The 144,179-nt window shown below is 42.0% G+C and overlaps 3 protein-coding genes across 10 annotated transcripts; 2 read left to right on the forward strand and 1 right to left on the reverse strand.

The window, feature by feature from the left end:
• Positions 1 to 1,334: 1,334 nt before the first annotated feature.
• Positions 1,335 to 34,541, reverse strand: ripor3 (RIPOR family member 3). Of its 6 annotated transcripts, XM_018742233.2 has the most exons (22): positions 34,311 to 34,541; positions 18,238 to 18,349; positions 16,876 to 17,028; positions 15,691 to 15,769; positions 14,979 to 15,002; positions 14,351 to 14,404; positions 13,613 to 13,762; positions 12,532 to 12,595; positions 12,308 to 12,351; positions 11,698 to 11,823; positions 10,266 to 10,411; positions 9,281 to 9,410; positions 8,370 to 8,939; positions 7,621 to 7,760; positions 7,023 to 7,182; positions 6,448 to 6,580; positions 5,814 to 5,975; positions 4,637 to 4,795; positions 3,726 to 3,928; positions 3,113 to 3,196; positions 2,370 to 2,460; positions 1,335 to 1,632 (listed from the first exon to the last, which is right to left on the reverse strand). In XM_018742233.2, exons 2-22 carry the CDS (start codon positions 18,330 to 18,332, stop codon positions 1,532 to 1,534), a joined length of 2,868 nt encoding a protein of 955 aa, XP_018597749.1. In that variant the 5' UTR covers positions 18,333 to 18,349; positions 34,311 to 34,541; the 3' UTR covers positions 1,335 to 1,531. The 6 variants fall into 6 exon arrangements, 4 of the variants coding, with proteins under 4 accessions (XP_018597749.1, XP_018597750.1, XP_018597751.1 ...); XM_018742234.2 differs by lacking the exon at positions 14,979 to 15,002; XM_018742235.2 differs by lacking the exon at positions 4,637 to 4,795.
• Positions 34,542 to 42,230: 7,689 nt separating this feature from the next.
• chd6 (chromodomain helicase DNA binding protein 6) lies at positions 42,231 to 87,270 on the forward strand. Of its 3 annotated transcripts, none has more exons than XM_029247817.1 (38): positions 42,231 to 42,311; positions 52,596 to 52,644; positions 57,485 to 58,029; positions 58,278 to 58,425; positions 58,515 to 58,664; positions 59,218 to 59,283; positions 59,399 to 59,457; positions 60,049 to 60,166; positions 60,575 to 60,661; positions 61,226 to 61,360; positions 61,784 to 61,905; positions 62,934 to 63,177; positions 64,225 to 64,401; positions 64,559 to 64,702; positions 65,714 to 65,969; positions 66,566 to 66,776; positions 67,248 to 67,443; positions 67,732 to 67,896; positions 68,189 to 68,368; positions 68,590 to 68,700; positions 69,435 to 69,637; positions 69,739 to 69,938; positions 70,628 to 70,787; positions 71,188 to 71,277; positions 72,011 to 72,114; positions 72,641 to 72,770; positions 75,533 to 75,608; positions 76,226 to 76,280; positions 76,489 to 76,723; positions 78,980 to 79,188; positions 79,563 to 81,233; positions 82,174 to 82,325; positions 82,674 to 82,886; positions 83,369 to 83,815; positions 83,974 to 84,159; positions 84,458 to 84,601; positions 85,074 to 85,178; positions 85,483 to 87,270. In XM_029247817.1, exons 2-38 carry the CDS (start codon positions 52,618 to 52,620, stop codon positions 86,563 to 86,565), a joined length of 8,604 nt encoding a protein of 2,867 aa, XP_029103650.1. In that variant the 5' UTR covers positions 42,231 to 42,311; positions 52,596 to 52,617; the 3' UTR covers positions 86,566 to 87,270. The 3 variants fall into 3 exon arrangements, with proteins under 3 accessions (XP_029103650.1, XP_029103651.1, XP_029103652.1); XM_029247818.1 differs by having other exon boundaries at positions 68,195 to 68,368; XM_029247819.1 differs by lacking the exon at positions 42,231 to 42,311 and having other exon boundaries at positions 52,610 to 52,644; positions 57,443 to 58,029.
• Positions 87,271 to 92,896: 5,626 nt separating this feature from the next.
• rbl1 (retinoblastoma-like 1 (p107)) lies at positions 92,897 to 106,877 on the forward strand. Its single transcript, XM_018742232.2, has 22 exons — positions 92,897 to 93,176; positions 96,651 to 96,784; positions 96,908 to 97,108; positions 97,242 to 97,306; positions 97,457 to 97,585; positions 97,695 to 97,867; positions 98,689 to 98,753; positions 99,097 to 99,283; positions 99,433 to 99,599; positions 100,121 to 100,233; positions 100,398 to 100,501; positions 101,249 to 101,386; positions 101,490 to 101,654; positions 101,847 to 101,982; positions 103,151 to 103,423; positions 103,682 to 103,869; positions 103,986 to 104,162; positions 104,261 to 104,332; positions 104,476 to 104,563; positions 105,288 to 105,424; positions 105,787 to 105,951; positions 106,149 to 106,877. Exons 1-22 carry the CDS (start codon positions 93,018 to 93,020, stop codon positions 106,317 to 106,319), a joined length of 3,207 nt encoding a protein of 1,068 aa, XP_018597748.1. The 5' UTR covers positions 92,897 to 93,017; the 3' UTR covers positions 106,320 to 106,877.
• Positions 106,878 to 144,179: the final 37,302 nt, after the last annotated feature.

Genomic DNA, 144,179 nt, shown 5'->3' on the forward strand with positions numbered 1-144,179 from the left:
AAAAGCAGTTTGCAACTAAGGTGAAGCGCTTTTTAATTTGTTCTCCTTCCGTGATTCTCCTTTACGCCGTAGCTCTGCTTCCTTTCTCTACGACACTGTGACACCTGATGGAGGAACCCTGCACCGCCTGACATGTGTAAAGCAGAACAGAGCACTTTGAATATGACATTGTAGCCACGAGTTATTTTTTTTATTTTCAGTCATTTAAAGTTGACAACTTTGAGACTGCTTCACGTTAAAAAAATACAATAAAACAAACTGGCATCCCATCCATGTCGTACCCTGCCTTTCGGCTGATGTTTCCAGTATAGGAGGACCCTGCATTGTGTGAGCTGTTGATGAAATTTGATTGAATCAATGTGTCATTACAGATTTTCAGTTAATTTCAATTTTGTCTAACAGAATCTGACCTGGGGGGAAAAAAAATTGGGATTAAGCCATGCTATCGAGCTTTTATAGATTGTGACGAAGTGGTTGGATTTGTGAACAATTCAAAGTTAAGAACAGACTCCTGGTCCCAGTTGATTTTGTCAACTGAGGTGCATGTAGGCGGTATAATTTCTTGTTGTTGAAACGGTCGCTTGAACCCCTCAGGCGAACGAAAGGAAATGTTATCGCAGAGCTGTGAATGAATTATAAACTGTATCTTTCTCGGGTATCTTTTGTGCTGTATCATCTCACTCTTGCTCGCTCCCCTCCCCCACACAGAACTATTATGATACACACCTCAGTCAAATTATAGTTTTAGCATGTATTTCCTTTTATATGTACATATTACGTTGCCATTCTCACAAACAAATTTCAGCCACACGTTTTATTGACGCTTTTGTAAACATTATTACTGCATTCAGTGCTCTCGTCTTGGACCGCCTCGCCGTTCCTCTGGTGAGACCAGATTCTCATTACTGTTTCTTGGAGAGTAATTCCTTGATACTCCATTTTCTTTAAAAAAATACCAATTTAAATAAATGTTTGAAAAAAAAAAAAAGCATCATAATGCTATAAAGCTACGTAAAGTAAAAAATAAAAAGTAAAGAAACCATACAAACAAAGAACTACTGTATAAAGACAGTTTTAGTTTTCCTTTAAAAACCATAAGAAATTTGCACATGGAATGTCTGCAGTGATATTTTACATTTTGACACAGGAGCAACAGCAGAAGCAGTTCAGAGTGAGCAAACGAGCAAAGACCATTAACTTAGTCATTACATAAAGTCTAGGCAAATACTGACACACACGTATACTGAAAAAATACAATCATTATAAATATTTTCATAAACATTTTACACCATTTTACAAAAAAAGTCATTTTAAGCAATGTCCCCCCCCCCCCACACTGGGAACCTTAGACTCCAAAACGCCGTACGAAGCAGTAGTCCGGTTCCAATCTCCTGGATCTCGCTGGTTTCACATGCAGACCGTGACCTCTGCCCTCACCACATGCTGTGCTATTAGGGAGCCCTCATCCTCCGAGAGTCAAACGATACTTCTTCCATTCATCGGCTTGACGGACTGACATCACTCAGGCGTTTCACAAAATAGTGATCTCAGTGTCCTCATTTCGGTACAGTTCCTCCTGCAGCTCGCAGCAGATATTGTCCATTCGCTGAAATGCCAGATGTCCTTTTTTACCTGGGAACGCATTAAAAAAAAAAAAAAAAAAAAATTTGCATGAGCTCAAAGACACAGGGAAAAGGGGAAACGATAAACGTAATTAATTCGTCTCTTAGTTATTTTAAATCAAATTTATCCTCCGTCTTTTTCTGTAAGATTTCTTAAGTTATAGTGAAGTTCTTTGAAGCGGGGTGTTTCATTCATTTCGCTCTTTGGAGAGCTGTGACCCTGAATTTCATAGCTCTGGAAATACTAACCTTATTTGGAACTATTACTGGATATTTCTGGCAGATGGCAAAAGGCTCTTTCATGAAGGATATTGCTGTGTCAAATTGCCCTTGGGCCATAACAGTCAATTTACATTCACTACTACATTTTCCCCACACATTTTCCAAAGGGCTGCTTATAAAATGGCAAATATTTTTCGGATATTTATTCCTTGTGTTGTATTATATTCCTCAGGTACCTATTTAGCTATTGAGAAGCCAAACACATCTTTCAGCAGAGCTGGATATCACACTCTACCGAGCACCATCAGACAAGACATTGTACTCGAGGCAACAAAACAAGCTCAGCAAGTGATCAAGAAATAACAACGTTCATTGTGTGGACATGAATTTTAAGATGTGTAAGTAGGTAACTTATCTGTGAGCACCTACAATACACACACCGGAGAATGAACTGAGGAGAGCAAATGTTTTGTGTTTGGGAGTTTTGGGTGTGTTGGAGTGCGAGTTGTCAGGAGCAGGTCTCACCAAAGGACAGCACGGTCTCTCTGGCGGCGTTACGCAGCTCCTCGTCCGCAGATCTCCACAGCTCAGCCACCTGCTCCGCACTTTCCGCCGCCTGCAACGCAGAATGCCGCATCATCCCGCTTCATCCCTCTCGCATAGCTTTGTCTCTTTCACCCTAATCTAATCAAACAGCAGTGATCACAGTAATACAGGAGTAATCAACTGGGGCTTTGACACCATGTAAATCCACGGTGAAGCCCCGGTCATTACCCTTACACCACACACATCCCCCCTTAAGGAGATGTCAGCAAGATTTTGTTATATTATTTTTTGCATGGTCAGCTTGTGTCGCAAGACTTCTTGGAAGCTAGCAAAATCTTGCCAAAATAATCCCCATTTTAAACATTTAGTAAATAAATACATTTGAATGTATATCTGTACCAGAAGAAGAGAAGAAAGTCCTGTTAAGAGAACCTCAATGTTAGCATTAGAATCTGCTGGGATCTGCTGCAGGAATTTGACCCCAAAGCATCCCAGCGTGTGTCCAGCAGAGGAGATCGTCTTTGTTTTCATGGACCCAATAAATTTTGTGACCTCTGCCCTGCACCGGGAGGTGCTGCGATCCCAGCCCTGAGCCGGAACGCCCTGTGACCCGAAGCGCGAGAGGCGCCGTGACACCTGCCCTGAACGAGGAGGCGACGCGATCTCGGCGCCACAGTGCGAAGCGCTGTGACCTCGGTCCAACGCCGGGAGGCGCCACTTACTTTAAGGCACTTGAGGGCAAAGCATGCTGCCTGCTGGAGCTTCACGTCGCTCTGTGTCAGGATCGCGGTGTAGTACACTACCGCCTGCGGGAACAAAAATGCAGTTTGCCGCAACGGAATATACCGTGAGTCCAGTTTTTATCTTTTAATTATAAGTGAAATCAAATAAACCCTTAACCTAAGTAAATCATCTGTCCATCTTTTAGGAGTTAAAAGTTTACATTTACACACATTTACATTTATTCATTTAGCAGACGCTTTCCTCCATTTGTTACTTTCCACCAGATGAACAATGTACATCGCACGAGTAGCTGCATTAAACTTTTTCCGATATCGACGATTCACAATCACCTTGCTAATAATACTTTTTTAAAATATATATAAACATTTATGTTAAAATACAGGAGTAGCTGCGTGAAGTCGTACAAACAGTCGCGGTCCTGAAGCATCAATTTTACAAATGACCATATTTAAGGGCCTGGATTGATGTTTCTTTCGTTCAGGGTGTCAATAGCAGCAGATCTCGCACGATGACTGGTGCTTAGCGGCTCCCAGGATGAAGGAGTGATGACCCCCTCCTCCTCGCACCCTTCCTCTTCCTCAGCTCCCGTACCTTTGCTCGGAAGCTCTTATTGGTAGAGGCCCTGCAGAGGCAGGAGCTGGCTGCCTGGGACACCTTGTGGTTGACGTCCATCTGAAGCCCGGCCAGGAGCTGCAGCGTGGCACCGAGCGGGTGCAGATCCGCGATCCGCTTCCCTTTCAGCTTCCTCAGGGCCTTCCTCCGCTTGGGGCTCTCCAGGGCGCTCACCAAGTGCACTGCGACACAACGAGACGTGCGTCACCCGTCCAGGAGGAGCCGCGACGTGGCAGTTTGCCAGCGGAACTATTCACGCCCACAGGCCCCCCGTGGGCCTTCTGTAAATACGGTCGATTTTTGCGTGCTTCCCCAAGCTATACAAGAAGCTCATTGTTTTCTCCGTCTCTTATTATGGTTTTTATTTAGTTACTTTGGGCGCTCCTTTCATCCAAAAGGACATACAGCTCTAATTCATACAGCTGGATGTTTTACAGGAGCAATTTAGATTCATTTCCTTGGCTCCTCCTAGGGTTCTAGCGTTATTAAATACCGAGCTACCTGCTGTTCTATACCTGCCTTCGTCCTACGTATTCCCAGTGTGAGCGCAGCAGAAAAATCATGCTCTCGGTTTCATATCGTGGCGCTTTTCAGTTTACGGCAGCGCTCCGTGTGTCGGATGGCCGACCGACCGCAGAGGGAGCGGCATGTGATTCTGACCAGATCCTACCCTGCGTGTGATTCTCCTGTAATTAAAAGAATAAAACGCTACATGCATTTGAAATCCAACGTATTTTTAATGCGTCCGCAACAGGAGCATTTTTTTATGTCGGAGACGTCGCTCTGCTTCCGCTCATACGGCGTGCATAACACACACAGGGAGCACGTGTGACACGTAACCAAAACGAGCGAAAAGAACACGTGAACGCGAGCGAATGGCATAGCCGTACTTTCTTTGGCAAGGCGAGAGACGTGCTCCCCGAAGTCGGTCACTCCCCATCTGGTCAGGTAATTGAAGAGCTGGAAGACGGTCACGTGGTCCGTGCTGCACCGCGGTGCGGGGACCATCCGGCAGCTGGACTGCATCTGCTGCAGCAGCTGAGCGAAGGCTGCACAGAGCACAAAGCGGGTGAAAAAAGGCACGGCCAGACAAAAAAACATGAACATTTACGACACCTATAGAACTTAAGAACGGTTGTTTTAACTGTTAGAGGAGTTTCTGCTGCGAAAGTAATAACTAACAGTGCCGTCTGAGGTGAAAGCAGAGTCGAGAATGGCAACGGAGGTGATTTATGTAATGCTAGTGCGGTAAAGCTATTTTTAGCCAGTTGGTAAAATGTACTTGAGAGACAATCGATGCTGAAAAAGCAAAAAAAAAAAAAACAGCAGGCGCAGTCACGCGTTCGCGTTTATATACCGAAAGACGATTAGGTAGACGTCAGTGATATTACTAAGATGCAGAAATCTTTGCTGCATATATGGCCAGTTTACACACCAGTTACATTTACATACATTTGCATTTATTCATTTAGCAGACGCTTTTCTCCAAAGCGACGTACATCTCAGCAAAAAATACCATTTGTGCATTACATTAAGAGAAAGAGACACGGCTGCAGACATGTGACTCTTAAGTAAACCTAGTTTGTTACTTTCCACTTGATGCACCGATGTTCGTCGCTCGAGGAGCTGCATAAAACTCAGGATAGACGAATCCTGATCACCTTCCTACATTCATTTTTTTTTGTTTAAAAAGGTACGCAAACATTTACGTACAATACAGGAGTAGTGGCTGCGTAAAGGCTTATCTGGGGATGGTCATGAAGTTACGGTGCATGGACATTTACACCATACATGAGCTGGAGAGATCTTGGGCGAAGTGAGTCTGGAAGAGGTGAGTTTTCAGACCCTTCTTGTATGTAGAGAGAGTTTCAGCAGTTCTGAGTGAGGGGGGGGGGTTATTCCACCACAACGGAGCCAGAATTGAGAACCTCAGCGCTTCACTTTTCGTGCGCGGGACAGTTCTGACAAAGGTTTGACTCAAATAGGTGCCTAGACAACGTGGAGGAATGAAATCGTGCGAATGACAGCATGTTGGATTAACGAAAAGGCTTTTGGGGGTGAGATCACCTGAATCCACCTGGCCCGGCTCTTTAGCTTTGACCTTGTGGATGAAACGCTTCCTCAGCAGCAGAGCGAAGGCCCTGGCCGAGCAGCAGAAGATGGAAGAGTCCCGGGTGCACTCGTCCCAGAAGGACAGCAGCGTCTTCTGTCTTTGCGCCTTGGGAAGCACTGCGAAACACGGCGGAGTTGAAAACATCAGGGGCATCACGTTTTTGTGCAATTCATACACTGACACTGGTGCTTAAATTTAAGGCCGGGAAGGTGATTGCTTCATCACTAGAGGGGGCAAGAGTCTCGATCGCTGCGCATGTTGACAAAATATTTGCTCTTCCGATACGTGTATTTTTCACTCATTCAGTCCGGATAATTAATTCCACTCATTGTTTGCAATTTCACTGATGCGGTGTGTGACATCCAGTCCGGGTCCGCAACTTTCACTCCGTCGGCATGAACCGACACCACATCCGAAAACTGAAATCAAGCAGATGTGCGAGAGACTGAAACGCACTGCATTGTGGGAACATCGTACCTATGAATGAACCGGGACCAAATGATGGGATAAATATTGTGCACTTTCCACATATATCATTGAACTCTTACAGGATTTTTTAAAAGTGGAGATACTGGTTGGATGACTTACTCTCTTTTATTGAGGTCAGTTCAATATTTTTTTCCAGTGACAACTTGCTTATATTTTCTAGTATCTCAAGTTGCCTAGATAGTTCTTCCAGTAGCTCTTTCTTGACAAGTGATGAATCTGAGGTTTTTATTTGCTACGGTAAGAGAAGACAAATTGGTAGGGTCAACAAACTAAATGACAATTTTATTTATTTATTTTTCCAGAATTACATGCATTATATTATTACATGCATTATATAGTATATACTGTAATTGTTATGTTATACAATATAATTATGTTATACTAACTCATATTTACTGTTCTGTGTATCTTAGTTGTGCATTCAAAAAGCAAACGTTTCATTTAAAACTATTTCTTTCAGCTGTTTCAACCATACCTACCAATATGCTGTGCCGTGGAAAAGTTTTTGCGCCCTGTCTGCTTTTCTCTGTTTTACAGCATTTTCACCTTAAATTTGATCACATCTTTTTGCCACTTCTATTAATATATGAATGGAGCCCATCAAATACTTTCTCCTAAGAGTATTTCTTAAGAAAACACACACAAACTAATAATAATCTCATCAGGCCTCTAACCTGCAGTAGCACATTGCAGATGCTTAGATGAATTTCCAAAGTCTGGTCCAGGCCAGAGTGGCCGGTGGTCAGCGGGATGTTCTCGGCTTTCTTGCAAGGTGGGCCGTCTTGTGGGAGCAAGCTCAGTCCAGCCAGAGCGTTCTCCTTAAATGAGCCGATTCTGTGAGTTGGGGGGGGGGGGGGGGGGAACGTTGGTGACCTCGGTAAGCTGAACCCGTCCTCCACACGTCTTACACCCTCAAAAAATTCCCTTTTGTTTTACGAGCAATTAAAAGGGCGCTTTCCCAAGCCCTGCAAATTATTCTAGATTTGCAGAGCGTATGAGCATCATGTTGTAAAAGCCTCCCTCGGGAAGAAGAGAGAGCGAAGCTTACATGTGTTCCAATGACAAAGTATAACTAAGTTCATTGTGTATGCTGTGATTGTGTGTGTGTGTGTGTGTGTGTGTGTGTGGTGTGTGTGTGCACGCGTACTATTGTTATGTAACACAGCTGAAGCTCAAGAGCATTACCCAAGTAAGTGAATGTAGGTTCTCTCAAACGATCCCTGTATTACAGTCAACATGCATTTTATCGATGGAGTTATCAGCTGGACTCACTCCACGTTTTGCAGTCTCATGCTGCTCAGGGAAGAGAGCTCATCCATACTGAAGTCGGTGGACAGGAAGTCAAAACTGCCAAGGACTTCCTCAACTGACAGTGTCTCGGTGGAGGAAGACTTGTGTAGAGAGAGTTCATTCTGAAGGGCGACAACAGCACCGCTCATCGAAATGTATGTGTTCCAAATAAACAGTTGCAGTTATAATAGTTCTGGCTGCTCATCCATCCATCCATCCATCCATCCATCCATACATCCATCCATACATCCATCCATACATCCATCCAATTCCAGTAAAGGCATTTCAAGTGCCCATTAGTCTGGAGCCCATCTTAAAAACACAGGGTGTGAGATTTGAATCCAGTTCCAAACCCACAGCACGTGGGATATCAGGCGCCGATGCACCCTCTGCAACACCCTTTCACCTCCTGCTTATTTATATTTTTTAATCCAAATTGCAGCTCCATCAGTTAAAGTGAGCCTAATATACCGTATATCTAAGACACAATCACACCACGATACGACAGAGTAGCTTCTGAATGTGCTCCGAAACACTCTAGCACTTCTATCTTTAACGGCCACAAAGTAAATGTTACTACGCAAAAATATATTTGAAACATATTTAGTCATCACGGGGCACCGGACAAAAACAGTTTGAACAAGATCTTAACACACGTGGCTTCGCTTCAGTACTTTTCTCAGTTAACGTGCCGGAGGACTTAAATTTGGGATGGCTTGTTTGCGACTTACTTTCAAGATGTTCCTGAAGTCCATTACTTGCTTCTCCAGCTTCTTCATCTCAGGCTCTGACCAGTATCTCTGCTGAACTTCTGCATCCAGCTGGTCCAGCAGGCTGCTGACGGCCCGGGCCAAGTCCCTCTTCTCCCTGCTGCCGTCTTCCGGATTGGTAGGAGGCGGCTCTCCAGGGTCTTTCAAGCTGGGTTGTTCCATCACACTCACACTCGTGCCCTTGTCCCCAGTGTCCTGGACTTCCGTGGACGGAGCGCTGCCCTTGTTCTGCTTGAGGATGTCTGGGGTGCTATGTCCATAAGGAGACAGCAGACCCTCGCCGGGTGTGGGTGGTCCCACGTCTGAGCCGGGTGACCAGTCCTCGCTGTTCCCGTCAGGTAGCTTCTTTCCCTGCTCATCTGCTATGTCGGAGAGCTGATCGGTGCTGATCTGCACTTCGCTTCCCCCAAAGATGGAGGGCACGAAGGTCTGGGAGCTCTCTGATAGATAGCTCAAAAGTGAGACCCCTCTGGACTCTTTGGAGCTCAAAGAAAGATAGTTCTCAGAGTCCTGGAGCTGCCTGGCCATGGTCTGGAAGACAGCGAAGGGAAAAGAGCACTCCCTATCATGCATTCATTTACTTTCCACACTATATCCATACATGAGGGAAACCATCTGGCGCGACGCTTTCCAAACTGCAGCGCTGCACCCCGGAAAATGGGAGGCAGAAGGCAGTAATGTTCTTAGGAAAGATATCGGTGAGGTCACAGAATAAGTCCAAGTGTAAGTGGGTTTCAAAGTTTAAGTTCATCCCTCGAAGGGCAATATGTTTGACACGTTGGTCCCTTAAAGGTTTAGCCTGTGGTTTTCTGCTTGTGTGAAGTGCAGACTGTAGTTCAGCCTCAGGGCTTTGCGATCTGTACCCTACTTACAATGAAATACTTCTCTGTGAAGCTCGGTGTACTGGGTGGGGTCCAGCTGTAGATGGATCCCTTCCTGCTGGGAACGGACAGCTTGCTGGGGGAGGTGGTGACGGGCTTCGTTTCCCCGCTGTCGAAGGGGCTGCAGGCAAAACGCAGGGCAGGACAAGACTCATCAGGGCAGGCAGGGACATTTTTGGTGACAAACCAAGAACCAAACGAGCACAAAACCACAAGTTCAGCTATCGTATTTATACTGCCGTTCCCCGCAATGTGTGACTCTGCGTTCCCGTCAAGTGAATTATGATGTCACAACTGGTCCAACCAAGGCGAAATGATTGTTTTAAATTCCTTACTTCAGTTTTAAACTATGCAGCTCGCCTCCAGAGGGGTAACGGGAAGTTTGCTTGTTTTGTAATTTGCAAAGTTAATGGTTTGTTCGACCAGTCTGACAGCTGGGTGCTCAGCAGCAGACGCTGTCAGGTTGTTGACTGGGTTCAGGACCATCAGCGGGCAGATGAGGCTGAAACGTTACGGCAGCAGAGTGCAGACGCAGTCGGCGAGCTCCTCTCCGCCGGTGTCGACTCTCAATATCGTGCCAAGGCCTTCAACCGTGACCATCCTCCAACACGGAATCCGTAAACTCATTTTCCAGGCTCTTAGTGAAGGAGCGAGAATGTGCCGTGTATCGGGGGGTGCAGGAGGAGGACGGGTCAACCTCTCTGCCTGGGATCAGCTGCTCACTTTCATTGCCGTGTCTGAGAAATATTGCTCATCGAAGGAAATATGACATGCAGGAGAGGAGGCAGAGAGCCGAACTCCCGAAATTTTCAGCTTCAGCCATTACGAGGGGGGTTCACAAGCGCGCCGAGAAATGTCTCGAAGCAGCTGTCACGAAGCCTAGCCCGCAGTTGAGGTCCTCTGACAGTCAAGGTGAAAAGCATGACATTCATCCAGCCTGTGCTTTTTCAAAGAAGCATGCCACAGGGCTACTCACTTCCACACCACCTCCAGCTGAAGCTTGATGGTGCCCAGCTCTGTGATGTCCACGATCATCATCTGCGGCCGCGCCGTGAAGAAGCCCACGCTCTCGCAGGTCACCACGCCCACGGGCGCAGAGACCAAGCCTTTCACTTCTGTCACCTGTAGGTAAAGCGGCGAGGTGAGCCACATCAAAAGGAGGTGAGTCACTCATTCTGCTCACGTCCTTGCTCATGGGGCAGCAGGTAGAGGTATAGCTGCTGCCTTGCACTTATAGGACATGGGTTCCAATCCCACCTCCTGCTGCAGTGCCATTGCTGAAGGGCCGTACTCTCAACTGATACAGTGAAATTGACTCAGCTGTAAAAATGGGGAAATTTGGGGGCGAGGTGGCACAGTGGGTTGGACCGGGTCCTGCTCTCCAGTGGGTCAGGGGTTCAAGTCCCGCTTGGGGTGCCTTGAGACGGACTGGCGTCCCCTCCTGGGTGTGTCCCCTCCCCCTCCAGTCTTACGCCCTATGTTGCCGGGTTAGGCTCCGGCTCCCCGCGACCTCCTATGGGACAAGTGGTTTCAGATGGTGTGTGTGTGTGTGTGGGTTAACTCAGGAAGTATCCGCAAAAATGTTTTTTTTTTTTTTCCCACAATAAGTTTTTTAAATAAATAAATTGCGGCTACTTTGACTCAAGTAAGTAGCTGCACTGTACTGTGGGAAGCTTAGTAAACAAACTAGACATTGATGTCAGGTGAATGAATGCATTTAATTTCTTAAAGTACACATTTAATTCTTGAAAGTTGTGACAATGTCAGAAAGTCACCAGAGCTTATGCTGTTTCGAATCGCTGTGTTTATAAAATAGATGAAAACGATTTATAGCCACAGTCCCTGTCAGTCACAGAGCGACCAAACATTTGCACGCATTAACAGGGCAGGTAAGAACTCCCGCTGCACCTGAGCTGCGTTTGTTCGGAATGTGGAGGAAAACCAGAATACCGCCAGAATGCTGCAGGGAGAGACCCCCACAAACACAGAGAGGAAATGTTAATTCCAATGAGTTGGCGATGGACCAGGATTCAAAACCTGCAACACCGTCAGTTCAACACCAGCGAGTTCCTAGCCTGATTCCATCATCAAGACAGATTTTTAAAATCAAAACGTTCCCTACCACAGAGTGCTTTGACATTGCTGTAACGCACATAATTCCAAATGGGTTCCTCCCTCTTTATACACAGCATTTTCAAAACAACCATGCATAAATACAAAGAAGGAGGTCGAAACTAAGGCTGATCTTCAGATGCTCGCTGGTTTTTAGTTGCTGCAGCCGGCACTCCGTGTGCCTCCAGACACAAAGAAGCGGAAGCGGTATGTCATCGCTGCCCCTGGGAAAACAGTGTGGTGTTTGGACAGGTGTACATGATGCCCATGGGTTTCCCTGATGCACCAGAGCTTACCTTTATTTCAAAGTTCTCATGTATGTGAGGGAGGAAGACCATCTCCTCCTCATCCCACGACTGCTGGTCATCTGTGTGGATCTTCCCCTTTATCCTCCACCTCTGCCTCCCCAGCCGGATCATTACCTGTAGGGACGCAAAAATGCTTGTTTATATACACCTGTGACACTGAAAGATATATAATACATACATTTTTAAATATCAGGGTATTTTAACAGGGGGCGGATTGGCGCGGCGAGTTTGGTCAGGCCCTGCTCTCCGGTGGGTCTAGGGTTTGAGTCCCGCTTGGGGTTCCTTGCGACAGCCTGGCATCCCGTCCTGGGCGTGTCCCCTCCAGCCCTGCGCCCAGTTTTGCTGGGTTAGGCTCCGGTTTGCCGCGACCCCACTTGGGATAAGCGGTTTCAGAAAATGTGTGTGTGTGTGTGTGTATGTATGTATTTTAACTGGATCAGTTTAGGATAAGTACCTTGTCTAAGGGAACTACAGCAGCAGCGTGGAGCTAGCTCAAACCAGCAACACTCAGAATACCCGAGTCTATTTCTTTAAGCAATTTATACCACTTGCTGGCCCATTTACATCCCTCAACACTATTATCAGACAGCATACCCACCTCATACTGATCTCCTGGACACAGACGGGCAAAACCCACCAGACCTGGTAATCACACAGTGAAAAGCACATTATTCAGTCAAGAGTCACCCTCTCCGAGTCCTTTGGGTTAAATCTTCTAATTTTTCTACAATATTCTCTGATTTAATCATGATGTGGTGCTCAGCAGGATCTTTACATGCCAGTTTTGTGGAAACACCCCATCGGTCAGCCTAGATAGGGTACCTTTCATCTTGATACGCAGTTCACCTAAAAGAATCTCCAGCTCTCCTTCCATCACGTTCATGTCCTGAAAAGCAAAAAAGTTTTCATGGAATTGAGCACCTTTATTCTGGTAACTTATCTAAATATGGAAAAGTTAAACTGATACCCGTTCTTGTTAATATTGCTGTCTTTTCATATTTGTGTTTATTATTTATTCATTTAGCTTTTCTCCAAAGCAGCTCACAATGTTAGGTGTATATACTAAGTTATACATTAAGTGCACAATTATTTCCTTTCGTTCATTTAGCTGATCCTTTTCTTCAAAGCAATGTGCAATGATCATTAGCTAGTACAGGTGGTCTCCGATTTACGATGGTTCGACTTACGATTTTTCGACTTTACGATGGTGAGATGGTGATAGTTATTCAGCAGAAACGGTACTTCGAATTTTGAATTTTGATTTTTTCCCAGGCAAGCAATATGCAGTGCGATACTCTCTTGTGATGCTGGGAAGCAGCAGCGATCCATATGTCCAAGTCTGTCACATGGAGGTGTGCATTAGGTGTATTAAACGCATTTTTGACTTACGACATTTTCGACTTACGATGGGCTTCGTGGAACGTAACCCCATCTTAAGTCGGGGACCACCTGTACGGTGCTGACACCTTTGCGTCAGTCGATTTACAATGCTGGATGGACTACAGTAAATGTGCCATAATCACTCACTATCTATCGTGGAGAAATGCAGCACATACACATGAACGCACACTCTGGGCAATTTAGATTCCCCAATTCACCTGAAACATGTCTTTGGACTGTGGGAGGAAGTGGGGCACAAAGAGGAAACCCACGTGAACGTGGAAATAATACTCAAACTTCAAATGGACAGAGCCAAGGTCAAATCAACGTACAAACATACCGCCCGGGGGCTTTAAGGCACAGCACAACTCACTGCACCACCATGCAGTCAATTTACCAATTTATAGATGTTTCACTCGGGCTAGAATTCAGTTCTGTGGTCAAGGGTGGGCAATATGGACTCGGACCTCTCTGAACTCCAAATGGCTGCACCTCCCTGGATGCCCCCTGCCTAGGTCCTTACCTCCAGGCTGTGCCGATGATTGCGGTTGAGTTCAAGGAGACTGTCACGGGAGGCACGAGAGGATGGAGAAAGGGAGAAAGCCTTCTTCATGTTCACAGCTCCCTGGCATAGACGCCACTGGATGCAGTAGTGCTCATACAGCTCCTCCACCTGGAAAATTCAAGTTCAAGACTCCGGTTACTGCCTAGAAGACCATGTGCTCCCCAATACCGGCAAGACCCGATCGCTTGCTACACTCCAGCTAGACTATAGCACTGTTCTACCTCTGTCCACTTTGTGGTCCCACTCACAAAAGGTCCAAAACAAAAAGAGCAATGATTTTCAGATCTGACTAATGTGGTTCAACAACCTCCCTCTCCCACTCAAAACTGCTGACGATCTCTGTCAACATTTAAGAAGATTCTCAAAACACATCTCTTTCAGACTCACTTCTCCCCTGATCTCCACTGCACTTCTAGAATCTTGAGTGGCCATGAACTGGAGACATTAAAGCTGCCATTTGCCATATTTTCAATTACTATGAATGAGAAGTCTTCAGTTTGTGTGTTTGGGGCAATCCTCAGATTACTAGCATTCTTTTCAAACCTACATTTAATTAATGGAATATAAATATAATGTGTCAAATATTGCTCAGAAATGCATGATTTGAATTTGTATGACCCTTTTGGAACAGCATAGACTAAACCCTTCTCTAATCGGGCATTCCTGAGTTCTTGGTTAGATGTTTTCAGTTGTTACCTTACTGATGTGGAATTCCAGCCTGTGCATGTATCGTTCCAGAGCTCGAATCTCCTGTAAATAAGAAACATAAGTGCTTTTACGTGATGCTCTGCGGTTGTCATATGCTCATGCTCATGTGCCTTGCTGGGAAGTTAGGTGCAGGAATGTGGGAAATTAAGGAAAGTGGCATGGATTAAGATTTATATCTTATAAACACTAGGTGTTTGTCTCAAAACCTCTTTTAGGGAATCCTTAGTTGTAAAGATATGTTAAAGAACTGTAAAAAGACAAGAGTCCATCAATGCATTAGAACCGATGGTTGTACCTGAAGCGTGTAAACGGATTAATTACACGGATTATTGTTTCTTCAGTAGTATTACCGAGATAATGTGTAGAACAGCAGAAGGTACAACAAGCAGATAAAATGCCGTCTAATTTAATTCAAGCTGCCGCCTCACAATTTGCTTACATCTTTCTGCAATACAAGCATTTAACTGGAATATAGCATTAGGAAAATTTGCAATAGCATATTTTTACTGGAAACAGTGAAGTTTAATTAGCACATTTTCAGCTGTGACAGTTGTCTAAAAGGAGCAGGAGTTGTTGATTCTCATCTGAAGTGTAACGTAATGAAATACATACGTACCTTTTCCAAGTCATACAGGAAAGCCTGCAGTTTAAACAAATGATTTCAGTAAAACTGAAAGGGCAGCAACAGACACGGATCCCCTAAAATTAATTACGGAAACTTAAAATATTTGCTATTATATAATTAGGTAATTTGAGTATAACAGTCAATACACTCATGTGTACAGTAGTGGTAGAAAAATGTGAGGACACCCTGCCTCAATCATTTCTCCTTAAATATTCATATATTATATAAGGGGGCGCGGTGGCGCAGTAGGTTGGACCAGGTCCTGCTCTCCAGTGGGTCTGGGGTTCGAGTCCCGCTTGTGGTGCCTTGCGATGGACTGGCGTCCCGTCCCGGGTGTGTCCCCTCCCCCTCCGGCCTTACGCCCTGTGTTGCCGGGTTAGGCTCCGGTTCCCCGCGACCCCGTGTGGGACAAGCGGTTCTGAAAATGTGTGTGTGTGTGTGAGTGTGTGTATTCATATATTAACAACGGTCACTTTCCATATGATTTAAAATACCAGAACACTGAAAGCGTAATTCACAACGGACCATTATTTTTGTACGACATCCTGCATACATTTTAAAGGCCTTACACATTTTTCAATGGCTTGTATGGAATTTTTACGGATGGCGCAGAGGTCGTTCAGCGTTTACAACGTACGTAGCTCGGTGCAGTTTCGGGTGCAAGTGGAAAAAAAAAAAAAAAGATCTGTTTGGAATGTCTTACCAATCTGGAGTTTCTCTTGCTGTCTCTCTGCTGTGAGGACAGGAAGTCCATTTCAGCCTGATGGTTCTGTAGATACTCCCTGTGAAGGAGAAGTGTGGTTACGACCAGCTGTTAACAATGCAGTCTCCATCTCCGTTTTCCACGTCCGTCAGCGTGGGTTGGGCACGGGCCTCAGCGCACAAAGTATGAAAATGGGTCTTGAAAACACCACGCAGTTTTGCGGCATCACCCACAATGCTTTCCGCTGGCATTCAAAATTTGTATCGGATAATTATACTACCGCATATACCCACGTGTTGTGTTGCTTTGCGGTTCGGAAAGTTTTCTGAAGCGCTCTTCAGATTAGCGAGCTTGTCAGCTCAAAATACCAACTACAAGTCTCTCTGACATGGGTGGCGTTAACTGAGAAACAAACTTTTTCAGATAACATTTTCAATCAAAGGGAAACATGTGAATGAGAAGAAACTTCACGGTTTTCAAACAGCTTCCCAGCCTTAATAGTTGATACTTCATCGATACTCTAGAGTCTTGTTCATAGTGCTCAGAGCCCCAGTTTACCACCCCATCAGAACTTGTCTTCTGTAGCTCGATGCCTCAAGGACTGGGCTCGGAAAACATGCCCAACACCAGGTACAGATCTCCATATCGCTCCATGTGGAGCGAAAACCAAAACAGAACAGCACCAAACATCCCCCTAGCGCCGCAATCTAATACTTCTAACTATTCCTCTGTTGCAAAGCCAACAATTTTCATCCAGAGTTACACATAATCTTGCAAATCATATAATGAATAGAGGTGGGGGTGTGGTGGTGCAGCAGGCTTGGCCTGTGCCTGCTCGCTGGTGGGTCTAGGGTTCGAGTCCCACTCGGGGTGCCTTATGACGGAGTGGTGTCCCATCCTGGGTGTGTCCCCTCCCCCTCCAGCCTCGTGCCTTGCGTTGCCGGTTTAGGCTCCGGCTCACCGCAATCCTGCTCGGGACGAGTAGTTTCAGTGTGTGTTTATGTGTATATTGAATATTTACTGGACCGATCCTGAGTGGAACCAGGAACGTCATGTTCTGAGTCCAAGTTCTCAGCAACCTGCTCCTTTCTTTCCATACGGAATTTCCACGTGAATAAGTGAATCGATGTGTATTTGAGTTCCTGGAATGATTATAAAAATGAGAGCAGCGCGCACAACACTCACCTCAGGCCGCTCCTCAAGGCCTGGAAGACCCTGTCCACTCGGGATGGCCGAGGCCCCCACGTGCTGCCGCCGGTCCGGCCGGAGAGGGGAGGACCTCTGGGAGACTTCCCCAACGGCCCTTTCGACCTCAGAGAGCTCTGCGCAGAGGAGGCCCTGCAGGATGAATAACAGTTAATAGAGAGAAATAAGGTCCATGGGACCACGTACGCTGCTTTACTGCTCTGACTTGCAATCATGCTGAACTGAACTACCATTGCGATGTTGATTTTCCTTCAAGAAGAATTTTTTTTTTTTTTTAAATTTATCTTTTACAGCAATAGTTTAACCCAAATTTGGCAGCAGTTAGGAATGCACTAAAATGTAGGCGGCGCAATAAAATGTAACATACAGGTCTGAAGGCAACGGCAGATAGAGGGAAAGCGATGCACTCCAGCGGAAATAAAACGACAGTGTCCCGAGAGCGGGGACAGCCTGAAGTTGTGCAGAATCTGAATTTGAAACCGTGGGCTCCGCTCCAGCCTCTTTAGAGCCCTTTCTATTTGGTTGTTTTCTGTCATTTACGTTTAATGTCAGCGAGACGCTGCAGCAGCGACTCTCATGTTGTTTCATATTCGTCTACTGGCTGAGCTAAATCTGGACGCGCTTCACGCTTCGCAAGATGAAAAAGAATCAAAATCACTTCAGTAATTTCACACGAGAGCTGTTCACTTATTTCAGCCGGCTCTGCCAATCGTAGCGGTCATTCCAGACTGGCTTTCCCAAATCTGGTTGCTTACGTTTGTATTTGTAAACAGCCAATCACTGCACCGTTTCATTACTAGTGAATATATCTGCAGTTGCCAAATGGATGAAATGTAAGCTGCATTGCTATGAACTCATTTTTCTCATTGTTCTGTACCAAACTGTAAAATTATACAAGGAATCCAGCGGCTAGGTTAGGAAAGCATCGTGAAGAGTAAAAATAGATGTGGCGGAATAATAACCACCAAAAGTTATTTTTCAATACACTGCTTGTCAACAAATCACTGTGCAGCTGGAATTAATAAATGCTTTATTTAATAAATGTCAGGTTATGCGTTTGTTCAATGCGGTTGCAGTTAATTCTGCTGTTTTTAGGGTATAAGTCTTTCCAGATTCAGAATTCATCAAGTAAAACTTTTAAAAGCACTGCAGCTCCCATAGTAAGCGTTACTGTAGTAAGCAGCTTTACTGTTAGAATAAGAGGTTTCCCAGTGGTTCGGTCAAATTTAACAACGTGATGCTGGAAAGATATTACGAGCAGACCAACTGGCCTAAGTCCAATTTGAGAGCGTGGAAGTCAGAGAAAAAACCAGGATGCAGGACGGGACAGGTGCGACGCACCGGCGCCGGCTGCTCAGCGAGCTAAAGCCCGTAAAGGAGCGACTCCTCTGCACTCCGCCCTCCGCCGGGTTCCGGAACCGCAGCTTGACCGACATCCTGCTCTCTGTGGGACCTGCAAAGACACACTGTTGTCAGCATGGCTGCCTTCTTCCTGTGACACAACCAGGACAGGACCTCAGGTGCGATGAGGATGCACAACGTGCTACTGAAAAGGAACCCATGTCGACGTCTGCCACTGTCCGTCTGCAACCATCACCTCCCCCATGTTCCTCACACCTTCCCCTCATATCTTCTCCCTTTTATCCCAGTTTAAGCTTCCCCCAAAACCCCGCTTGTCAGTATGATGCAGGGGAGTGCTACTGTAGGTTGCTGACCTGATGGGAGGGGGATGATCTGAATGCAAACCCAGATGCTCCAGATCTCTCTAGAGCTGTAATTCATGTCATGTTTCCTACAGAAGGCAAGTCAGCTCCAGAGAGCTGAAGAACTGGTTTGTCAGCACCCCCCCTCTATAGCAGCTTTGGCACAACAACGTCCTTGTGCTCTTATGGTAATTCAATAAGAAAACTGGCCACTGCTTTTCCGCTACAGTATTTTCAAAGTGATGAGAGGCTGAATATATTATGTCTATTACTAGATCCATACAGCCACGCCACAGAGTACAAAGAAAGCAAATCAAAGAAAAAGAAAAAAAAAAAATCTCTGCTGTACGTTCAGCACCTTGCACAGGAAGTTATATGATAAATTATATTAAAATGCTTCAATGGGCAGATGCATGATTAAATGGACATGTTTATTTTTTGATAGGAGAAAAAAAAAAACACCTGCTTCCAGATGGATTTCCAGATAGGAGTAGAAATATCAGGTGTCCCATGTGTTCAGACAGTGAAACATATTTGTAAATGTTTACAACTTCAAGGGTAAACAAGGGTAAACCTAGATGGCGTTTAAAGTGACATTTCACTTCGATTAAGATCAACAGTTAAGTACATGTGCCTTTACAGGACACAAACCCATTAAGAATCTGAGTGACACATGATAGTACTTGCATGCAACTGTTAATTGCAGAAGTGGTATGAAATCACATCTGGAGTTACAGCCTACCAACCCACGGCTGTGGAACAGTATCCTGAGGCGCTATGTAACACAGTGGATAAATGTGCATGTTTTTTAAATATAGTTAAATATAAAGCCAGGACATACTGTAATGACAAAGACAAATTTTACTTCTTTCAACCAGCAAAAAGTTATATAATCTCTTACACAAACACACACAGCGGCTGAAACCGCTTGTCCCGAGTGCGGTCGCGGCGAACCAGAGCCTGACTCGGCAACACAGAGAACAGGGGACACACCCAGGACGGGACGCCAGTCCGCCGCAAGGCACCCCAAGCGGGACTCGAACCCCAGACCTGCCGGAGAGCGGGACCTGGTCAAGCCTGCCGCACCACCGCGTCCCCCTAATCTCTTACAGTACAACTGAATAAAAATTGTGTTCAAATGTACACATTCAAATGATCTGTGTGTATGTTGGCTATTTGGCTGCTTTTTACAACTGATGGTTTTTGTTAATACATCTTTTTTACTTAAGCATCTCAAAATACACACTTTCCGAACCGCTTGTCCCATACGGGGTCGCGGGGAGCCGGAGCCTAAAGCGGCAACTCAGGGCGTAAGGCCGGAGGGAGAGGGGACACACCCAGGACGGGACGCCAGCCCGCCACGAGGCACCCCAAGCGGGACTCGAACCCCAGACCCACCGGAGAGCAGGACCCGGTCCAACCCACTGCGCCCCCTCATCTGGAAAAAAGTAAATTAAAAAAAATAATAACATAAATAAATTATAAATGACACCGGGGCCCTAACTTGCGAACTTGAGTAAGGCTGTAAAATGCCTTTAACTGCCTCTGGGAGTTCTCACATACCCCTCGGTTCTCGCTTATACTCATACCATATAATTCTTTATTAGTAGCATTGTGCCCACAAATGAATAATTACTTCCTATTGGGCAAAAAACAAAAAGTACATTGTCGGCTTTGGTGCTACTCCCCTACCCACCTACCGGACTGACGGTCCCCAGATGTATCATCAGATGAGCTAGTCTGCTAAAGACATCATTTGATACAAACATCCTTTCCCTAGTCACCACACTGTCAGTTTTCCAAACAGAGCTTTATATTTAAAAATAGGCCACCGAGGTTTTAGTTTTGTATATGATTCTCACACGTATAAGTTGATCACATTATGTGGCGGATGCGTGAGAATCCACTTAAGTTTATTTGTTCCTTCCCATACGTGTAGCGCTTCAAATTATTCCCTAAAGCTTCCAGAATATTGTCACTCTTCCCAGATGTAAGCCCTTCACATTATAGTTCAGAATCTCAGCCTTGAACTTCAGCATTTCAGCCACCGATACGGAGGGAAGTGAATTATATAAGGTAAGATAGTCATTAATTGTGGTAATACGGCATCGACGACTGATGCTCAGATGGAAAATGCCTCTTCCCTCTGGGGGACTTGGAGACGCTGGCCCATTGAGTGATCAGATAAGGAAAAAATGAGCATGGGTAATCCTAGGACAATCATTAAAAAAAAAAAAAAACCAAAAACTCATAGCTGTTGGCCTTGCCTCTTACAAAGTGAACACGCAGGCATGTGCAATAGATGGTGAGAACTATCCAAAGGGCTTGTTTATAGTGAAGCCTGGATCTTCAGAACTCAGTAAATAACATTCACGGTGAAGGCCGTCCCCAAGACAAATAAACAGGCCTGATTTTAATTGGAATAAGATGACAAAAGGGAATCGTCCCACATGTGTTCCGTGTTGTCCGCGTCGCCGAAGAGAGCGGCGCACGCTGTTTCAATAAACATGTTGCTCGGGGTCGAAAGAATACGCTTTGCGTGGTGTTTACAGAATTTCTTTGCAGTATGATAACAAAGTTAATGCCTGTGTATTTGTGGGACAATGCGAAGTATGCGGGGCTACGTGGTGCGAGGGAAGCTATATAAATAATTGCCGATTACCGTACGTTCCCCGGAACCATTGCAGTCGCGTTCCTGCGTTAGCAGGGACTCGGGAGAGCGATGGGTCCGCTCATGTCAGCGCCTACGCTAAGGCGGTCCGAGCCAGTTTAAATATTAGCCGTGGGATCGAGTCCAGGTAGTAAAACCACTGTACGGCAACCGAGCTTGGCTTTGAACTGCGCGGGGGAAAAAAAAAAAACACGAGCGAGAATCAAAAGTCGCGTTCGCCCCGGCTTCAAAGTGGAAAGAAAAGTGTCCTGTCACTATTGTCTACTGTCAGGCTCGCCGGAGCGAATTGTTGGGAAGCGGAGCTATCTGGAGGCGCTGCGAACAGGTGTTTAAACTCAAATGTTATAATAAACTTTCCGCTCTCGGAACGACGGATAATAACCGGTTTTTGGGGCCTCGCTCGCTCTTGCGCGTGCTGCTCTGAGATGGACTGCTTTGTTAAAATAAAATATTTTGGAAGATCGTAAGAGAGCCGCAGCAGGACGTTAACGCGAGCTTTTCGGTTATTATTTTCTATATTTATTTGCTTATCCGGTGTTTTCATCTAAAGTAACGTATAGCTTTCCCCATTGACGGAGCTGTTTATTGATACAGCACGGGCCCTCTCAGGACTTGAATGGGCAGCTTTCACCTTACGAACTTAACACTTCAAGCGCTGCGATAGCTGCTGATCCACTCACCAGAACAGCACACAAATAACAGAGTTACCACTGACTTGGTATTAAAAAAGTTTCTGAGCCATTTATGGTTTCGCTAGAAACCTGTTTTAACTATATTGATGAAGTGACTTTGCTGAGACCCCTTTAAAATACTATTAAACTTAAATATTATTTCTTATTAAACCCACTGTTATTCCTCATAAACGACGGGGGCCCGCAAGAGTAATCGGAAGGACATCGGGCCACGCAACTCAGGGTCCGTACCTTATCAGCGTGCTCCATATGGCTGTGAAAGGGAGTAAAGCCAATTAGTGACTGCTTAGGTCTGTTTCAGCTTCATGAAATAGGATAAGTACCTGAATAATTAAGCAGATTAAAAAGGGAAATCTTCTTATAGCTCTTTGCATCTTTGCATCACAGCCTATAATTTCAAACCATCAACACCCTTCTGCATTTAAACTCACTCACTCACTATAGACAATTGCTCGTCCTGTTGCTGAGCTGCAATACTCAGCGTAAAGGTATCAAATTTAGCAAAGACAAAAGAAAAATTTTTTGTCGATATTTGATGTAGGACCGGATCTTAAAAAGACAGCGGGTCTGATAATTAACAATTTAGATAAACAAAAAAAGCATTGTTTTTTTACATGTTCGCTTGCTGTATACTACAAACACACACACACGCACACACACACATTTTCTGAACCGCTTGTCCCATCCAGGGTCACGGAGAACCGGAGCCTAACCCGGAAACTCAGGGCGTAAGGCCGGAGGGGGAGGGGACACACCCAGGACGGGATGCCCGTCCATTGCAAGGCACCCCAAGCAGGATTTGAACCCCAGACCCACCGGAGAGCAGGACCCGGTCCAACCCACTGCGCCACCGCGCCCCCTCTGCTGTACACTTTTGATTCGAATTTTTTCTGAGGTTCTTCTGATATGTTTTGCTCTTATCAAGACCACCTCTGTTTATTATCCACAAGGAAAATAAATTACATCATAGTCCCAGCTCTTTAAAATTTTTTTCTGATCCTATCCCTTGTTCAGACCCATACAATCTCATATCTGACTTTGTTATCTGCAGCTGCCCTCAGCTTGCCTGCTGGACGCCTTGAGGACAGCGTCCACTCCACCAGCACCCTCTACACCAGGGTGATTATTTTTCTTTACACTCCGCGGGTCACGCTTGCGGCCCAAGAACAGCGAACGCTGGTAGAAGAAGCGATGCATGTCTCGCTGCAGGCAACCGGCAGCCTGGAGCGGCCAGCTGAGACATGGGGGCCAACATAAACTTTCCCCCTGCGGTGAATCCGTACCATTTATGATCCACCGACAACTCAGACTCAAACAGACAGAAGGCACAGCTGGGACTCACCTCACAGTCAAACCAACGTTAGAAAAACCCGAGACTCGGTTCAGGCTCAAGCCAGCGTATGAGCTCAGAGAACGGCGCTGAGACTCTTAACCGTTGGAGGGCATTTCCGGGCTCATCTCGGACTCCATGGGATGGATGACAGCGCTGCTGCTCGGCCCAAGCCGGCGTGTGCGGTGCTCATCCTCGTCCCCATCCCAGAGCGCACCGCAGAACTGAATGCTCTGCATGCGTCAACCATGATATCAGACCTTCATTTGGTTCATATTAACTAACAGTGTGGCCCCTGTCCCAGTCACAGAAACGTTCCAATGTTTTTTTATTGTGACACTGCAATTAATCTGTTAGAAATAATAAGGCTTTGTTATTTGTTTTTGCAGAAGTGGAATCCGATCAGCTCTTTTGCAAAGACGCAAAATGTTATTTCGTCCCGACAGGGTTACTGCTACGAACTGCTCGGGTTTCTCACCGTCCGATTCCCGTGTGATGTCTTTCAGCATCTTTTTTCGGTTTGTTAGGGAGGATTAGTCATGACTGAACTTTAGCACCAGCAATGGCTGTCCCTCAAGAGAATTTGGAATTCTTGGGCCTTCGCCATGGGTGATGTCAGTCTGAAAACTCTATATATACAGAATACTATATATATAGCTGATACGAGTTTATATATACATAATATATATACACACACATCTATATATAAATGTATAATTTGTCTCCTGTGTTAAGAGCACGGTGAACCCCCCTCTCCACACCAGTGCATTAATGGAAAAACTGTTAAAGGTGGAAAATACTTGCATGAAGGAAGAAACACAGCTGTTGAACATATAAATTCCTTGAAAGTGAAATGAGAACCACATTCTTTAAGAAAGAGCCATACAACCGACTTTGGCCACGTTTCCCTCCGGCACTCCGCGTACACGAACGCGTGCAGCTGGGGGCCTCAAATTAATTAGCAGAATACGGGCTCCGAATTCGCACGCTGAATGGTCGCTCTGTTACGGAAAGAGATTAGCGGCCAGTCAGAGGAGAGAAAGGGCGAGCGTTAATCTTTCGATGCGCCCCGGGCTTTCTTCGCAGTCAGACGCGGCGGACGACAGAAAATGTTTTCTCTGACATTGAAAAGCTTCTCCGCGGAGAGCGGCGGATGGGGGGCAGGGACGCTCGCTTCGCTGGGGGAACAGGAATTCGGAGAGCGAGCACCGTTTCTCAGGCTGAATGTTCTATCTTTCTGCTTTACGAGTCAAAAAAAAAAGAACGTTCTCAGCTGCGGAGTGCGGAACCGGTCATCCCCCCCCATCTACTTAAGCTGGAGGTGTCCACAAACATTCTGCTTTGCACTGTCGTAATGTGATTTGGATGTTTAGCGAAAGTTTTCTAAGTTTAGATGAAGCTGGATGAGTCTGGATCCTGCAGTTTTGACGGTGTTCGTATCAGATGACCGACTACGGGTGTGTACCGGGGCATCTCAGGGAGGGAGAACAAGGGAGGACTCTGACCGTCGTCTCCCTCACACCTCTTTCTGGGCTCACATGATCGGCGCTTTTGAAAGCAAAGCCACTACCTGCTTTTGTCGGAAGGAACGGGGCGCGTCTCGCCGGGGACGCGGGGGGGGGGCCTCGTCGGTCCCTGTATTTGTGTGTTATGTACGACCCCCGTGAGGCACACATGGTAGACTGCTTGAGGGGGTTCTCTGTAGCAGAGGTGTGTAAATTATTGCGAGGTCAGGCGTGCAGCCTGTTCCCCACCGCCTGGCCCAGAGGAACCTGTGCACACACACACATACACACACACACACACAGACACACACATACACACACACCAGTTAGTCCTGGGCTGTAAAGCAGCACTTCCCAGCCCCCAGTGAGATGGTCGTGTAGTCCACACTGGCCTGTTCAGCGAATGCATCATTAAAATGTGCTACTAATTCTGCTGCCTAAAACCACATGGTGCTGCACCTGAACGCAACACAAAGTTATTCAAAATTCACCATTTACATTCTTACACACACACACACACACAAGCTGGAGCCTAACCCGGCAACACAGGGCACAAGGCTGGCGGGGGAGGGGACACACCCGGGACGGGACGGGACGCCAGTCTGCCGCAAGGTACCCCAAGCGGGACTCAAACCCGTTGCGCCACCGCACCCCACATCAGAAAATATTAAAATATAAATTTCCTTATATAAGTTATTGATAAAATAATATTTTATCATCGTGGTGGCGTGGAGGTGTCCCTTGCGCCCTGTGTTGCCGGGTAAGACGCCGGCTCGCCGTGACGCTGCTGGGGACAAGCAGTTGTTGACATTGGTTGGCATTTTATTATTTTTAGCCACTTTGACTTTGACTTATCATCATGTCGTGATAATGACATTTATTGCATCTATTAATTTGATAAATTCTTTTCTCCAAAGTGATGTAAAACCCAGTTATTATTATTATTGTTGTTGTTGTTTTTGTTGCTGTTATTGAATATGCTAATATTGTACACAACATGGGGGTGCGGTGGCGCAGTGGGTTGGACCGGGTCCTGCTCTCCAGTGGGTCTGGGGTTCAAGTCCCGCTTGGGGTACCTTGCGACGGACTGGCGTCCCGTCCTGGGTTTGTCCCCTCCCCCTCCGGCCTTACGCCCTGTGTTGCTGGGTTAGGCTCCGGTTTCCCACGACCCCGTATGAGACAAGCGGTTCAGAAAATGTGTGTGTGTGTGTATACATAACATAGAGACTGTGAATGCCTAGTTATGAACATATACTTGTGGTGGGTTTTTTGTTGCCTGTGATTATTGTGACACTAATTCCTGGAGAAGCCTCCAGCTATTTCAACAGTGTTTGTTGCATTCTTGGCTAAAACTGGACAACATGTGTATTTGAATGTGTGACTGTTTGTGTATGGGTATGGATAAAGGAGAGATTAGGGGAACAATGCAGTCCTTTGGAACTGCGAATGTGTTGTATCTTGACAGGATCTGTCACACAAAGATGAATCCATGTTTTTGCTGTATGATTGTCGAAAAGGGAAACAGCTCATTGAAAAACTGTCCTACTCCATACTCTACACCTTAGAGTCGCATTTTTCACCTTAAAATTGAACACGACCCTCCTTATAAGCGTCTGAAATCGACTTGAGAGGTTTCATTTGAAATGCTTGTCAAGGAAGGGCTATGTTAACAATATCACTGTGTCTGATATTAATTGTGTGATGAACGCCGGTTCATATGGTGAAGGAAATAAACTAACTGTACTTAAAAACCACACATCTGAACCTATGTCTCTTTCTCTTAATGTAATGCACAAATTGTATTTTCTACGAGATGTACGTCACTTTGGAGAAAAGCGTCTGCTAAATGAATAAATGTAAATATAAAAGAGGCAAAACTTTTCTTGTGCAGTAGGCCTACATGGTAGAAGATCTTATTAAATACTATGTATAACTGCAAGTCAAACAGGCACGTATGGAGACTGGATAATAATATTAGTGGTAGCACAGAGAATAGTGCTTAAAGCTGTTGTCTCGCACTCTAGAGATCCTGGTTTGAATTTTACTCCTGCTGTAATGCTCTGGATAAACAAACTTATCAGGAAGTGACACAGTAAAAACTACCCATGTGTACAAACGGCTGAATCATTGTAAGTAGCATAGCATTCAAATCTAACACCATAAGTCACTCTGGCAATAAGTGTCAGGTAAGTAAGTAATAATAAAGGTGTTGCTTCATTCCTTTCTGTATTATATTGCTATTTACTGCAGTAAAAGCTGAACATGCCTTCTCTCATTCATCACGCAAACTGTGGTGCACAAACCTAAAATCTTACCGTAAATCCCTAATAAGACAGGTTACTGGAAAGTTGGCAGCTTCGCTGAGAGAGCGAGGGCCATTGCTGTTAATGATGACTGTGTCTTAAAGACAGATGTTGCTTCTGTGGTTGGCATTGATTGAAATACTTGAGCATTCGAGCATTTTTCTGAAAATATATAGCATTTGTTCTTCATTTGTAACACATTACAACATGCAGACACAAGCAAAATATATGTTGCTAAAGCGACAACAGCGACCACTTAAAAGCTAACATCAAGGACTATGCAGACGGGGACAGAAGGAATCTAAGTTAAATGAAGGAATTTTTGGACTCTTTTTGTTTTGTTTTGCTGCTCTTAATGACTCCCAGAGCTACTGGAACATGGCATCCTGATTGGGGGAATTCTGGAAGGGAATACAGGTTTTGAGAAGTCTGCTATTCAGGCTACGTGAACTGCGCTCTCGTTTATGTTAAAACACAACAACCTTCTATCATGATTTTGAGCCACACTAATATTTTGCCAATGCCATTACTCTCAATCAATGCTCCACAACAGCTTATATTAAACTAAGAGAGATTTTAATGTCATTCTGTAAGATCTATTGCCCCTCAACAACTTAAGAACTGATAAGAAAAAATCTTAAAAGGAGAAATGAAGTAGAGGTGCAGAGGTGATGAGTTAAAAAGAAGCGTCATATCACTGTGTAGAGAAAAACAGTAACAAGAAATGGAAGTCATGGCTGTAGTATTTGTGCTTAACTGCTTTTATGGCTTTTACCATGGCTAAGCACAGGAGCACCTTTAGCGATACTCTGGTACAGCTGCACTGATCCAACGAACACTCCCATAGGTCATTTCTACTGGCAGACATTATGCTCTGTAGATTTAGAGGTCCATACATTCATGTGTCATTATTTTTTTATGGGTAGTTACTTATATCATCACGTCTTGTCTTTTTCACCTCTTACGTGTTTGTGTTGTATGCAACTGCAACCAAGTGTAATTACACTTCGGAGTGGATAAATTTTCCATCCATCCATCCATCCATCCATCCATCCACCCACCCACTTTGGTCTATAGCTAACATTTCTGTTCCCCTCAACACCTAACAATCACAGAGGAAATGAGATTGACTATTTTTCCCTGGATTTCCTGAGAGCCTCCTTTCATGTGCTGCATTTCCATATGAAGAAAAGTGAGAGAAAGCACTCCGGTTACCTGACCTGCCTTTCGTAGGCCCATCCATATGCTGCCCACAAGATACAAGCCCACATACAATGTTAGTACAGAGGAAACATGGGAAAGGGTCATGTGAGCCTGCGTCGAGCCTTACTGAATAACTGAAACCCCAGCATCCCTGGGGCTGAGATTCACCTCATCTCTGAACACTGGGGAACATGGGAAATCATGACAAAGTATTATTCCATTTTTGTTCCTTTCCAAGACAACAACTGTTGTATTCCCTGTGTGTACATAGTATGCGCTCTATACACAGGCCAACCAATCTGTGCAGCGGCTGTGTGTTTGGCCCCAGAACAGGAGCAGCAGCCAGCAATAGAACTAGAAATAATCTCGCTCATCCCTAGTTCCAGTCTCATCCAAAGGCAGGATCAAGAAAATCAAGTGCCTACATATGCTCTGTTACCAAATTGGTACCTGTGTGCAGATTGAGCACTTGGCTGATGAGGATGTTACAGAGGACTCGCTACTGTTAAGCAATTTTTAATACATTTTCAAGCTTTTTACTAGAAAATTTGACATTGACAGCCATGGTTTGAGTGCTAATGAAGTCAGGAGGTGCACTGCAGTCTGATGTGACATTACAGTTATGTAAATGATAGCAGTCACACAAAGCAGCGAAACGTTAACAGCTCATCTCCTGTCTATTTCATAATGTTGAACTGAACTACATTATCTGTTAAAAAACACTTGTATTTCTCTATAAGTTCCATATGCAACTATCAACGTATGCTGGCAAAAACAGCGGTATGAGACTAAAGTGACTGTACTTAAAAAATCATGTAACTGGATCTGTATCTCTCCATCTGTTGGTGAAATGTACATTTGTTTGCTCTGAGTTATAAGTCACTTTAGAGGAAAGCTTTTGCTAAATTAACAAATGGTAAATGCAAATGTGTTGTCCAAAATAAATATTTCCCAAAACTGTCTGATGCAAAACAGTGCCACATGACATGTGTGATGTGTACAGCAGACGGTGCACATATTGTGATTTATGTAAACTTTCTGTGAATTGATAAAGTGTAAATTCAGGGCTCCGGTGAAACACAATACCTACAGTTAGTGAAGACTTGGGAAATCACACTGTTCGATGAAGCAATGTAGTGGTGAAAAACAAAGACAAAGTTACTGGTACAACTACCTTTTGAGTAAATTAGGCTACTTAACCTGAATTGCTCCACTAAAATTTCCAGCTGCATTAATGGGCAAAACAAGGGGAAAAAGCAATGAAAAGACTGGTAATTATACAATCACATAGTATCTGAATCCTCAAGAATATGATAAAATGACTCTGTGATTACTGTTACTGTACCCTTGTGCTGTAAATGCTGCAAATCCATACCAGTCACTGAATACTGAATATATGGAAAGTAATACTCTCAATAATAAGTAAGTAATATTCAAAGTCAGAGCTGTTAACAAGAATATTCCATAGTAAATTTGGCCTGGTCCTTTTGTCCAGGGGCCACATGAACAATATCAATTCTGTTTCTCTGAGTTGTGGACCTGTTTCATGGCTCTCGGTCTAATGCCCATGAGGTGACACTGGCTACTGGCCATCTCCCTGTGAGCCTGTGGAATGTTCCGGATGGATCCTGTTTGATGTGTAAATGTCCTCTGTACTGGATCCCCCTTCCCATTTCCACACTCCCTCCATTGCCTCTTTTCCTTTGGAAAAATCCCTCAAGTTTCAAGTGCAATGAGACATGTTAAGAAACACTCATAGGTAAACTGACAGTTGGCATTAGACATGTGGGCAGTTCTCTGTTGGCCGAGGCCAGAGGCTGCAAAGCCACAAAAATGAATGGGGCACTTTTTCCTGACGCCATTAGCGTCCGGCGGAACTCACAACTCTGCAGCTTGCAGAGATAAGTCTAATGAAATATTAATGCCATACCTTCTCAGCTCAATAAAAAAATAATAACATTCAAGAACTGCTGCCAAGCCATTCTTATGATCACAGTGTAACCCTTTGCCATCTGGAGCAGACCTATGTCTCTCTTGATCGGTAAGATAAACCTGGAAGTCAAAAATGGTTTAATATTTATTACAGCAATAATAATAACAATAATGCCGGGGGTGCGGTGGCGCAGTGGGTTGGACCGGGTCCTGCTCTCCGGTGGGTTTGGGGTTCGAGTCCTGCTTGGGGTGCCTTGCGACGGACTAGCGTCGCGTCTTGGGTGTGTCCCCGCCCCCTCTGGCCTTGCGGCCTGTGTTACCGGGTAGGCTCCGGTTCCCCGCGACCCTGTATGGGACAAGCGGTTCAGAAAGTGTGTGTGTGTGTGTGTGTGTGTGTGTGTGTGTAATAAGAATAATAATTTTTTATTATTATATTTTACCAATATATAAAGATAGGTCTTAGGAATTTCCTTCTGGTTCAGATCAGAATACCATTAAAGGTCATCATGTAGCAGCTGGGACCTGTGTCCTAAGAGAGAAAAGCATCTTCATATCACAGAAAACTGTAATATTTTTATTTGAAGTATTTTAGGCTGTTTCTTGATCATACTTATCCCAGAACGTATTTTTTACTTTTTCAATTGCAGGCATTCAGTGGTGTGCAAATAGTTTTTCCTATTGAAATATGAGCTAAATACGCAATAAAATGTTAGTCAATCTTTCTTTCAATCATTATGAAGAATGTTTGCCCAATGCAGGGTCATGGTGCACCAAGGTTGATGTTGTAGATGACTGTCATCCAGAGCCTATCCTGGAAGCACAGGTGATGAAGCAGGGTACACCCTGGACAGGAAAATACTCCATTGCAGGGTAATCATACACACAGTGACTCACATAAAAATTACTGACAATTTATAGTCATCAGGCTACCTGAAACACATGTCTTTGGACTGTGATAGGAAACATATGCTAACATGGGGAGAACATGCAATAAAATGTTAGTTTGTCTTCCTAATAATTAAATTCTAACAGTAAAACATAGAAGAGCCTGAAATAAAGTATACTCTCTCTCAAGATCATTTTGACATTAGAAGCCCTAAAAGAAATGTGGAGGTGTACCCATTTTTACTGACCGAGTATTTACCCCGTACACCCAGCATACTCCTATCAGACAAACACAAAGGGTGCGAGAGAGGGCTCGGCTGCACATGCAGGGGGGAGATAGAGTCCCAGCGCCAGGCTGGGCCGCCAGGTTGTCTGTAAACAGGATATGTGTGTTTTATGAGCAGTGCAGGGAGGCACTTGGCTCCACCTGCCCCTTACAAGGCCCTTGTGGTTCACCGTTACTGAGATTTATGTTGGTTTGACATGCATTTTATATGCAATAAATGCATTTTCACCAACTTCCACGAAAACCACAGACACATCAGGTGGGGGCTGTGAAGAATTAAAGCATTACACACAAGGTTTTTGTTTTTATACACAATTGTCACATAACAATTGGTTTGTAAAAACTCACAGAGCTGAGGTGTACGCTGTCTATTGGTCAAGAACAGCTGTTACACAAAAATGTATTTTTTTGCTGTGGGTTGCCGAAGAAATCCTACAGGCAAACAACTTATGCAGCAGACTATAGTTATTAAACGGAGAGTTAAAAATAACAAAGAAACTACAGAATGCAGAAACCTCCCTTGTGTGAGATCGTGTCTTGTCCTGTTTCTGTGTGGTTCAGACTTCATGTAGCAGAAGTAATTCATTTGTCTTGGGTTCAGGATCCGGGCTGTGCAAATCTCTGCGACACTTGATAATCTGCGGTTGCTGAGATCCACAAGTGAATGTGTGATAAGAAATTTAAACCTACGGTAAATAACAGTAATGTAAAATGTATGTGATCATTGTAACATAATCAATAGCACCTTCCAATGGCCCTCTGGGAGACTAGAATATCATTCATGGGATTTTGAAGCCTCTTTATCAAGATAACGCCACCCAATGGATTGTTAACCTGCTTTAGTGAAAGCGGCTAAGTAATTTTGCAAAGTTTCCTTTTACTTAACATTGTAACTTGTGTTTATTATTTTTCTGTATGAGCCGGCCCTTTTTTAGCCTCCTGGGAACTATGATTGCTTAAGTCCCCTGCATCTACAAGAACACACGTCACTATGGAACAAAATGTGTGCTCCTTCTAGAGAACGTTTTAACTTTCTAAGAAATGCACCCCTTGAATAAATCTTTTTATTGATAATAATTTCTTAATAAGATTAAGGATTACCCTGTAGATGTACCATTGTTCCCACTGGAGTGCATAAGGCCTGCATCAACGACTGAAGGCTTACTGTCTTCAGCAATCACTGATTCCTCACTTCCGTAAAGGCTTTTGTAAGGCCGAACCGCAGCAAATACACTTGACCAAAACATCTGTTATATATATCATAACGGAAACATACAGAAATGTGTACATATTTTTCTGAAATTCTACATTGCAAATTGTATGGCTTTGAAGCAAATGAATTCAGCCAACATTACGTAACTACACTCTCCACTTTTGACTCAGCAAATGTCTGTGTTTTGATAAACTGTTTATCTTGCCGAACTTGCAGTAAGAAAATGCACTATTAGTGAGTTTATTTAAACTCTGTCTTTGGGATTTAGACAACACGATTGTACATCTCCCAAATGAACTGATTCAGCTCTTTTCGCCCGAGTGCCTTTTTGTCTGTCACTGTCAATTCAGTGCAAACCCAGCGCTCACAGTAAACTTCCTATTACACGTTTTATTTATTTAATTAGATCAATTACAACAAATGACATTTTCAGGAGGACTAACTCATTGTTACATTTCCAGGTTTGATGAGATTTAAAAAAATAGTGAATATATCGCTTGTACCTGCAATGTACCTTGAAATTTATCTCATCCCTCGCCGATCCCTTATCCTGGGAGCGGACTACATTTACTCTGTTCATGATAAAGAAGGTATGGTTCAAGGTCATGTGCTGATGGCATTTGTCCACAAGGGCAAAAACTCTGATGCTAAAAATTTCAACCCATTCAATGAGAAGTTCTCACACTGTTCTATAACATCCCCGGAATATGATTTTCTTTCCTTCCCCCCCCCTCCTTTCCAGTTTCACATTTCTCGAGCGAGCAGTTTAATCTGGAATTCGGTTTCGGGTTCTCAGAGACGGGCATTTGCAGGAGATCCAGAGGGATGGTGGTGGTGGTGGGTGGTGGGGGGCAGTGAAATATTGCTGTGCATTTGTGCAAACTGAAGAGGCAAGCAACCCTCCTTCTGACCCTGATCCTTCCTTGGACCGCGTGGAACCTGTCAGATGCTCTCCACACTTGCTGCTTTCAATTAGCGCACACCAGAAAGCTCGCATTAAGCGCCATTATTCATCTTTAGGAATGCCAGGTTTGTAAAGTGACACAATGCATAAGTCATTTTCTGCAAGTAATGCAAAGGACAAAAAAAAAAAACAAAAAAACAAGTGCTCTGTTTTCGCTTCTCCATGACGGTCATGAAGCTCCTGAGCCTTAGCCCTGCTGCTTGTCACCCACCTGCGGACGGCACATCTTAAATAACTTGAGTTGGCCTCTTAACTTTGACTTAGAAGATAAGAAGAGTTACCTCTTCTTCGTTTCCAGACACATCTGCCAGCAACAAAACTAAAATAAAACTTCCCAACTGGGATTATTAATGCATCTAACTGTAACTGCTGCAGTCTGGTTTAGTATCAACAACACACAGCCTCTGCCTGCATGCATTTATTTATCAAGTTAAAAAAAAAAAAAAAAAAGTTTAAAAAAACCAGCAGCTTATGTTAATTTTGGCAAACACAGCTGTACAGGAGGGCATGAGAAACGACATGACACTGTAAACACACTGCCTCCCAGAACGGAACAAAAATAGTCACTAAAAAGTCCCTTCTTCTTGCGTTCTTCTTGCCTGACACAAGCTGTGAATTACCACCACCGGCTCACACACACTCTCTCTCACACACAGTTACATTTCTAACACTTTTAAACTAAGAGCGAATGCAAACGAACGCGAGCATCGGCGCGGTTTGGCCTTACCGGCGAACGCGCTCTTATCCGTCCGTCCCCGCGCGTCTGCCTGCGGTGCCAGGAGCCCTCGCGCTCATGGCCCGCGCCACGCGGGGCTGCACATGCGTGCCGCCTATGTACCCGTGCGTGCGCCTGCGTGCGCCCGCGTGCGCCCGTGTGACAGGAGGCTGCGCGCCGTCTGCTCGCGCCTGATATCTGACTGTCTCAGCTGAGAGGCTCCGGGAGGCAGAAACGACACATGATTCCAGGAAGGGACTTTTGAGGGGGGAAAAGGGGGCTCGGACAGTACAAACGCTGCTGCGGCTCCACGCTGGTTCCCTCTCTCCCTCCAGCACTCCTCCCTTCCCTCCTTTGTTTCTCTGTTTCACAAATTTTTACACACACACAGTCTGTGAGTGAGAAAAAATAATGGCACAGACAAAAACAGACAAGTATAATGAAACGACTAAAAATTCTCGGTGGTATATTATATAATACTTATGCTGTGATGGACTGACGTCCCGTCCAGGGAGTAACCCCCTCTCCCTTACGTCGAGGGATAATTTCGGGATGGGCTCCGGACCGCCGTAACCCTGACCAGGACAAGAAGTTAGCGAAAGTGAAAGTGAAATAATACTTGTACCTATGGTTTTCTCACCAAGACAAATTCCCTGTATGTGCGAACATACTTGGCAATAAAGCTCGTTCTGATTCTGATTCTTATAATTATAGGGCGACATTTTCTTATAAATAAGGCTTAACGGCGCTACAGCGATTAGCGCTTAAGTCTCACTGCGCCTGGGTTCGATCCCGCTCAGTTTGTGTGGAGTTTGCATGTTTGCCCCGTGTCTGCGTGGGTTTCCTCCCACACTCCAAAGACATGCTGTTCAGGTTCACCCATAGTGTGTGTGTGTGTGTGTGTGTGTGTGTGTGTGTGTGTGTGTTCCACTGATGTATGGATGAGTGACCCAGTGTAAGTAGTGTATCTATCAGTGTAAGTCACCACGGTGAATAAGGTGTGTGGGCTCATAACACTGCATAGAGTTCATTGGTAGTTGCTTTGCAGAAAAGCATCTGCTCAATAAATACATGTAAATGTAAGATTCTGTCTTTGGGTTTCTCCCAAAGAACCGCTTTTTAACATTGAAGTAATATATGAAACTCCCGCTCATGTAATGCCACCCAATTAGAGAAATGTGGGAGTCTCGCGCCTTCTTGGACTGATACAATCTGCACAACTGACGCTCTGTGTTCAGTTACATAACCTGCAGCTAGAAAAAGAGATTGGATGCAGCTGGAAGGAAATGTCATTATTAAACTTTATTCATCAGACTCCTTTATCCAAGGTGACTTGTGATGTTAGATAAAGTAATTACAATAATTTTAAGATAATAATTACCCATTTATGCAGCAGGGTATTCTTATTTCATCAGCTCAAGGTAAATACCCTAACCCAGGGTACCACAGCAGGAGAGAACCGCTCAGCTCTAAACACACACTGCTGTTGCAACATTGACATTTTTCAGGTTAAAAATGAACTTTCACTCAGGTTAAGGTTCTGCTGTGAAATCACAACCACTGCAGCAAGTGTGCTTTCATATTACATGAACTTTTTAAAGTTTGTCTTGATGTTGCTGCTCAGTCATAGGTTAATTAAATATTGTGTCTTTTCCCCTTTTGCTAAACTGGCCAACAGACATCATACACAAAAATCAATAACCAATACAAAACAATACAAAAATATCACAGTGAAAAGAACTGGACTAGAATTCTAGACATAAATTATTACATTTGATTGTTGCCCATAGTAATATATTGGTTCATGAAAGCAATGGTGGGACAGCTGGTAGCGTAGTGGTTAAGGTACTTAACTTAAAGTTGTTTCAATTCGAAAAAACACCCAGCTGTGTAAATCGGTAAAAAGTTCTGTAAAAAGTACCTTAACATTGTAATTCACAAACACACACACATTGGCTGAAGCTGCTTGTCCCAAGCGGGGTTGCCATGACAACACAGGGCGGAGGGCTGGAGGGGGAGGGGACACACCCAGGATGGGACTCCAGTCCATCACAAGGCACCCCAAGTGGGACTTGAACCTCAGACCCACCAGACAGTGTGACTCGGCCAACCTGCTGCGCCACTGCACCCCCCCATTGTAATTCACTTTAGAGAAAAGCATAACCTAAATGAATAAATGCAATGTGAGAGTCGGACCATATTGACAAAACACAACCTAAAACCATATATGAGCACTGGGCTTTAAATCCTTTCATTTCTGTGGCTTTCATAGCTACTGCAGTGACTGAAAATGTACGTTGAATCAGGTCATCCTCAGGTTTTGAATTTTTGCCACAATACAACACTTCACACACACACACACACACACACACTTTCTGAACCGCTTGTCCCATACGGGGTCGCGGGGAACCGGAGCCTATTCGGCAACACAGGGTGTAAGGCCGGACGGGGGGACACACACCCAGGACGGGACGCCAGTCCACCGCAAGGCACCCCAAGCGGGACTTGAACCCCAGACCCACTGGAGAGCCCATTGCACCCCCCCCCCCCCCCCCAAACACAATACTCAGGCAGCTGTTCATGCGAATATAACATGAAAACACTATGCTTATGAAATAACAGGGTTTGTTTCTTGATCTTTTCTGAGCCATACACAAGCCAATACTTTTTATCAAAAAACCCAGAGGGCACTTTAATCTAAACTCTGTAAAGTATGGTAACTTTACCCTGTGTTGCAGTCGGGGCTGTTCTTTAACTGTGCTCTTCTCTCGCCACCTGTTGGCCACTTATTAAATGACTCCTGGGAAAGGACTGCATGGTGGTGCAATATGCAGGTACTCTTTTCATTTATTATTTCTACTCTGACACTTATGTCCAAAGCGACTTCCGGTGTTAGATTTGAATATATAACTACTTACAGTGATTTGCCCATATTTCTAATTTTTACGAGCTCAGTCCAGGGTCAGTAAGAGCTGAGTTTGAATGCAAAGCAATGGCTCTAACTACCAAACCATCTGCCATCCTCACATTGCTGGTGGATCATTATCCAGTATGCTTTTGTCTTTTCATAGCGTATATATGTAACATATGTCTACTGTATGTTACCAGATTCTTTTTTAATCCCCCTCGAAACCAAGCACAGACTTTGAGAATGTGAATTTTCGTAAGTTTTGCAGTTATTTATAGGTTTACATTCTAAGGGCCAGTCTTTCCAGAGCCAAAACAAGCAATTCCAGTACTTACTGGCCGCAGCCCTACAAGTCTTATAAAGTCTCATGGATACCAGGTGTCAACACACAATGTTCAAAAAATGAGAATCATTGAAAATCAGAACACGCACCTAAGCCGTAATGAAGTCATACACTTTCACACACTGAAAACACACATCAGTATCAGCTTAAGCTTTCATCTGACCCTTTAATATGTATTAACACTATTCTCACATTTTTTAATTTCCTAGAAATATAAAAACCGAAATGTGCATTTTAAATGCAGATACACAACATGGAGTAAAACTCCTTAGTTGCAACTGCAGAAATGAAAAACATTTTTCAACCACATGTATTTTACAGAAAACTAATAAGGCTACTCTATGCAGTAATATCCTTATTCTTCAGTATTACTGAAGATTTCTTTTGCAGTTCATACAAAATCGGTAGAATGATTAGAGTGCAGCTTGAGAGAACTGAATATGAATTATTGCATTAATCAATCCCACCTCTCAATAAGAAAATGCATTAATGAGAAAGTGTTTGAGCATGGCCTATAAACTGTCTGTATGTGACATTAAAATCCATGCCAAGACCTGACTGTATCATTATACAGTAGAATGGGATATTTCTGGACACAAGAAATGCATTGTGGTCCTCCTTGATTCTTGCGCTCTTCCTTCCCAGGTGGACAAGGACACATTGCACCCACATTGGTCGCTGGTTAGTGAAACTGCAGGAAGAACCGTTGGATTTAACAAAGTCCTCCACAGCAGGCCCACCTATTGTCATTTCCTGTGAAAATCTGATGTAATAGGCAACATTCTCCCTCTGTTGCCATATGCATTCCTCCCACAACCACATGAAGAAGCAGAAGCCCTCGTGTGCACCGTAAATGGAAAGAAATTTTTGAGACTACCTCATTCACTTAAGGAAAAGTGAAATGTGATCATTTAGATATACATTTACTCATTTTGGTGAAGTTTTCCTGCAAAGTGACTTATAATGTTATATCTATAATTATTGAACCTGTTATAGAGCTGGGTAATTTTTTTGATCAGAATGAAGAAGCATACCACATATGATTAAAGAATAAATGTGCTTGTTAATAATCCAGTAGCAGTCTAGTTAGTCTCATAGAATTTAAATATAGAATGCTTAATGCAAAGTTTATTTAGTGATTCACATTCTTGTATCACACTTACATATTAACTTGATATCCTTTTGATCATTTATACCACCCTGTGACATGACAATGTGTCCTATGTACCACACACCCATTTCCACACATTTCCATGACTATCAAAAACTGCTTATCCAATAGGGTGATCCAACTTGTCCAATGGAGTGCTCCAGACCCTATGCTGGAACCACAGAGTAAGATGCAGGATGCTTCATGGGTGGGACGCCAGGTTATCACAGGACAATTACATATTTACTCACACACGTACATATACTACTGGTAATATGAAACTATCAGTTCATCTGAAACATGTCTCTGGACAGTGGAAGGAAACCGGAGAACTAGAAGAAACACTTGAAAACACAGGAGGAAAATGCAATGAAATGTTAGTCTTTCTAAGAATTATGGAACTGCTAATCACTTTTCAAAGTCCCTTTGGAGTTTCTATAGCCTAAGGACATTTCTCTACAACACACATACAGATACCTTTTCACCCATCCAACCAATTTCAATAACTGCTTGTCCCGAGTGGGGTTGCGGTGAGCCGGGGCCTATCCCAGAGACATTGGGTGCAAGGCTGATTGGGCACACCCTGGATGGAATGCCAGTCCATTGCAGGGCCACCACTAGTTACCCAGGTACACAGCTGGGCAAAGGTACTGGAGCAATTGAAGGGCAAGCACCTTGCTCAAGGGCACTAGAGCTGGAAGCAGGGATCGAGCCAGCAACCTTCGGAGCCAAAGGCAGCCGCTCCGACCACAACACCACCAGCTGCCTCCATACATACATCAATCTTTCCAATTTCAATAACTGCTTGTCCTGAGCAGGGTTGTGGTGAACTGGAACTTATCCTGGAAGCATTGGGCAGAAGGCTGATGGAGATACACACCGGATGGGATGGCAATCCATTGCAAGGTACCTACACATGCACACACTCACCCATTTAAAAGACTAAAGGCAATTTAGCATCACCAATTTACTTGAATTGCAGGTCAGAAATGTAATTTTGTTAATCTATATACACAACATTTATAACCCAAGATAAAGAGATTTTCTGCTCTAGGAGGAATGATTGCCACTATTAACAGTAACAGAAAAAATGCTGGTGGATTTTATCATTTTTAACATGTTTAATAAGCATTCGTAATTTACCATAAACTTATGTTTAATTTTCCACAGGTCCTTTGATGTATGATTGATGCTGTGTCAGGTATGCCAACAAGTGGAATGGCAGAGCAGTGTAATGCTCTTGATTCAAAACTATTGGGCTTCAGGACCAGACCCAGGTTTATCTCAATGAAGTCTGCATGTGCTCTTTGTGTTCATGTACGTTTTTCCTCCAAGTTACACTTGTCTTACAAAAACATGATGTGCAGAGAAATTAGTAATATGTCCTTCAGTGTGTGTCTGAGTGATTGTGACAGACTGGGACTGTGACCAGGTTGTACTGTATTTTTCCTGGGATGGACACTCTTTTTTTAAAGAACTTACTTTGTTGGTAAATGTGAGCGTTGTGGTGTTTTTTCCCGTTGGACAAAACACATTCTCTTTAAAATGTTCTGACAATTTTAGAGATTTTCTGCCACATAACTATTCCACCTTTTTTAGGTTAAACCAGAAATTATATTACTTTGTCTTGACGAGGGATACGCAGTTTAAAAATACACACACTTATTATTTGATAGCTCTTTTCACTCTTATGAGGATTTAACTGAAGTTTACTTTCAAAATATACTTCCAACATTACTACAAATATTTTAAATTCCCGGAGCAGAACACGTATGCAAGTTATCACTCCAAGTTCCTTTCATCATCAAGCAAGTAGTACAGATATGTTAATATTTGTGTTTTGCTTTCAAGTTGTGATCTGCAGTGGAATTTCACAGTTTCACTGTCATGCATTTAAGGTATTCCAACTATTTCTTCTGTTCTTTTGGGGAGGTTGAGGTAAAAGGAATATTAGAGAAAATGAACAAGTCAGATGACTAATTAAGGGCAGACAAAGGGTTTGGATAAGGGGTTGTTGACAACGAATGAGCGAATGAATATATGGGAATGTGTAGAAAAAGGTATGTTGCTTTTAGGTTAGTTTCTCAACCCTCGGATTTTCAGACACACCTGGGCAGGTAACAAGCGCCAGGGCAGAAACCAGATTTAGCATAGACTTAATCCACAAAAAGAAAAAAAAAAATCTTTTTTGCAAGTTGCAGTAACTGTTCCTGCAAAATTTTGAATTATTATATCTTTAGTTGATTCATGTTCCCTATAAGTAGTGATTTATATCAACGGCTGTTCAGTGCACCCATTGGAAAATGTTAACATTTACTCTATGTCATAATAAAAATCTTTGCAAAATTTATCTAAATTTTTCATGCATTTGAATGTAAGGTGTCCAGTACAATTCAATAGACATATCACTAAAAGGCCTTTTTAGTGTTTGCTTGCCGTTTCAGACACGTAGTTTCTAAAGACTTAGGTGTACAATTAACTGTTTAATACATGTACTCTACATGTACTCTTTTTTTAATTAACAGGCGCCATTTTAATTTAAACACCTAGTTATATGCCTGGCCATGTCACACAGAGTTATTTACTCCAGACAGTCGTATTTAATGTCCTATATGATATTAAAAAGGGGACACCGGCGGACACAAGCGACACAGCGCACAGAAAACCGACATTATGGGTGAAAGGATGCGAAGCGCCCCAGTTCGCCTCAGATGTCATGTTTTATACACGGAATTTAACATCCGGGAAACGGAACACGAGCAAAGACGTGGAATGTGGGACTCGTCTCCTAAACGCCGCGATGATGGAGTAAAGAGCACCGTGATTGGTGGAGGCAGCGGAGGAGAAACATAAAACCACCGGAGACCTGGTACGGACCTCGGGGCCGCGGTGGACTGCCGTTCGTAAACGGCGTCATCGGAACGGAAAACGCACGTTTCAAAGGGGAAAAGAGGGATTTTCCCTGACTTTTATCATCCGACTGTTGCCGAAAAGGAACCAATCACAAAACAGCAGACATCAGTTCTTGTAACCCAGAGTGCACAATGGTGCCTCGCTCGGACGCTCTCAGACAAACTTGAAGCGGCACTCCTTGATCGACACCTCGGTGGCCAATAGCAATAACCGTCGGGAAAGTCCGTTCGTTGACAGCCAATGAGAAATGGAAAAATCGCGGGTCCAATTAACGGTTAGGCTGTTGATGCAGGCTCCCAGCGCTAAACTTCACCAAATAATAGCTGTTTGTATTTTGGCTGCTGCAGTAGCCATTTTAGGTAAGTGGATGTTTTTTTAACTTGTTGTTTTATTACGCCTTCTATCGATGCGCCTCACACGGCAGGGTTGCGGGTGGGCTCGTCCTGAACTCCGCGCATCCCCCCCATGAATGAACTCCGCGGCTCTTGTGTGCTTTTCAGAAGGATTAGGAATTTTGCGCGGAGTTTTTTTTTTTTTTTTTTTTTTTCCCTCCTCTCCATTCCGCCTCTCCACCCCAACCCCTCCTCCCCTCTAATTTTTTATGCATTTCTTCTTAACTGTCATGGCGTGTTTGGTGTCCTTGGGAACAGCGGCGGCGCGAGGCCGAGCGATGCACGGCGCGGCCAGCGCGGCTCGCAGGTAGGTGAGGCGGGACGGCGCGGGGTGGCGGCGGGACTCCCCCCGTGTCGAGCTCCAGGCACGGGCTCTTTTTCTGGCACGTGCGGCCACCGAACGTGTGTGACATTAGGGACACGCGGGGCCTGGCGGGCCTGTGGAAGTGGGACAGAGCCGCGCTACGGACGCGGTTTTTCCGCTGGAAGATGGAGCTCTGTGTGTGCCTGATGGAGAACCGCTCCTATCCAGCCCGTTTCCGAAGATTCTTACTATAAAAGGCAAAGAAAGAGGCCGCGAGGTAAATGTGTGTCTTTGTGCGGCGTCTGGGGTGGTTGTCGCGGTGTTTTTCTCCCCCTCTGTTTTTCCCCTGAGGGCAGCTCATGGACGCGGGCTCCTGTCCTGTCTAACAAAGAGCCAGACAGGTGGCCCGTGTGTCCCTCACCTGGCCGCTCACACCACCTGTCCGCGCGCCCTGCCTGGGCCCCTCGCCTCACACCTGAGGCAAATCTCAGCCTTAAAATGTAAATAAATTGGTCCGAAGCGTTCAACTAACCTGTTTTGTATTCAGCAGTGATTTAAAAAAAAAAATTAATAAATATTTTTTTTTGAAATATTAAGTACATCTCTTCAAGGAATCTTAGTTTGAATATTAAATACTTCTTAGTAACTCACAATGTTGTAAATGTTTAGTGCTGCTTATTCATTGTTATGATTCATTTATCCTCATTCGCTGTCATCCTTCGCATATAAAAGTTGTCAAAGTTCTCCTTTTTGGGGTCCTGGAGATGAAGACCACCTTCACCGTCGCTGGTCCGGCTGTGCCGTAAAACTGATTTACTGCAGTAAATGCAGCAAAAGCTGTGTAGTACGAGCACGGTAATGATGGGTCGTGCTGCGGCTCTGGCCCGTCGGTCCACGTTGAATTTGCGTTGGCGGATGGTCTCTTGGCGTGGCGAAGGTCACCTCGTGTGTTGATCCCTGACGGTTCCTACAAACTGGTCTGGAGGTTAAACTGTCAAGTTAAAGATGCTGATGTGTAACATGAGGGTGGGCTCCTGTTACTGTATCCATAACTGCTACTTCATAACTAGTGATATAATCAAAAGAATGCACCAAGAGGGTTAATAATCTGTCACTTGAAACATAAGTTATCCATTATTAATAAAGGGTCTTCGGAATCGCTGCTTGACCCTACGCCCTTAAGCGGAAGGTTTCGGTTACGTGTTTTCCGAAGGTTTCCGTTTATTACGTGAGAAAGTGACTTTGATTAATATAGTATAACTGTTAGTGCAATGCATGCCTCGTGTTTCATAAACACTCCTGACTGCGCTGAAACATCCATGGTGAAGAACATGAACTTTTGAAGGTTGCAAGTTCAAGTCCCAGTGCAGTGCTCATGGGCTAGACAATCTGGATTATTGCAGTAATTGTCCAGTTTTACAAGCGTGAGATGATGTTATCGTGGTCGTAAAATGAGTTTTCTGAAGTCTTTTTCAATTTTTTTTTTCCCCTTCCTTGATTTATCTCGGGAACATACGGCTGAATGAGACTCGGTGATCAATGAAAAGACGGGCAGCTTTTCTCGACAAGAATCTTGACAGACAGTTGATTTGTAACCATCATGGGCACTTAATGAAGACGACTGGTATTGAACCGAAGTTGACTTGAGGCTCAGATGTTTCAGGAACTCCTCTCTGTTTTTATTATTCAGATAAGAACATGCTGTTCTTATGGTGACTCTGGTGTTTTCCTGCTGTAAGGGTTAACAAGCTGAGAAGAGCTTTCCTTTCAGAACCAGGTTTCTGGTTTGTGGTTCTTTGTTTTATTGCACACCCAAGCTGATGCCTCTGTTTATCTGTGTGCCGTGGTGAACTATGTTTAAGAGAAGCTCCCCTTCCTCACCTCAGCCCGTTCTCAACAGCACTCTTCTGCTTCCCTCCATGGGAGTCAGCATCACTGTCCACTTTTACGAAGGCAGTTGTCTGCAGCTTTTCACATAACTTACATTACTACTTGTGCTTTTTTTTTTTTTTTTTTTTTTCCGAAGAAGTGTAAGAGAACTCATTGTTTTCCTAATAATAAGGGAAAAAAAAAAAAAAAAACTGTCTTGTATATATGAGATTTACCTCCGCCCCCAGCAATTTTTGCAAACTTAAATTCATCTGGGAAAATATAGCTCTTGCCATATGGCCACATGTATTTCTTGAAAATTTAAATAATTTTTGTTTTCAGTTGACCTTTTTGTAGTTTCTGCTTTTATACATTTTTGTTCAGATGCTTTTATATGTAAAATACACACTTGTATAATTTCCCATCTTTTTTGGTTTAAATAGATACGAGTAATTTCAGTTACACACCATTTGGTAATGTAATATTAAATAATTATTTTTACTTGATGGTTGTTCAATAAACTACTTGGAACAATTTTACACCTCCTTGTAAATTATGACGCTGCATATTGGTGGAGGAAAGAAAGTTATTTTAATTACAATGTTTAAAAAAAAAAAGTAAAAATTGTCATTGGGTAAGCATAATGTCTTAAAATCATACTTTTCATTATGTCCTGTTCTCCTTCAGAAGAACTTTGGAAATGACTAACCTGTGTGAAAAATGCTCAGTAGTTATGTTGCACAAATGACATTTCTCTATATGAACATACTGAAAATTCTTTATGCAATCACCAAAATAACAAATTCATAATGAACACTCCGTATTTTAAATACAATTATTCTTAAGGAAATAACTGCTCAGTAAAATCGAGCTGAACAAGTTGCTGAGTTGATCATGTTAGCACTGCAAGAAGGGTTGTTGTTTTACTGTTTGCAGTATTTAAATATGGTAATTCTGAGCTTAAAACAGGTTTTTCTGAAGTGCCTTGTTTTGCCAGAAGAAATTGTTTCTGGGATAGAAATATGCTGTTTGGTGCTTTTTTTTTTGGATGTAGTTGAATATTTATTTCAAGTTTTTTGATAATTAAGGCTGAGTTTTGTCTCTCAAGGTTACCATGGCAGTGTTCGCCCTAAGAGCCTCATGCAGTTTTTTCACAGCGCCAGTTCCTGAATCTCCCTTCCACCTGCTTTTTCCCACCTTTCTGATCGAGTCCCATGTTATTAACATCTAGAGAACTGTTTCCTGATTAATTCCCAGATGGATTTTTAGTGGTTTGAAAGCTTAATTGACTAGCATTGCAGTCCAGCGTCTTGGGTCTGACTTTAGTCTGTTGTTGTGGTTTGTCGTATGTGATGTGTTGCTGTAAACATTCCAGTAGTTCTACTGGCAAGTCTACTATAACAAATGGGGAAAAAACATATCAAAAATGTACTTGAGCATTATGAAAATATATATAGCATGTAGCAGACTTGTATTCCCAATAATTGATTTCTCTGTGTGCATCCAAGATTATTTCTGATGAATAAAAGATAAAAACATCAGAGAAGATAGTGGAAAACTGAGATCCCCTGATAGAGTAGTGTTAGATGGGTTTATCTGTTTTCTTTTGTTTTTAGAAAAAAAACTAGTATGCGGGTAGGCAGCGCAAGGTGTCGGTGTTCACTGATCCCAGAGTTCATGCAAATCTGCTGTAAGGTGTGATGTCTTGGACCATTTGTGTGGTCCAAAATCCAAGCTGATGTCTGGTGAGAATCTTGGTAATTTTCTGCTTGTCAGCAGCACTCCTCTACTGGGATGTGTGTCTTATGGCTCCATGAGGTGGACTGTTACCATTAGGTGATTCAGGGAAAATGGTGAACCTACCTGTCTCCTGTCTTAATGCTATTTCTGAATCACAGCTGTATAAACCATTTGTATAATTGTCTGTAGATACCATGCAGATATGAGTCTGACCTCTCTTTAGCAGGCCTCATCTGGAGGCATCTCTTGTAGAAGACACTGCAACTGTCCTCTGCTTTTGTTTCAGTTTATTTTATCTAAAAAATTGAGTCATTTATTTGGCTTTGTACTGAATTGCATTTTTTAAATGCTTTTCTTATTGGGTAATTAAGTTTATCAAGGAAACAGTTATTTAGTTAAGGATATTCTCAGCAAATGGATACTATGATTTGAGTTTTGATGGTTTTCCTTCATTTTGTATTTGTTAAAATCTTATTTTACGCATGCTGTAGAATCTTACAAAAACTCTATTTTGGCATGGCCATATGACTATTTGAAATTAAGGAGAAGATGTGTTAATGAACATTCCATTAAGTAAGTTATAGAAACCGTTTTACACATGTACAATTTGCATAATTTCACACAGTAATACTGCTGAAACTCTTGGAATGTCAGCAAGTTGTCTGTGAATTTTGGATTATTTATATAATATCTATATATATCTATATGCTCCAATTGCTTTGTGTAGAACATTAAAAATGGCTGAAAATGCTGTTTACCTGTCATGTAATACATGTTCAGAACTAAACAAATCTGCTTTTGAGCTCTGGTCTCTCACACTGTAGTCAGTGCTCTCTCGATAGAAGTGTTGCACATAGTTCTGTAGTACATTTTTATTAAAAGTCAATAGAGTTTGAGAGCTGAGAACAGTATTTTGGAGAGTAGACAAAACAAGTCAAATATGAGGTGGTATTTACTAGCACTCAACAGTAAAATGTATGAGTGAAGAGCTACAGTTTATGATGTAGATCTAGTAGTGTTTTAATATGATGTGCATAAGAGTTTTTCTCTAAAATTTTTTTGCTTAATGTTGCTGACAGTTAAATTTTTTAACCCCCCCCCCCCCCCCCCCCCCCGCAACAATATTTTCAGTATTGTAAGATGTTTAAGCTTGCTTCACAGAACACTTCATTGTAACTGTAGAGTGGAATGAATAAACACTGTATAAAAGTGTTTAAATCAGAACTTATATCCAACTTAATACTGGCAAACTGCTAATCAGTAACGCTTGTTGGTGCTCTCTTTGGGTTATACATTAATCATTCCTGCTTGCTTCAGGGCATCATAGTAAAAATGTTGCTGCCCCATAGCATAATGCATTGGGGACTGAAAATGTTGCGCTTTCTGCTAGAAATTCTCTCATTATACAGTAGATCCTTTTAATTAAGATTGGTTTTGTTTTTTGTTGTATTAAAATCTGTACTGGGCGTATTAATTACTGTTGGAACATCATTCATTTTTTTTTTTTTAACTAAATTAAGCACAAACTTTAGTGTTTATTTTCTGAAGGTTAAGTTCTGTTAAAAGAAAGCTAGGTGCAAACTTTTAAAAAAAAAAAAAAAAAAGCAAAGGAAGGCTATGATGAGTGCTGTGTATTTGCAGACTTCAGGTATACACTAAATGTTTGTGTGTCTCTTTTAATTCCCTCTGTGATCTGAGGGGTGCTAGGCTTTTATTGTGACTTATCTGATGAACTTGTTTACTAAACAGTTTCTAGTTCTAACAACTGTGCCAACATGCTTACTGGTAGTGAAATGCTGGTCTGCTCCTTAATATCTACTGATGTGAGCTTGAGGAGTGCTAGTTAATGACAGTTTTGGAGCCATGGGAACATGTCCTTGAAGGGGTCCTGCTGCTGTGCCCTTGAGTTAGGTACGTAACCTTTATTCCGAGGCAGTAAAATATTCACCTGTATGCAGTACGTTTGTGCAGCTGCTAATGATCATAAAATTGTAACATTGCAAATCTTGCAAAGGAGTTTGCACAGTTCACACTATTTGGATGTGTATCTACGGTTCTGTTTTAGTTCCTATTCAGTAGTTTTGTCAAATTTCAGTCTATGGTTTGCCCTGGGAGTCTATTAGTTAGAGCTGTCACCTTCCAGTCTAAAGGCTTGTGTTTGAGTCCCAGCTGCTGTTGCTTTACTCTTGAGCAGGGTACTTACCACAAATTAATCCTGGATGAATTACCCAGCTGTAAATGGATAAACAATTGTATGTAGCTTAGTATACCAGTTCTGCCTTACACCCTAAGCTGCCTTGGACAAAGGCAAATAATGGTTAAAAAAGACAGTACTTCCACAGCTTTAGCATCACCTATAAACTTAGGCATTCATTTTCCCCCATTCACTCAGAATCTGAAATGAACTGGAACAGCCAAATGAGAAGTGTCTTCAGAAACTAGCAGATATGAGAGAGGTGGGCATGCGGAAGATCGCGGGGAAAATTAATTCGCCGTCGTGGACGAGCGTGAGTCACCCACCTCTTTGTGTCAGTTGGTTCATTAGCACAGCGTCGTGTCATATGTTTACAGAGCTGAACTTAGAAACCTGTTCTTTCGAGATCTTCACCATTGCAGCCTAGTAAATCAAGTCTCTAGAGAAGAGAACTTTTTAAATTTAGCTTGCAATTACTTTAATCGTTTTCAGTCTGAATTCTTACTTATCAGTGTAGTGTGATAAGATGTAGTCTGCAGGCAGTTTAATTGCAACTGGAAAGCATCTTCATCAGTGATGAGCATTTAGTGCTATCTGTCACAAGCACTGCACACTTTGATTTTGTTTTGAGCTTGATATCCGTAAACTACCCTGCTCCATTCATCAGTGACTTAGTCTCATTTTGATTTGTAATTGGCTGTGCCTCATGTGTTTTTATCAATGAACCATTCTTTATTAATGGATCCATGCATGATTACTTACTTGTTCCAGGCAGCTGTATTATGTATCTTTAAATAAGGAGATACTGTGTCTTGTTAAACCTGCAAAGTTAATGTTTCTGTCAATGTGCATTTCATGTTCTGGAATATTTTTTTCAGTGATCCATAATTTGATCTATGTATAATTCCATACTAAAACTGAAAACTACTGCATTTACTCAATTCATCGGTTATCTATAACTTTTTGTCCAGTACAGGGTCATGGTGGTTCAGAGCCTGTCCTGGAAGCGTATGGCATGGGGCTGAGAACACCCTGCATGGGACACATTAATTCCCGGGGCAGTCAGACACACACATGCACGATGGACAGTTTGGAGTCACCAGTTCACCTGAGACCTGCATTTCTGGAAAGTAGAAAGAAACCGGATGACCTGGAGGAAATCCACGCAGACCCGGGGAGAACTTGGAAACTCCACAAAGACTGATGTGGGTTCAAATCCAAAGTTACAGGCTGCCTTAACACATTTACTAATGTTAAAAGTAATAAAAAGCAGCCATTATAGCACATTACAGGTTTTTTAGTATTTTATGGGTAGCTAAATGGTCGTGGTCTTTGCACACCTTTACTTTCTTCCTGAAGCCCATGAGTGCTGAGTCCTATGACAGTTGAAGAGAGAGCAGGGAGGAGCTTTTATTCTGGGCTGTCAGACAAAGAAAGCTATAGTATGGATTACCTGTGGTGACATGTATAGTGCAATCCTGGATCTACCTGTTGAATTCAGATTTTACTTATGTAATTCAGGGGCTGTGGAGAGGCACTTAATTGTTTTCCAGCACACACACAAACAAAATGTTCCCATGATGGAGCGTGATGAAAAGTCTAATTCAAGTTAATTGATTTTACAAAAGCGGGTTTCTGCAGATTGACATATGGTCATGCGGTAACTTCTGTAACCAGTATTTTAAGACATTTTTCCCATTCCTCGTGCACTTCTTGGAGGACGTTGAGCTTCAGTGCTGAGATGTTTAATTACTGTTAAATGTTACACTGAAGTGTGTGTACCATGGTTGTTCATTTCATCCCAAGTATGTAGTCTCTTGAAACATGCTGTTGAACAAACCCAAGCTAACATTATTAATTTCTGTGAATACATTTTCCTTTTGGCATAGCTAGTTAAAGCAGCACCTTTTTTTAAAAAAAAATCACCAACAGGTTTTCAGCCTTGGTAATTGACACTAAATTTGAAATAATTGTCCATGAGGAATAACAGTGAAATAAATTGTAATAAATAAAACTGCAGATTTTGAAGCCAAAGCTCTTCAATATGTGAGTTTTACCCTTAACTCAAAATGATCAGCCTAGCATCCTTGCCTGAGGGAATTCATTTGGCTGTTATTTACCACATTTACACATTGCTAAGCAGTTTAGAATTTCCTTAGATTGTCCTGATGAATTGCCATAGCAAGGGGTGAAATAGTCTGATGTCTTGGCAATCTTATCTTCAGTCTAGAGAGGAAAATGAAACGTCTCATGAAATTACTTCATTTGCTTTAAAGCTTTAAAAAAAGATGTGACACGTAAAAATTCCGAGCACAAGAGGGCTAAATGAATAATCAATCACACCATGTGCATGATGTAAAAATCTAGCGTAAATGTGTTTTAAAGGACTTGCAGCATATAGCAGGGGGAATGACATGTTTCTGTGATTTAAACAGGTCTTGTTTTCAAAAGGTACTGCCATGTGTTTTGGAAATATTGAAGTTTATCTGATCTTGGGAAAGTGTAAGTTTTCACCGTTGAGTAGATGTACAAAAGAACCGACAGACCTACGTAAAAATATCAAAAGCTTTTGCACTGAAGTATAAATATAACTTGTATGTTCAAAATGGGAGTACAACAGTTTTGTTAAGTACTCAATAGAAAGTGAGTCTTGCACAGCCAAATATTTGTGACTAGTGGTTTTTGTTTTTATATGAGTCTTTTTAAAATAAGACATGCAATAGAAGTCCAATTTTTGAGTATACTTACTGGAATGTATTTCTGTTAGTATTATACAAGGCTTGATTATTCTTCCTTCACTAGATAATTCTTCCTCAATATTAAGGTGTGTTTTGGGTCATTTTTGTGCTGGGAAAAAGTACTATCCAGCTAGCTAGCTAGTGTACTACAATAGCCATGTTGAATGAGATTGCCATGGACCCTGTGACCCATAAATCCTACAGACCATCACATTGTTGCCTCCGTGCTGGGCAAGAAGAACCACACAAAGATAGCTCATGTGCTCACACTCAAATATTTTTTTCATGTGTTCATAAGGCCAATTTTCATTTCTCAAATGTTCAGTTTTTTTATTTACTTATTTATTTATTTATTTATTTTTTTTTGGCCCAAGCAAGTCTGATTTCATGCAGGTGTACTCAAACATTTGACTGCTACCTCAGCTTTTGATGATACCATGAGATTACCTGGATTGCTTTAAAGGGCAAATGGTCGTGTTGTGTGGTAACGTGGTTAGTCGTATTGAGACCAGCGTATTGTGAATGTTAAGTCTATTGTGCAAAATTATATAGCGCTATAGGTGTGTGAGCAGCAGCATTCACCTGTTCTGTCGCTTACTAGTCTCATCTCTGCACCTATATTTGTAATATAATAAGGTTACAACTTTAGTATTTTCCAAGTTCAGCCCATCTTTCTGCAAATTTCTCATGTGACAGTAAGATATATACAGTGTTGCATAATGAAATCTGCAATAGTACTTTGAGAGTGATGCTCAGTATCTACTTCCAGCTTTTACAGTATTTTGCCTATGCAAAACCGTTAGAAAAACTTGAATGATGAAAGTAAGAAGTTCAGATTTTTAGTTTCCTCCTGTATCCCTTTATTTCATTCATTAAGTGCTTTTGGTAAATTGGTGGGTGACTTGCTCTATTTAAATGTTTTAAATTTGGTTAATGTTCCTAGGCAGTTTGACAGAGTAATTGGTTGACTGAGACCCATGTAAACTGAAATGGTAAACAGCAGGAGGTTCAGGGGATCTAAACTCACACTCTGCATTTGTGCCCTGGTAGGTCACTGAAGTCTCTGTAGATGGCAATGTAGCTTGAGTTAATACTTGGTTTCTGACCTTGGCTGTGGGCCCTTTAACATTCTTTTTTGGTTTGCTTGTCTTGGCATAATGAGATGTTACACCTATATTTCCATATATGCAAATAAGTGATGTTTTTACTGAATGATCAGTGCTCTCTAACCCAGGTGGGAAAATACACATTTTCTGAGATGCTGTTGTAGTTGTGTTTTCTGAAGTGTTTTTTTCCATAAATTCAGAATTTGTGTAAAGTCACTGATGAAATGCAACCACATGCGAAAGGGGGGGGGGGGGGCAGTTTTTTTCAACTTTATTGTTTTGTCTTCAAGGTTTCTTTCCAGTAGATATTTCCTATAATAAGGTTGACCTTTTAAATGTGACATTTATACTGGTGTTACTTAAACAGTATGTGGTGCAGCCCACATGGGAATGGTCACAAAGCAATTCTCGGACATTTTGGCTGTGATGACAACGATAGTTTGGTGTTTTCTGTATGAACTCTGTTTGACCCTCTCAGCCATAATGGTTCAGTACAGTTTTTTGCAAGAACTGAAGATCAGTTTTTGTTTCTAAAAATTAACAAATAGACTACTTTTCTGAAAGTAGGCTTGCTCCCTCATACTGTTCTGTTTGTTGCTATGGGCACTTTTGTGTAACCCAATTTGTTCTTCTTTTCTAGATGCAACGAGCACTAGAAAACAATGAAAATACAAAAGAAAGACAAACAGGTAAGTATTGTGTACTTTTTCTGCTTTGAATGAGACATATTTATCAGCAAGTATGTTAATGAAATTCACTGTGTCAGATATATTTGTGTTGCACACTGTCTTTGTTCAAGTATTGCTGCAATCTGAATGCGCTTCTTTTGGGTCATGTAAGAGTATAGCAAAGTAATTTTTCGTAACATTGCCTTTAATGTTAATGGCTTACACTCATTTCCCAACTTTTGCGTGTCACATTGAATGTTTGAAAAAGGCAGCATGCTAGGTATTTGAACTGGGTAGCGCTGAATGAGTGGAGCCTCTAGTTTTGAGATGACAGCCAGATGAGAGCCTAGATGGGGAAGCAGGGGCCTGTGGTGAGGGGTCACGGGATGCCGTTCGAGCCTCGCTCTTCCTCCTCTCATGCTGCCTGCACAGTGAACGCTGCGCAGAGAGGCAGCGCTGAACACGGGCTGCTTTCTGTGAGGATTACCCTTTAGATGGAGGGTGTAACAGAAGCAGGGGCAGGGCTTACTGTCTTCAGCTCTGATTGGTCCATTTGCTCTGCAGATGCTAGTTTGCAGATGGCCACTGCTGAAGTTTTTATTTTATTTGTTAAATCCTGATTCCTCCCTAATCATTGGAATCCTTTGAAGCTGACAGTTGGCTTCCTTAAAGTGACTAATAAAAATATGGTCTTTATTTGAAAGCCTGTACACATTCTACTTTCTGCTTAAGTATTTTTAATTCCAGCAATAAAGATTCTACTTTTGGGGGATGTTAAATTAGGACTTTTCTTCTCTGCTTGAAGTGAACATTTATTTATTTATTTATTTTTTTAAGTGCACATATCTAGATCTAGAGATAAGCTCATGATTATGTTTGAGAGCCAACTAAATGATGGAGAAACTTCTAGTGCATGGCATGCTGTAAAAATGAAGGTATTTAATGTGGCTCGAGAAGTACGTGTTGGGTGGATTTTGGGAGCTTCTGTTCATAAAGACAAACATTTAATATCCAGCTTTGTAAAGGGGTGACATTGTGATTTGGAGTAACAGTGTTGTGAAGCAAGGGCATAAAGTGTTTGACCTTGGAGTTTTGAAAAGTATTTGGAGGCTTAAATGCAGACAGATGTAAAGGTTACCATCCAAATATATATATGTGTATATATTTTGTGTGTGTGTGTGTGTGTGTGTGTGTGTGTATATATGTGTGTATGTATGTATGTATAGGTTGGGAGTAAGCACTATCTGAAGTTATGATTAGTTCATTTGAAACATGGACTTTGTGATAAAAATGTAGTTCTTGTGTACATAGACTACTCTCACATCAGTAAACATTTTTGTCTTTGGTGTTGAAAGCAAATCAAACCAACAGTATCCCATCATTTGTACATGTGAACTGAAGTTGACCAAAATATTGTTCAGATATTTTTCTTGAAGGCACTTTTGTCATTTTTCACTGTATACGTTTAAACTGACAAACCGACTCAGTCCCGTGTTACGTATTGTGTGGTTAATTTGTCTCAACTAATTTGATATTGGCCTTTTCCCAAACTTTTTTTTTTTTTTTCCCCCCCTCCCTTCCTCTTAAGATTCCATTGGGTAATCAATGCTCCATGCTGTGATAGACTACAAACCTTCATCAGCCTTTTGTTTCAAGACTCAACCATTTTAAATTGTACCCTGAGCAGAGACAACAGCCACGGTGGTTTGTGTTAAAATCAAATGGTCATGTTATGATCCAGTGGTAGTTAATTTCTTGGGTTTGGTGATTTAATGGTCTCAGGAAACCATGAACCATTCTGATGGTTTTGATCACTGCATTGTCCTCTACAGACACTGGCCTTTTCTGAGTCCTAAATTACACATGAAAGAAATGAATATATACATGGAGGCTGCTACCCTTGTACCAGCTTTCTAGTTTTAGTTATTTACCCCCCACTATATTTCATTCCAGCAATGCCTTGCTTTTGAATAAACAAATGACTCGACCGCATACGAGTTAATTCGTTGCTGCATCCCTTTGTCTTTGTGAGGTGCGTGCCTGCGCCTCTGTATTGGAACGGTGGCGCTGGCATCGATGCAACTGCAGCTGCCGGCTACGGGAGGCAGGAGGCGGGAGCTGGTATTGATTCACAGGCAGTTGGATTATGGCTTCTGTGTGCTTTTGCAAAAGGCTGGCAGGCATGCAAATGCTGCAGAGCATCACTGGGGCTGCGGGCTTTTGTGGGTGCACGTGTATGTGGTTTTTTCTCCCCCCCCCCTTCTTCTACATGCATATATTTACACAGCGCCTTTTTTATGCAGTCATTTGCTCATTCACCTCTGTTTGTAGTCAGACATGAGAGTATAAGTTTTGAGAGCTGTGAGGACAACTGCCACTGACCCTTGGCTTGCCCATAGTGACAATGGTAGGGAGAGGTGAGGGTTGTTAACCGTTTTTCTGTTAATGGTGCAGACACTGCTTTAATACTGTATCTGAACCGTTCAAACTAACAAGTGTCAATGATGCTGGTGGCAGCATGGGGAAGGCTTAGGTTTCTTCTTTCGGTTTCCTTTTTGGGCCGTTCTCTTTTCACTCAGATGGACTCAGATGAACTGTTGTCACAGCATCTTTTTCCTTCTTCCCCCTATTTTTTTTCTGTGTTCATGTCTTTTGCAGTAACTGGGTTGGTGGGTAGAAGTGTTTTCCCCCTGTAGACTTAGGTGTGACTATAGGAAAATGTTTTTCATCCACACAGCAGGTTGTTGGGTGTTGGAGCTAGGGTTTGTTGTTGCAGTAAATGAAGAACCCTTTCCGTTGGTGGTCCGAGTGTTTGAATGTGACACTGGGGCACTCAGTGATGCAGGGAAGTCTGTTTTAGCTCCACTCTTTCTATTGTTTCTTTTCCAGTTTACAAAGTCAGTATTTTTCTTTCTCCCTTTGAATTGTGGCTTCTCACCATGTGCGATCTGATCTCACTACCAGATTTTACGGGGGGGAAATGGTACCAGGGTGGGTGGTGTCCTTAGATTCCTGTCGTCCCCTACTTTGTCCAGTGTGAAATGGCGGAAATGACAGAGCCCACTGACTGAGTGCCGTCTGGTGGCAATGAAGGGGTTACATTGGAAGCAGTGTTTACGTTGCTGTTTCCTGCAGCTTGGTACGGAGCCTGTTTCCGTGGCGACGGCCCTGTTTCCAGCCCACTCCGGAGCTTGCGTGATTCATTGACATTATCCTCATACCTGCTGGAGTAAGGGCTGCGGATAAATGTCCCTCTGCAAAAATAGGTGCTTTCTGAGGCACCAGCACAAGTTGCCCCCTGCTGCCATGTAGGCTGACCCTGTTTATAAATAAAAAGGAGCACTTTGAATTGGACTAGGCACACTACTGTTGTTGGCCACCAGTCTGTCCTATACTTTTACATTTCAATACTGTAAATTCAACTTTTTGAGCTTACTAGGATGATCCCCTCAGACATTTTGTGGGACACGTGGTGCAGACTGGCAGTTCAAAATAGATATTTAAAAAGTTTTAATTTTCTGACCCCCTTCTGTGTCATGAACAAAATTCATAGCTCACCATTCAAAATGATGTTTATTATAAAGTAGTAATCAGAGTAATGGATGAACAATAGAAGTTTTAAGTGGTATAATGCATATTTGTTTTGTTAATGTAAATAATTGGGCAGTGGAAGGGATTTTGGTTATAGCAGTCATCTTTTTTTTTTTTTTTTTTTTTTTTTGTGAGTACTACATTTAAATCCCACCTCCTGCTGTAGTACCCTTGGTCAAGGTACTTACCCTGAACTGGTACAGTAAAAGTTTCCCAGCTGTATAAATTGTGTAAATTTTTGTAATTTGAGTATAAAAACCTGAAACTGAAAGCCACCATGGAGAATAGCTTCAGGTAAATTCAAAAAAATTTTTTTAAATTAAAAGAAATACTGCAGTCCTATGGCCCTCCTGTTCCTCTTAGTCTCAATCTACTGGACCTAACAGCAGAGCCCTCTTCTCCTCCCTTTTGGGTGTCTCCCCAGAAGTGTAGGCCAGCCTCCGCTTTACAGAATGCTAATCGTTACCTCGGAGCTGCATTTTCAGACGCACTCCAATTAGTAGGCTAGCAACTGTGGCAGAAAATCCTGATGTAGGATTTCATCACTTCTATTTTTAGTTGATTTGAGGCCAGAGATGATTATGATCTGACACATATTTTTCCTGTTTGCACACAAACACAAAATTACTTTGGAGGATTCTTTATTGTGTCAGCTAAACATCATTGAAGGTATCGTCATGATGGTTGTGGGGAAAATTAGGGATCTTTTTCTGTACTTGAACCTAGATGTAAGTTACTATGGCTACTTTTAAAGCAGTTTACATAAGTTCTTGGTGACTTGTCATTAAATGCCAATGTGAAATGGTGCTTCTACAGAGCAGGAGGTGGAAAAAGTCTGCATTAAACCCTAAGGTTGGAACTGATGTAGCTGTGATGGGTTATGAGAGTATTTCCTGCTATCCCACAGTCTGATATCTTTGCATTCTGATAAATGTGCAAATATAAGAGGTGTTTTCCCCCCCCCCCCCCTCTTCATTTTGATAATGCATGCAGGATATTTTGAAGGGTTTTATCTTAAATTGCTTTTGCATAGGATTGATTTGTCATGGGAAGGACTGTTAGGAGTTCTGAGACACCCTTATTCATACAGCTGTCAGAGTTGCTCCTTGTAGTTTTGGAATCTTGAAGTCTGTTTGTTTGTTTACTTGTATTTTTAAAAAGTATTTTAGTGGAACTTTTGAACTTAACACTATATTTTCAATGGTGTGCTTTTCTTCCTTGTTCGCAGGTCTGTGGGTCATTTGCCTCTGTCTCTCTCTGCTTCCTCTAGATGTCTACCACCCAGATATTAAAGCACACTTCATCCTCAGTAGCTTCTTCCAGCACTGACCAAAACGCACAAAACCCGTTTCCCAGCAGCCCACTTGGCTTGCAGGAGCAGACGAGGGCCCCCGGTGGGCTCACCAATCACTGTATGGCCCACGCTAAACAGGCTGGCTCTGGGGAGCCGGGTCCCGGCGCAGGCCGCCCAAGCCCCTCCCCACTGTCTCTGCCGTTAAACGGGGAGGAGGATGATGGAGGCGGAGGAGGTGCTAGAGTCAAGAAGAAACGGAAGAAAAAAGACAAGAAAGAGGTAGACTTCTGGCAGAAGTCAGAGAAGGAAACCAGACCAAAGAAAAAGAAGGAGGTGAGCGAAGGCAAGGAGCTGCTCCCACGCAAGTCCAAGGAGTTGAAGAAGGTGAAAGAGCTGAAGCCCCCAAAGGAGTCTAAGAAGGGAAGGAAGTCACGAGAGGCAAAGGCCCGTCCCAAGCTTAAGGCTACACGTGATGGAAAGAGTGGCATGTCGTCTCCAAAGCAGCGTGGACGCAAGGCAAAGTGAGAACCTCTTATACACTCGGCACAATGCATATCGCACCATAGCTATAAACTGGCAGATGAGTGAACTTCACTGAGATTTGACCTTAAATGCCATTTATCTGCGTTGTACTTCAGGTTGATAACTCTTTACTGACTTGTACAGGTTGAGTGGTTTTGCCTTTCTGGGTTTGCCGAATTTTCATACAGGTGAGAAGTATGAATGTGTATTTATCAGCTCCTCTCACCTCCATCCTACATTCCTCCAGGGAACAAGGTCCATTACCATTGGAGAAGAAGAAGAAGGGTAAGCGGAAAAGCGAGGCCCTACAGGAGATGTGTGAGAGTGACGAGTCTGCATCCCTTTGCACGCTGGCAGCAGGGAATGAGGAGAGCAGCGATGCCCCAGAGAGCACGGTGAGGCCTGGGGGTGCCATGAGCCTGTGACCTCTGTGATCTCCACCTCAGCCTGCACTGACAAACCTCCCATTTTGCTCACTCTGTAGAAGCGTCGCTCTGGGCGGCAGGTAAAGCGGCGAAAGTACAATGAGGATTTGGACTTCAAGGTGGTGGATGATGATGGGGAGACCATTGCTGTTCTGGGTACTGGGAGGATCCAGGCGTTTTCCTCCACCAGCCTGGCCTGGCAATCTGAGGTAGGCAATGGCACTTTCCCTGCCACTCTTGCTGGCATGGAGGCAAATGGTACAAGACCTGACTGCTTGCTATGTCCCGATCAGACTGCTATGCTGATTTACCTCTGGTCTAAAATCAAAAGCCCAAACGTTCAGTTCTGGCTCCGTTGTGGTGGAATAATTCCTCCCAGCTGTCATGAAACACTCTTTCAGACTCACTTCTTTCCCAATCTCCTGTCTCCTAAGTATATTTGTTGCATAATTTTTCACAACAGACACCTTTGTATTCCTTATGAATTCTGTATATTCTATGCTAATGTAATGTTATTGGTTTTAAAAATGTTGTACTGTACCAACTGTGTATGCAGCTATCCATGGAATGTATGGTTGTTTAAATGGTGATTTCAAACTGACTATACTTCAGTAATCAAATATCTGCATCTTTGCCTCTCCATCTGTTGGTGAAATGCAGTTTTCTTTTTGTGGAATTGTACATTGCTTTGGTGAAAAGTGTTTGTTAAATTAATAAATGTAAATGCACAGCCACTTTCAATTATCCCTGTTCTTGTCCCAGGAGCCCCCTGAAGATGAAGCCAACATTATTGAGAAGATTCTGGCTGTGCGAACTGTAAAGAAGGAGGTACAGCCAACTCTTAGCAATGACCATTTTTATGTGCATCTGCTAACCAGTATGATTTATATGATATCCCATAATAATGTCTTTACTTCCTCTTTTGTTACTCATTTGTGTTTAGCCGTCTCAAGGAGAACAACCCCTGGAGTTGGAGGAATTCTATGTCAAGTACAGGAATTTGTAAGTCTGTGCATCATGAGCAGCAGTAGATTTTCAACGCAGCCAAGAGCCTTACAAGGTGTCGAAAGATTAGAGTTTTGTAGTGCTTGGTGGTTCTCACTTTCAACGTGTGTATAATTCTGTGGTTTGCTTTTCAACATTTTCTTTTAAATGATAGTTCAAGTTGTCTTAGACACATATCTGCCACCATAGAAGATATTGTTTTTGTTGTGGTTGTCCTGGTTTGCAGTACTTGTAGCTTCAGACAGTGCAGAAACCTGCTGCAGATGTTACTATAGAAACCATGATCGTTAAGAGCTCAGACATAAAGGTAAGAGAAGGTAAAGAGTAGTGCACTTTAAGGTAACAAAATCTGATGTGCCATAAAAATGCTTGTTGATTCTGTTGATTTGTAAAGGTGTGATGCATCTTAAGTATTTCACATTGGCTCATTGTTACTGTAGCTGGGTCTCTTTGAGGGACATGAATGTCTGACCTTTAGGTTTTTAAACCAGCAACTTTCTGCCTGCCTTGACATGCTGGCCCAAATGTTTAATATGTTGGGCATTTTCTTCTACTGAATAATGTCATACCCCCTTCATTTCCTCACAGTTCCTACTTGCACTGTAAATGGGCAACTCTGGAGGAGCTGGAGAAGGATCCCCGCATCCATCAGAAAATTAAACGCTTCAGGAACAAGCAGGCACAGATGAAGCACATTTTTACAGAGGTGAACTTCTACTGTACTGAGGTTATTTGATGTGGTCCATGTGGATGTGACCTTTCTTCCCCTATCTCAGCTCACATAAATGTGTGGAAACTCCATACAGACTGAGATTCAAACTCCTGTCTAGACTCACAGCCCAGGCGCTCAGGGGCACCAGCATTACCAGCTACTCCACTGTGCCACCTGTGGGAAGAACAATGCTTTAAAAATGTTTTACAAAAAAATTATACATTTTATTTTTTAAACCCCCGGGGGTGTGGGCAAAATTGTTTTATATATTTGTTTTGCTTCCGTTAACATTTTCCTAGTCATTGCTGTTTTCTGTTCACTGTGCCGGATAAAATGAAAGGCTCTTCCCAAGAGGACAAAAGCTTAGAGGAGGTGTTTGTTTTTGTGTCCTTCCTTTCGTAGCCGGATGAGGACCTGTTTAACCCAGACTATATTGAGGTGGACCGACTCCTTGAGGTGGCCTACACTACTGACACAGAGACTGGCGAGGTTAGTGGGCCAGAGAAACAAAACAAGTCTGCAGTCACCCTTTTAGCGCTACAGGATCGATGGCATTGACAGTTGGGTTGTTATATATGCATCTGTGGGAGAAAAGCTCTGCTTAAAAGAGGCAGTTCCATTGACACTGCTCAGTAGGGCTGCATCTTTCTGAAATCTAATTGATTCCACATCTTGACTGTTCAGCTGAGACCCATGGGATTAAAAACAATGTGAGGCAGGAACCACTACAGGGTTTACACCTTGAAAGACACTGCGATAAGAAAAGTGTGTTAATGCAAATTTTTGATAGCATAATAGTTATAACTGTGACCTTCCACTTGAAGGTCCCAGGTTCAAATCCAAACTCCTGCTGTAGTATCATTGATCAAGGCACTTGTAATAAACTGCAACAGTTGAAAAGGGAAAAAAAAAAATCCCAGCCATAAAAATTATTATACGAATAAAGAGAAAACCCAACAAAAACTGTTTCAGTCAGAGGTCATGGTCATAGCTGCTTTCTTTTTTTTTTTTTTTTTTAAAAAAAAAAAAAAAAAAACCAACATGTTTTGTCAGGAAGTGACCCACTACCTAGTGAAGTGGTGTTCCCTGCCCTATGAGGAGAGCACCTGGGAACTACAGGAGGATGTGGACCCAGCCAAGATCCGGGAGTTTGAGGACATAAAGAAAATCCCAGAACTGAAACATGTAGTGAGTGCCCAACAGGATGGTTCACCCCCTTGCCTTTGCTCACACCCCAACTCTCTTCCTCCATGAAAGCCATCCTTTTTGCTTATGAGATTAGTGTCATTGTTTTTCTGTTTTCCTTCTGTCTTTGGAGAAGTGTTGACAGCTTTGCCTAGTGACAGTGGTGTCTTTAACTTAAAAAAGCAATACGAAAGGGACAGGATGCAAATTTCAGGTATCTTACAAAATGGCATCTAGTTAACTGTTGCTCTGAATAAGTAATCACAGTAATGCTTGATTAAGAATAAAATTTCCCTTATTGCAAAAAAAAGTGTGTATCCTCACTCAATGTCTCTGCTCTGTCCTTGAGTGTTTGTGTGTTTACCTGTCTGCACCCATCACTCTTTGTACTTCTGTGTACAATTTTGTCTGTGTGCCACCCTTTAGGAGAGACCCCTCCCTGAGCAGTGGAAGAAGCTGGAGCAGTCACGGGAATACAGGAATGGCAACCAGCTGCGCGAGTACCAACTGGAGGGCATGAACTGGCTGCTCTTCAACTGGTACAACAGGTGAGAGGTCACTCCCCTTAAGTCCTTTGCTTTACAGGATGGCTCATCTAGATGGTGCAGCTGGTCCTACTTCTTATCAACCTTTGTATACAGCACAGAATCTGTAAATCTAATTGGCACATCTTACATTTTTCATCTTAATTTTGGTTTAAATGTATTTGAGCTAGGGGGGTGCGGTGGCGCAGTGGGTTGGACCACGGTCCTGCTTTCCGGTGGGTCTGGGGTTCGAGTCCCGCTTGGGGTGCCTTGTGATAGACTGGCGTCCCGTCCTGGGTGTGTCCCCTCCCCCTCCGGCCTTACGCCCTGTGTTACCGGGTAGGCTCCGGTTCCCCGCGACCCTGTATAGGACAAGCGGTTCTGAAAGTGTGTGTGTGTGTGTGTGTGTGTGTGTGTGTGTGTATCTGAGCTACCTCAATCTGAATCTGCTGAATCCCTCTCAACATACAAGAACAGTCTCAAAATACATTTCTTTTGGACCCACTTCCTTCCATATCTCCTGTCTACTTCATAAATGTGCACGACATTATTTGTTTAAAAACACTTCTGTATTTCCTGTGATTTCTATATACAGCTGCTTGTGTAATGTATGCTGGTGTTATTGGATTAATTGACTAGATTTTGAGTTACATCTGCAGCCGTATATCTCTGTGTTGGTGGAATTCACTTTTGTTTTCAGAAAGTTGTATGTTACTTTGGAGGAAAGCATCAGCTAAATGAATAAATGTAACTGTAAATATAGTAAAGAATTTTGGAAAATTTGTATGCCTTAATTCCATCACTTCTATATTAGTTTGTTGTTTAGCAGACACTTTTATCCAGACCATATCTAATTTGTTCAGAGGTTCTCCAGCAGCAGCTGAAAGTTCAACTTGAATTGGCCACCTTCAGATTCCATGTTAATTGTTGTGCTGTCGACTATCCTTGCTTACAGCAGATGGGGTTTCCCCCCCCCCTTTCCCTCTCTGAATCTTGTGCTGAAAATCCTACAAGTTACAGTGATTATGTTAATACTCTTCTAACCCCAACAGGAAGAACTGCATCTTGGCTGATGAGATGGGCCTGGGAAAGACCATTCAGTCTATTACGTTCCTGTATGAGATTTTCTCAATGGGAATAAAGGGTCCATTCCTCATAATCGCCCCACTCTCTACCATCACCAACTGGGAGCGCGAGTTCCGTACCTGGACGGAGATGAATGTCATTGTGTACCATGGCAGCCAGATAAGCCGCCAGATGATCCTGCAGTATGAGATGTATCACAAAGATGAACAGGTGAGTTGAAATGAAGGATCTGGGGTGGCTCAAGATGAATAGAGACAGAAAATCTTCAGCCCTTGAGATACTCCCTAGAGTGGTCTCAGTACTTTTATTTTCTCACTGAACAAGCAAACCACTAGTTACTATACCTAAAGACTACTATGCCCTAAATATTGCATTTTTTTTTCTTTTTTTTTTTTAAAAAAAAAATCAAAGATGGTTACTTGCTAGGTAAGATTGAAGTTTCCTATTTGGGTTTGTCTTATACAAGGGTTAATTGAAATATAATGATCGTATTCTGATTACCAAGAAATGCTTAACAATTTTGAAATGTGTGGTACTGTAACTAGTATTTCTGTCCAGGAGTTCCTTGTGACGGAGTAAATCCTTTGAGCTGACATTCATACATCACTTCACCGTGCATGTAGAGGTCTCTGCATAAATGCTAGCAGTGGCAGATGAATGGAGCAGTTTAGATGCACAAATAAGGCCCTTAGTGGTCGCCCACAACCTGCCTCTAAAGAGAATCGGATGACATTTGTCGTTGAGGGTGGAGATTTTAGAGGAAACTACTAGTCACAGTGCCATGCATTGTGGCATTGCCAAGCATTTTTTTTTTTTGTAATTCCAGTAGGCTCATTACTTTTGCTACAGCTTTCACAGTTGCTATCTAATTCTATGTTTATTATTTTTCTGATGCTTTTTTCGAAAGGGACTTAGTTTCTTTACTAAGCTGCTTATAAATATTTAACCATTAGTAGAGCCAAGTGATCTTTTTTTATTTATTTATTTATTTATTTATTAAATATATTGCAGCAATTCAGGGTAACTAGCCTGGCCAGCAGTATTACATTGGCAGCAGGGTTTCAACCTTGGGTTCTTTGACTTTAAGGTGGCAGCTCTAATCATTTCCCCAGTATATTGTATGTATGTTTGTTGTCTTGTGCTTTATTTTTTTTAATTGAATCAAAGAAAGGGACCATACTAGGTTGTGTTCAGTTGAAAGGTCAAAGGTAGGATTGTGGTAATTACGAAACATCTGTACTGCAATTTGCATTGCAGAGTAATCCTCTGCCCGGCATGTTTAAATTCCACGGGGTGATCACCACCTTTGAGATGATAATGGCTGACTGCCCTGAGCTCAAGAAGATCCACTGGCGCTGTGTGGTCATCGATGAGGCTCACAGACTTAAAAACCGCAACTGCAAGCTGTTGGAGGGCCTGAAACTTATGAACCTGGTGAGAGCTCAGTTGCTATGCTTCAACAAGCCCCCCCCATCTCTTGGCAGAAGTACCACTGCATTCCCCCTGCATGCGGAGTGGTGGTAGGCTCCAGGAGTGCTGTGGATGTGCGATAACCACCATTTGTTGTTCTGGAACTCCCCTGTCTCGGTAGGAACACAAAGTGCTGTTGACGGGTACACCGCTGCAGAACTCGGTGGAGGAGCTGTTCAGTCTGCTCAACTTCCTGGAGCCCCTGCAGTTCCCTTCAGAGACCAGCTTCTTGGAGGAGTTTGGGGACCTCAAGACAGATGAGCAGGTGCCTGATTTACACATACATCCATCTGGCAAGGTTTTAATTTGAATGAAGAGAGCTTCTCTCTCTCTCTCTCTCTCTCTCTCTCTCTCTCTCTCTCTCTCTCTCTCTCTCAGTATCCGTCTTGTTGCGAACAGTATTTAAATGTCCTACATTTCATGTCTGACAGTTCTTTTCATTCATTTCTAGTAAAAGCTCCTCCGCTACATTTTTTTCCCCTCTACTTTCTCCCTCTTTAAAACGGCACGATAGGCTTTCTCCCAAGGGCACATATATTTCAAATGTTATATCAGCTTGCCCCTTCACGTTCTCCGTTTATAAAGCAAATTGAATGTGTTTAAATAGGCTTTAGAAAAGCTCCCAGTACTTTTATCAATTACACTTTTTATTTAAAACACCGTTCAGTCAGAAGTACTTGATTTTTATTTTATTTGTACATAGCCTTAATTACCATACTTTTGTATGTAGCATGAGCAAGTAAGTGCACAGTTGTAGAAGGTGCAGCAGTGACAGTGGTGGCAACACACTACCACATATAAAACATTGTGTTTGTAAATACTAGTAACAACATAAGGATATAAAGGAAACATCTGTTAAACTTCGGCTGATGTGCTGCATTTGGCATTGACAGCATACTTTCAGGGAAATGCAATTGAATTAATAGTGAACCCATTACAAAACTTACTGTGGCTTGTCATTTAATAATCGGATAAAAATAATTGTCACGTTTTTGGCAGGTTCACTGTTAGACAGCATTTTTATTATTTCCTTTTGCTGACTCCTGTATTCTTTTGCATCCGATTTTCTTTACAACGGCATTTTTAAATAACCATAAGAGAATATACATATAAATTATTAATTAAATCAGACTTAAATTACAAGCAAAGGTGTTTGTACACTCTCCATTTGTCAAAGATTCATATAAGTTATTGTTGTAATGTGGATTAAGTTACAAAGATGTGATTTATGAAGGTGGTTTTCGAATCCCCTTTTTCTGTTTGGGATCACATCTAGGTGAAGAAGCTGCAGGCAATCCTGAAGCCCATGATGCTTCGGAGGTTGAAGGATGATGTGGAGAAGAACCTTGCACCCAAAGAGGAGACCATCATCGAGGTGGAGCTCACCAACATCCAGAAGAAGTACTACCGTGCCATCCTGGAGAAGAACTTCACCTTCCTGGCCAAGGGGGCCAACCAGCACAACATGCCCAACCTCATCAACACTATGATGGAGCTCCGGAAGTGCTGCAACCATCCTTACCTGATCACAGGTGAGACAACAGTCATATGGGAGCTGCATTCAAAGTTTGGGTAAATGTGTAGTTGGTGCTATGTCAGCAGGAGTGTCTCTGGAACACGTGAAAATGTGCTCCCCACAATTGATTATACAAGTAGCACCCGCTTGCCTTCATGTTAGGTCAGATAATGTTGCACTGCATTAAGAACTATTGTTGCACTCTGCTTTGCCTGAAGAATGATTCCCCCCCCGAAGGATTAGTAAAGTGTGTAATTTTACTGTAAGTAACACCAAACAGAGTTCCTCTAAGGCTACGGTTGTTAACCTTGGGAAGATGGACCTTTTGGGTGTCTGTGGATGGACCTCAGGGGGTCTATGAAGAGTAGGTTTGCATTAAGAATAAATAAGTGAAAAACAAAATAATATTACTGTGATATTACTGTCTGACATTGTATGTGAAGGTAGTCTGTGATCACTGCATTAAATTCGGTGCAACATTTTCTTTGGGCCCTGAGACTTGGAGTAAAACCTTTGAAAACTTCTGCGAAGGACCCATGTGGCCACCTCTGCTGTAAAGGTTCACTTTAGGCAGTGATGTGATGACAGTGTCATGTTGCTTTGTGGGAGTAGGTGCTGAGGAAAAGATCCTTGAGGGCTTCAAGAAAATGCACAACCCTGATGCCTGGGACTTCCAGCTGCAGGCCATGATCCAAGCAGCAGGCAAGCTGGTCCTGATTGACAAGTTGCTGCCAAAGCTGATCGCTGGTGGGCACAAGGTGTTGATTTTCTCACAGATGGTGCGCTGTCTGGACATCCTGGAGGACTACCTCATTCAGAGGAGGTACGGTGTGCTGATACTAAGCTCTGTTTAGCTGTTTCTGTCCTGTTATCTATCTTCTCTTCAAGTGTTTTGTAAAGACCAACTTTGTTTTACAACTTTGTTTTATTCTGTCTCGTTTAAACCAGAAGCATTCTTTTTGTGTACATTTGCTTGTGCATCTACTGCTTGATGTTTTCATGTGCATATCTTGCACTCTGCAATCCAGGCGTTACTCTCATCTGCTGGATAACATTAAATACTTAAATATTCTGATTTAACTTAAATATAAAATAACTGCTTATGATAAGCTTTTAAATGCAGATTAAATACTGGTGGATGATTGTTATTTGGGAACCTTTCTGAAAGAGCACAGCAGTTGGGCTTCTGTGTAGGATGTAGACCAACAGCCTTTTTATATAAATGAGCAAGTCCTTCCTCAGGCCTCTGTCCTTAAGCAGCCTTCACTAATTTCTTGTGTATCTGCTTCCACAGGTACACATATGAGCGCATCGACGGGCGTGTAAGAGGGAACCTGCGTCAAGCTGCTATTGACCGCTTCTGCAAAGTGGATTCCGACCGCTTTGTTTTCCTGTTGTGTACGAGAGCTGGAGGCCTGGGAATCAACCTGACTGCTGCGGACACCTGCATCATCTTCGACTCAGACTGGAATCCACAGAATGACCTGCAGGTATGTCTCCTGCTTGTCCCGAGTGCACTTTCTTTTCAGTCTGCTAACAGTCTTTGGTTTTTTGAATTTCCTTTTCAGTTATGCTCCAAAGGTAGGCTGGATTAATTTATTTTAGTACATTAACCAGTTGTCTCCATTTGTTGAGAGTGGGAAAAGATGTAAAGCCTGTGTATGTAGCGAATCATAAACAGCCTCAAAATAAACCCTCTGGAGACAAAACAGCTCTCATCTCATTTACATCAACAAAGACACAGGGTTAATTCATGTATCTTGGTATTGGTGTGTCAGGCTCAGGCTCGCTGTCACCGGATTGGCCAGAGCAAAGCAGTGAAGGTGTACCGGCTGATCACTCGGAATTCCTACGAGAGGGAGATGTTTGACAAAGCGAGTCTGAAACTGGGGCTGGACAAGGCTGTACTGCAGGACATCAATCGCAAGGGCGGCCTCAATGGGGTAAGATGCAGAGGCACATTGCCCGTACAGGACCTGGGATTAAACTCATGCTGTGTGAACACTAGGGCTTTGGAGTCGGTATGCAGAATCTTTGACTCCGACTCCAGTAACCCAATAGTTGCTTCTGACTCCACGGCACTGCCCAAAAGTTGCACATTATTTTGGGGTTGACTTATCTGGCAAATATTGGCCTAAACCTATATTACACCTCTAATTTTTGAGGGTTGACATACCTGATGCATTGAATTTGCTCTCCAATGTCATGTAGTTGGCTAATTGGGGTTTTTCCAAGGTGCAGCAACTGACCAAGATGGAGGTGGAGGACCTGCTGCGAAAAGGGGCCTATGGGGCACTGATGGACGAAGAGGACGAGGGCTCTAAGTTCTGTGAGGAAGACATTGACCAGATCCTGCAGCGCCGCACTCAGACCATTACCATCCAGACAGAGGGCAAGGGCTCCACCTTTGCAAAGGTGCCCTTTAGAGCCGTTTGTGCAAAGTACTGATTTTAGATTTTGATAACCAGTAACAAGTTTTGATGCTCAGGGTTATCAGTCTATCAGGAAGTTATGTCATATTTTTCTGTCTCATAACATTTTTCTTTTTTATTGAGGTATTGCAATCTGGCGTTTTTAGTGGGGTTGCTTTATAATTTAAGCCAAATGATTGAAATATACTATTTCTTTGTTCCCAGGCCAGCTTTGTATCATCTGGAAACAGAACAGATATTTCTCTGGATGACCCAAACTTCTGGCAAAAATGGGCCAAAATAGCAGAGTTGGAGATTGACTCCAAAGCAGAGAAGGTGAGGGCTGTTAATATGTAATGCACACATTATATTTTCTTTGAGATGCACATCGCTTTGGAGAAAAGCGTCAGCTAAATGAATAAATGTGAATATGATCTGCTATGCTTGCCATTATCATCATCAGAGCCAAAAGACTATGAAATTAGCTGATAATTGTCCCTAGTATGCATGCTATATGACCTGTAAACATGAGAAACAAGTTTATGCTCTTTCTGGATAGTGTCTGGATTGCTATCAATCATCTGGTATACTTAATTTTCATTTTCAAAATAGATCAAGTCAGTTTACAAAATAAGTGACAAGTTGTTGCATTCAACCTACCAGCATGAACTTTTTTGCATATAAAACATTTTTAGACTACACAGCTGAAGGACACAGTTTTTCATCATGTATGCCTGTTAAATAGTTTTCCCAGAGTCAGTTATTAAGGCTTCTGTTGTGTTTACCATGAAGCATTTGGTTAAACACATGTCGGGAAGCTATGTTTAAACTATTGCTAAACTATTATTAAACTGTTTGGTTAGCAACCCTGCAAAGGATTCCACTAAAAATGAATGAACTTCTGCCTGGCATTAGTTACTGCACACTTTTGTTTGCATGGTTATTTAGCCCCCCCCCCCATTTCTTGGATGGTGTGGAAGTAGTTCAAGCAAACAAACAAGCTGAACTTCTTAAGTGGATTGTGTGTGATTTATGTCAGCAGCTCACAATTATTTTGTCCTGTATGATAGGAGAGCCTGGTGATCGACACCCCGCGGGTAAGGAAGCAGACACGACACTACAACTCATTTGAGGAGGACGAATTGATGGAGTTTTCTGAGCTGGACAGCGACTCGGAGGAGAGGCCCTGCCGCACACGGCGACTTAGCGAGAGGAACCGCCGCTACTTGCGTGCAGAATGTTTCAGGGTGGAGAAGAACCTGCTCATATTTGGGTGTGTGATGCGTTGTCTTCTCTTAGTGTCATTTGACCTGGCTTCAGAAATTGTACTCTCCATTGTGTAAAGTGCAGACTTTGAGCTCTTGCACTCTGCAGCTGGGGCCGCTGGAAGGACATCCTGACCCACGGACGCTTCAAGTGGCACCTTTCAGAGCGGGACATGGAGCTGCTGTGCCGGGCACTTCTGGTCTACTGTGTGCGCCACTACAAGGGTGATGACAAGATCAAGAGCTTCATCTGGGACCTCATCACACCCACCAAGGATGGCCAGAATGAAGCTCTGCAGAACCACTCTGGTGAGAAGTGACCATGTCTCCTCACGTTGGCTTCTTTATTGACCTGAGATGGCAGCAAGTTAATTATTTATGTTGAACCAATAGGAGCTAAGTTACTTTATTCAAGAATTATGCTTACAGCTGGAAATCATGAAAAGTTTGCATTAAAAATTGGATACCTTTAGGGTGAACCAGTAAAAAGTACTTTAGAGTTGCTTTGCCTGGTGCCAAATTATCCTTGTATACAAGTTCCTTACAAAACTACTGCAGTTGTTCAGTACTGATGCATTGATACATTTTTTTTTAGAGAATGATCACATAAGGACAGTAATCTGTGATTGTCTGGTAGGGCTGCTGCTAGCACAATTGTTAGAGCTGCAGTCTTCAATCAAAAGAGCCAAAGCCCAACCCCACCTCCTGCTGTAATCCCCTTGAGCAAAGTACTTACTCAGAATTGCTACAGTAAACATTACCCACTTGTACAAATTAGTAAATTGTTGTAAGTTGCTAAACATTGTAAGCCATTTCAAAGGAAACCATCAGGTGGATGAATAAATAATAATAATGATCATGATAAGGATGTGACTACTGTGGTAGTTGGCATCCCCTCCTGGTGTACCTCCAACTAGTACCACTGTGACCCAGACTCGGATAAGTGGTTAAAGATGGTGAGTGACCCGTGACTAATTTTGCTATCTTCTGTCCCTCAGGCTTATCTGTCCCTGTGCCCCGGGGCAGGAAGGGCAAGAAGCTGAAGAACCAGCTATGCCAACCAGAGCTAAAGAATGCAGACTGGCTGGTCCACTGCAACCCTGAGGTGGTCCTTCAAGACGACAGCTATAAGAAGCACCTCAAGCAACACTGCAACAAGTGAGGGCATGTTCCTGGATATAGAGGTTACATGAATTTAGATTAGGGGGTCTCAACCTGCTGTTGGGATCTGAAGATGAGCTTCATGGGGTGTGTGAAGTATAAGGTTACATTGAAAATAAGACTCATTTTTTATATATATATATATTATATATATATAAAAATTCTATGTAAGACAATTGCATGTGAACGTAATCAAGACTCATTTTTCTAGGTGTCCTTAGCTTTTGTTCTTAAAATTACTCACGGCCTAGAAGAAGTTAAAATTTTGAAGAAAAGACAGTGCATGTTAGGGACTTTCACATCTCCATATATAGTTTGAAGAAAGAGTTATAAATGTGTCTCATGAGGAAGAACAAGTAAAGAAAGGCAAGATGTGAACTGTGTTTTCCACGTGCAGAGTTCTGCTTCGGGTACGGATGCTCTATTACCTGAAAGTTGAGGTCCTTGGAGAGGCAGCCAACCAAGCCCTGGAGGGCATCCCTGCTAGGTAAAAGGCTGTTATATTGGGGGTCCATAGCTCTATGATGCTAATATGGAATGAAAAGTGTATTAAAGCCCTTTATTCTTTTTAAAGGGCATTCTCTACACATTATGGTAGCACATTGAATTGAATGCAGTAGTAGCAGAAGGCAATTGCAAAAGTCTTATGTTTTGCCTGTATTAATTTCTGTACCGTAAAACTTTTTGGAATGTTTTGCAGGCATCAATTTATGAAGAAACATATCTTAAACAATGTAGTTGACTAAGGAAATCATGAAATACCTTCTCTTTATAATGTTTTTGTTTGGATCTGTCTAAGCAAATTTACAAACCACTCCTTTTTTGTTTATAATTGGCATTTTCTATAATGTCCCTTTTTTTTTTTTTAGAATTGGGGTTGTAAAAGAAATTGTAAAGGACCCCCCCCCCCCTTTCACTTTTGACTTAAAACAGCTGTATTTTATCTCGAGTCTTACAGTGGGACATGGTCACAAAAAGGAGATATATATTTGGGAAAATAACACACAGGGGACCATCTGTAGTAATTCATTGTCCTGTAAGGAGTTAAGTACACAGGTGTGTGTTATTACAAAATATTTATACTTCTAACATCTTGTGTATGAGGTAAACTTTTCTGTATACCTCACACACAACATGTATAGTGATCCATAAGGGAGCACACTGCTGTAGTTTTGGTCCTGGACCATGGGAGTTTATCCTCTGTTGTTTGATTCCCACAGTAAACTGGAAGTGGCCTTACCTGATATTGACTACCTGGAGATCCCAGCAAGCTGGTGGGACACAGAGGCAGACAAATCTCTTCTCATAGGCGTTCACAAGCACGGTATTCCTCTGCGCCTCAAAATGGGCCAAACACTGTCTATAGAGTCCAAGATATAGGTTCTGTAATAATAACAAACATTGTTGTAAGATCTGTGTAAAATTATTAGATGAAGAATGTTTTTTTTTTTAAAAAAAAAAAAAAAAAAAAACTTTATCCTTTTAATTAAAATGAGCTTTTCAGTAGAAACATCAGGCTCTGGCTTATTTGATTGTACTGTAAGATGAATATTCATCTTTTTTTTTAATAATGATTGCATGTGTTGTATTTGTGCTTTAAATTATAATAGTTGGGTCTTGTCCTGTTTCTTGAATTTGTCAGTCTTATACATGTATCTTGGGTCTTTACTTTATTGCAGGTGTAAACTGAGAAAAGAATTTTTCTGCTTTGAGTAGTGAAGTGGTATTCATTCTTGTTTAAACATTGATTGATTGGTGTTAATCTGAGCTGTCTCAGAAGCCGTTGCAAAATTATCGGGTTTATCTGTGGCCGTTTCACCCTCTCTGTGTGTTAAAACTTGTGTCTTCAGGCTATGAGCGGTACAACGCCATGCGGGCGGACGCAGACCTTTGCTTTCTGGAGCGGGTCGGTATGCCAGATGTCACAGCACTGTCGGTTGAGCAAAGTGGTGGAGAGACATCAGCTGATGCCACAGACAGGCAAGGGAGTGGGGGCAGACTTGGGACAACAGTACATTGACTATTGTCATAAATATCGCTCGTTTGCTTGTTTGGGAAATGCATTCAGGTGAATACATTTTTTTCAGGATTCATTGTTAATGTGGGGAAAATAAGTGCCCCCTATTTTAAATATATTAAGATGTGTGTTGATGTGTGATCCTCACTCATACTCATTCAGTGGGTTAAGGTGACCCCATTTAACAAATACTGGAAATGTATACTTTGCAATTATTTTTAATGCACTCATTGTATTTTTCTCTTGAGTTGTAAATTGCTTTGGAGAAAAGAATCTGCTAAATGAATAAATGTACTTTTTTAAAAAAATAATTTTTAAAGTTCACCATAAATGCAGTTTATTAGGGTGGGGAAAAAACTACATACACCCCTGGATACTATAATGTGTGTTTCCCCCTTTGCATGAGTAACTACATGTAAGTGCTTTTTATTTATCAGTCTCTTACATTAACAGACAGGAATTTTGTTGTACTCGTCCACACAAAAATGTTTCAACTGCAGGAGTTTTGAAGCCTTTCTTGCATGCACAGCTTACTTCATGTCTCCCTACATCATTGCACTTGGATTTAAATGTGGACTGTGACTTGACCCCTCAAAAATTTTTTTTTTTTCTTTTTTTTCTCTCTCCTCAGTTACTGAAATGTGGATTAACACCTGTTTTTGGACTGTTAGGCTGTGAAGTAGTAGTCCCATTTTCTGTTCAGTTTCTGGTTTTTGACAGATGGCCCCATATTCTGTTCCAGCATTCTCTGGTACCTTGTGGAATTCTTAGTTGATTCAGTATCAGCGGAACCTCAAAAGATAATGCTCCCATCACTTTTTTTTTTTTTTTTTTTTTTTTTTTTTTCCCCCCCCCCCCCCCAGCTAGTATGATGTTCTTGAGTTAAAAGGCAGCGTTTGAATTCCACATTTGACTGTCTAGAGCAAATTGTTTTGGAAGTCGTTTGTTTAAACCCAGGTGACATCTTGCTAACTTCAAAGGTAAATTTATGTTGTTTGGAGAACAGAGGCTTCATTCTTCTTGTCTTCCCGTGAAGACCAAATGTGTCCAGTTTCTTGTTGACTGTTGAGTTTCCCTAAAGCAAGCTTCTCATCTTTGTGCAAACCGTTTATCATGAATGCTAATCTGTTAACTAGCAAATCATGTGGACTTGTTTTGTTGTACCAAAGGTAAATTATCAGAATCAGAATGAGTTTTATTGACCAAGTGTGCTGATACACAAGGAATTTGCTGTGGTTTTGGTGCCTCCAGTATTTACAGACAAACAGGTGGCACAGAATAACATATCTACACAATATACAAACACGAGAGTATAAATAGTAGTATAAATACTAAAAAAGTAAATAAGAATTAAATTACCAGGGGGCAGCTGGTAGTGTAGTGGTTAGAGCTACTGCCTTTGGCTCCAAAGGTCGCAGGTTCGATCCCCATCTCTGGCTGTAGTACTCTTGAACAAGGTACTCACCCTAAATTGCTCCAGTGAAAATCACCCAGCTGTATAAATGGCTAAATAACTGTAACCTTAACACTATGTTGTTTTAGAGAAAAACATCAGCTGAATGAATAAATGTAAATTACCAAAAATGGTTGAATATTGTTGCACTGACAGGAGACCTATAGGGGAATGTTAACTGTTCATGAGAGTGATGGCCTGAAGGGAAAAAAATTGTTCTTGTATCTGGTCGTTCTGGCGCACAGTGCTCTGTAACTCCTGCCAGAGGGGAGAAGTGTAAAGACTTTGTGCCTGGGGTGTGTGGGATCACTGGCAATTTTGCTCCCCTGCTTTTTCATTCTGGACTTCTACAAGACCTGAAGGGTAGGCAGGGGTGCACCAATGATCCTCTGAGCTGTCTTGACTGTAGCCTATTTCTGTCTGATTTGGAGACTCGGTGACAGCTGAGTAGAACTGGATCAGCAGTTTCTGTGGCAGGTTGAACTTCTTCAGTTGGCGAGGGAAGTACAGCCACTGTTGGGCCTTTTTCACGATGGAGTCAATATAGGTGTCCCACTTCAGGTCTAGGAGATTGTAGGACCCAGGAATTGCAGGGGGGTTCCTCCTGAAGTCCACAATCATCTCCACTGTTTTGAGTGTGTTCATCTCCTGGTTGTTTTGATTGTATCAGCCAGCCAGCTGTTCAACCTCCCTCCTGCATGCAGACTTGTCACCATCCCTGGATGAGGCTGATAACTATAGTGTCATTTGTAAACTTCAGGAGCTTCACAGAGGGGTCTTTGGAGGTGCAGTCATTTTTGTACAAGGAGAAGAATAGTGGGGAGCACCAGTGGTTACTGTGCATGTGCTGGAAGTGAATTTTCCCAAGCTCACCAGTTGCCATCTGCTTGTCAGAAAGTTGGTGAGCCACTGATAGATGGTGGTGGGCATAGACACAGTTATGTTCAGTCAAATGATGAAAAAAGTGGTGTATTCAGTTTTTTGGTCTCGGGGTCCAGCATTTCTTGTTGAATAAATAATTGCACAATTGCATAAGTACAAATTAGCAGTATTTCTTGTTGAATGTGGTCACCTTAACCCACTGATGACATTGAAAAGACTATCAGACATTCCATAATATATTTATATTCCATAATATGTTTAAAATGACAAAAGTTTCCAAGAGGTGTACTTTCTTACTTCCCTGTAGACAACCTAATGACATAAAATAAATTGAATTGTTTCCCACCGTTTCTGATCTTTGACAAGATTTCTGTTGATTTGTTTTTGCAGTGTCTGCAAAAGTGATGATGTCAAAGATGAGTCTGAGGGCAAAGTGGAGGCAACAGGGGACAAAGAGCCAACTGAGGTAAGAGTGGTGTGTCAGACTGGGGTAGAAGACTGTTTCCTTATGTGAAGACAAGGCAGTACTACGGTTTCAGTGCGTTTCAAAAGCAGAGCTTGTTGAGCAGAACCTGACTTTGCACTGTGGCCTCTTTGTTGTCATTTGTCTTTCGCATCACTTCACCTCACTGTGTGTGTTGAAACAGCCTAGGTGCAAGGTAATATGACTGTAATGTGCCTGTAAGCAAATGTTGTGTGCAAGCACAGATGTCATTGTTGAGCAGTCGAAATGCCTTCTTAGATGCAGAGGGGTACAGAAACGAACAGCTTGTAGTATGTTCAGTGTGACCGTGGTACTGCATCTGTAACTGTAATTGCTTTAATCCGTGACTATCTCATCTGCCCAAGTAAGTTCTCTTTTGACCCACGTGGAAAGCCATTATAAGTAGATTCCAGGAAATCTGTTTTCTGAGGGCAAAATGGTAATGTCATTGTGTACCTTTTTTACACAGACAGAGAGCACTGACTTCCTGCTTTTGTTGTTCTTTAGATGTGTTTTTCTATACCTTTGTCGATCTGTTGAAGTCTCCATTATTGTATCTTGTTGTGTTTTTATAATGACTTTTCTCGTTTGTACTAAAGGAAGAGACGGCAACGTATAATGAAATCTCAGACAAAAGTGAAAATGCTGTTCCAGGTAGGAATGTGTGTGCTACCCTTTAGTATCTACACTCTACACTACTAGATGTGTTGCATGTAAAATTTGTTTACTCATTTCAGTGTGGGCTTGTGGAAGTGAGTCATTTATTTGGTGTGTGTCCAGTTGCTTGTTGAAGGTCAGTCTGCTTGTTGGTGTTTGGGTCATATGTTGTTTCCATGACTTTCGTCATCTGTGCCGCCCACAGTGGTGATGGTTCAGGACAATATGGAACAAGGCCGGGCTGTGTGGCCCACGGGCTCGGCCCTCACTGCAAGACTACGAAGACTCATTACTGCTTACCAGCGCTTCACCCGCCGGGAGCCCTTGAGGCATGATTTCCTGATGCCTGAGGGGGCGGGGCCCATGGCATGGCAACTGGGGGAGGAATTCCGCCGGCGAGTGACAGAGCCTGACCCCCTGTTCCTGGAGTGGCAGAGGAGGTTAGTGATGACCAACATATTAATGTACTGCAAGAAGGACTGTATGGCAGCTGGTAAGGTAGGCATTCAGGAGAAGGCTGTCACCTTAAAGGCAAGTTTGTTATGGTGTAGGTGAGCCTCTTTGAACCCTAAAACACAAATCATAGGGAAAACTACTTCACTGATAGTTATAATCTTATAAAATTAAAACATTGCAAGGGATGGAAGAGTGGCTCAGTGGTTTGTGCTGCATGCTGTCTGGGGTATAGCCTATCTAAGGGTTATGGGTTAGCTCGTCTTTATGCTTCTGTGATAGACTGTGAACCACCATGATGATGCATTGGATAAACATTTACTGGAATTCTATGGATAGATACTTTATTACAGTACTATTGTCTATTTTCTGAGACTTGGACAAAACTGATCCAGCAGATTTTGTCCAAGTGTAGAAAGTTCATTAAACTGACACACACACACACACACACACACACACACACACATTTTCTGAACCGCTTGTCCCTTACGGGGTCACGGGGAACCGGAGCCTACCCGGCAACACAGGGCGTAAGGCCAGAGGGGGAAGGGGACACACCCAGGACGGGACGCCAGTCCGCCGCAAGGCACCCCAAGTGGGACTCGAACCCCAGACCCACCGGACAGCAGGACTGCGGTCCAACCCACTGCGCCACCGCACCCCTTAAACTGACACTACTTTGTGAAATATAAGAATAATATATGTTAAGTATATGAAATGTATGACAGTATTTACCTTATTCTAGACCTTATTCCAGATCCTTTCTGTTTATCTACAAACATCAATACAGCATACTGCATGTACAGAAATTCTCTGCCAGCAATGTATTAATAATGCTGTCCAGGCTGGCTGTAAGCAAACATTGTACACTACCCAGAAATTCAAATGCATTCAGACAGAATAAATGAATTGGCACAAATGTGAAATGTGAAACATTATCAAGCACTGTGTAAAATTTAATTCCGATAGAGATGAGATTCCATCTGTAAAACTCAGATAGGAAACTTTTAAGAGTTACTGTCTGTCAGCGTAGTGTACATTTGGAATATATTAAAAAGAGAATCACAACAGAAATTAGTCGCTATTTCAAATGAGATTTTATCTGATGATGGTGGGTTGCACATTGGACACCCATGTACCTAAATCTACATTGTTTACAGTGATGTGAATGTTTAATTTGGTAGCAGTAGATGCTTTTTTGGATGATGGGTTCACCATAGCAACAACATACAGATGGAGGCTAGTGGAGGTCTGGCAGACACACAATGAAGGTTTGTGATGCTTTATCTTGGGCTATTATGCATCATCCTTTGAAGAGCTTGCACTTTAAAAGCAACATAAGTTTGTCTAGCAAATGATTAAGTCCAAGGCAGTTTAAAATATTAGGTTTGTATACTAAGCTACATAGAATTACTAATCCATTTATACCTTTATTTTGTTTATTTTTAGTGTAACAAAGTACTTTGCTCAAGGGTGCTACAGCTGGAGGCAGGTGTCGACCCTGAGTTTTTAATTTACGCTGCAACAGCTATAATCGTGACACCCTCTGCTGCCCCATGAGTGATGTATTGAAAGTGTATGTGAAAAATTTGTAATTGTTTCACAGTGGAAGTGTCTTACTGAACACACAGTGGTATGTAAAGGGTGACATAGCAAATTCAAAAGTGGTGCAACTGTAGACCTCAGAATTATTGTGTAACACGGTCCTTGATGTCTCGTAAAAAAGAAAATGGCACAAGACCATCAAGTTTTGGAGTGTCATGAGAACTTCAGTGCTGGCATGTTTAAATACAAGCAGCGTGTAACACTATGTGAGAAGATGAGAGGCAGCTTCACGGTCTGCACGTCAGAGCAGCTTGTTTGACGAATTTAAAAAAATGGGATCTGTGTTTAAAGTGGAATTATATGTTTTCTGAGGTGCAGGTTATATGGCCAGAAGATGTACTCAGAAAAATGTGACCATTTTAAATTGTGGAAGGTTTAATTCGAAATGATCCATTTACACAACAAGGTGTGTCAGGCTGATCAGGAACAAACTTAGGAGCTCAAGATCTGTACTTTGAAGCCCAAATGTTAACCACTATATTACCTTCTGGCCTTAATTGTGTTTGAAAAAGGGAATTGCTAGGGAGGATCTTTTCTCCTACGTTGGTTATGTTACTATATATGTTGGTTTTGTTTTTCATGAGGAAGGACAAAATTTTGAGGATGAGCTCATTCTCACTATTGTTCTTTTTGAGCAGGTGGACTCGACGTGAGCAGGCTGACTTCTACCGCACTGTGTCCTCATTTGGAGTGGTGTATGACCCAGAGAAGAAGGCCTTTGACTGGACACAGTTCCGCTCCTTTGCCCGTCTTGAGAGGAAGACCGATGAGAGCCTGGAGCGGTACTTCTGTAGTTTTGTTGCTATGTGCCGCACAGCCTGCAGGCTTCCTCCCCGCAAGGATGAAGGTACTGAGTCTTGTAAGAGAGCAGGTCCTTCTGCATTTCACTGTCTTCTGAAAAGCTCCTTATGCCTGCAGCTGATAGTGATACTGGGTAGTCCTGACTATCCTGGTTTAAATGGATGCCTAAAATATCATTCTAATAACGTCCTAAAATATTCTGCTACATATCCCTAAAAAATAAGCCTTTCTCTGATGTTTTCATATGACCATTCATGACCTTAGTCATTTTTGAATCATGTTAAGGAAAACAGTTAGTTCCATACTTTCACTGGTTCTTGTGAATAGTTAATATAGATTTTTTTTTTTTTTTTGTAAATAATCATTATTTTAACGCCTCAGACATATATAAATGGTAGCCCTCTGTCTCAACTTCCCCAGGGCCCCTAGATCCCACTCTGTTTGTGGAGCCTATAACGGAAGAGCGGGCCGCTCGTACCCTGTACCGTATTGAGCTGCTGCGGAAGGTGCGTGAGCAAGTCTTACGGCACCCCCTGCTGGGCCAGCGGCTGCAGCTCTGCCAGCCCAGCCTATATCTGCCTGTGTGGTGGGAGTGTGGCAAGCATGACCGTGACTTGCTCATTGGGGTTGCTCGTCATGGTTTGAGCCGGACCGACTACTACATCCTCAACGACCCACAGCTGTCCTTCCTGGAGGCGCACAGAAACTATGTACAGAAGGAGAACCGGGGATTCCCGTCAACTGCCCTACATCACCACCACCACCACCATCACCACTGCTGTCTGTATGAGGCGGGCCTCAGCCACTGCCACTCCCCGCAGCCGGCAGAGTTCCACCCAAGCTCTAGCCACCACACTCAAGCCCATATCCATTCACACATTCACACACCCTCTGAGGTGGTGGGAGCCAACACGGGCAGTCACTTGGGGGTGGGGACTACAGCCAGGGAGGGTTACCTGGACTGCCCCTCCTTGGATGAGTCTCTGGATTTGAATTCCCTTCAGCATGACAGCCTGACCAGTGACTCCCTGCATGGCAAACCCACCAAGGAGGCCCTGAATGGCTTCCCCTTCAACTCGGTCTCAGGCGGACAAAACATGTTGAACTCATATGGTGTGCAGGGAGAGCTGAATGGCAGCCAGGGGGACATGGACCCCATCCCCGGCAAGCTGCGCAGTGACGTGCTAGTTGGGGAACAATACCCCTGTGAGGACACTGGCCTAATTGCACCCTCGGTCGAGCTGGATGAGCTGCAGGCCCCCTGGGAAAGCACAGACCACACCAGCACTTCTGACATGTTCAATGAGTCAGATGCTATCCTTGGTCCGTCCTCTCTGGAGCCAGAGTTCCTAGACACTGGGCAGCCTGGGGAGAGCAGAGTGGATGGGGCACTGACAGACTGCCTGAGCATGCCCAGCTCTGACTCCCAGAGCAACACAGTGGAGCCACTGCAGCCCAGCTTCATGCTGTTCAAGGACATTGCGGACACAGAGCCTGCTGTGGAGCAGAATGACCTATCTGCCAGCCCATCAGAGTATGTTCCGCCCCCCATCTCCCTCTCAGACATGAGCCTCCACCATCAGCGTGGGCCAGATGAACCGGAGGAGAAACTGAGTGACTCAGATGTCACCCATAGCGTGCCAAGCCCCGGTGATGTTGCAGAGAGCGTCACCTTTGAGTTTGACAAGGAGGAGCTGTCACGTGACAGCCAGAGCCTGGCAGGCCCAGAACCAGACCCAGAAGTGGACCCAGATCCAGAGGCTTCAAGGGAGCTTAGTGAGGAACAGGGAAATGTGGGTGATGCAGCCAATGCAGGTGACATGGCTGATGAGAGTACGCTCAGTGAACATACGTTTGCCGCCGATGAACCTGCATCCCCATCGCTTCCTGTCCCGCAGGCGGACACCCCCGTGTCCTCCGGAACTGAGGTGGTCTCCCAGTTCAAACAGGAGTTCTCTTTGGAGCCACTCAGCTCAGACAGTAAGCCAGATGCACTGGAAGCAGAGAGCACTGTGGCGTCCCCCTCAATGGAGCAGACAGGTATGCTGGAGGTGAAGGATGAGATCAAAGAGGAGAGACCCAAGAGTCCAGGTACTGTTTCTGGCAACCAGATCTGAACTGAGGTTATGTACCCTGAATGTGACGAATATTAAATACTTGTTTTTAAATTTAAGCTAGAGTTCCTCATGGCATCAAGCACCACACTAGGCAAGCAGTGCCCCCATACATGGCATAACTTCTTTTGCTCATCTGAATTGTATCTGTTGCAAGTATCGCTCAAAAATCTTGTAGGTTTTTTTTTTTTTTTTTTTTTTTTTTTCCTTCCCCCCCTTCACCCAATCAAACTGAACAAATCATCGCTATTAATGAGTCCTAAAGCAAAAAAGAAAAAAAAAGTTTACAGTGCTGAAAGAAGTTGAAAATGCTAAGGGAAAACCTTACCTGTCAGTATTAAACTAGGAAAGAAAACACATTAAGGAGGGTTTACCTTCAACAGTTTAAGTAATGTTCTGACATTCTATATTTGGTTTTGAATTAGAATTTTTATGTTGAAAAGGAAAGAATTTTACACGTTTGGTCAAAAAAATTGGTGATCCTTTTGAGGTTTATGAATGTAATTTTTCCAATTTAAACTAACGGTAATATTTTGTTTTGCAGGAATTATATTATAAAAGAGAAACCCTATATTTGTATAATTTGTGCTGAATATGAAAAGGAAATCCAAGGTTTTCCCCTTGCACTTTAATTTGTAGCAGTTTTATGATGAACCTAGTTCTTGGTTTAATTTCCGTTGTAGCTGAATTTGTTGTTGGCAGGACGGCTATTTAAAATATGTCAAATTTAATTTGTCGTCAGTGAAAGTGTTAGATTGGCGGGAAGTAAAGCAAAGCCTGCAGAATTTAAAATGGCTGATATTCATTTTCAGAGCAAACTCAATCTTGTGCCAAAACTCTACTTTGCTTGTATGTTCTGTGAGAAGCCCTTGCAGTTAGTCATTGCTTGACTGAGAGTCTTCCCTTCCCCTTTCCAGCTTTACTTGAGGGGAGTTATGTAGAAGAATCACGTTTCACAGCCCCTCTGTCGGTGTGTGAGATGACGGAGAGCCTGCCTGAGGTTCGAGAGCCCACCATCGCCCATCTTCTGCAGGAGAAAGCCCTGTACTCCTTCTCCGAGTGGCCCAAGGTGTGCTGTCACACCGTGACCTTTATAAATCTGTTGCTGCCTGCATGTTATGTGATATAGTAATCACATGAACAGTAATATACAACATATGCACTCATGAATGTTCTTAATGCCCTTTGCAGGGAATAACATGCAGGCTTCTATGCTTCTGTTAATTTCTGTGTATTTAAGGAAATGTGATGTCAGGATGGACTTACAAAAATAGTTTTGTACCTGATTTGTTTTGGAGGAAAGTAGTTAGATTGGCAACATATTTACATAGTTGACTTCACTCTCAAATAAATTTGCAATCAGTAAAATCTTATGGTTGTAGTATTTTCAACCAGATTTTCTTTTGTCCTTCTGCAGGATCGAGTGATAATAAATCGCATTGACAGTATCTGTCATGCTGTCCTAAAGGGGAAGTGGCCCTCCAGTCAGCAGTATGAGTCTCCTAGCTCTCTAGGAAACACCTGTGTACCCAACAGCGCCCCCCCAAGGGCTGCCTACATCCCTGCAAGAGTGCAGCCACAGCAGAATCTTAACTTCAGCATTTCCGCTCCTGTCTCCCATCTCCCCAAGGTAACTCCAAAGTAGTTTGATTTTCCATGTGCTGTCCTCTGAGATATCTAAATACATTACTGTTTTTCTTACTATCCATGCCTGCAAAGCCAACTGAAAGCACCATGGGTGATGTTGAAAGCAAAATTTGAAATTATATTTCAGCTGTTCAGCACCTGGGAATTTTTCTTTTATTTTAAATGCAAATTAAATAGTTAATTTTAATCATGGCACAATTATATTGCACGCTTGATATTTTTGTGACAGTAGAACAGCAAGTTTCCAGCCAAATGCCAAAGTTAAATCCTGAGTGAGATTTCTATTTTAGTAACCAAAATATGGACCTCATGGGCTATGAAGTAGTACTGATGAAACTGAAGCTGCTCTGAGTATCAGGTCTCTTGTTGGACAGACTATGTGTCTTCAGTTTTAGTTTGTTCTGCTGAAATTTTGCACATCTCTGAATGCATGCAGCAAGACTGAGATCCTCCTGTCATTTGCAGGAGAGCCTAGTGGGTGTGCCTTTCCTGGCTGAGCTGAAGCGGGGCCGACGTGGGTTAGAATTTGAAGGAGAGGCTCCTGGAAAGTCTTGTCCTAGTGTAGAGAAGATCCCAGTAGGCATGCCACACCGTGGTGGGGCCCTGCTCTTGAACGGCTGGCAAGATGCTGCGATGGACCTGTCAAAGGCTGGGGAACTTGGGATGGCCCATGCTGGGCACACTGGCCCTCACAAATTGCCCCCGTTGAACTCCTTGCCTGGTTCACTGGGTCTGGATATGGCTGGCATACTGCAAGCTGGTCTGATCCACCCTGTCACTGGTCAGATTGTCAATGGTAGCCTACGACGGGATGATGCAGCCATGCGCAGGAGACGAGGCCGACGGAGAAACGTTGATGGGGCTGATGTGGGTTTTGTCAAGAACCAAGATCTTCATGTCCCAGAAGTGCAGGTATTAGACAAGGGTTTTTTTGGGTTTATTGCCTGCACATAATTTTTCCATTACTCTTTTATTCAAAGACCAGTAATTTAATTCTTTTCTGAACAGTACTTTAAGAAAAGTCATTTAAAGCTTCCTGTGACTAAGGCTTGTGGATCTGGTGTTTATAGAGCAGACCAGAAGGCGTCAACCAGTCAACGGTGTCAGTCCCATCCTCGTCGGCTCCACCAGAGCACCCTCCTGTGCCCCCGCAGCCTGAAAGCCTCCCGCTTGATCGTGAGACAGCCAACAAGGGCTTGCTGGAGTGGCTGCGGCAGAACCCAAACTACACCATGGAGATGCCGCCCTTCAGTACTGTGAGCATAGTGGAGCTGAACTGCACTCATTCTTCATCTTGCTCTTCTCATGTAATCCCTTTTCGTGGCGTTAGATTTACCCAAGGTCCTAAATGTCCAGATTGCAACAATGAGCTGAATGAGCTGCTTTGTGACACACTTTTAATCTTTTAAAAATGTTACTGGCGTTTTAGCATTTTAAAATAACACCACAGGGTATGTCAGTCGTTTTGCAGGTCTTTGTTGTATTCTGCAGCGAAATATAGGGTAGAAGATTACAGCAGTGTCCTTCCTCCCCACCCCAAACTTTCTGATTCAGCCCCAGAGTGTGGGCATCCTGCACAGCTTTGTGGACAGACCCAAACAGAGGAGGCATCGTTGCAAAGACCCCAGCAAGCTGGATGTCAACTCCCTTACAGGAGAGGAGCGAGTGCCAGTGGTTCACAGGGCGACAGGCCGCAGGGTGAGGCACTCCTCTGCATTCCCTGTTACTCCAAACTCTGAACTGCTGTACTGTTGCACTAGTACTTTCTGGCTGGTCTATATTCATTATACTAGCAAACTTGCACTGGTGCCACTTGCAGAATTTAAACATTTATAGTGCGTAAAATTTTCTTGGCAAGCTTAATACAACTTATCAAAGAAGCAACCTTTTAATTTTCCAATACAAGGAGATTCTCTGAGTACTGGAAAATTTAAAGGTTACCTCTTTGGTGACCTTCAGTGCCAGGGGTTGATGCCTATACTCATTGATGTTCATGTTTCAGTATTCTTTAGTTTCAATGCAGGGAATGTTGTGCAGGCTATAGCTACTTTTAAACTGGTGTTTCCAGCAAATGTAGGCATTTTTAAGAGCGTGTTACTTAAAATATTCTTCCTTATTGTGATTATTGGTTTGATGACACCTTGTCATCCTGTATTTCCTTGTGCTGCAGCTGGGGGGTGCTATGGCACCAGCTTTAAAGGAGCTCTCTAGGTGGCTGGATGCTAATTCGGATTACTGTGTGGCCCCTGACTGGGCTGACATTGTGAAGCACTCGGTGAGTTGGCACAACGTTTTATTAATACGTATCTCACCTTCTGAGAGTCACAGCCTCAGAGATTTCAACAGCTATCAAGTAGTCTTTAAAGCTGCAGGGGGCTATCTGAAATCATTTTTGTCCAGAAAACTGTATTATTTAAGCATTTTAACTATTAGGCAGCAGCATACTGTAAAGAACTTCCTTCTAAAAAGCTCTGCATTGCATTTGGCAGTTAGTGATTTGTATGAAGTCATAATTGTATTTGAATTATATGTAATTTTGCCAGTTCCTAGCTCAGCTAATGCCTTGTGCTGTGTTGCAGGGATTTCTACCGGAGGGTAAGTTTACTCGTATACTAACTGAGCCGGTGTGCCGAGACTCAGGGCCTCGCAAAAGGGGCCGGAGACCCCGGAATGATATGCCTAAGGTGGGAGCCATGCTGTCAGAGGCTCACTCTAGTATGGGGCCCTTGTTCATGAACGGACTGATCGGAAACATGGACCTCATGGGCCTGCGGAACATGCCGAGTATCCCACTCACCGGTCTCATGGGATTCCCCCACGGGTTTGCGGCTGTGCCGGCTGGAGAGGACGCCAAGAATGGCCTGAGCATGCTTCCCATGATGCTTCATGGCATGCAGCCTCATGTGTTCAGTGTGGGTGGACTCATGAGCCAGTCGGCCACAGCGGGTACTCCAACCCCCACCACGGCGGTGTCTTCTGCTGCAGCAAGCCCGGCAAGCAGCTCTGACCTGGCAGTTACAGGCGCCTCTGCTGAGGGTGAGCCAACCAGCTCGGAAGCTGATGCTGAGACAAAGAAGGAGGATAAGCCCCTGGTGGAGGGCAAAGCTGGCCCAGCCCACAGCCACGGGGAGCCTGCCATCGTCTTAGGAACTAACAGCAGTGGTGGCAGTAGTGGCAGTGGTGGCGGGAGCGGAAGCCACCTGGCCTTCAACCCGTTCCTAATTCCAGGGATGTCCCATGGACTGCTGTACCCACACATGTTCCTCCCTCACGGTGGTATCATGGCACTGCCTAGCATGCCCCATGCAGACAGCTCTGGCAGCCCAAAGAGGAAGAAGAAAAAATTACGTGAGGAAGGAGCAGAAGAAGCTGGTGTCAAAGGCAGCCCGCAGACTGACAGTGTTCGTCTGAGAGTGGCCAGCGACAGTCAGACTGATACAAGGGAGAGCCCTGTGGCAGGGTCTGAGTGGCAGACAGGGGGTGGGGTTGAGGCCAACACAGACCCGCCTCCCCACACACCTCCAGGAGCAATGCCAGAGGAGGGTCCTGCAGAGACAAATGTGGCTGTTGAGATGGTCCAAAAGGCTGCAAGCCCTGCAGAAGGGGAGAAACAAGACGAGGAACAGCAGGAAGAAGCGGGAAAGGAAAGAGAATCAACATAGACTCCTTTGCCCTTCTTGGAACTGTAAAACAGAATTACCAGTTTGTGGTGTGTAAGTCAATGATGTTTATGTAAAGACTTTTACTATCCACTTATTCATGTTTATAGATCTCTTGTCCAGTACCAAACCTCTGATCATCCTCTCCACCTTCCCTCCCCACTGTGAGGACTGAAAGAAAGCCGTACCCAAGCATGTGACTCGCGAACAGAGGTTTGAGTAGAGGTACACATTCTCGGCAGCGTGAGTGACAGCAGGAAGAGTTCTCTCCCATTCCTGCCGTACCATGGGAATGGTTGTGGTGGGCAGGGGTTCTTCCAGGTGTTTCCTGGCGATTAGAGAGCAGAGCTCCACCATTCTGTTGAGAGTGGGAGTGAGAGCCTTGAGTCACGCCGCCATTTTCTATTACACTACGCATGCTGACAGCGAGCACTCTTGGGCTCTGAGGCACAATGCTGCAGAGGGCTGATATAGCAGTGGCAAGTACTGTCTCCTCAGTTGTCCCGGTGGTGTTAACAGGGTTATAGATTACTCCCATTCCTCTCTTTTCCACCAGTTCCTAAAAAATCAAGTTGCGAGAGCCATCTTCGTAGAATCCCTCTTTAAAAGCATCTATTAAATAGTAAAGCAATTAAGGAAGCAAGCACCCCAAGAAAGAGTAATGGCAAAGTTGCTGCTAAGAAGTTGTCTGAGGGCAGCTTACTTCATCCACGGTTGTTTTGTCATTTTGCTGCTAAGTAGTTTTTCCTTTTTTTTTTCTTTTTTTTCTTTTTTTTTATTTTTAATTGATAACTTTAGAAAAGTCGATTATAAATATATAAATATAAATACATATATACAAAATAATCAATCTCTTGTAAACACATCTTGTTGAATACCATGTATGTCTTTGAGTCAGATTTGCTTGCCTAAACAAATGTTAAAGAACAAACCTTATGTTCACTTTCCCTCACAGTTTTTTGTATGCTTTTAAACTCTTTTCCACAGTGTCACTTTGAGAGATGCCCTTCCGTTGCAAGTCTTAGTGCGACAAATCATGTTCTTGCACTGGCCTTTTCACTTGGGGCCAGTTGTTCCGTCTCCCTGTGCAGGACCAGTGAACTAGTGCCATAAAGGAAAGTGCTGTTGTAGCAGTAGAGAGGAGGATATGAAGAGAACAGTGAAGGCAGGTAGAAAATGCATTGTGGCTAAATCTGAAAGATGAAAAGCCATCACTGAGTGTCTGGTCAGTTCAAAATATATGTTGTTCAATTTCCTTAAAATATTTTAGAGTGTTTTACAGCAGGTTACCCTAGGACCCTTCAAAATGTACATTGATCTATATATTACACTGTTCATGTGTTTACAAGCATGTTTTTTCCTTTTTTGCTTCTCTTTAGTTTCTATCTGAAAATGCACAAATTTTGCCAGTATTTCTGCTGTTAAGTATACTGTACTTTTGAAGGATGGAGTGGTCCTTCTGTCCCAAAATTTCACAACAGGGTCTGTTTGAATTAACATCCTTTTAGCTTTTCTGCTAAATATTAACATTTCCCCTTTTTCTTTCTTTCTTTCTTATATATATATATGAAATATACAAGACAGAGAGAGAACATTTTTGCACAGTCCTGTTAGTAAATGTTTACTTGTAACAGTCAAGTTTTTTTTTATTTAATTTTTTTTTAAATTTTTTAAATTCTCTGTGTGTATGCGTGCATGCATGCGTACGCATGAACAGCACACAACCTGTGGAAGAAGTCTGTCGTAGCTCTGTATTTAGGACGCCTGTCTTGCCCTTTGTCACTTCTGTTAAGAGAAATGGTGTTGCCTTGTCACATCTCGTGACTTTATAATTTATTTGTTTTGCTTTGCCAAACTTTCACCAAATGACTTTTTTTTTTTTTGGTCCTTTTTGTTTCAGTCTTAGGTCATTTATATTAAAATACAAATGCCTTATTTAGTGATCTATATAGATGTTTTGTTAACATCTTCATATCAGAAAGTATATATTGAAGTACTTAGTATAAAGTTGGATTTTAAATTGAAAGCTATTTTTCAGTCACACTGGTCTGGTCAAAATTTCCCATTAGGTTTATGCATACTTTGTTCATCAGCTGTTAGTTTGAAAATGAGATATAATTTGTTTGGCTTGAATTGGTTATTAAAACACACTGAATGTTCTGTTTTGACCAACACCCCCCCCCCCCCCCCACACCCCCACCCAACAGTTGGTAACCAGGAGATGACTATTGATATTTATTGAATTCTTGCCATTGTTCTAAATGCCATCTCTGAGATTTGATTGTGATATTGACAATCTTTTATGCCCAATTACTGAAATCATAGATGCTATGAAAGGTACAGCTGCTAATTCAATGTCTTTAACACTTAAAACTTACTCTAAAGGCAGTCAGTTGGTATGATCAATTATGATGACTGCTTCTGTATCTCTGTATTGGTCATTTGAGGTTTTTAGTTGAATCTGAGGTCATCAGTTAAAGAGTCTGTTCCTCTTAAAAGAATTTTAGATGCTCTTTTAAAAGGAAGTGTTTCATTAAAAAGGTCATTTTGGGGGGGAAAAAAAAGCTTATTTGAACCATTGTCTTTGAAAAAGATTACTCTTAAATATTTGTTCAAAAGGTATATACCCAAAGTTAATGGGGGAAAACATTCAATAGTATTTTTTTCATAACTTTATCCTGTCACCCACCATTTGTTGAAACTGAAAGATTTACATGTGAAGACTTGAACCAGTTACTTGGTGCAGTATGAGTAAAGTTCTGAAGGTCAATGAATATTTATTCATTTTTCATGTTACCAATTTTACCTTTGTGCTTTTTTTTTTTCCTCTTTTTTTCTCTTTTGGTCTAGTAATTTATCCAAAGGTCAGGTTGTTTTTTGAGTCATTTGTATTTCAGATGTATTTATTATACACCTCTGTCTTACCAGTTTAATTTTTATACCTGTATTCTAACTTATATAAGGGTTCAGAAGGAATACTTGCAGGTTCCGAAGACACTTTCTGGCTCTGACACTTTCCTGTTAAAAACATTATGTTCATTAATTTTTTTTGTCATATTTTTGCTTCCAGTGGAAGCAAGAATAGTTAAACATTTACTGGTAATATAGCAATGGGCAAATAGGCCTACACCTTCTGAGTACATTGCCTGAAACTATATGAAAGATAGCTCCTAAAAATGACCTTACTTTGACTTTTTTCCTAAATAAAGACTGGACTGTAGTTCCTCAGTTTCTGATGCCAGTTAATGTGCTACAAAACTTTATCAAGAAAGCATATGTATTTTTGGTTGAAATTCCAGGTTTGAAAACTACACCCTGCTGATTCCACTTGCTGCATAGCATTCATGCAAGAATTACACTGCTCTTTGGTACCTGCTCTGTGTTCTTGCATGCTTCAACTTGCTGGTGTAGTTTCAGCACACTACACCGCCACGATTTCAATGACAGTTGGCGCAATACTCAGAGGTGGGGTGTCTATATGCATGCTCTGGGGTTCTTTCTGCAGCTGTTTGCGTTAGGAGCGTAGTTTTCAGATCGTGCAATCAAGGCCAGTGTTCACCAGGTGGATGTACTGTAAGCTCTTAGTTTCATTGAACCAAGGGTACTGTATTTGGGATCATGTGCTACAAAATAAAAGTGTGCTCTGTGTTGGTCTGAAATCAGCAGCAACATTTTTACCGCATTGTGGGTTTCTTTTTTTAATTTTATTTTATTATATATTTTGGATTAGCTCCTGTATTCCCATGTGGACCAATCACATAACTCAGAACATGGTATGTGATCTTTTATTGTGCAATAAAAGATGACTTTCAATTTTCACAGTGTACTGGGATTTTAAGGGCACCGTCAGGTGCGTTTGGGGAAAATAACATTTGTTAAAATAAATTGTCATAAGTTAAAATTTAAAGTGGGACATAACATGTTGACACTTCACAGGTTAATGCAACAAATGAATGCCTCTTCAGTTAAATGCATATTTTTGAGGTGTTGCTTCCCAAAGCACCACAGTGCTAAAATCAGAAAGTAGGATTATGTGCAGTAGTAATTCTTTACAGGGGGGCGTGGTGGTGCAGCGGGTTTGGCCGGGGCCTGCTCTGTTGGTGGGTCTGGGGTTTGAGGCCTGCTTGGGGTGCCTTGTGATGGACTGGCATCCTGTCTTGGGTGTGTCCCCCTCCAGCCTTGCGCCCTATGTTGCTGGGTTAGGCTCTGGTTTGCCGCGACCCTGCTCGGGACGACCAGTTTCAGACTCTGTGTGTGTAATTCTTTACTGGGCATAGTTCTTTCACACACAGAATCAATTTACTCATGTATAGTGCAGGGATAGGGGCAGTAAATGCATATTGGTTATTAAAATGCCAAAACAAGGACAATGTGGTGGTGGGGTGGTGATGTCTTAGCACTCAGCTAACCACTTTGTAATCCTTTGTAAAGAGTACACCATCATTGGCTTTTGGCAGGGGAAAAATCTGCTGATGGAAGACACATCCAGTGATAATTTTATTTGCATCCAAAAAAAGTTGTGGTTCTTCTTTAGAAATGAGGAATTCAGTTAACAGTTAAGAAGGGAAAAAGTCTGCAGACCATCCTGCCTTCATAAGGCATCAGTACCACCAGTGCTTTAAATGGTGTTAAATGTTTTTCATTAATCATCTTTGATATGGGCCTTAGTAATTAAGGCAGGACAGTGGTTAAGGATATAGAATTTTTAACTGAAGTTTGCTCATTGCTGGTCTTGATCAGGGTAGTACCATGAGTGGCTCCAGTACAACATCCAGCTGAATAAATGGTTCAGGTAATATGCAGCATTCAATAAAGAGTATTGACTAACAACAAATATACATAACAATACAATATAGTTTGTCTTTCTGCAGACCATAAAGAAAATGAAATGTTAATATGCATTTGTATTAATGGATTATTCTTAATTTTAGTTAGCTAACATCTTTGTTACTAGCAACTTGCTAGGATTTAGTTTGTATCATAAGTATAGTATTTGTTCATTTATACGGCTGGGTAAATTTTACTGGAGCAATTAATGAAAATTTGCTTATTAAATCAGAGAGGGATTTGAACCTGGGTCCCTTTATGGATGCTTGAGGCTTTCATGTCTGCAGCCATGTCTCCTTCTCTCAATGTAATGCATAAATTGTACTTTTGCTGAGATGTACGTCGCTTTGGACAAAAGTGTCTGCTAAATGAATAAATGTAAATGTAATGGCATAATTATTGTATAATACTTTTCATCTATTTTCATATCTGTTTGGAGAAAATGCTTCTTTATATGCAAAATATAGTGTGGTTAAAAAAAAAAAAAAAAAAAATTACACATGACCAAATTATTTCTACAGAGCTCCTAAAGTTTAGAACATTGCACAAATAAATTATCCCACAACTTGGAGACATTACATTTATTCATTTAGCTGGTGCTTTTCTCCAAAGTGACTCACAATGTCGAAGTACTTGAAATTATTTACCCATTTATACAGGGTAATGTTACTGGAGTAATTTCAGGGTAAGTACCTTGCTCAAGGGTACTACAGCTGGAGGTGGGGATCAAACCTGCAACCTTTGAGTCCAAAGGCAGTAGTGCTAACCACTACCAACTGGAGAAAAATAAATGGCAAGTTTACAATGGTAGATTAGTTATAAGGACTGTATTTTAGTACTTTATTATAAGCCCTAATGTCCTTGAATTATTCTAAGGTCTGGGACTGGGTAAAATGGAAAGCCTGCAAAAAATCTTGATCATATTAAATAAGCAGACTACTGGCAAATCTTTGTCACATTTGTATGGACACCATAACTGTTGAAGAAAGCATAAAAGCAAGTAAAATTGTATTTTCTCTGGAAACACACTGTATTATACAGATAAGAACAGGGTCAGCAGGTGGCATAATGGTTAGGGCTGCGTTGTATTCTGACGATGACGAGTCAGAATCCTATTCCGTTAGAAATAGTGCTGTGTAAACTGTAAATCGCTTTGGAGAGAAGCGTCAGCTAAACAATAAAAACACACCACCAACTAAACTGACAAATATGACATGACTTCTGTACTTCCGTAGACAGTCGGGACTGAAAAAGTATATTTAACTCTGATACGTGTCCTGAGAAAGTCCCGCCTTGTGCGGAATTCATTAAATGACGTTGGTGTGGCTCGTATTTGAGCTTCGGTCTGGGATCAGTTTTCATATTTCAGTGTTCCTGATGATGGCGTAACTCCAACTGTGACATCTGGTCCTGGATCAGTTCCCGCTGGCCGCCCGCGTCGCAGGCTAGTTTACACGTGCACTTGTTTCCTGTATTAGTGCCTTTTCGCGCCAATTTTGTCGCGGGGCACTGTGGGATAGCGGTGGGCGACTCGGTGATTGGAAGCGCTGCGTTCTCGGAGTAACACTCCGTAAACAAGTTTGTTTTGTTTTGAAACAAAAAAAAAAAAAAAAAAGACAGAGTGTGGAATGCGAGAAAACGAAATGGATTCCCAGTCTGGGAATGCAGCTGACAGCACGGCCCGAGAAATAATGGAAACTCTTTGTCAGGAGCTGAATATGGACGAAGACACGGCGGACGAAGCCATGCAGAATTTCACAGCGATCTGGAACACGTACACCCTGGAGGTGAGGCAAACACACTACATAAAAACACAATACTTATTTTCAAAAATGCGGTACCGTACATTGCTGTTATGCGGCATTAGCATAGACAGTTCCGTGTTTTTTTTCCCCAAGTTTTCAGGAATCCATGACTAGTGAGCAGCAAAATGCTGCGACATGAACGGAACGTCTCCGTCCTCTCGGACTTCTTCAGTCTGTCGGTTCACTTTGTCAGTTCAGTTTTAGTTTACCTCTCTTCGTGACACAGATACTTGCTTTTATTTTATTTCTTTTAGTCAATTTATTGCGGTATTTATCATGTTATTTTGTTGCTATAGTATAGTGTTTTAAATAACTCAGCGGGCACGTAGTATTTCAAACCGATGTTGTGTTACAGTAACAGTGTGAGTGTGCCACAGTAACGATTATTGTAAGTTATACTATCAGTACTTAAGTATTCAATTTGGGACCCCAAAAAAAATATACACCAGGCTGAAACAGGACACGGGATTCACGGCAAACTAACTAAGTAAGTCGACTCGACGATGGACACCTTTCTAACTCTAAATTATTAATTACCCTGTTATTTTGCGTGATCATGTTGAATCATTATCTTATTAAATATTAACAATTGAGTATTAGAGACGAGCTTTAGCTTAGGCTTAGCCTAACTTCACTCAGCACACACAGTCGTTGTCGATTCCCAGGCGTCTACGAATTAAAGTAAATCATGTATAATAAATAATTGTTGTGTAATCGGTAACTGAGCATTAACCTTGACGACATTAAGTTTACGTTCAGTTTACTGTAAAATATGAGTACTGTACTTTGTTTTTGGAAACGCTCTTCGCGTTCCAGTTCTGCTGTTTTGAGGAGCCACTGTCCGCGAGACACCGGTTCCTGCGCATGCGTATCGGCCGCACTCCTGTTTATAGCACGAGCCGCTCGGCTCCGCAGCACGTGTACGTAACATGACAAAATGCGTGTCACACCGTGCATTTGTTTTGTATGCTGAGACGGGGTCTCGACACAATCGTGCGTACAACTGAGAGATTGCTGAGCGTTTTAGCTCACCTTCAATGAGGGGGCGTCGCTGTCTACTACTCTGCTTGATCGTTGTTTGTTGAACTTGTCAAATGTAGTATTACACACACACAACACTGTGACTGTGCAACAAGTAGTGTAGTGAGTAATTGCTCCAGAAAAATGGGGTAGAAATGGGTAAAAAAAAAAAAAAAAAAACGAAAAGAAAAACACCTGTTAGTAGGCTAACATTTTAAGTTGCTTTGGTGAAAAGTGTCACTTGAATTAATCAATGATTAAGTACCTTACTACCTGGTAAGTACCTTGCTAAAGAGTACCATAGCAAGAAATGGGGTTCACAAACCTGGGTCCTAACAATGCGGCACAGTAGCTCTAACTTTCACACAGCCTGCTGCCCCTAGACAGCTTGCAGGATACATTCCAAAAATTCCCTCTACAGGCCTGAGTGGATTTTGCTAAGAGGGCACCAAGTTTAAACCTCTGATGTCTTGGTCTGTAATCAAACGCTCTACCTCCTGAACTGTAACCGTTATACAGTACACACACACACACACACACACACACACACACTGTCTGAAGCTGCTTGTCCCAAGCTGTGTCGTGGCGAGCCAGAGCCTAACCCGGCAACATAGGGTGCAAGGCTGGAGGGGGAGGGGACACACCCAGGATGGGACGCCAGTCCGTCACAAGGCACCCCAAGCAGGACTCGAACCCCAGACCCACCAGAGAGCAGGCCCTGGCCAAACCTGCTGTGCCACCGCGCCCCCCCTGTACATAATATTGGTACTATATTGAGAAAGTAATTATCTGCTATATAAATAAGCAACTGCAATGATTTACCTATCAAACGCTGTAAGCCTCGTTGGACAAAGACATCAGATAAATGAAGAATAATAATAAAGAGATATGTTTTTATTGCTAACATTGGGCTAATGATGTTTGTGTCATACTTTTTTTTAATTTGTCAGTAGGTGTTCTGTTGCTTGCTAAAAGTGTGTTTACCCACTACGCGTTAATGTGTGGAATCGGTACCTACTCTGATAGATTTTTAGTTACAGCTGCAAGTTCAGTTTCTATGGCTGTTTTTATGGCGGATACCTGGTTAAAGAAATTGCTGATATATTCTCAAAAAACAACTGAGATGTCAGCAGTTTTTGCATCACTTCAAATCTTTCTGGTATATGTTGCCATTTCTTGAAAATTCAAAGATGTTGACCAGGAAATTATTTTGTTTAATGATGACAACAGTGTTGGTCATTTAGCTGCCTTACTTCATGTAGTTGATTCAGTTTTCGTGTTAAATGCTATACATGTTAACGTGATCTGTATCATTTTTTTATTTTTATTTTTTGCTGTTATTGTTGGTGAAAATGAAAGTAGTACAGTGAATTCCAAGTGTACATTTACATTTATTCATTTAGCAAATGCTTTTCTCCAAAGCGCTTTACATCTTATAGAAAATACAATTTGTGCATTACATTAGGAGAAGAGCCAGTTTCTGGGCGCCTCCCTTTGGAGGTATACCAGACATGGCCAACTGGGACAAAGCCCCAAGGTCAACCCAGGACCCGCTGGAGAGGTTATATCTCACAGTTGGCCTGGGAATGAATGGGGATCCCCCAGGCCGAGCTGGAGGAAGTTGCAGGGGACGGGGTGGCCGGGCCTCTCTGCTCTCCCTGCTGCCACCGCGACCCTCCTAGGACAAGCGGGATAGAAAATGGATGGATGGATGCATGGATGGACATTAGGAGAAAGAGAGACATAGTTGCAGATGCATGATTCTTAATTACAGCCAGTTTGTTTCTTTCCGCCATATGCACCAATGTTCATCACAAGAGTAGCTGCATAAAACTTTATCAGAACAGTGACGATTCCTGATCACCTTCCTAGTATTTTTTATTTTTTTTTTTTTTGAGATTCATATGAACATTTATGTTACAGGAGTAGCTGCGTAAAGGTTTATCTGAGGATGGTCTTAAAGTTATAGTGCATGGACATTTACATCTTACATGAATTTAAGAGATTATGGGTGAAGTGAGCCTGGAGGAGGTGAGTTTTAAGATCCTTTTCAAGTGTGAACAGAGATTCAGCAGTTCTGATTGAGAGGGGGAGGTCGTTCCACCACAACGGAGCTAGACCTGAGAACCTCTGTGCTTTAGTTTTAGTAGTGCGTGGGACCACCAAGCGAGCAGATGAGGAAGTTCAGTGTTCAGTCAAATTAGAACTTATTTGATGAATTTGCCACTGAACTACGTAAGTTAATTTTTGTTTTAATTTTTCATGTCGAAAGTTGTACTTGTGCTTGCTTAAAGATCTGAACCAAAATGCACATAACAGGCTTATGGAGTGTTGGGTAAAAATAATATTCATAGTATTTGTGCAGTTGTTGCTTTGCCTTAATTTAATAAGTGTTGTACTTATATATGCCATTACAGTTAGGCTGCTGTTTTCCAGGGGGAAGTGATACACTGGCTGGCCTGTGCCCTCTATGCAGCCTGCCGGAAGGGCAGCACACCTACAGTGGGCAAGGGAGTGATGGAGGGCAATTGTGTATCCCTCACTAGAATCCTGAGGTGTTCCAAATTGAGGTGAGGGAGCAAGCATCCAATGTCACCTCTCTTGTATTTCCAAAAGTCTAAACAAACTCATTAATGGAAGTGGCATTAAAGTGTTTTGACACCTATCTTTTCTGTTAACTTTCTTGTAATCAGTTTAATACAGTTCTTCTGCAAGATGAAGAAATGGTCCGACATGTCCAATTTGTCTCAAGATTTCCGCGAGAGAATTGGGCGTTTGGAAAGAAATTTTGAAGTGACCACAGTGATCTTCAGGAAGTTTGAACCCATTTTCATGAGCATGTTTCAAAATCCCCAAGGAGAACGTCCACGTCAGCCTAGGAGCCGGAAACACAAGTACATACTTCCACAAAAATCCTGTGCTTAAATGTCCTGCTTGCATTGCCACACCCAGCACATTGGCTCATCTTGTATTTTAATTTGCGTAATGAAAGCAGGTTTTGTTGAAATAATTTTCCCCCCCATTTAGACGTCTACCCTGTCATATAAGTGATGTCTTCAAATTTTGCTGGACACTCTTTGTGTACACAAAAGGTAAGACTTTGTTATAGACTTTCAGTGTCACGATAAAATATGTACAATTGTCATACTCGGGTGCAGAGTGCATTGATAATGTTTTTTAAAAAAAAAAAAAAAGCATTCGCATGCTAATATTTTGCTTATTGTCACTGGCTGTCTGAATAGGAAACTTCCGTATGATTGGAGATGACCTGGTCAATTCCTACCACCTTCTGCTCTGCTGTCTGGATTTGGTGTTTGCTAATGCCTTGCTCTGTGCCAATAGGAGGGACCTCATAAATCCATCCTTCAAAGGTACAGACTTCTGTGGTTTTGATGCCGGTGTCTGGGGGATATTTTAAATTTCTGAGTTTGTTTTTCTGACAAAGTTGTTTCGGTTTTTTTTTTTTCTTTTTTTGTGAAGACCTGCCTTGCCTGAAGGATGAGGCCTTCCTGAGTCCTGATTACACCCCCCCAGAGCAGCCCCCTTGCATCGTGGATAAGTTGTGTGAGCTGCATGATGGGTTGGTGGTGGAGGCCAAGGGGATTAAGGAGCACTATTTCAAGCCCTACATTAAAAAACTGTTTGAGAGACAGGTAATGTCCTTTTAGATACTACCTGGCTGCAGTTTGAGAGCTGAAACTGTCATTCATCTTAAAATGTAGTAAAAAATATATTGATGAGGTTTTTCAGAAGAAATGTATTGAATGTGTGCAGTCATAATTATACTGTACTACAGTGTTGTGTGCTGCCCACAGGTCACTTTGTACATGATGTAATTGTTGATTTGAAGTGGAAACTGCTAACCTTTTAAATAGAAGCCTGAAAAATAAGGTGATGTTGAGGTATGATGGTCAAAATGTATTTTTTTATATTTAAAAAAGGGAGAGGAATACACTAAGAAAAGCTTAATGGCTGAAAGAATCCCACACTTCAATTGACCATGAATAATTGACGTAAATGTAGCACTGTTGGACATGCTGTACAAAGTTTGTTATTCTTTTGATCATCCTATACTAGCTCAAACTGTTGTCTTGAAACTACATTTGGATATCTTGTGGTCTCCTGTAACACCAGTTTACAGGTTTTCTGCTGCATAGAACAGAGGAAGTCCACTTCTAGTTGGTGTTATGTGCTGTGTCTTGTGGCTTATAGAAGGTCCTTCCAGTTCTATGCTGATGTGAAGCTGCAGTTTCTTGGGTCTTGGTGCATCTGATCTGTTTGAAACCTTCATTTACTTAGGCTGATTCCTTATGAGAAAATGGTCTCAGATTTCACTTTTTCGTACACTAGTTATAAATTTGTGTTTGTAAAAGTGTTTGTCCAAGCTGATATTCATGCTGAAAAATAGAAATTATATGACCTACTTTTCAGAGGCCTTTTGCTCTCATTTACAGCTGTAATTGTTTTATTCTAGATTTTAAAAGGAAATGAAGAAACACTTACAGAACTGCTTGATACTCCCAACTTCATAGATAACAAGTAAGGAAAAGCTTTACTGCTACATAAATTAATAAAACGTAATTTTGAAATGCACACAGTTCTGTGTCCTTATTTCACCTTTAGATGACAGTCATTTCAAGAAATTCCATTTTGTTTTTTAAAATGTGCAGTAATAAAAATTACTGCCAGTCTTTCAGTAGTCTTAATCTTTCAAGTAACAGTCAGCATTTTCAGGAATTATCTGCAGTACCTGCCTTGATATCTGTGAATTCATGTTGATTTGGTTTGTTTTTGCTTGTGTTTATCTTGTGTATGCAGCCAGACATGGCGGTTTATTTTCTTTTTATTTTCCTTTCTTTTTTCTTTGTTTGCATTGCTCCAGCAAAGCAGTTAATAGGGAATATGAGGAGTATGTGCTGACAGTGGGCGATTTTGATGAACGAGTGTTCCTGGGAGCAGATGCTGATGAAGAGATTGGCACACCTCGCAAGGCAGCTGTGGAGATTCCAGAGGGGCAGCTTTCTGCCCGCATGCAAGTCGAGTGCAACCTGCAGCAGCATGTTGAGAAGGTGTGTACCTCCATGCGTAACACTTAGTTTTAATGGAAGATTTTATTTCTTACATCCTAGAGCTATGTGCTACTCTGTGGTTTATGCTGTGGTAAACTGGAAAAGACTAGCTTTTACAAACTATTTAATTCCCGTTTGTTCTAACACAGGCTCACTCCTTTGCTCCTTCTACCCCTCTAACTGGGAGGCGGTACCTGAAGGAGAAGGAGGTCCTGGTGACTCCAGTGTCCTCTGCCACACAAAGCGTCAGTCGACTGCAGAGTATGGTGTCGGGGTTGCGCAATGCCCCCAGTGAGGCGCTTCTTCAGATCTTCAAGTGAGTGGGAGTGCTGTGAACTCAGACACTTACTGTTGTGCTTCCTTTTCCCCTAGTTATTCAGTTGACTGCAGTTCAGTCTTAAACACCAATTACCAAGAAGGCATAAAACAGCAGATTCACACCCCCGCATGCTGCTTTGAGATCTTTGGGGAGTGGGATCACTGCATTAGTACTAGTACTGATTGTAAAGTTTCAGTGTCTCTGCTTAAATCCAAATACCCCAGGAGAGCAGTGGCAGCTATGTGCAGATGTGATGTATCTCAGACCCAGACTAGAACCTCCTGTGTATGGACAGTGGTCCTCAGGTAGTCTTTGGGACAATTTATAGCCTGGGGTCATTGGGCATGATTCCAGACTGTTGCTGATGCCTCAGTACTTGGTGTTTTTAACCATCCTTGGTTGTATGGTTACACATAAAGGCTTCTTGTTTTCCAAAGTACTATGGTGTTCCAATTTTCTTGCTGTTTAAATCTTCTACAAGCTCAGTGGTGATAACTTAGTCTTCTTTTGATTTTAAGGTCTTGCTCACGGGACCCAACGGAGACTGTTTTGGAGCGAGTGAAGTGCATGGGAGAAACTTTTCGTCAGCAGTACACAAAGCACACAGAGGAGCTGTCAGGATCTCACATGGGTGAGGAGACTCATAATGGAAGGAGGATGAGGGATGAGCTGCTCCCTCATGTTGATATGCCGGCTGGTCAGAAGTCCTGCTCTTATCTTCAGGGGGGGCTCTTGAGACATTAATACTTAGAGTAACCCAAGACCTGCTAAGAGCTTACCTTGTTGTATTTGCAGACTTTGCAGATAAAAGGTTAAAGCTGGCAGAAATCTTGTACTACAAGATACTAGAGAACGTGATGACTCAGGAGATCCGCAGGCTGCATGGCAAAGACATGGCTGTAAGTACACATATCAACAGCGAGAGCTGTTTACAGGAGAAAAAAGTGCATTATGTATGTATTTTTGTGTAGCCCAGAATTATAACTTTTCTATGACAGTTGGGTTTCTCACCAGGTTAATTGGTTTAAATTAAAAAGCATCTTGGAAATCTTGAGCTTAAATAGTTATTTTTGCTGTTTCCCCTCCAGTTTTATTGTATTACGCTTTCTCTTACACAGTGGAATGACTTACATAATTTTTAATTAGGAAAAAAACAATTAATTTTCAAAGTAAATTACACCTTGATCCAGAGTTAGATCAGTGAACAGACAGCAAGCCATTCTGCTAGCTAAATTTACAGTGGAAATGTGTGGTGTCAGGCATATATGGGCTGTTTGAATTTAAGGGAATAGATTAGGCAGCTGATGTATTATATTTATATGATAGTAAAATTACATAGTCAGATTTGCTAAACACCTTCATGTCCTAGGATGTATTTATAAAACACTCATGGGAGGGGAATGTAGTTAGGGTAATTATACACCTTTTGTTTGTACCATGTAAATAACATGGTACAAGTGTTTTTTACAAAACATAACTTGGCTTAATAATGATTACTACTTTGTGTCCTTGACAGAAAAGTACTGGGGGGGGCAATAAATGTGTGCAGTATCCTTGGATTCCATCTGCAGCAACTCTGAGATTTTATTTTAAATACATTTTCAGGATGTATATTTTGTTTACGATCCTGTTGTTTGTTGTTGCAGGTGCTGCTTGAGCAGGACATTTTTCATCGCTCCCTGTTGGCCTGTTGTCTGGAGGTTGTCCTTTTTGCCTACAGCTCTCAGCACACGTTTCCCTGGATCATTGACATCTTCAAGCTGCCACCTTTCTACTTCTACAAGGTCTGCAGGGCCACATCCTTAGCCTCTGTACTGTATGTGTGAAGATCTTATTTAGAGAATGGTGGGAAGCATAGAGCCTCTCTACACCTCTCTCTGTCTCTAGGTGATTGAAGTGTTTATCCGTTCTGAGGAGGGCCTGTCACGAGACATGGTGAAGCACCTGAACAGCATAGAAGAGCAGGTGCTTGAGTGCCGTGCCTGGAGTCATGACTCGGCCCTGTGGGAGGCGCTAGAGGCTGCGCATAATAAAGTCCCCACAGTGGAGGAGGTGAGAGGGACAGGCTGACAGATGAACGCTCTTATGCGATTTGGCAGTTGCCACATCTGCAGACTGCATACTCATCATATGCATTGAGGCTCCCCCCTCGTTGTTCTTGGAGGACAGCTTGTTTGCATTGCATTTTTTCATTAATTAAACTTGGGAACTCTCCCCCCCCCCTTCTCTCCTCCTTTGCTTTAGGTAAATTTTCCTGGCAGTTTTGAGACAGGAAATGGCAACAGTGGCCCTGTACATTTGCCATTGGTAGCAGTCTCGCCCATTGTTCACCCTCGTCTCAGGGAGGTGAGGACAGGACTAGGTGGAAGTGCACGTAAAGGTAAGTTATAAGCCTTTGGGTTCTGTCCCAGTGTTACTTTTGGCAGGTGTTTAGCAGTATACACACAAAATTCCAGAACCACTGTTCCTGTTTGATTTTTCTTCAACCCTCTTCCGTTTTATGCTTGGCACCATCAGTGATCATAATGAAGGTTCATGTTGAATTTGTTTCCACGTTGCTTCTAAAACATAGATTTTATGTGCATGTGATGAGTATTGTTTAAAAACAGTATACACTTTGACCACGTAAGATGGCCAACCTAACATATTGTAAGAGTATGCAATGTTATTTATATCATATTATGGCATTCGGATGAAAATTATCAGGCAGTGCCTTAAGTTTTAGTATTTTTTTATACTATGTTTTAAACATAAACATTGGTCTTGTATTTCTCTACCATTTAGTACATGCCTGCAAGAAATATGATAAAAGGTAGCAGTATCTAGCAAAATCAGATTTACTTCTCTTTAAAGTGGTGCATAGTGGTTAATAAGTAGTGTTGAGCTACTACTAGTAGCTAAACTTATCCAAGGTGCCTGTAACATGGCTGAGCATGTCAGGTTTATAGAGTGACCAGGCAGGGAGTGGTGGTGCGTGAATTTACTCTGCATTATATTTCTTTTCCTTGTAATTGTTAAATGATGGTATCTAAGTAATGAAATGGTTCTTTCTTTAAAAGTACCGAGAGTCAAGTAAAAGTCAAGAACAATAAACACAACAAATCTAATCTTTAACGTAAAGCTTTCTAATTCACTTCAGTTGCCTCCCTTAAACACAATCCCTTAAAGGCTAATCCTCTACTCGCAAAAGATATTCTCTCCAGTTTCCCTCCAGAAGCCAAGAAACAATGACATCAAGCTTCAGTCTCATTTTTTAAGTTGTCATTATTCAGGATTGGCCACACAGTCCAGGAGCTGTGAAGCACCAGCACTAGCTGCTGTTTTACCGTGCTACACTTGGATAACATTTTGACAAAAATTTCAGAGCTTTCTTATTAGCAGCATTTGAACACATGTAAAGGGGAGCAGAGTTAAGTAGGTGTCAGACTTGTATAAGAAACAAAATATAATTAGCCAACTCTATAAGCTCCTGTGTAGTCAGAACTTTGTATTGTTTATAGCTGGTATATATGAGTCAGTACTCTGACGTTTGGCTCCTGTCTTCTCAGATGTGCCTCCGTCACCCATATCACTGCATGACCGCTACAGTTCCCCTACTGCTGGCAGTGCCAAGAGACGACTGTTTGGGGACGACCTCCCGCCCAAGTCACCTCCCAAGAAGACAACTTTCAGCCACGGTGGAATTATAAAGATCATCCCCACATCCCCCAGGTCCTCTGGACACGAGGGTACACCACAGTCCCCTTTACGCACTGTGATTACTGTGGGAACGTCCAATGTGTCCTCCACCAATGGCCCGCAGCTGAGTATACCTGTACAAGGTACTACAACTTTACTGGTTTTTCAGTATTTTGGGTAACAATGGTTTTCTTGCTCCTTTCTTTTTTGTAGCCAAAGCCAGGAATACATTTGCTTGGAGTGACCATGTAGCCTTACTGGTTCATAGCCATAAAAGACACATGCTTTATACTTGCTCATGCACTTATTTGAAATAATTTTTACCATTTTGATTAAGTTTTGAAACCAAACTTTTTGTCAGCAGAGTTTATTTTGATCCCTCTGTATCCTTGTGTTGTCAGGTGTTAAGAGTGAGATTGGCGGGATCACCTTTGTTCAGGTGCAGGGCAGCGATGCCAGCCCACTCACAGCACAGGTTCTGCTCACTGCCTCTCCAAGCCGGCCAACTCCAAATGGATCCACTGCAGCTGACCTGCAGAATGCCTACAAGCCCCGCCGAACTGGCTCTCTGGCCCTCTTCTTCAGGAAGGTGTGTGAGGAAGGAAGTTTCAACCATAGTCTTGTCTTCTTCCCAGGGTAGCATGTTCAACTGCTCTTTATCCTTTTCTTTTGCTTCCTCTGTGAGTGACTTCCCATCCTCTGCAGGTGTACCACTTGGCCAGCGTACGACTGCGTGACCTTTGCCTGAAGCTGGACATCTCACCTGAACAACGGGCCAAGATTTGGACCTGCTTTGAACACTCTATTGTTCACTGCACTGACCTCATGAAAGACAGGCACCTGGACCAGCTCTTGCTGTGTGCTGTATATGTTGTGTCCAAGGTGAGCTGTGCAACTACATTTTTGTCAGGAACCACTATTCCACACCCCCTCACCTCATACATTTTAATGGTTACTGTTTTCCTCTGTTCATGGCGAAGATTACAAAAGAGGAGCGCACATTCCAGGACATCATGAAATGTTACCGCAGTCAGCCTCAGGCAAACAGTCACGTGAGTCAATGAGTTGTTGTAAATGCGATATGAAATGCTAGCTGTCTTCAAGATGTATTTTCCACATTCTTTGATTTTCTTTTCCTGCTTTCTGGAGCTGGTAGTTTGGTTTGTAACACACGTTTTCTTCCCCTCATTGACAGGTTTACCGAAGTGTCCTCCTTAGGCGTAGAACCAGGGAGCAGGCATCTGATGAAAACAGTATGGAAGAAGCCTCAGGCTGTGAAGGGGGTAAGTTGGTTTGAACTTCTCTGCTCTTGGGCACGGGGGCACGGTGGCGCAGCATGCTTGTCTGGGTCCTGCTTTCTAGCGGGTCTGGGATCGAGTCCCGCTTGGGGTGCCTTGTGACAAACTGGCATCCCATCCTGGGTGTGTTCCCTCCTCCGCAGCCTTATGCCCTGTGTTGCCGGGTTAGGCTCTGGCTTGCCCCACTTGGGACAAGCGGCTTCAGCTTGTGCGTGCGTGCGTGCGTGCGCGCGCGCACTTGGGCACTTTTTGTTGCTGCTAAAGAATACACCCAGGTAGCCCGAACATTGTCACTTTTGCTGTCATTAACATGGTGGTTCAGAGTGTCACCTTCCACTTTAAGGACACAGGTTTGAATCCCTCCTCTTGTTGTAGTACCCTTGATCAAGGTAACCTTGATACCCTGAACTGCTCTGGGAAAAATAACTCTATTGTAGAAATGGGTGAATAATTGTAAAAAGCTTGGTATACAAAGCCTAGTATTGTAAGTCAAGAAAAGTGTCAGCTTAGTGAATTATTGAATGAATAAATGAATGAATGATAAAGTATTAAGGTAACATTACACAATGAGTCAGTTTGTTACTATTATGATCCCAGGTTCTCAAGGAGTTTTTAGGGTTCTATGCACTTAACATTCTTTGTAACCATTTAATCTGTACGTTAAAGGCATCCTGTGAATGAGTAAATGTGTTTTTGTTTGTCTCTGTAGTTGCTGAGAAAGAAGCACAAGACAACGCAGAACTGGTGGAGGATCGAAGTGACCTCATCCAGTTCTATAATTCCATCTATGTGCTGAAGATGAAAAGCTTTGCACTTAAATACGCTGTTCCGAGCATAGACCACAGGGTATACAACTTACTTTTTGTAATTTAAGCAGCTGTGGGGAAATGCATAAAAATTCATTACAACTCTTAACTTGCCACGGTGGCAACAAGTGTTCATCACTCATGCTCCGCATGATTGTGCAGCATGCTTTCACCTTGAGTGTTTCATAGTGATGGTGTGTACCTGGAAAGTTTTAAAATGAGGCTTCAGCTTGACCTTTCCAAATCCATATATTACTGCTAACCTTTTCTGTTTTGTTAAAAAAGAAATAACCTCATGAATTTTAGTGGAACTCCAGTGTGTTGCAGTGAAAGCAAGGCCTGTAGCACATTGAAACCTGCAGGGTTTGAGCAGCTGTGGAAATAGCCCTGTTGCTGTTGCAGGCGGAGGCACCACCCCTGTCTCCCTTCCCATCCATGAGGGCACAGCCGCTGTCCCCGCGCCGCATCTCCCAGAGGCACTCCATTTACGTCTCCCCCCACAAGAATGGCACCTGCCTCACACCCAGCTCTGCTTTCACATACAGGTTCAATGGTAGCCCCTCTAAGGTAAGTACAAGTCTCTTATGACAGTGATAAAAAGCATGATGGCTGCTCCTTGCGGAAACCAGAGGCTTTAATGAATAGGTGGCTGTTACTGGTGGTGTGGTTAAGTTCAGTACTTGTAAACTTCAGCAAAGAAATTCACTCATAAAAAGGAATAATTTAAGATGTGAACACAACCCCACTTATTTTACTTCGTACAGGAGCTGACTGACATTAACAGGATGATCAAGCAGGGCGGTGTGAGCCGCAAACGTGCCTTTACTATGGAGGGCGACTGCTCCGAGTCTCCATCCAAGCGAGTGTGCCAGGAGAGCGAGGATGTACTGCTTAAGCGGTTGCAGGATGTGGTGAGCGAGCGGGCCCATCACTGACGGCCTGGCTTCTTCAGGTCTGTGCTCAGTGAAATGGAGCAGGACTTCATGGGTATAGCTGCTGCCTGCTTCAGTCATGTCTCATGTACAGCATCTGAAAGATGCAGTGTCTTACTGTAGGTTTAATGACACCCAAGTTTCTAGCAGGGCCTTGTTATTATCTGTACAGTGCCCTAATGGATATTTAAAAACACTTGTTTTTTCATTTTTACCCCCATTATTTGATGTCTTTTAAACCTGTACATTCATAGTTTTCTACATGAGTTGTAGATGAAGAAAAAAGTACTGCTGATTCAGCAGACCAGATTTCTCACTGCCAACTCTGTAGCCTAGAGAATTTCCAACTCTTGCTATAAATTGTGTGGAGTTCAAGAACAGTCGAGAAGCTCTGGGCCATTCATAGTGTTTTATAGTCTCCTAGGAGTTAAGTTTCCACAGTACCATGGGTTTATGCTGTTTGTATTGGCGGCATTTGTTTTCTTGATGTGTAGTATCTACACTTAATTTCTCCAGTTATCTTCTTTTAAACAAATAATTGTGTGGTTGAGCATTAAGGAGTGGTTCTGTTAAGTGAAGCACACTGTTGTAAAGCAGTATAACTGTATAATGTTTGTGTAAAAACAATTGTTTAAAGGTTTAAAAAAAAGTTATGTTTGATTTCAGTTTACCAGTTGTGGAAGTGTTACCCTTTTCAGTTGTAAGTTGCTTTCTTTTAAACAAGTGGATTTTTTTTAATTAAAAGTGAGCATCATTACTTTTATTTCAAAAATTTTTAAATCAACTGCCTGTAAATACATAACTAAACGTCAAAAGTAATCAGACCACCGTCTTCTGTAAAACTCCAGTAAAACGGTGAAAACTGCCGGTGCCTTTTAAATATACATATGAAAATAAACGTTTTTTCATATTTATAGTTTGCTTCGTGTTCTGATGTTTCTGTCTCGGATGCCAGAGATAGTTTGAGTTTGTAACTGCAGTTTTTTCCTCCTTTTTCAAAATGTGTTACTAGTTAAAAATTCTTTTAATGTTCTCTTGGTGTACATCTGCTTCTTTTTTGTGTCTAATTTTATGAAGCTAGAACAACAACAGGTGCTGGTTTTGCATTTTCCATCTGTTGGTAAATTAAATGATTCTCAGTACATGAAAGACGGGAAGTTGCTTTTCCATGTTTGAAGACAGATGCTGTCTGTTAGGGATGATTCTGTGTAAAAATGTCTCCTTAAAGATGAGTCGGCCCAAGAATCTCTACTTAACAGATGGCTTAGCAGGGGAAAAAAAAAAAAAACATGACAAAAAATTTAACTAATTTCTTATTTTCATTAATGTGACCATTTTTTTCTCTATCCAGTATATTTCAGTGATCAGAACTGCAGTCTTTGGGGAAATTGTTTATAATACTCAGCAGGTACCAACCTGTGTCCTTGTGGTCAACAGGCTGTCTTTGTGCATTTTAACTTTGGCACAATGATTTTGACCACATTTAATTTTAAATGATTGAAATTTTAAATTTTACAGTTTGACCAAAACATTAATCTGCTTAATTAATTCCATAATGAAGGTTGAAATGTAAACCTGTACAGTCTCAATCACTGTGATGAGTGTTGGCCACTGCTAAATTGTATATAAAACCCACCTCTAGATGGTGCTAAATGAACTGATAATGTTTCAAGGGACAGTTTATTCAAGTTTTTCTTGTAATCTCCTAAGAGATATGTGGCTTTTACATTAAATTTTGTTGATTTAATGACATTTGGTATCCACAGTAAAAATTTCTCTTGGCTGCTAATGAATTGCATTCTCTCAGTGGTTCTTTGTTGTGTTACCATTCATCTAAGGTCATTCCTCAACTCTGCTTTTGTAAGGACTAGTAGTGTAGTGGTTAGAGTTACTGTCTTTGTATCCAAAGGTTGCAGGTTTGAGCCTCACCTCTGGCTGTAGTACCCTTGAGCAAGGTACTTACCCTGAATTGCTCTAGTAAAATTACCCAGCTGCATAAATGGGTAAATAATTGCAACCTCAATATTGTAAGTTGCTTTGGAGAAAAGTGTCAGCTAAATGAATAAATGTAAACTGGTGGTAGACATGCACCTACTTAATCTGGAAGAGCAAAGTGGAGATCAAGCCTTACTTTAGCATTATTTAATAGTGAATAACTGAATCACAGCGTGAGGTCTGGGCAATGGGCAGCACTATGGTTCAGAAGGTTGCTTATTTGCATCTTGAAAGCAGCACTGCTGTAGTACTCTTAACCAAGGTCCTTGAGCTGAGTTGCTTCTGTAAGCTATCCAGTTGTATAAATGGATAAAATTAAAGTTGGCCAGATTCTGTGGAAAGTCACATGCCTCTCTGGAGCTGAGAATGGGCAGAAAATTGTCTTCTGATCAGAAGAAAAGTATTATTTGAACATATTCATGCCTTGAGAAAAGGTTTATTTTATCCTGCAGAGAGGAGTATTAAAGTGTAAATTTAGCCATTAATTTTTCTTTTTCTAGTAATACTGATAATTTTACACCTGCTCAGGCAACCTCTGCAAATGTTTCTGAATAAGAAGTACTGCAATTTAAGCTGCTTGATCGCATGCAGCTGGACTTTCAAAAGGGATCAAAAGGAAAATGCACATTAAAAGAACAATGATAATCATCTGTAGAAAAGTACTGTACCACCCTGGAAAATTGTATAGTACCAAACAACCTGATGAGAACATAGCCAAACATGACCAATTTGGGTAATTTCGCATACATTCTCTGTGGACTCATCTGAAACTTTAACATGGTAAGCCTTCATGGATTAGGGTGGCTGTAACATTTACTTTTTCTGCTTTCTAAGATTTGAGGTGTTGAAACTATGCAGATTGGTAATGTTGCTCTGTTGTGGCATCATGTAGCATCTGTGTGTTTTCTGAAACGAGAGTTCATCTGTAAAACAGCGGACTCCTAGAGTGACAGCTGCAGAGTGACAGTATGGAGTGTTTATTTTTTATGGCAACGAAAAGAGTCCAGCAGTCCTCTTCTGAAAATCACTGCAAAAAACAGCTCCAGCGAACTAAGTGCCTTCTCGCACTCCTGCTGTCAGATGATGATCTTCCTGACTGGAGGCCAGTCATACACATCCTGCTGCTGCTCCAATGCTCCTCGTCGCCATAGCTGCTCCTCAGGCCTTAGTAAAAACACTTTAAGCAGAGGATCCTTAAGAGGCTCTGGGTTCGTGTCCATGAGATTGAATCCTGTTTTGGCTGCCATTTCAATCCTTGATGATCTAATGCAGCTCATCTCTGTACCCAGTTAAGTGGTTCTCCTCTGTATGTTTACAGTGATTCTTTAGAATACTGTCACTGTTATAATTTCTTCTGGAAATTCCATGAACTGAAAAGTGGTGAGAGAAATTGCTTTTTCAACATCATGCACAGCAATTAAGATAGCATAGTGTACAAGCAGATGGTAGGGCTTAAGGAATTGAGACAACAAAGGTTATAGATTCAAGCCCCAGTAGAATCTTTATTGTATCTTAAAATGAACCTGAATTACCTCTAAATATCAAAATGATGCTGTAGTTTTTTAGTGGTGTTGTAACATTTGAAAATTGTAAATTGTTACTATGTAAGTGGTAGAGTAAATAAGTTCTGAGACTGGCTGTCATATTGCCGAGCTCTTTGCGATCACAGTGGTATCATGCAGCAGCCAGTCTAAGAACTAATTCACTATACTATGTTTAATGTCTTTAATGATGAGACAGTAACATTTTGCACACAGGAACAGCAGCTGAATCTGATTCTTTCATATGCTGCATTAGGTTTTTTCATTTAGCTAAGACCTCCCAGCATCATCTCCCTTACTGACCTCCAGCACCTTTTTCATTTCTCACCTGGATGGATACAGCGGTCACTGAGCAAGTGTGGTCAAGGTGGGTTTGTAGAGCAGTCAGCTGTTAAGGTGACATTTAGGTTGGTACCGATATGATAAGATTTTATAGATGTATGTATTATCTCAAGATTTGTCTGTCTTTTTTTTTTTTTTTTTTTCCCCCCCTTTACTAAGAGCTCTGCTTTTCATCCAGAAGTTTTATAAGATCCCATCTTTATATGAAAATGTTTTCATCTTCAGCTGAACCAGTGTTAAGATATGTGGTGATCCCAAACAGACTATCATTATGGTCACCTGTTCCTCTCAACCCAAATTATCCTCACCTTCCTGTGAAATTGGGCTATGGAAATGGTTGTGTAAAGGGCTGTTGAATATATCATATTTATTTGCAGTTCAAATTTGTTAGTAACCCAAGAAAGAATTTTGACCTACAAAGTACAGACTTTCATAAATAACTGCAGCTACATCACCTTACTGCAGCCATAGAAAAGGAGAAAAGGCTACAGACAGAATTCACTAAAATTGTGAAGGGACTCCTTGCACCAAACAGGTCTAGGGTCGTGATCTCGGGAATATACACTTTTATCAACCGTTGGTACTAACTCTTATGATGCATTAAGGGAGACATGGGAACAGAACCTTGACTTATCTTTTAGTGATTATGAAAGTCATCTATACGTCTATGTATCCAGGAACAATATTTCAAACTCGTTCACAGAATCTACCTCACTCCACTGCACCTTCACAAGAATCCTCCCAGGGACATCTCCGCTATGCTTGAAATGCAAAGCCTCTCCTGGCACTTTGGTGCATTTATTCTAGGGATTTGATGGGATACAAGTTTACTGGAATGGGGTTCACATAACTACCCAGGAAACCTGCAACAAGCAGTTGGATCTGTTTTCTTCTTAAACGTCAACCCAAATTCCTTTTTTGATGATGTCATGGTCCAGGGGCTGATTACACTTACACACTTGGCAAGAAAACATTTTAATGCTACAGTCTACATCTGAAGTGCCCTCTGGAAATATGTTGATGACTCAAATGTTTAATTTTTTCTGTTTGAAAAATTAACATTTGATGTGCAGAGCAATTCTAGAGGAATTCCAGAACTTCTAAGCACTCTTGCAGAACTTAATGTTACGTGATAATACCTGTGGTGTATCGTAACCTGTTGACCTTCAGCCCTTGCTCTGTGTACGTGGACATATTTGCAATTTCTCGTTGTCCTGCCTCTACCTTCATGATGCTCTGACCCTCTTCTGTTCATAAAACTAAAAAAAGAAACTAGACCCCATTTCAAGTATTCAGTTGAGTTCAGGACAGATACATGAAAAATACTCTGGGATCTCTAAAGCTGCTGTCACTGTTCCCACTACTACTTTGAGACACAGTACATAGTTAGTGTTTAATTTATCTAATGAACTCAAGATAAGAATTGGAAATACCTTTGATATCTTCATTCTACACTAGGCACTGGTTGTTACTCATAACAGAATGACTATGGCACCCTAATGTACTTTTCTGCAGATTAGGATACCAATTATGCTACTAATACCATTGTAGTTATGTAATGTGAACAAATAAAGGATGGAACAAAATGGCACCAAAACAGCTCCTCCACAGGCTCTCAAACAGTTGTAATTTTGAAGTCCTCGAGCTAGAACACTTATTCGTGTTCCTTTCACTTTGAGGTTTTTCGACCTCGTTCGGGTTCTCTCTGACAAAAAATGTCAGGAGTGCCCTGGGAGCCTTGTTTCAGGCTTAACGTTACTGGCATTGTCCCTCACACAGGCATCCACTTTCGAATCAATGCCTTACTCTTTGACAATTCCAGTCGGCTTCTCTTCTGGGTTGTCGGTAGCGCGTTGCTTGGGACGTAAAAGCCGTCCAGGAGTCTGGAGGGTGTGTTCAGCTCCTGCAGGAAATCACAAGACATTGGCACATACTGTACTTGCACATGGCAATAGATGATGGACATTCTGCAGAGGAGTTATTTGTTCCTGAAGACCAGAATGGGATTTCTTGCACTTGTGGAGAATAAGGTTGGAAAGACGTGTTGGGTCTGCTGCAGGGCTATGCTTTTTGACCACCCCGTACAGAGAACAGCTCGAAGTGTACTGCTGTTTTTCAGTTTATTCTTTCTTTTCTTTTATATCATGTCCTGTTTAATACGGCCGTGCTTGTTTGTTGTGGCCGTTTTGCTCTCGCAACAATATCTGAATCACTGACATACTGGTACCAGACGCTCATCTAGCGAATCTGGTAATCTAATGATCTATTCTGGAACCACTGCAAGTGGTCGTAAATGTCCTAGGTGCTCCAGAGCTGGGTCTCCCTGGTGTGTTGTCACCTTCGCAGGGGTTGTTGGGCAGCTGATGCTAAAAGCCATGTGTGTGACAGTTTACCACAGTGCTCAGATGAGGGGCGGCCTCCTCCGCACCGCACTAATGCAACTTGGGCCTTTTTCCGAGACCTCATTCGTTCATTGTATGGACCTCATGTGCTCACCAGTAGTCCAAAGTAACCTTCAGACACTATTTCACTTAGTTTCTGACTTTTGTATTGACCATTAACCATATACATTGTAGCGTACAGTATACTGTACCCCTACTTACAGTAGGAATGACCTGGGAAATTAATGATTGCGTTTGCAGAGAGCCTACCTGACGGTTTCCTTCCAAAATATGGGTACAAAATCCTCATACAGCCTATTCCCTCTTTGAGAAACAGTGGTTAATTCATTGTATGTGATTGATTTTATGCAACATGTAATTTTGCATTTATGACAGCTATAAAATTTTCATTTTTCCACCTAAATTTTTGTATGTTTAATTAAGTCTCTGAATTTAATTATACTCTTCATTAACTTGATGTGAATGTTTGCTAAAACATAGTATTTGTGGAATCACAGCTCTGTAAATTGGAAAGCATGGTGTTTGAACAGCGCAGATTTTGACTTCAGCATTTGTTTAGCTGCTCTCTGTTCAGAATGATGACCTGGAACACCTCCAGCGTGACTGGGGAAAAAAAAGACTTCACTTGTCTAATTTGCCGCCGACTGACTGCCAAAATAATATGACAAGAGTGAAACCCAGCCAAGAATGGGTCTGACGATTACACCGCTTCTTTGCCACTATTCATGGTGGAAGAGAACACAAAGTCTTTGCCTGGAGAATGAAGCCTCCATGTTTAATGTTATTTTTGCCGATAATAGAGCTGTCAGTTGAATCCGCGGTGAAAGGACAAATGCAGTCTCTGTGGGAGCGACTCACATCCGGCCTAAACACCCACTGCTTTGGGGAAATGAGATTCTCTCCTCCTGCAGCGATCCTGGGCAATTTATCACCAGTTAACTGCTCCTGCGTGCACTGGCTGGGCCTGAATAATTCACAGCCAGTAGACGAGGCACCCATCTCCTTGTATAAACGGGTGGCTGTCCTAAGTGCATGACACCGATATCTGGAATCATGAAGGACAGATGAGTTTGCTGTAGCGAAGGGCCTTGTGTTGGCGGAAATCCATGTTCCCGGCATCCAAAGTGCTTTGTTTGTCTGCTATTAGTTCCTGGGTGCATGTACCCCTCTCAGTCTTGGCCCATGAGACGTGCCATTATTTACTTCAGCCCAGGAAGCTGGTGATGTCCACCGAGACGCTGATTTCCAGTCTATTGAAGGCTTTTGATTGACAAGCCTGATCGTTTCATCTTTCGGTAAATTTCAGAGCACAGTTTTGAGAGGGGTTGTGCAGCTTCCGCGAACCCACTCAGCTGGAAATAGAGATATCATTGGCGATGACGTTCGGACTTCCGTTCGGTCTGTGTACGTGAAAGGCTGGAGAATAAGCTACGCACAGAAACCCGATGGGGAAGTCGCTCGGGCTTACCCGGGTGCGGCGGTGTCAGTGCAGCCTCTGAAATCATAGGCCGTACCCGTGGCTACACTTGCTTGTCCCCTCAGCTCAGTTTGTTCGTGAAGCGTCTCATTGAAATGCACGTTTTTAATAGCCATGTGCCATCACGCTCCTTTAAAAACACTGCATTCTTCTTGAATGATCTAACTTTCCTCGTGTGCTCCATTAAAATGAATGTCACCCAACCTCAGGATATGACAAGGAAGTGTCAGGCAGTGATGCCGCGGACGGGTAATTGCCAGGCCTGTCAGGGTGCGACAGCCTGCTCCTGAGGGTTGTATAGCCCTAGGGGGCTCATGGGGGCTCTCTTGTTTCCCGTGTCTCTACCATGCATCGCAGCATCGGTCTGGCTCTGTAGCTTCGATAGCACTGGAAAGCCAAACTATATTCCAGTGGATTAATCACACATTCGACTGGAGAACTGCCTGAAGAAAGTTCTGTTCCACCCCTTCTTTTCAAATCACACCTTTTTCAGAAAAAAACCAAAAATCTCCAGTTCTCCTGTTCATTACAGTAATATAGACAACAAAAGGTCATATTGTGCGTGATGAAAACTGGTAATTTTACTTTAAAATAACAGGCAATGTACTTGCAGATTATATGTTTCTTTTAGATTTTTTTCATAATCAGTAATGTATCATGTCGCTGCACATTTTTCTGCATGTTTTGAAGAAAGTATTAAGAAACTTGTAAGGGCTGAAAGTCCACATAGCGCTTTCATTTGATGCGTCCTGCAAATTTTTGTTAAGCAGATATCATAAATGCATAATTCTATTCAACGAAAAACCGTAACGAGGCTGCCGATATCATTCTGTGACGGAATTGGTAAAATGATAGTTGTGACCGTAATCGAGTTGTGCACATCTTGATGACACCGCAGCTGTTTGCTGGAATACGGAATGGACTGTAGCTGGTAGATGTTTTCACTGAGCTCCTGAGGAATTATGTGTAAGAAATACCACTGCTGTGCTTTGCCTCCTCGTGGTAAAGAAGCAGCCTGCGTTTGTGTGATACACTCAGAAAAGGCTTAGCGCTCATTTTGCCCCAGGCTCTGCTGGAGAGAAATAATAGTGTTTAATTGTAATAGCAATGATAGTTCCAGTGGCAAAACTGAAAATAATCTGCTCTCTGGTTGAGCCACCAGGTTTTCTGTAAAAGGTCCAATTTGCTGCTTCACATCTTGCCTTGTAATCCGTACAGGCAAGAGCTTAGACTTTGCATCGTAACGTTGTCCTACAAAAACTCATTATTTACTTCATTTCTAAATAGTCAAAAGAATATCTTAAAACTGCAATCTGATGCTCTTAGTAAGTAATGTCTCTTTAAATTACTCACCGGTCTCTCAAATTATTTGAATTGAGGTTACGAAAAGACATTTCCTTACTAGTTCTCTTTTTAAGATGTCTTTTAAATTATAAAAAAAAATAATACGCATTTTACTGCTAATACTATCCATCTCTCAGTGATGCAGGTCTTGACGAAGGCGTAGGTAAATCAATGTGAAAAGGAAAATCGAAGGGCTTTGAAAATCTCCTGTGGTAATGCCAAGTAATGCTAATAAGACTTTCACAGTTGTTGTCATTTGCATTTAGATTAAGTAAATTTAAAGCTGCTTTAATATTTTCCCCATCTCTTCCTCAGCAGATTGTGGCACTCTGTTCCTTGCCCTCGAGGAAAGCCTTTGTGTTAGACCTTGAATAACAATTGTCAAACTTTTCATTTACTGACTAAACCATGTATACTTTATACTATTCTCTGGAGCTGGGAAATGTTACTACCAATTCATTACTCTGCTTCTGAGAGATCAATTACCTTAATGTGTGCTTTTTAAAATGTGAGGTGTGGTGTTTTTCTACAGGTGAGGTGAAGCTTGGCATCGGAGCGCCTTGCAGTTTTTTTTCCCGTCATTACAGCTTCTTGCTATGAATTGGTTGTTGCCAGTTTTAACGTGTCAAGTGGGTAAGCCGAAGGCTTTGCTGTCCTCAATCTTCAGTGTACCGGACCTTACGGAACTACTGTGCTCCCAGACCATGGCATTCTCTTTCAACACCGACATCCTCAAGGACACGCAACACTGAGGAAGAAATTCTGCGTTTCGTTAGCTTGCCGTTCACCATGTCTGTTCATAGTTGGCCAACTTTCATAGTTGTTGTACGTTTATCCATCTTGTACTCTTCAGGTTTTTAGGTTTGAAGGTGGTGTGTACTCATTTTCCGTTTGTTTTTGTTGTCTCGTATTTCCCTGTGCCTTTCGCAGGCTGTCGTCTAGCGTACGAAATATTAGCTTAATAAATTCTTAAATGAATCCACGTTTTCAAAATGTACATTTGCATTATTTCTTGCGATTTATTCATTTTTGTTTCTCTAAAACTAATAATAAAAGCCCTGTATTTATTGCCTATTTGACATGCATGCTTCCCAGAAACACGTTTAGCTAACTCTTTCTTGCTCTAGGCCTAGAAGTTTAATAGTCACAATTCTGACACTGATTTGCTCGTTGTCATTAGCCCATTGAAATATGAGGGATTTAGATGGCAAGAAGAGTAAGTGTGATTTTTTTCAACGCTTAAAGACGTAAGAAGGTGGAGGGAACCTTTCGGTGCTGAAGCAGCCTTAATGCGTCCCCGGATATTTGTGCGTGACTCCTCTGAGTATTGTTTCTAACATGTTTCAGTTCCCCAATACCTGACGAGTTGTTAGGCCCTTATGTCGAGTAACTCTCTTCCATACAACAAACAACCTTTTGAACCCGTTTTTTGCTGGTTCTTGATAAAGTGAAACTGTTACATGGCTACGAGCAACTATGCATAAAAGCTTTTCTCCCCACCTTTTCTCTGGTATTGTTTTTTGTATTATTAAATATATTGCAAAATTCTTCACTCTATTGTGGACTGTTTGAAACCGTAAAAAGCAGTATTTGTAAGTCTAAATGAAAGGGCGAACAGCCAGTGAACTGAATAAAGTTCCTGCAAGAACGGTGGAAATCCTTTCTCAGCCGTCAATTGTTAACAGATGTGATGATACTGAATTTAAATCTAACAACCTCTAAAGCTTAACGGCACACCGCTCAAGGTCTGTTCCCTTTAAATTAAGTAATATGTCAAAAAGAGATTTTTCCCCAGTTTGAATAAATTCTTTCTTTGATCCATAGAGTGCGGGAGAGAATGTGGAGCTCTGATTTAATGCATATTGGGGAAAAGTGAACATAACAGCTGGGTGGTGACCAGACCAGACTGCGACTGTTTGAGCTGGAGTTGCGTGGGAAGCGACGTTATTTAGATGCTGCTCGGGAGAACTGAGGCAACCATTAATTGTGCGTCCCAAGCGTTCGCGTCCATTTGGAGACAAAGTGCAACATGGCGACCGATCCATCAGCCACCCGCCCGCTGCCTGGTGCTGGCCAGCCCCTTGCTGTCCTTCTCCGAACATGAACAACGGGCAGCCGCATCACTTCCAGCCTTATTTATCATGAACCTCCCAAATAAATTGCATTTTCTCGCTGTTTTGTCGCTTCCGTTAAATTTTATGCGTCGGTTCTGTGGGAAGAAAATGCTGAGGTGACATGAAATCGGGCAGGAATGTGCACAGAAAAACCAATCTGGCTGGACAATGAGGACGTTTTTATTATGGTGATGAAATCCTAAAAGGTTTCTTTTCTGCTTTAAATATTTTAGTAAAACTACACAACTTATAGAAAAGAATGTGGCTGAAAAGGAGATTTAATAGGCTCGTCCTTGAAGTACTTTTTTCCTCAGAGGTCAGAAGGGAATATCAATTGTACCCCAAGGCAGTAACAAAACCCAAATGTACCTGTGAAATATCCAGCTGTTTAAATTGATAAAAGGGGTAAAAAGGCATTGTACTGGATGGGTTACTGTTATTGCTGTGGAAGTTTTTCTGAAGTTAATATTCCACATGGTGTAATTCTCTTTCTTGGTGGTGTATGAAATTATTTAGATTTTATTGGTTTAATATTAGGGCTGCGCAGTGTCACAGCAGGTAGTGCTGAGGCTTCACAGCGGATTGTGGATTGTGGGTTCAAAATGGGTTTTCATCCTGCTCCGGTTGTGCGGAGCTTGCATGTTCTCCCCGTCTTTGTATGGGTTTCCTCCAGGTGCTCCGGTTTCCTCCTACAGTCCAAAGACATGTGTTTCAAGCAAACTGTTAACTGTAAAATGTGTCCATTTGTGAGTGAATAGTAATGTGTGTGATTACTGCGATAGACTTGACATCCTATCGAGGGTGTACACTACCTCACACCCTATGCTTCCGGCCTAGGCTCAAGGTCACCAGGACCCTGAGTTCGATAAGCAGCTATTGATAAAAGATGAACGGTTTAATGTAACTCCCAGTTACTTCTGGCTATTGTCATAGTGTGCATTTTCAGAACCAGGAATTATTTCATTAGGTGTGATATTTATCTAGCAATTAGAAAATGCTATAAAATAATAATTTAGGTATATTTCGTGCATGGAAATATGTGAATTGTTTCTTACAGATTACGTTGAGCATTGCAACATTTTCAAATTAGACATTACATAGTAGGTACAGTTTCATCGCATGCACATCTTTGTTAAACACCACAGACAGTGTGTGGGAAATACGACTCCATCCACGTGAGCCTCGACCCATCACGGAGACATTTAATCGAGCTACACGGATGTTTCGTGGTGGTTTAATTAAGGGACAGTCATCATTAATTAATTTTCAGGAGATAAATGCAGGCAAAATTCATTTTCTTTGAGAATTAGATTTTCTAATATCCTTGAGGGCATGAGGGAGAAAATGACAGAGGCAGCTCTATCATTAAAATGCCACAGGGAATAATATGGCTACAGAGGTAGTTTTCTGAAAATCCCATTACTGACACACTCCAATATTAAATTTTTTCAGTCATCTCACTGTATTTTAAACTTTTATTCATCCCCAATCTATTATTGTCTTTACAACCCGCCCTTTTGTTCGGTTAGTTTTATAATAATTTTACTAGCTGCTGCCCCTGTCCTGGAAACAGCTGAACAAAAAGAGGACTGTAGCAAAACGATCCCTGCCTGCTTTCTGAGACCCCAGTGTGTTTGTGCCCCACTGAGAGTCAACCACAAACAGAGGAGACTGACAGCACTGCTCTCTTACCCCAAAAACATTATAGAAGAAACACCGACTAACAGTCTTGGGGAAAAAGCACAATCATAAAGAAGTTTTTTTTCTTTTCTTTTTTTTTTCTCAGTAGTATATCGTATAGGAACTCTTAAAGATGTGTGATATTCCTTTTTATGCACTAAAGCACTAAAAAGATTAAAGATGTGCTTTACAGAGCTGGCAGTCATTTTTATCTGGGACAGCGATTTTCACGTCTTGCCAAGTTTTCCATGCTACTTCGATGCTCTCCCGCCGTACTTTGTGTTCCGTGATTCGACATATTCCGAGTTTTAATAAGTGCAGGTTCCATGTCAAGATCAGGAGGGTACAGAGGGATGAGCCATGATATGGCAAGACACAGAGAGGTATTTTAATTAAGGATACCTTAATATAAAACACATGCAAACTTGCAATAAAGACAATAAAGTACATACCTGACTGCTCATGCAAGGGTTAGGGTATTTGACCTGCTGGTGAAAAACATATTTTAAAGCAGGTATATCTGCCTGACTACACTAAGGACGAGACCCTTCTGATGTCAAACATGACACGTCACAAAGTAGTGCAAATCCCATAAAGGCAGAAGTGTAGAAGGCAGGGGTTTCAGGGTGGTCCACAAAACATAAAAAACTCTTTGATTATTTACTGACTAGAGACCCCAAAGAGATGCTGTACTTGCTATGTTTTTATTGTTTAATCTAATATTTGTTACTAATAAACACCAAATATGTTACTTGTCCTGCAGGTGAAGTGTGAAAAGTTAATATTGATTTTTTTCAAAGTTGTCTGTTTCATGTTACTTACAGTACATTAACTTATTTAAATTTTGTATTTAGCTTAAATGATGTGAGAAATATTTAAACAGCTGAATAACCATTTCTAATTGCTGTTTATGTGAATATATAAAAATGAAATACTTCTGCTTTTTCTACTTTCTGAGCTTTTTGCTCTGGTTTAAAAATGAAAATTCTTTAAATAAACATTTTTAAATGATAAACATTAGTTATGTACCGAATTGTTAATAGATAGCTGGCAGATATCCAGGAGACAATATTGGCTAGGGCTGAATTTATGAAGAAGATGTATTGTTGGTGGGGAAGATTTGGATGCAATTCATAGGATTAAATTTACCATCAGAGGAATTAATAAATTCAACAGAGATTACATACTAAGGAAATAACTCTGGACTCAGCACCAGTCCCTGAGGAACCGCTTGCTTTGATAGGTCACTTAAAACAGCCCCTTTTCTGTGCACAGGCAACAGAAGGGAAGACTAGGAAGAGGGAGGCGATTGTTGCTCTAAGAAAGCACTGGTGATGCTGTTAGAGCCTCCGACTTTGAAATCTGTTGATCTGATGCGCCCTGAAGTTTGTTCCTGGAAAGTTAGAGACTTGATTTGAAGACAACATTTTCTTTGTCAAGAATGGGAAGAAGGAAAATTGGATTATAATTCTTAGCACAACTGGGATCAAGGATGGATCTTTTTGAAGCGATACAGCTCAGGAGAAGAAAACTTTTCAAAGAGAAGGATGAGTTAAAATATAAAATCTGCATTACACTGAGGACCCACTATTGAAAGGTTTCATCATTGAACTTGCTGCGGACTATGGTCATATTGCGGTTCGAAAAAGGTTTGAATGACCTGGTGCTCCAGTTAAGCCTGCACAGCTCTCTCATCCAAAGTAATTGAATTATATAAAATGTAAAAAAGAATGTTTGTATAAGAAACAAAAACTACTGTTTATTTCATGCAAATACAAAGGAACTTGAACATTTACCTTTACTACACATCCATTTTACACATATAGTGCCAAATAAGCCTTTTGGCATGTCTTAAAATTTATTATCGCAAATACAAATTCTTAAATGAAACAAATTTTTAGTATTAGATAAGTATTTTCAAATGTATTAAGTTTTCACTTAATTACCAAGGTATATAGAGCAGTTTTTTATCAGTTCTCTAAAAAGAATTGTTTTAGGAACAACAAATAGACATACATGACATGAAGTCTGATTAAAAGGTAACTGTGACTATGAATCACTGTAATAATTATACATATTTCTTTTGCAGTTCTAGGCATTAGATCATTTTATTTCTCCATGAAAAATAATGTATATTAGGATCACAAGTTTATAGGTAGAGTACATATGTATCGATGTTTTGAGACCTCTCTTGAATGCTGAAAGGGATTCAACAGTAATGAGTGAGAGGTCATTGCACCATATTTGAAGCCAAACCACCCAAGGACCTCTGGGCTTTTGAATTTTGACCTCTTGTGCATGGCACTGCCAAGCTACCAGAGGTGGAGGAGTGTTGCAGTCTGGCTGGGGTCTAGTGAGTGATCAGGTTCTGCGAGTATCGGGAAGCAGATCTCATGTTGGTCTTATAGCCATAACCAGAGTCTTGAAGTTGAAATGGGCAGCTACAGGCTGTCAATGAAGAGAGACATAAAAGGAGATACATGGACACGATTTGGCATGTCAAACACAACTCGTGCGGCTGCAGTCTGCATGAGCTGGAAAGGCTTGATAGCAGAGGCCAGCAGACAGGTGGGAGTTTCAGTAGTCCATGGGGATGTCACCATGACCTGGACCAGGAGCTGCTTAGACTGAGTTATGAGATGAGGGCACATCCTGCAGATGTTATGCAGGACATATCTGCAGAATTGGGTTATGGCTTCAGCGTATTGAGAAATGCAGAGACTTGAGTCAAAGAACTCAACTCAAGTCAAGTCAAGTCAAGAATAATATGAGCAAAGAATTAAGAAAAAAGTGGATGTGCTCATCAAGAGACATGGCATAAAAAAATCCTGAACAGGTCATTTTCATTGAAACAGACCACCAGATTTTCACTGAACATGCCATCAAAACTCTTCCTAATGACTAGACATTAAAATAATATTTTTCTTGTGGAAGTTTAATAAAGCATAGTCTATAAAAACTAAGTGGCAATAAATGAAACATGACCAACAAAAATTAAAATCAAATCTCTTGTATTATTGCAAAACATTACTTTTCAGCGTAGCTGTACGTGTAACATGACCGTGAAATATTTAGTCGCTGTGAAAAACATATATATGTTGAGAATGTGTGTCTACTTCAGTTAGTATTTTGTAGGAGGAGAGAAATAGATTGTCATCCTGTTTCTACATAAATATTTAAAAATGTTAATGTTACTGACAATATATAATGAAGGAAAATAAATCCTATAAGCAAACCTTTCTTGAGAGTTAAGGATTGATGTCATGTATGAAATCCAAGCTGTTTTGCAGAGGGTTTATGTATGTATGTATGTATGAGTATGCCAGTGGTGTCCTCCATAGTCATTTTTCACAGCTATTATTAAGGAAGGGCTTCCTACAGCGATAATGTGGTTACACATGACAACGAGAGTGTGGGCACATGGTGTCAACTCTAGGCTAACTGAAAAAAATGTATGTTTTCTTGTATTTTTCATAGTTTCCATGATTGACCTTACATAATCTCCTTAGTAATGGAAGAACAGATTAATCCAGCATTTGCATGCATTTCCTTTTGGATATTTCCTGAAGTGTATGCTTTTGTTTGTTCATTATTTCTTCTTGTTTTTTCCATTTCGCTGTAGCTGTTGATCAGGGATATGGAAAAAAGTAATAGTATTAGCAGTATAGGAAATGATAATGTTCTCAGACCATTTAACTTTGTAGTTTTATATAGTACACCTATCGGTTTTTTTACAGTTATTTTTTTTTTTTTACTGTCCATATTTATGTAAGATTATACAAGTTGTCAAACTACATTTTCTCTGGACATTAATGGATATCTAAATTTGACAAAGAGTTGGGGACATTGAGTCTAATGTAATAAAGAAATAAATATAAGATGTTAAAACTTCTATTATCTGTCTAGGAGGATTAAGCACTAAATATAAATTAAATAAATCTCATATTTGTATGACTATTTCAACCCTATTGCACTATCTAACTAGTCTTCTAGGGCTATTTTATTTTGCTTGTTCTCCAGGTTCAGATGAGTGTATCTAGGTCCCACGATCACAGCGCTGTGAGGTCTGCTGTGTGTTTGCAACATGAGGACTATTATAGCCAGAATTCTATGATGTTGCTGTGTTTCCATCCTCTGTCTATGTCTTCCCAGCTTTTGGACATGCCTATACGACCCCAGAAACGCATAGGGTTTCATGGAATAAGTCAGTGCTAAAAAAAGACAAATCTGCATATTTGATTTTAAGTGTATAATCGCATACGTGCATCTTGACGTGTTATGCTATCAAGGGGAAATAAAAACGTTAAGGCTCCCACACTAGTAATGTGATTTATGGCAGAACTTACAGCTTGTTGCCAATTCCCTGCTTTTCTAAGAAATTAATTCCGGAACATCGCACCATGGGAATAATACCTCCAAGTATTTCCCCCAACCCATGACAGAAAAAACTAAATAGTTAAAATGCATCAGAGTAACACACACACACACACACACACACACACTGTCTGAACCGCTTGTCCCATACAGCCAGAGCCTAACCCGGCAACGCAGGGCACAAGGCTGGAGGGGGAGGAGACACACCCAGGACAGGACGCCAGTCCATTGCAAGGCACCCCAATAGGACTTGAACCCCAGACCCACAGGAGAGCAGGACCCAATCTCTGCGCCACCGCACCCTCTATCAGAGTAACAGACATGCTTAAAATTGTTCACATTTCACTCATGCTAGAGACATTTTTGGTCTGTCACTACATTTGAAAGGTCATACTGTAAATTGTGTCTATAGCATTGGAAGAAATTGAAAGATGTCAAAGTAGTACAATAAAATTAACTATACATACTGAGTAACCAAGTACAAACTGTGATATATTTGTTGTTTCTTCTCCACATGGAGCAAACACAGCCTTGCTGCTGTATTTTTTAATTTATTATAATTAACTAATCACAAAGGGTTTTTGCGAACTTGCGTTTCTCCCTTGAAACTAACTAACGAAACTGACAGAGCCTGTATTGAACGTGTCACGTCCTTAGCGTCTGTGTAGTTTGCAGATCAAGGATTGCATCTGCAATTATAATTATCCGCTGAAAAATTAAAATGTGCCGGTGTTAGCACTTTGGAGCCTTTCACCCAAGGGCTGAGATCTAAAAACTGACTCCCGGAGAATTTATGATATTTTACAACTCGGAGGACAATGTGTGTTGATGCAGGGAGATCATAGCTGGCCATAGTTGGTCCTGGCAACATTTCCAAATGCAAAAAGACAGCAATTTATTTAGAAGGAAATTATTATTATTTTGAAGGCATTACCTGTTATTTGTATGCAGTGTTAAAAATCCATACATTTGCTTTTGATGGAAGTGGCTGTATTCTACAGTTAAAAATGTATTATTTATTTTGCAGGTGTAACGCTGTCATTGTCAATGTAATGGAACGACGTGCATATTTTTTAGCATAAATAAGGCTTTTCAGAAGCTGAAGTGCATGCTGTTAACAGGCTGTTAAAGCTACATTTTATTTAAAGTGTAATTCTAGTCACCTAATCAATGTGCTGTGGGACCCAGGTATGTGCCTGCTTTGTATGATGAATTTCTATCTATTTTTGTAAATCTGAATTGACATGGCGGGGGTGCGGTGAAGCAGCCGGGTTGGCTGGGTCCTGCTATCTGGGTTCGAGTCCTGCGTGGCGTGCCTTGTGATGGACTGACGTCCCGTCCTGGGTGTGTCCCCTCCCTTCCAGCCTTATGCCCTGCGTTGCCGGGCTAGGCTCCGGCTCGCCGCGACCCTGTTTGGGAGCGGCGGCTTCAGCCAGTGTGTGTGTGAATTGTCATGTAAATATGTCATAGCTGGATTTAATACTGTGCTAAGTCTGCATAACCGTGTATCGATGCTCTCCAGCCATTGAGTGTACAGATAATGATCTGAATAATTTTTAGGTGGCTTGATTCTCTTCTCTTGCGGTGAACTCAAGGCTGCAAGGATGATGTTACAAACCTATCTCGGAAGAGATATAAAAGCAACTCCTTAGGTTTTAAAACCCGTAGTTGCCGAGAGTTTCAGATGGAGGAACAAATATGTTCTGTGGCCCGATCTCAGCAGATTCTGCCTTGTTGCAGCTCAGTGAGTTTGATGCTGATTTCCGTCCTGCACTACGGACAATTACCTTGCAAGGACGGGACGGATCCTGTCACTCTCCCAGCCACCAGGGCGTACTCTGCATCGTCCTCGCTGTAAGCATCCGTTTTTGCTTCATGTCCCTTTATCCTTCCCGCTTTGCAGTCTTTCAAGGTACTTGGCTCCATCTCACCTCAAGTACAGAATTAGTCTTAATTTAGTTTGTCGCTGTCCTAGCTGGAGCCACGGGAGTGTTCAGATGGAGCTACAAAGCGTTCGCCTAAATTACATTTAAACAATATGGGACGCACCACCCACTATGTAGAGTTTAATTTCATAGTAGGCTCAGATTAAATGTACATTAGCATGACAGTAGGGTAGTTCCTAGTCCTTTACATCCCATTAATTTTTTTTACATTTTTCTTTTTTTTAATCCCAAGAAGTCCCAGTGAACTAATGTCTCCACAACTGTTTTTTAAAAAAAGCATATAGAATTGAAAATAGATTTTGTTCCTTTCGTTCGTCCATTCGTTCGTCCGTCTGTCCGTCCATCCTTCCGTTCGTCCGTCCGTTCGTTCATTCGTTCGTTCATTCATTAAATATCAATAACCACTTCACAGCTGCTGGGTCACAGTGGTCCAGAGCCTATCTCAGAAAAACAGGCCATCTAACAGGATACACTCTGAATTTGACTCCAATCCACCGCAAGCCAATCACACACACACACACACTTTCTACTTTATTCCGTTAGTCAACAGTTTTATATCTACTTATCATCTGTTTTATACCTACTTAAAAGTTATTTCTAAGAGAAGCAATTGAAAATTTCAATTGTTCATATGTAAAATGGTACAGTAACTTGCACTGATTTGAAAACCAGCGTGCCAGTTTTGTGAAATACTGTGAGAAACATTTGCTGTGTGTCATATTCGTTGTGTTGCTATAACTTTTTTAGCATTTTTTAGTGACACAGTATTTCGTTACTGTGAGCCTGACCTGGTCTCCTTGGTGCTCTGCTGCGCTGAATACATGCAATATGGCACTCAGTTTAGCTGACTTGATAAATTAGCTTTCAAGGTCTCCCAACGGGGAGAGAAAACTAGGAATAACAGCGAAAATCTGCCAGAAGGAGTGACTGAAAGTGATTCGGTCCAAAAGGGCATTTCCGTGATGTCCTTACCGCGTTTATTTCCAATCTGTCATCAAGCTTCTTTCTGCTCTTTAACTCCTGTTTAAGGAAAAGTCTCACTTGCATTATACAGTCCACCTTCATAGTTTAATTTTGACTGGATACTGTTTAAAGCACCCTGTCGGATAACTTTGCTGTAAAGTGCAATGCCAGTGTTCTGATGATCATTTATTTATCTTAACTTGAAAAATATAAGACGACTAATTTCTCCGTTGTTGAAACTTTAGCTCTGAAATTTTGTTCTTCTCAAATAAGCATCTGCTGATCATTAAATACTTCACATTTCACATACACGGTTTCCTGCTGGGCTGTCGCTCAGCAGGGCTCAAATTATGATGAGGGCAAATTCAGCTTGAATTAAAATAGACTTTCATCCTGTCATGTTTCATAGTTCTTTACATCTGCCAAGCCTGCTTATCATTTTCAATCACTAAGAAAATCTTCTAAAGCCAGTAAAACTTCTCTGAGAACCAAACGAATAAAATAATTTGTACCCGAGGGTAGTGCTAGAAACAACAAGTTGCTTTGCCTTGCCTGTAATTACATACTTTATAACACATTGTATTTAACACATGATTTAGCAGAAAAATCTCGCTTCAGATTTAAATGTCCACAGATCTGCTTCAGGAGCCCACATGAGCCAGACCTTAAGTGCCAATGTGAGATTCTTTATTTATGGAAAGTACACCACACTGGTAGTGTATTAATTACCACACGTCATATCCAAGAGTCCCCTCTTCCCCAGTCTCATTACTTTTTGTCATATCCATTATGTATAATAACGCAGTGTCTGACTTGCCATTTCTGTGAACAACACCACCTGGCTGTGCATAAAAATAATAGTACTGATTCACATAAGCATAATTTCTCAGTCCTGACAGCTTGTTTTTCTCGCATATCCAGGCATGTGAGGATGAATTCTCTAGCCTGAGGAGCAAAGGGAAGGCAGCCCAAGCCTCTTTATCTACCCTTCTTCTCCTCTGACTTTACATGTTTCCTTAAAGCCCTTTCAGTGTCTCATACTGACAGTCACAAGTGAGCACGGGCCAAAGTCACAGATGGCAGGAAAAATGAAACATTTCACTGACTGAAGTGTTGTGGAAACAATGAAAGGACACAGTATTTAGCACATATGTGTCTCAGGGTGGAGGGTGTGGGGGGGGGGGGGGGGGGTGTGGTGGCACAGGCGGATTGACCGGGTCCTGCTCTCCGGTGGGTCTGGGGTTCGAGTCCCGCTTGGGGTGCCTTGCGGCGGACTGGCGTCCCGTCCTGGGTGTGTCCCGTCCCCCTCCAGCCTTATGCCCTGTGTTGCTGGGCTAGGATCCAGTTTGCTGCAACTCCCACTTGGGACAAGCAGTTTCAGACTGTGTGTGTGTGTGTGTCTCTCAGTGTTATAAGGCAGCAATGGAAACACACACACACACACACACACACACACACACACATAAACTGTTTGTCCCAAACAGTGTTGCAGCAAACCAGAGCCTAACACAGGGCACAAGGCTGGAGGGGACACACCCAGGACAGGACACCAGTCCATCACAAGACACCCCAAGTGGGACTCGAACCCCAGGCCCACCGGAGAGCAGGACCCTGCCAAATCCTCTGCACCACCACACCCATCTATGCAATGGAAACATCAAAACATTCTTTGTATATTAAGTGTTCAAACCATATCTTTAATAATGATATATCATGGGCAATATGGTGGCTTAGCGCATAGCGTTGGCACAGTGCAGCTCGTGGGCTTTGGGTTCCAGTCTTGCTCTGTATGGTTTTTTTACGTTTTCCCCGTGTTCATGTGGGTTTCCTCCCCAGTCCAAAGAGATGTGCTTCAGGCGAATTAGTGACCACAAACTGCCCTTAGGGTGTGACAATGTGTGTTATTGCCAACAATGGCCTGGTGTTCTTTCTAGGGTTTACCCCATTGTACACCCTGTGCTTACTGGGAACGACCCCAGACCACATCGGTCCTGTACTGGTTAAGTCGTTTCTGAACCCGAATGGATGGGCAATATTACCTCTTATCCTGCAAACCCCTTCAGATCTTCCTTCACAGCTTTTTTGTACACTATTAACAGCGCTGTCTGCCTGTGCGTCATATGTTCGCTTTGATATGAAGATCAGCTCTTTCCAGGAGGTTGTTTTCTTTTATCCGAGCGCTCACATATGGTTTTCGTGGTCTGTGTGTGCATTAAGAAATCCCGTACGTGGATTTTGAGCTTTTGAACGTGGTTTCGGCTACCTCTCAAAGTCAAGCCGTGTTTTGGCTGCGGCTTCCTGGGACGACGTGCGCTGACCGAAGGCATGTTTGGGCTACCAGCAGTTCAATATTTTATAGCACCAAGTCCAGGCCTTCTGTCTGGGAATGTGAGCGTAACAGGGGACCTTCTAAAAGGGATGTCAGTTAACCACAATCCCACGATAGACTCCAGCGTTGGTTAAGAAGGGCACCGCCAACAATTAGAGTAGTCTCTGAAATGCCCCCAAGGCACGACCGTCCAATTATTCACCAAGAAATGTTTAACTAGCACCAGCAATGAAGAGTATCCCTGACTGCTAAAAGTCTCCTCATTAAATTTATGTTGTTCTTGCATGAGCTCAACAGTGCTAATGACCAAAATCCAATCTGTGACATGGAAGGATGGTCAATTTAAGAAAAAAAAAAAAAACTGCACTCTTGTTGAGGCCTGTCACTCAGACTCTGAGGATTTACACTTGTTTACAGACAAATAAAATTTTTCTCATTTATTTTTCTGGAGGGATTTGAAAGTACTATTAAGGCAAATATTTCTGATTGACAATTTCAGGCTACTGTTGCATCGATTTGCCGAGAGTGCCTGTAGAAATTTTTGCGGAGACAGGTATTTCATATGCTGCAGGATAAAGTTTTCTGTAGTTTGACACATTTCCCTTTCATTCATTCATTAACCGCTTGCCCAATAAAGAGCTGCAGTAGTCTGGAGTCTATTCTGGAAACATAAGCTATGAAGCAGGGCACACTGGGTACGCTTCATTTTTGGCATACAATATTTCTTCCCACATTCAATCTGCTCTCTTTTCCCATCACGAGGAGTAGGTTCTGTGAGCGTTTCCTCAGAAATCGTCCCATAAAGCGTCCGTTTACTTTTCTCCTAGGTCTAACATCTCTGGAAAAGGGCACTGTGCCAAATGGTTAAGGAGTACATTTATCTGACACTTCTTTCTAAGGTGACCGACAATATTAAGGTTACAAATATTACAAGCTGACGATTGTTTACCCGCTGAAACATTTACATTTATTCATTCAGCAGACGCTTTTATCCAAAGGGACGTACATCTCAGGGAAAATACAAATTTGTGCATTACGTTAGAAGAAATAGACATTGCTGCAGACATCTGACTCTGAAGTAAACCTAGTTCGTTTCTTTCCACTTATCTGGGGATGATCATGAAGTTACGGTGCATGAACATTTACGCCATACGTGAGCAGGAGAGATCTTGGGCGAAGTGAATCCAAAAAAGGTAAGTTTTCAGACAGAGATTCAGCAGTTCTGAGTGAGAGGGGGTGGTCATCCCACCTCAATGGAGCCAAAACCGAGAACCACCGTGCAGTTAATGGATAACTTTTAATTAACAGGTAATTTTGCTGGAGTGATTTAGAGTAAGTACCTTGCTCAGGGGTACTACAGCCAGAGGTGGGGATTGAACCTGTGGATCTAATGGTCGTAGCTCTAACTACCGTGCTACAAGGTGTCCCCTGAAATGTTAGACATTAAGAAACAAAACATTAAGAAACAAATGAGTGTCCAAATAAACACATTTTCATGGCCAGTAGTGCTTGATGTATTTCTATTTGTCCTGCAGACATGAGAACGTATCAAAATGATGGAATATTTTCCGAAGAGTACTCACAAGACTAATGGGTAAAATTGAACTATGTCTAAACATAGTAAAAATCCAGTACGGGACCAGTCAAACCGGATGACTAACTTGTGAAGGATGTGAAGGAAGAATCTGACAGCAAATAAAAGCTTGAAGACTTTACCACGTTAGTGTGTGGTTGTTACTGTATGAGAGGCTGCACTGGTGTCGATTCCTAGGCTCAGAACTGAGTTTACATCTCCTCTGGAAGAGGTTATTGTTCCCCTTGTTATTATATCAAAACCAAAGATTAGACTGAAAAAAATTAGTGGAAATCGAAAGCTGTTAGCAGCCACCAAGAGACTGAAAAAATTTTAGTGTCCTTAATACTTTTAGGGTGTAACGCAGATTCCTGTTGGGTTTGGTGATGTAAACTGTCTTAAAATATCCTCCCTGAGTCTTCACTGAAAGCTGTGACTAAAATATAATGTTAGCCCTGGTAACACCACATATTTCACATTTAGCACTGAAATTTTGTTTATTAATGTTTAATATTTTAGATTCAATTAATTTATCAATCTTTCATCTTTCTTTTTGTAACAAATGTACTTTTTTGTGTCTGTATGTGAATTAATTAATATACTCGAAATAACTGATAGAGATGCTCATTGCTTGTCAGAGAAGACAGTGGAGGACAACGGAAGGAAATTCACTTCTGACCAGAAGAATTTTGTTGACTGCTGAGAAAAACATTTAATTTTAATTGCTTTAAAAAATACCCAGCTTTATAAATGGGTAATGTGTAAAATTTGAAACGTATTCCTACAGCTGTCTGTTACATAAATAATCCATTTTAATAAGAAACCATTATTAAGTAAGTTAGCAGTAGAGACAAAAAAACCTAAGGCTAATTACCACAAAACAGATTTAAAAAATCCAATACATTCAACTGTCAATTATCTGAATTTTACAGGGATGCAAATTAATTAAACAAAAATGGAAATTCACAGATAATGTAAACTGCAGCATAATAAATTGAAAAAAAAAAGAACATATTTTAAATCACACAATTTAAAAATAAACTTAGTATATAAATTGATTTTCCGGAACTTTCTTTTTCTGAATTTTCTGAACAGCACCGTGTCATAGCAATAGAGACAGAAATCGCAAATATGTGCGCATGCATAGAACGGGTTGAAAGTCAAAAGGTTGCAATATTTCATGTAACGCTATCTAATAAATTCCATAATGGTACCCAGACTTTCCAGAGTTCCTCTGACTTGTCCTGCAGATGAAATGTCAGTTTCTCAAGCGGAAGGAGATTAAACGCACCAGTCAGCCACATATTTAAAGAGGGAGCTTCAGATCTATATCGTAACAATATAATACATTTCCATCCCGTGTTCGTAAGAGTAATCAGCCTATGTTCCATAACTTCATCAAAAAGGAATTTAGGTTGTGGTTTGGGAAAATAAATGGGGACAAACCAAACATTTTCTTTGAGGTTTTCTCAGTGGAGGGGGTATTTTTCAACCAATTACAGTGTATTTTCATAAACCTGTATTATTTTATACTATCACTGAGTATAGGCTGATGGGGGGCATGGTGGCGCAAGTGGGTTTGGCCGGGTCCCGCTCTCTGGTGGGTCTGGGGTTCGAGTCCCGCTTGGGGTGCCTTGCGACGGATTGGCGTCCCATCCTGGGTGTGTCCCCTCCCCCTCCAGCCTTTCGCCCTGAGTTGCCGGGTTAGGCTCCGGCTTGCTGCGACCCCACTTGGGACAAGCGGTCTCAGACAGTGTGTGTGTGTGTGTTTTCTCAGTGGTTGTGTGCACAGAAGTGCAGTAATCTTGTATCCCACTGAATTTCCAGAAGTGCCCCGAAAGGCCTTATCTTTAAAAGACAGCTGAGGTGTATTTGGGAAAATCCTATGAAGGTGCACTGGAGTGAGGTAAATTCTGTGAATGAGCCTGGAGTTTTGTTCCTGGCGGCTGAGGGAGGTACAGACAGGGAAGATTTTAGCATTTGTGTAAAACTATAGTTATTCACTAAAAGACAAGTCCAAATTGTGTTCCCAAGTCTCTTTCAATACATTTTATATAAACTCTATATAAATAGCTCTCAATTTCTAGATTTTATATATATATATATATATATATATATATATATATATATATACTATGCACTAAAAGCATAGCAAACGTGTAACAAAAATGGTAATATAAATATAATGATATAATCTAATACACAAGTGATTTCTTAAAGCCCCGTCTTGCTGTGTGCAGTATTTTTTTAATTAAAACATTTTATGTACTTTGCAAATTAAAATATCTTTCTGCAATCTCTGCTCTCATATTCCCCACCTCTCCACTCAACGGCACGAATCAGGGTTACATCTGAGTCGCCGTCTGTCCCCGACTCCTTAGTCCCACATTTCCAAATGCACATTTTAACAAATCCAATTTAGTTTTTCCGTAAGACCTTTAACTTCATCATCCTGTTCCTTAAGGAAATCTCTTTCTTTTTTTCTCAGCCGAGTAGAAGCGGTTTACAATTAATTCGAAATGCCATATTATAAATGCAGTTCACCATCTTTAATGTCTTCTAGGGAGACTTCTTTCCTACAGTAGTTATTGTTGCTGTCTCTGTTTCATTATATTCATAGCAGCAAGAAAGATTTTCATAAAGGTCTATTATAGACTGAAGCTCAGATGAGACATTCCATAAACAGGTTTATTTTACTCTTTATATGAAAGTCATTTTCACCTGTCTACCTCTGCTGGTTAATCTGTGTAAGATTCTAATGTTGTTTGTAATAACAGCTTCCTGGTCCACCAGGCAAGCTCAGAACAGGACATATAATGATATGATTTTACATGGTAATTAGCACAGATGACACTGAGATTAAATTACTAAATGAAGACATATCGTACAGACAAATTAGAAAACACGATTTTGTCTTTGGATATTTCAGGCTCTGGTCGTCTTTATTTCTGATCTTCAGTCTTCCAAGGAGGAAGCAGTCACCATGCGTAGAAATTAAAAATGAAGGAGGCCTGTGGATATTGCTTTCTTGTACAAGTCATTCAGCTCAACATTTCAACCGAAATCATTGTTTGTCTTTTCCAAAAACCTATGTAACAGTCTGTCTGGTGTGTGCACACATGTTTACGCACCTGGGGGAGATAAGTCTGGTTAGTCATTCCAACTGGAGGTTCTTCTTTTATAGCATATTGGTAGTGAGATGGTATAACTTGCCAGATCATCCATCCATTCATTCATCCATCCATCCATCCATCCATCCATCCATCCATCCATCCATCCATCCATCCTTTCTTCATGATCTATAAATGTTTGTTCACTGCAGGTCATGGTGGTCTAAATCCTATCCCAGAGACACAGCGTTTGAGGCAGAGTGCACCCGGGACAGTGTGCCAGTCCTGGACACGATGCCTCTAATTCACCCACCCACCCACACACAAACACAAACATGCACTAAGGGCAATTTTAGAGCCACTGTTTTACCAGAAATGGAACTGCTTTAAAGTTGCCACCATCGTCTCACTTCCCAAGAAGGACAAGAGCTCTGAACCACAGTTCAGTCACTCTGACATTGATGGTTTGAAAACCTTTGAACATCTGATGCTAGTCTACCACTGATCCTCTCCTTGACCCTCTAGTTTGCTTATAGGGAAAATCACTCAGCTGATGATGTGATCAACCTGTGCCTCCACCAAATCTGGGCTTCCCTAATACCTGTTTCATGATCCAGTTTGTGGATTTCAGCTCCGCCTTTAACATTGTTCTGGAGCTGCTTCTCAGGAAGGTAACCCCTTCTAACTGTACCCCCTCAGTGCCTGTCAGTGGAATGAAACAGTATGTGAGGCTGGGCCTTCATCTGTCTGATCCAGTGTTCATCAGCGCACCACAGCTATCCACACACACACACACACACACACACACACAATGTCTACAACAGCTTGTCCTGAGTGGGGTTGTGGTGAACCAGAGTCTTACCCAGCAACACAGGGCGCAAGGCTGGAGGGGGAGGGGACACACCCAGGATTGGATGCCAGTCCATCTCAAGGAACCCAAGCAGGACTCAAACTCCAGACCCCCCAGAGAGCAGGACCTGGCCAAATCCACTGCGCCACTGCACCACCACGCCACCACACCCTTGCACCCACTTTCTCCCCAACCATGTCTGCTCATGTCCTAAATCTTCTTTATATTTGCACTACATCTCTTAACTGCACTCCTCTTTACACTCTGTAGTCATCATCTTTACACTGCTGGCTACTATGTGATTCAATATTGCCTGCACTACTCCTTGTGTCTGCGATCCTGTTGTTATTCACTTATTACACATGGTGCGTGTTTTGTATATTGTTATTGTCTTGTCCTTCACTCTCGTACATTGTTATATTTCCTTTCATGTTTGGCACTAAACCACGTATATCGAATTCCAGTATGCTATATATTGACAATAAAGGGTTCTCAGAAATACATATGGATGATGGGGGGGACCCCCCGTATTAGGCATGAGGAGAACATCCATTGTGAAGCACTATTGCATCCTGCTATGCTGTTATGTTGCCCAGTAGTAAATGATACCCTTTATATTAAGATACAGTTTCTAAATGAATTTTCTTCAGATGAATTAGACTAAAGGTTAAAGAAAAAGCACACTCACCTTACGTATCCTCCTCTCCGTGCAAGACTGGGCCATTGCCATTGGTCCCAACGTGTGATCGCATCCTGCCAACGGAGAGTTTCTGAGATAAAGAAATTTCAAGAGTAGACACATTCAGGGACTAGTAATACTTTAGGACACTGCAGCTTTTGAATAAATTTTGTAATCACTTGTAAATACACAGAAAGTGAAGAATTAATTTCACAATACTCTTGACATCCAAATATAGCAGAACCAAAGCCCTGGAGGTAGCCTCCACATGATGTTCCATAGGCATTCAGCGACTCCCTTCGGTTGAGACACATCGATGTCCAAGGCACAAGGTGGAAGAGAAGTGGCTGAGAAGGACCACCATGTGTACCGTGGTAACACAGATGGTTTCAAGGAGTTAATCCAGAAGCATGAACAGCAACTAGTGGCCAACTACTGGGCAGCTGCAGGAAACAGCTGTCAAGCAGCATCCACACTTTGAGCACAGAGGATAGCTGACATAATGGAGAAGTGCTAAACCATTTACACAACTGCACTTACGCTGAAAGTGCCAGCTCAGCGGCAGCACAATTTGGGGAAGGCCTGAGTGGGCGATTTTTGGAGCCGTCGAAAAAATACGAGCGTGAAGATTTTAGTGAAATGGAAGTATGATGTCGGTGTTACTGGACAGCGGTGGACCACAGGAAGAGAAAAAGAAAAACCCTAAACTCATATTGGCGACTGAGTCGGACGATGACGAACTGCTTCGAAAAAAAAAGACAATAAAACATAGATCTATATAGAGCAACTAACTCTGTGTTGATTTTTCAAAGGCACCCTTAAGAACAATCCCATTTTAAGTTTGTTTGGTATTTGTGTGTGCAGAAATTAAAATGCAAAGATAGGCCCGAATTGGAAGACAAAGTCATTATTGAAATAAATAATACCTACGTAAATCAATATACGAGGGGGGAGAATGTTTGTTCTGCGATTAAATAATTCCTCCGCACACTTCTGTAGGCTGAAATGTGCCCTGACTGTATATGTTCATGTCACAGTGTCATGGGATATATGGTCCCAGGAGTCCTAATTGGCCAAGTGCTTCGCTGGAATAGCTAATTTAGCTGTTTTGTTCTTTGTTCTGCCAAATTCCAGCTGACATTAAACTTCGCATTATAATTTGACAAAGGACAGGGGTAACTTAGAGACTCCTTGCTGAGAATTAACTTACAGGAATGGTTTATTGTGTCAGCAGTTTCTCCTCGACTTGGGTTAGACAGAAATTACTACGCCCTTCATTATACATTTTTTTGTTTTAATGTTCAAATGAAAATTCTGAGGATAAAAACAGCTGCTTCCTGTCACGTCACAACTCCATCCAGTTCATCAACATTGACAGTAATATGCTACTCACATATAAACAAGCTATGGATCCAGTTAATTGCTAATTAGTTGCTTATATTAATAGATTACGTCAAGAAAATCAGTACTAGTTTATGTGGTTTTTAAGTTTTAATAAGTTGTCATTTTTATTCCCAGTTCATGTTATCAGCGTTGTTTAACCTTTTCTCGACTGAGCAGGTTAAGCTAAAATTCTGAAATACCTCCTTGAAGGCTGGGAGCACAGTTTTTATATTAGAATTCCTTTTACTTCACATTTACATTTATTTTTTTTATCAGACACTTTTCTCCAAAGCAACTTCCAATGAACTCTATGTAGTGTTACCAGCCCACATACCTTATTCACAAAGATGACTTACACTGCTAGATACACTTCTTACACTGAGTCACTCATCCATACATGAGTGGAACACACACACTCTGTCACTCACACACTATGGGTGAACCTGAACCCACCTCTTTGGACTGTGGGAGGAAACCAGAGCACCCGGAAGAAACCCATGCAGACACGGGGAGAACATGCAAACTCCACACAGACTGAGCTGGGAACTGAATCCTTGTCCTCTCGTACCACCCAGGTGCTGTGAGACACGCACCACCATGCCTGACAAATTTCTGATCATTCTTGTTTAGTATCACAGGCTCATAATAATTTAGTAATAAAATATATTACTTTTTACTTGAGTAAATTTGAAGGCTGATGCATCGATATCATTTTGCCATTTTTAATGCATAATGATAAGAAAAACTTGTTAGCATCTATGACCAAGTAAGAAGAGTAACCAACTAGGAAAAATGGGCTATCTCATTTCTTGGAATGCAAGTGATTTTTTAATTTTTGAGCCTGTCATGTTTAACAAAGTGAAGGGTGATTATTTCATTACTGAGATTTCATGTGAAATATTAAAACTTCTCAAATGACAATAGACAATAATAAATGGCTCATAAAATTCTAAAAAGACTTTATGGAGGCAGCAGGGAGTACGGCGATTAAGGACATGGACTGCAATTCTATGTCCAAGAAGGGTCCTTGTTATTTTACGTAAGTTGCGCCATTAAATTACCCTCCTTTATAAATACGTATAACTCTAATTGCAATAATATTTTTCAACAGTAATTTTCTCTGGAACTATGTGTTGACTAATTATCCCAGTTACACATGTTGTAAGAAATAAATGCATCCAATTTGACAACTAAATATAGGAGGAATCTTAAATTTTAAAAGTGCCATGAGTAGAGTATGCAGTGTTTATGTCTAATTGGGTTTAATATGGACCGTGGATGACTTTTCCCCCCTTCTTTTAGAAATGAGTGTTCAGCAGGAAATGACTCACTTAAATCAATGGTAAATACATTTATTAATTAGCTCATGTACTGTAAAATACAATTGTGTTAACTTGATTACTGCTAAAACATTGATCAGTTGGGTTAAGTGGTAGAAAACTGTCAACTAATTAGAATTAAAGCTTTAAAGTTTGAATCCAGCTCAGTCTGAGTGTCTGCTGGATGTTCTCTACATGTTCGTGTGGGTTTCCTCTGGGTTACGGTTAGTTAAGGTATGTCTCAGGTGGATTAAATGACATTAAGTAGCCCTTGGTGTGTGAATGAGTGTGAGTATGGCTACCCTATGATTGACTTGGGTTTCCTGCAGTGTGCACTCTGACTGGTCTCATGGCCTTACATCTGGCGTTTCTGTGAAAGCATCTAGCCCACACCAACCCTGACTTGGGAAAGTGGTTAAATATAATGAGTGAGTGAGTTCTTTCACAGTCTTGTTAATTTTACAATTCTCAGGCATTTCTAGAAGCGGGAGTTTGTGTGATGACTTCATTACTTTAGAGGCCAGCGTGGTACCACAGCAGGTGGTGCTGATGCTTCATAGCTCCTGCGCTGTGGATTTCAACATGGGTTCAAATCCAGCTCAGTCTTCGTGCATTTCGCATAGTCTCCACGTCTGCGTGGGTTTTCTCTAGGTGCTCTAGTTTCCTCCCACTGGCCAAAAACATGTGTTTCGTGTAAACTGGGGCCTCTGATTTACCTTTACAGTGTGTATGTGTGAGCGAAGGAGTGTGTTCGGTTGTTCTGCCTCACACTCTGTGTTTCTGGGGTTGGCTCTGAACCACAAGAGCCCTGGACGGGACAAGTGGTTATTGATTGATAATAGATGGATAAATGTGAAAATGATCACTATTGCCATACATGTAATATTTTAAACTCTGTCTGGCTTGGGGACCCCCCTACATTTCTGTTTTCAATGTATAATGTTTATTATAACATTATATATAACATTAATTATAATGTTCTATGTGATTTGCTGTTTTACTCAGGTTGTCTTCTTTCGCTCTCTTTTATCTCCTAGTTCCTCTTCTGCGTATTTTACCAAAAAATGTACTCATACAATTTTTATTTAGTCAGTAAAGGCTGCTTTGAACTCTCTATCAGAGTTTAAGCACCTGGTTGAGCAATTACACTGACACCCTCCTTTCCCTGTATGCTGAGGAAATCATACGATTACATCTTTATATTTACCACGTCACTTTGATTTGTTTTGTATCAGTGCATGGAAAGCGGTATTGAGAAAATACCATTAAACCATTTACAAGTAATTTCCTTTCCTTAATATAATGCCATAACAATAGCAATTTTCATGACAATTTATTCCTCCCGCATCTGGAGACATGCTTTGAGTCAACACACAGTTAGAATGCGGACCGCAATTAATGTAGAAGAGGCGGTGGGGATATGAATACATTAATGATGGAAAACAGACAGCAGGTAAAACTGTGATTAAGATGTTATACACACACAATGGAAGTGCTACAGGTTCAGTCGCTCAAGGGCAGTACACTGTGGCTTTACCCTTGAAGCTGCTACTTGACCTGAGTTGCATAAGCGAAGCATTTCAAGGTATAATGTAAAACTGGAAGCACCGAAAGCTGTATAGATGGGAAGTGCACGGCGAGGAGATGAATAATGATCGTTTTAAGTCAACAAGTCAGCATGGTTAACTGAGTCAAACTGAGGGGTAATATGTACAGGACATCCGCTGTGCTGGAAAATGATTTATTCTGCTTCTAAAAGGCAAAAGTGTAGTTGCCAAACCACAAGTCAGTGAAAGATGGAGTAGTGCAAACTCGGACAAAGAAGTGAAAAATTGAAATTAATTTTCAGTAATTACAGCTTTTACAATACATTGTTTGTGATGTCCTCAAGGTTAATTTAAGAATTAATCAACACACTTTAATTTGCAATAAATTAACTGAAAATACACTGGAAGGTCACAATTAAAACTGAAAAGCGAGTTTACCGCTGCAAACTGAATTCTTGATTAATATGGCGCTCTGGAAAAATAGGGACCTTGCATGAAAAAATAGTTTGTGTGGGAGGTAAAAATATGCACATAACAAGGCATTGTGGAGTGGAGGATGGATGTCTTAATAAAGAAAAATGGGTTGATATTCAGCGCCAACAGTATGTTGCTATACCAGCTGTGAAATCTAAATGTGTAACAAGGTTCATTGTTCATGTAACGCGGTTACTGATATCAATTGCTGAACCTGTGATGACATTTGGAGGGGTGGGGGGCTGTGAAATAACTCTGATTAGAATATGTGAACTGTACGATTTTGGTTTGTGTATAAATTAAGTTTTGAGTTGGGTTAGTTGAAAGTCTTGGAAACTGCATGGTGGTCACATTTAAAGGGTGATTTTTTTTTTTAATTCCAGCAGATTTTTCTCCAAATACTGGTCAAGTCTGAAACAAAACAAACTTCTTTTGAAACTATTAGTCCTGCAGAACCTAAAAAAATGAAAACAGTTTTTTTTTTTTTTTTTTTTTACTCAAAATGTTTGTAGTATAAAACTGTTTTTGCATCACCACTGTAGAAAGAGCTTACATCATTTGTAAAAGAGTTTTGACCAGTACAACTTAGAAGAAGATTATTAAAGCATAGTAGTGGGTTTGTTTTTTTTTTTTTTTTCCATACGTGAATGTCAAAATGAGCAATGTTTTTATTTGCAGATAATCTCCGCAGGAGTCACTATATAACTGATAAAGGTGCACTTTCCAAGGTATACAAATAAAATAAATCAGCACAGAAGAATTTCATTATTGTTTCTTAAATCTGTGTCGTTTTTGCAGCCAATAGTTCTCTATGGGTACCTACAGCATAGTCCAGATGAGCGTATGAACAACACGCTTGATAGCACGTATACAATTTTGTGCTGATTGTGGTGAAGCAATCCATTTTATTCCCCTTTCCCCCTTGTACTATGGCTGATGAAACACCCTGCAACAGCAATTTTGGCAACAGCTGTGCTATTGTTTCTTCGGAAATGTTACAGCGCCTTCCATATTAACAATGTTAAATGTTTTCAGTGCTAACAAAAGACTAAAGGATGAATAAAGAGAAATAAACCCATTTGACAGAAATACCCAGTATCATCATTTCGGGCAGTTTGTATGGGTTCCTTCCCAGCTCCATGGTGTTCTAACCAAAACAGGCTGAGTTACAGCCCCTTACGGTAAGCATGTCTATGAAGGATGTACTGTAGGATTTCACACTCTCTTAAAGGCTAATACTGTATATTGAATGAAGAATATATCTACCGTACAGCTACGAAAAGACATGCTAGGGCACTGTTATTGATTTCTTCTGGAAATTTTACATGGCAGCTGTTTCTGCTCAGATTTTTTGCAGTACTTCTCAATCATAAACTTGTCAACTGTGGCTTCTCCTGGAATGCAGAGACGTGCAGACAGCGATGCAATGCTAACCCTAACCAATTACGGGAATTTTAAAGCATCTCGGTAATTAGTAATGATACATCTTGTTCTTAAAAATGTCATGAATGTGTTCCAAGTGCTTAATTGTGCCATATTTCATGGAAGTGTGACTGAAATGTCTAAGCACTTAGGGATTTGTCATTTTCTTTATTTTATTATTACTAGTTGTACTGCGGGGGGGGGCGGTGTCATGGTGGGCTTGGCTAGGTCTGGGGTTCGAGTCCCGCTTGGGGTGCCTTGCAACGGACTGGCGTCCCATCTGGGGTGTGTCCCCTCCGCCTCCAGCCTTGTGCCCTGCGTTGCCAGGATAGGATCCGGTTGGCCGTGACCCCGCATGGGATGAGCGGTTTCAGACACCGTGTGTGTGTGTGTGTCTGTGTGTGTGTGTGTGATATGCCAAAGACCATTGTTACCGCCATCCAAAAATGTACAGCACAGTGAATGTACAGTAATGGCCCGCAACCAAATTATAAATAAAATATATCACCGAAAAAAGTGACTGTTGGAACATCTGTCTGACTCTTGTTTCTATAGGCACCCCTTTGATTAATGTGCTCCAGCAAAATGGCAGTCAGACAAAGAAGAGGTGCTTTGATCATGTGTCAGTGTGAAGCTCTTCACTTGTTGTCACTTCTGAGAGAAACATCTGGTGAATGAATAAATATAAATATGAAGGTGAAGTCTCCTCTTAGTGTGACTGGTTGCGGGGAAGAGGAAGCCAAAGGGCAGGACTGAGACACAGGACGGCAGGACCAAATAAATTAAGATATGTTCATCGAAAAGCAAAACACCAAAAATAAAACAAACAGTAATAATAATAACGACAACGGGGGAAAACGCCATTGTCCGCTTCTTTGGGCTGCCCAAAACACAGCCTCCCGTGTCCTCAGGCCAGCCGCCTTTATAGTCCCTAGAGTTAGTCTTTGGGTGTTAGCAGCTGGACGTCATAATCGAGTTAGGGCAGGGGTGTCTGTCAGGGAGCTGTCTGTACCGATGTTCTGCTTCCTGTCCTAGGTTGGACTGCCCACCAGTTCATGGTCGATTGAAAGAGTAAACAGCCATGCAAGTGCAGGTGGTCCCTGATTCACGATGGGGTTACGTTCCCCGAAATCCATCGTAAGTCGAAAATATCGTAAGTCAAAAATGCTTCAATACGCCTGATGCGCACCTCTGCGTGACAGACTGGGAGATTCGGATCGCCGCCGATGCCCAGCATCGCGAGAGAGTATCGCCCTGGGAGAAAAAAAAAAAAAAAAAAAAAAAAAATCAGAATTCAAAATTCGAAGTACAGCTTCTACTGAATGTCTTTCGCCGGCTCAGCATCGTAAAGTCGAAAAAATAGCAAGTCAGACCATCGTAAACCGGGAACCACCTGTATACAGAATTTACTTTTTACTAAGAAATGATATGTCCAAGAGCGGTAACTTGGATGCGTAACATGTGAGCTCAGCTCCATCCGTTTGGACTCATTACGGGAAGTGGCCGCCCTGCTCCTTGCACTCCGCGGCCTGTACTGGTGTTCGGCAGCTGCACCCTTACTCACTGACCCCTGACGGGTCTTTCATTTTTACACGATCGAAATCCCTCCGAAAACGTACACGTAGTATTTCGTGCGGCGCGAGCCTGAATGTTTAGATGCGAATAGTTCTCCTACAGAAATGAGTCACTCTATCCCGTGCCTCGAGGTGTTGGGGAAGCTCGAGAAAGTTCTGTCACTAGTTACATGACAGATGAATGCGCAGGCCTGCTGTTCCAACGGTCAGCGATGGGCTCCCATCTGGTGAGACGATGTTTCGGGCTCTCCTGCCGTGATTCGATACAGCGCCATTAATGGGGCTCTTTAAATTACCATCTGCTTTAAAACCATAAAATGAGCTAAAGTAGTTTGAATTAAGGGAAATTAGATTGATTAATTAATTTAGGTCACGGAATGAAAACAGGTCACCCCCCCCCCCAAGACGTCATTCCTTCCCAACCTGAGATACGCGACTGAAACTGCAGATAAAATATTTTCCTGGAATTTTCGTTCGCTTCAGTCAGTAAATCACTCAAGACACATTTATTAATGCAGGATTAAATTAAATGGATTATAAATATGGAAATATGAAGTGAGCCAGGTTTTTTTTTTTTCTTTTTCTCCCTTTTCCTCTCCGTCCTTCTCATAACAATGAACAGCAATGCAAGGAAATGGCTGAATTGTGACATTCTGTCAGTGGAATGTAAATTTGAGCTGATAACTAAACCTTTCAAGATTCGCTGGGTGTCCTTGAAGCTTTGACACAGAATTTGGGCCTGCTGTATGAAAAACCTGGGAGTGGGTGTTTATGTGCTTAAATCCCACCTGAATATTTTTTTAAAGCACAACAGCTGCAGGCAATAAAATATCCCACGTAGGATTAATCCGTAAAGTTCTCCCACTGCCGCTGTTATTAATTATTAAACAGCCTTGTCTAATTTCATATAGTGGTGAATCTTTATTTCTGGCATCCTAGGAGGTTTACTCACACACCCGTGCACACTTATGTTTTTCGAGTTGCGGAATACTGTGAAATGCAGAAGTTTGCAAAATTTTACAAAATAATTGTTTGGGTATTAATTTACAAAGGTTATTTTGACCACAGATGCATCCAGAAAATATAATTAGACACTAGGTGGAACACCCGCAGTAGTAGCAAGGGTTTAAGAAACCATGAAAGCCTGTTAATGAAACTTATTTCTTACAAGCTTTAAATAACCAAGGTGAAAATGAAATAGAATTGAGGAGTGGGAGTACAGCAAGCTTGTGTCCTTGATTTACTATATTACTAGTCAAATCTTATTTTGGAAATTTTGTAGACATTGAAGCCTGATCATTAAAGTACATTTTTAATAGGAAATTGCGCCTTCGGGTAGCTGGATTGTAGCTCACAATGCCTTGTTGCGCATTATGCTTGAGCGAATCAAACGGCGTTTTCCTGTCATTCTGAATAAGAGGTGCG

Source organism: Scleropages formosus, chromosome 22 (genome assembly GCF_900964775.1).
Source record: "Scleropages formosus chromosome 22, fSclFor1.1, whole genome shotgun sequence".
Classification (NCBI taxonomy): Eukaryota; Metazoa; Chordata; class Actinopteri; order Osteoglossiformes; family Osteoglossidae; genus Scleropages; species Scleropages formosus.

What these genes read in the sequence shown, in the direction of transcription:
- chd6 (XM_029247817.1), top strand. Translation starts at nt 52,618, where the DNA reads ATGAAAATACAAAAGAAAGACAAACAG. An exon ending in TTCCTGGAGTGGCAGAGGAG is followed by an intron (nt 76,724 to 78,979) that starts GTTAGTGATGAC and finishes CTTTTTGAGCAG; the next exon opens with GTGGACTCGACGTGAGCAGG. An exon ending in TTCATGTCCCAGAAGTGCAG is followed by an intron (nt 83,816 to 83,973) that starts GTATTAGACAAG and finishes TGGTGTTTATAG; the next exon opens with AGCAGACCAGAAGGCGTCAA.
- rbl1 (XM_018742232.2), top strand. Translation starts at nt 93,018, where the DNA reads ATGCGAGAAAACGAAATGGATTCCCAGTCTGGGAATGCAGCTGACAGC. An exon ending in GCTGAGTATACCTGTACAAG is followed by an intron (nt 103,424 to 103,681) that starts GTACTACAACTT and finishes TTGTGTTGTCAG; the next exon opens with GTGTTAAGAGTGAGATTGGC. An exon ending in AGCCTCAGGCAAACAGTCAC is followed by an intron (nt 104,333 to 104,475) that starts GTGAGTCAATGA and finishes CCTCATTGACAG; the next exon opens with GTTTACCGAAGTGTCCTCCT.
- ripor3 (XM_018742233.2), bottom strand. Translation starts at nt 18,332, where the DNA reads ATGTCGGTCAAGCTGCGGTTCCGGAACCCGGCGGAGGGCGGAGTGCAG. An exon ending in ACTTCAGGAACATCTTGAAA is followed by an intron (nt 7,761 to 8,369) that starts GTAAGTCGCAAA and finishes GTCGCCCTTCAG; the next exon opens with AATGAACTCTCTCTACACAA. An exon ending in TTGCCCTCAAGTGCCTTAAA is followed by an intron (nt 2,461 to 3,112) that starts GTAAGTGGCGCC and finishes TCTGCGTTGCAG; the next exon opens with GCGGCGGAAAGTGCGGAGCA.